The sequence below is a fragment of the Eschrichtius robustus genome, chromosome 1 (genome assembly GCF_028021215.1).
Source record: "Eschrichtius robustus isolate mEscRob2 chromosome 1, mEscRob2.pri, whole genome shotgun sequence".
In the NCBI taxonomy this organism is placed as follows: Eukaryota; Metazoa; Chordata; class Mammalia; order Artiodactyla; family Eschrichtiidae; genus Eschrichtius; species Eschrichtius robustus.
In genome coordinates, this window is record NC_090824.1 from 138,290,536 (window position 1) to 138,399,816 (window position 109,281).

The 109,281-nt window shown below is 46.9% G+C and overlaps 2 protein-coding genes and 1 pseudogene across 2 annotated transcripts; 1 reads left to right on the plus strand and 2 right to left on the minus strand.

Moving 5' to 3' along the window:
- The first annotated feature begins 27,791 nt into the window (after nucleotides 1–27,791).
- ACSBG1 (acyl-CoA synthetase bubblegum family member 1) lies at nucleotides 27,792–82,824 on the plus strand. Its single transcript, XM_068537372.1, has 14 exons — nucleotides 27,792–27,886; nucleotides 56,872–56,972; nucleotides 69,217–69,437; nucleotides 69,899–69,987; nucleotides 70,289–70,409; nucleotides 75,881–75,961; nucleotides 76,053–76,202; nucleotides 76,555–76,731; nucleotides 77,511–77,692; nucleotides 78,695–78,925; nucleotides 79,618–79,835; nucleotides 80,538–80,677; nucleotides 81,254–81,500; nucleotides 82,739–82,824. Exons 1-14 carry the CDS (start codon nucleotides 27,807–27,809, stop codon nucleotides 82,822–82,824), a joined length of 2,124 nt encoding a protein of 707 aa, XP_068393473.1. The 5' UTR covers nucleotides 27,792–27,806.
- A 968-nt stretch (nucleotides 82,825–83,792) lies between these two features.
- Nucleotides 83,793–102,366, minus strand: IDH3A (isocitrate dehydrogenase (NAD(+)) 3 catalytic subunit alpha). The gene is made up of 11 exons (XM_068556463.1): nucleotides 102,276–102,366; nucleotides 97,427–97,489; nucleotides 95,228–95,311; nucleotides 93,418–93,532; nucleotides 90,894–91,081; nucleotides 90,259–90,392; nucleotides 89,287–89,389; nucleotides 89,120–89,184; nucleotides 88,022–88,106; nucleotides 87,422–87,574; nucleotides 83,793–85,356 (listed from the first exon to the last, which is right to left on the minus strand). Exons 1-11 carry the CDS (start codon nucleotides 102,300–102,302, stop codon nucleotides 85,273–85,275), a joined length of 1,101 nt encoding a protein of 366 aa, XP_068412564.1. The 5' UTR covers nucleotides 102,303–102,366; the 3' UTR covers nucleotides 83,793–85,272.
- On the minus strand, nucleotides 91,460–92,406 carry LOC137760247 (tropomyosin beta chain pseudogene; annotated as a pseudogene).
- Nucleotides 102,367–109,281: the final 6,915 nt, after the last annotated feature.

Consider the following 109,281-nt stretch of genomic DNA (forward strand, 5'->3'; position numbering starts at 1 on the left):
CCATGTGCCACAACTACTGAAGCCCGTGTGCCTAGAACCCGTGCTCTGCAACAAGAGAAGCCACTGCAATGAGAAGCCCACGCACCGCAACGAAGAGTAGCCCCGCTCACCGCAACTAGAGAAAGCCCGCGTGCAGCAACGAAGACCCAATGCAGCCAAAAATAAAATAAAATAAATAAATTTAAAAAAATAAGTAGATACATATGTAAGGTAAGCAATATAAGTATATGATAGTACAGGTGACACAAGGATAAAGCAAAAATGACAATACTTGGGAATTAGGAAAATGCTGATCCAATTCCACACCCCCTCACGTTACAGCTGAGGAGACTTCTACACAAAGAGGCAAAACTAAATCACAGATTGGGCATTTTCCCTGACTCCCAGTACCAAACTCCCCGTGTGACCCTGGGTGGAAGGAGAGTCAAAGCAAGCACAGAAATAGCTCTTTCAAAGGCAGCCTGGGACAGGTTCTCCATGGAGTCTACTGAAGAGGGAGAGCCGCCTGTGATTGGGGAAGGGGTCTGGAAGGACTTCCAGGGGGAGCGTATGTGCCATAAACCAGGCAGTGAGAGCTACCTGGGGCAGAGGTGGGAAGGAGGGGGGTCCTGCTTGAAGGGACAGCAGAATAAAGGCAGAGAGCACAGTACTGGCATGGATGAAGGCTCTGAATTGGGAGAGAAGTGGAGATGGGTACAGGAGAGCCCGGAATGCCTCAGGGAGGAGTTTGTTCCTCCTCTCATGGCCCCTGGGAGCCACTGAAGGTCTCAGAGCAGGAGCAGCCTTCTGGGAGGAATAACCAGTAGCTGTCACCAGGGGCTGGGAGAGGTCTGAGCTGGACGTGCAGATGTGAGAGCCCCCTCCAAAGAGGGGCCAAGGGGTTGACAGGCTGGCCTAGAGGGAGAGTGTAGAGAGAGGAAGAAGGTAGCAAGGAGAAGCTATGGGGAACACCTGCCTTTAGGAAGTGGGAGGAGGAAGAACAGCCATCCGAGAGGCAAGAGAAGCAGGAATGTGGAGAGGAGCCCAAACCATGAGAGGCTAGGGTGCTGAAAGGAGCAGAGGGCCAGTGCCCAGGCGGCACCCAGGCCGGGAACGGTGGAGCTGGTGCTTGCGGGGTTCAGGGGGGTGTCATAGGGCTTCTCCAATGGGAGGATGTTAATTTGTTGGCCCCTAAAATAACAGTTGTCACTCCAGGCCACTGTTTGACTATCCCTAAGGACTTCTGCTTGGAGAGGCCCTGCCTCTCACTGGCTGTGCGACTTTGGGCAAATTACCTCTCCCTGAACCTCAGTTCCCACCTCTGTAAAATGGGGATAAGAGCACCGACTTCGTGGGCGTATTGTAAAGATTAATGGGGACAGTATTAACCTGTGCCTGGCAGAGAGCCAGGGCTCTCAAGACGGAATTTCTTGGTTGCACCACCGCAGATGGTCGGTATGCACGTGCTGTGTGCTGGCTCTGTGCTGGGCACTGGCAGTACAGTGCTGCATGCAGGCCGAGTCTGCCCTGGAGGAGCGCACAGTCTGGCCAGGCTTGAGCACCTGAATCTCGGCACTCTGGGGAACCCCCAGCGTGGGCCCATTTTGCCAGCACTCCAGCCCCTGGAGTTTTTCCAAGTACTTGTATTGAAATAGTTATCCACAGCCACCTTGCTTTGACAAAACCCAAGGTTCTGTGATGTTTCTGTGGGTGAGGGCATGGTCTCTGAGAGCCCGCTTCCCCCCTGGAACTCAGCCCTCACCCAGAGCGACTGCCCCCAGAGGTCGGGGGTGCCTCTCATTGGGGGAGAAAGAACTAAGAAAGTGAGGGAGTGGTCGTCCTGCAGCATATTTGTACTTTACAGACAACGTTCCCATCAGGGCACCCCTCTCATGAGGTCACAGAGTCCAGAGACAGGACATGCATCCACCCTTTCAGCATGTCAGGAAAGCACCTTCTGCATCCCAGCACGGTGGGAGGCTTGGGAGCACATCTGGGAACAGACAGAGCCTACGCGGGCCAGCGGGGAAATAAACCTCTAACTCCGCATATTGATGAGAGCCACGAAGGAAGAGTATTCATTCTCTTGAGTTCTGGGTGGTCAGGGAGGTCGTGTGTGTGTGTGTGTGTGTGTGTGTGTGTGTGTGTGGTCAGGGAGGTCGTGTGTGTGTGTGTGTGTGTGTGTGTGTGGTCAGGGAGGTCGTGTGTGTGTGTGTGTGTGTGTGTGTGTGTGTGGTGTGATGTTCACGTTGAGACCTAGAGGTTGAGAAGGAGGCTTCTCTGCAGGGCCTGCAGTGGAGTTCCAGGCACAGGCAACAGCACAGGTGAAGGCCCCGATACATGTTAAGACCTTGACCTCTTCAAAGAACCAGTGTTTCTGGAACAGAGATGGAGTGGGGTGTGGACCACTGGGCAGAGTTGGATTCTAAGAGTTGAAGCCCCCAAAGGGCTTTAAGTGGTGCACTTTAAGAAACTGTTGTATATTTATTCAATAATATTTATTGTTTTCCTTTATTTCAGCAAAATCGCTACATTGTTATAAACAGCCTCATTGCATACTTTGTGTTCTGTTTTCAGTAATGCCAGATGACAAAACATTTCTTGAGTCATTGTGGCTCTTAGTTTTAATTTGGAGACACTTTGCTCTTCTGAGGCAGAGCAAAATTCTCAAAGCAACACTTAGATTCAGAAGTGAATCATGAATTTTATGCATCATGCTCAAACATTGCAATGGGGTCACATAAGATAAGAGTTCCTGTAGAAATATTACAAATATTTTAATTTCATCATATAATTGTTATCAGTTCTTTGAAACAGCTTTTTTGAGGTATGATTGACATACAATGACTTGCACATAACGAAGTGTACCATTTGATACAGTTTGATATATGTATATACCTGTGAAACTATCACCTTAAGGTCGCAAACATCCATCACTCCTCACCCTCATGAGAGAGTGTACATTTAAAAGATGACCTGCCCCACCTTGCCCTGGTCAGCTGCTGAGCTGGGCCCAGAAGCCTATTCTGCTGTCTCCTAATTTGGTTCTTTCCAGGAAATAAACCCATCAGCACCCTTGGGTGTGATGCTGGCTCTGCCACTCCCTAGCTGTGTGAGACCTTGGCCAAGGGTTACTTAACTTGGCTGCCTCAGTTTGTAATCTATGAAAGAGTACCTACCTCATAGGGCTGTGAGGCATATATAAGATTATATATATGATTATACACACACACACACGTATATATAAATTACCCAGTAAAAAGCTCTTAGGACAGTACTCGGCACAACATGCAATAAATGTTGGCTGTTGTTATTTGATGCAAAGAGCTCTGTAAATGCATTTGCCTAGAAGTATCACATTGGGAAATACAAAAAGCCCAGTGGGAAGGAAGGCTGAAATCTCTCTCCCTTCTCCAGGAGAACTGAGCTGAGACACTCACCTTAATGACGCCACTGTTATAGGATGCCCTGTGTATCTAGTTAATGCCATACTTATTTAATAGTTTCTTCAGATCTGTCCATGTCCTTGACTGGTCCTGTCTCATATTAAGTATGGTTCTTAGCAAATTACAGACTATCCCAGCCCAGGAGGGAGGAGTTGGTGTCCCCCTTAGACACTCAGGCTGCCATCAATTCCTCTCTCTCTCCTTCCCCCTCACCGGAGGCTCTGGCTACTCCTCAGGAAAGTCTCCCAGATCTGCCCTCTGCCTTAAGATAAGCCCTCATCCTCCTTGCCTAACCCCCTCTAATCACTCTCCTTCAATGCCAGCTACTTATGCAGCAGCCAGATGGTGAAATTTCCAGAAGCCCAGTTCTGTTCCAGTCACAATCCAGCTCTAAAGCCTTTGATGGATCCCTGAACGGAATAATCAAATCCAAATTCTTTCCCTTGGCATTGACGTTTCTCCATGGTCTGAACCCGGCTCACCCTTCTTGGCTCCAAGTCCCACTCAGGACCCTTAATCTGCACTGTCAGCATAGCTCAGTGCTGTTCACCAGCTCAGGACTTAGGAGAACAAGCCTGGAATCTGTTCAGAAGCAGAGACACCGCAATTCTGTTGTGATGACAGGAAGTACCATTTAAAGAAACACGGACATCTAAGTAGCTGGCTTTGAGTTCTCAGAACAGAAACCATCTTTGGAAAAAATGTTAGTAAGCACATTAGAGAGGAGTTTGAGATTCTCTGGGCAGAGCCTTAAAAGATGATGGCAAATTGCCTGGCATGACACAGAGGAGGAATTTGTGTCCTGGGGAAGGAATGTGGAGGCAAATGAGAAGAGAGGAGGGAGGGGAGCTGGCAAGATGAAGAGCATCTTGGATGAAGGGGGCTGTCAGCTCCTACTCTGTCTCCTCACCTCCATCCCACCCCATCTTTAGTCTGCTAAACTCACAAACATTTGGTGGGGGGGTGTGAGTGAGTGTACATGCACACGTGCATGTGTGTGAGGGGCTGTGTGTGTGAGTGTTTGTAGGGTAGAGTAGATCTAGAAGGAGGGGTTGAGCATATTTTACAGAGAAGGCCGCAGGACCCTCAGCCTCTGGGAAGGCATCGAGATTGTGGGGAGAGCTCTGGAATGCTACCGGCTGTCGAGTTTGGGGGATTTGAAACTATTTTACCCACTTTAATGATCATCTGGTTCCATTTATAATTATTACTATCGTCATTACAAAAAAAAAACCCCTCTAAAAAGATACTCCCTCCTGGGAGAAACACAGAAGAAAGAACAGAATTTTGCTGCAAAAAAGAGATCCTTTAGAAATGCTTGCTTGTCAGAAATATATCTTCCCTTTCTGGTTAGTGGACGAGTGGTTTGTGGAAGAGGGCCCTGGAAAACATCAGGCTCTGAACAAAAAAACTGAAAATGGCCAGTAACCGTATTTTAGAAGTTCAACCTCACTGCTCATCAAAGGACTGCAAATTAAAACAGCAGCGAGGCATACTGTTTGCCAGTGAGGACCAAGAGGGTCTAGGTCTTTACAGAAACCTCTGGTCGCTGTGCAGTGGGGAGAGAGAGCACCACGTCCCCCTGCTTCAGGCCTCCCAGAGACCAGGCGACAAGTGTCCCAAACTTGGGTCCAAGTCCCACTCCCAGCAGCCACAGAGAGCACATCCCCCTACACACCCAGAGGCAGGGGGCAGAATTCAGAAAATCCCAGCGTGAACCTGAGAGGGACCATTGTAACCCCAAAAGAGGCCAACCTTTATCATTTTTAGGTTTTCATAGTACTTTATTAAAGTATAAATTACACATAGTAAAATACACAGAACTCCAGTGGACCAATCAGTGACTTTACACATGTGTATACCCATGTGACCACCACCCAGATCAAGGGATGGAGAGTATTTCCATCACCCCAGAAAGTTTCCTCATTACAGTAGTCCCCCCTTATCCATGGTTTCGATTTCCATGGTTTCAGTTACCTGTGGTCAACCGAAGTCCAAAAATATTAAATAGAAAATTCCAGAAATAACTCATAAATTTTAAATTGCGTGCCATTCTGAGTAGCATGATGAAATCTCGCACCATCCTGCATATCCCACCTGCTAGTCACTTAGTGGCCGTCTCCATTATCAGATCGACCGTCACATTATCTCAGTGCTTGTGTTCAGGTAACCCTTATTTTATTCAATAATGGCCCCAAAGCGCAAGAGTAGTGATGCTGACAATTCAGATACGCCAAAGAGAAGCCATAAAGTGCCTCCTTTAAGTGACAAGGTGGAAGTTCTTGACTTAATAAGGAAAGAAAAATTGTATGCTGAGGTTGCTAAGATCTTTGGTAAGAACGAATCTTCTATCTGTGAAATTGTGAAGAAGGAAAAAGAAATTCGAGCAAGTTTTGCTGTCACACCTCAGACTGAAAGAGTTATGGCCACAGTGCCTGATAAGTGCTTAGTGAAGGTGGAAAAGGCATGAAGTTTGTACAATAAGAAATTTTGAGAGACAGAGGCCACACTCACATAACTTTTATTACAGTATATTGGTATAATTGTTCTATTTTATTATTTGTTATTGTTATTAATCTCTTACTGTGCCTAGTTTATAAATTAAACATTACCATATGTATGTATGCATAAGAAAAAACATAGTATATATAGGGCTCAGTACTATCTGTGGTTTCAGGCATTCACTGGGGGTCTTGGAACCTATCCCCTGTGGATAAGAGGTGACCACTGGATCCTGAGCTGTCACCACAGATTGAGTCTGCCTGCTGTTGAACTCCACATCCATGGGACCATATGGTGTGTATATTTTTTGGTCTGGTTGTTTTTGCTCATTATATATTCTTTTGAGATTTATCCATGGCTGTATATGTATCAATAGTTCATTTGCATTGATGAGAAGAATTCTGTTGTATGGATAGACCACAGTTTGTTTATCCATTATCCTGATGATGGACTTCTTTTCCTTTTCTTTTTTTATTTTATTGGAGTATAATTGCTTTACAATGTTCTGTTAGTTTCTGCTGTACAACGAAGTGAATCAGCTATATGTATACGTATATCCCCTCCCAAGCTGAACTCCCTGTGCTATACAGCAGGTTCCCACTAGCTATCTATTTTACACATGGCAGTGTATATATGTCAATCCTGATCTCCCAATTCATCCCACCCTCCCCTTCCCCCACCCCAGTATCCACCCTTCCATTCTCTATGTCTGTGTCTGTATTCCTGCCCTGCAAAAAGGTTCATGTGTACCATTTTTATAGATTCCACATGTATGCATTAATATACGATATTTGTTTTTCTCTTTCTGACTGACTTCACTTAGTATGACAGACTCTAGGTCCATCCACATCTCTACAAATGACCCAGTTTTGTTCCTTTCTATGGCTGAGTAATATTCCATTGTATATATGTACCACATCTTCTTTATCCATTTATCTGTCGATTGACATTTAGGTTGTTTCCATGTCCTGGCTATTGTAAATAGTGCTGCAATGAACACTGGGGTACATGTGACTTTTTGAATTATGGTTTTCTCAGAGTATATGCCCAGTAGTGGGATTGCTGGGTCATATGGTAGTTCTATTTTTAGTTTTTTAAGGAACCTCCATACTGTTCTCCATAGTGGCTGTATCAATTTACATTCCCACCAGCAGTGCAAGAGGGTTCCCTTTCTCCACACCCTCTCCGGCATTTACTGTTTGTAGATTTTTGATGATGGCCATTCTGACAGGTGTGAGGTGATACCTCATTGTAGTTTTGATTTGCATTTCTCTAATTAGTGATGTTGAGCATCTTTTCATGTGCCTCTTGGCCATCTGTATGTTTTTTCTGGAGAAATGTCTATTTAGGTCTTCTGCCCATTTTTTGATTGGGTTGTGTTTTTGATATTGAGCTGCCTGAGCTGTTTGTATACTTTGGAGATTAGTCCTATGTCAGTTGCTTCATTTGCAAATATTTTCTCCCATTCTGAGGGTTGTCTTTTCATCTTGTTTATGGTTTCCTTTGCTGTGCAAAAGTTTTTAAGTTTAATTAGGTCCCATTTGTTTATTTTTGTTTTTATTTTCATTACTCTAGGAGGTGGGTCAAAAAAGATCTTGCTGTGATTTATGTCAAAGGGAGTTTTTCCCATGTTTTCCTCTAAGAGTTTTATAGTGTTCGGTCTTACATTTAGGTCTTTAATCAGTTCTGAGTTTATTTTTGTGTATGGTGTTAGGGAGTGTTCTAATTTCATTCTTTTACATGTAGCTGTCCAGTTTTCCCAGCACCACTCATTGAATAGACTGTCTTTTCTCCATTGTATATTCTTGCCTCCTTTGTCATAGACTAGGTGACCATAAGTGTGTGGGTTTATCTCTGGGCTTTCTATCCTATACCATTGATCTGTATTTTTGTTTTTGTGCCAGTACCATATTGTCTTGATTACTGTAGCTTTGTAGTATAGTCTGAAGTTGGGGAGCCTGATTCCACCAGCTCCATCTTTCTTTCTCAAGATTTCTTTGGCTGTTTGGGGTCTTTTGTGTTTCCATACAAATTGTAAAATTTTTAGTTCTAATTCTGTGAAAAATGCCATTGGTAATTTGATAGGGCTTGCATTGAATCTGTAGATTGCTTTGGGTAGTATAGTCATTTTCAAAATATTGATCCTTCCAATCCAAGAATGTGGTATATCTCTCCATCTATTTGTATCATCTTTAATTTCTTTCATCAGTGTCTTATAGTTTTCTGCATACAGGTCTTTTGTCTCCCTAGGTAGGTTTATTCCTAGGTATTTTATTCTTTTTGTTGCAATGGTAAATGGGAGTGTTTCCTTAATTTCTCTTTCCGATTTTTCATCATTAGTGTATAGGAATGCAAGAGATTTCTGTGTATTAATTTTGTAACCTGCAACTTTACCAAATTCATTGATTAGCTCTAGTAGTTTTCTGGTGGCATCTTTAAGATTTTCTGTGTATAGTATCATGTCATCTGCAAACGGTGACAGTGTTACTTCTTCTTTTCCAATTTGTATTCCTTTTATTTCTTTTTCTTCTCTGCTTGCCGTGGCTAGGACATCCAAAACTATGTTGAATAGTAGTGGTGAGAGTGGACATCCTTATCCTGTTCCTGATTTTAGAGGAAATGCTTTCAGTTTTTCACCATTGAGAATGATGTTTGCTCTGGGTTTGTCATATATATGGCCTTTATTATGTTGAGGTAGTTTCCCTCTATGCCCACTTTCTGGAGAGTTTTTATCATAAATGGGTGTTGAATTTTGTCAAAAGTTTTTTCTGCATCTATTGAGATGATCATATGGTTTTTATTCTTTAACTTGTTAATATGGTGTATCACATTGATTGATTTGCATATACTGAAGAATCCCTATATCCCTGGGATAAATCCCACTTGATCATGGTGTATGATCCTTTAATGTGTTGTTGGATTCTGTTAGCTAGTATTTTGTTGAGGATTTCTGTGTCTATGTTCATCAGTGATACTGTTCTGTAATTTTCTTTTTTTGTGATATCTTTCTCTGGTTTCGGTATCAGGGTGATGGTGGCCTTGTTGAACGAGTTTGGGAGTTTTCCTGCCTCTGCTATATTTTGGAAGAGTTTGAGAAGGATGGGTGTTAGCATTTCTCTAAATATTTGATAGAATTTGCCTGTGAAGCCATCTGGTCCTGGACTTTTGTTTGTTGGATGATTTTTAATTACATTTAACATCATTACTGCGATTGGTCTGTTTATATTTTCTATTTCTCCCTGGTTCAGTCTTGGAAACTTATACCTTTCTAAGAATTTGTCCATTTCTTCCAGGTTGTCCATTTTATTGGCATATAGTTGCTCGTAGTAGTCTCTTATGAGCCTTTGTATTTCTGTGGTGTCAGTTGTAATTTCTCCTTTTCCATTTCTAATTTTATTGATTTAAATCCTCTCCCTTTTTTTCTTGATGAGACTGGCTAAAGGTCTATCAATTTTTTTTTAATCTTCTCAAAGAACCAACTTTTAGTTTTATTTATCTTTTCTATTGTTTTCTTTGTTTCTATTTCATTTATTTCTGCTCTGATCTTTATGATTTCTTTCCTTCTACTAACTTTGGGTTTTGTTTGTTCTTCTTTCTGTAGTTCCTTTAGGTGCAAGGTTAGATTGTTTATTTGAGATTTTACTTGTTTCTTGAGGTGAGATTGAATTGCTATAAACTTCCCTCTTAGAACTGCTTTTACTGCATCCCATAGGTTTTGGGTCATCATGTTTTCATTGTCATTTGTTTCTATGTATTTTTTAATTTCCTCTTTGATTTCTTCAGTGATCTCTTGGTTATTTAGTAGTGAATTGTTTAACCTCCATGTGTTTGTGCTTTTTACAGTTTTATTTTCCTGTAATTGAGTTTCAAGCTCACAGTGTTGTGGTCAGAAAAGATGCTTGATACGATTTCAATTTTCTTAAATTTAATTTGATTTGCGACCCAAGGTGTGATCTATCCTGCAGAATGTTCTGTGTGCACTTGAGAAGAAAGTGTATTCTGCCGCTTTTGGGTGGAATGTCTTATAAATATGAATTAAGTCTATCTAGTCTACTGTGTCATTTAAAGTTTGTGTTTCCTTATTTATATTGTCTGGATGATCTGTCCATTGGTGTAAGTGAGGTGTTAAAGTCCCCCACTATTATTGTGTTACTGTTGATTTTCCCTTTTATGGTTGTTAGTATTTGCCTTACGTATAGAGGTGCTCCTATATTGGGTGCATAAATATTTATAATTGTTATATCTTCTTCTTGGATTGATCCCTTAATCATTATGCAGTGTCCTTCCTTGTCTCTTGTAATTGTCTTTATTTGAAAGTCTATTCTATCTGATATGAGTATTGCTACTCCAGCTTTATTTTGATTTCCATTTGCATGGAATACCTTCTTCCATCCCCTCACTTTCAGTCTGTATGTGTCCCTAGGTCTGAAGTGGGTATCTTGCAGGCAGCATATATACGGGTCTTGTTTTTGTATCCATTCAGCCAGTCTGTGTCTTTTTGTTGGAGCATTTAATCCATCTACATTCAAGGTAACTATCGATATGTATGTTCCTATTACCATTTTCTTAATTGTTTTTATAGGTCTTTTTCTTCTCTTGTGTTTCCTGCCTAGAGAAGTTCCTTTAGCATTTGTTGTAAAGCTGGTTTGGTGGTGCTGAATTCTCTTAGCTTTTGCTTGTCTATAAAGCTTTTGATTTCTCCATCGAATCTGAATGAGATCCTTGCTGGGTAGAGTAATCTTGGTTGTAGGTTTTTCCCTTTCATCACTTTAAATATATCCTGCCACTCCCTTCGGGCCTGCAGAGTTTCTGCTGAAAAATCAGCAGATAACCTTATGGGGATTCCTCTGTATGTTATTTGTTGCTTTTCCCTTGATGCTTTTAATATTTTTTCTTTGAATTTAATTTTTGTTTGTTTAGTTAATATGTGCCTTGGCATGTTTCTCCTTGGGTTTGTCCTGTGTGGGACTCTGTGCTTTCTGGACTTAGGTGGCTATTTCCTTTCCCATGTTAGGGAAATTTTCAACTATGATCTCTTCAAATATTTTTTCAGACCCTTTCTCTTTCTCTTCTTCTTCTGGGGCCCTTATAATTCAAATGTTTGTGTGTTTAATGTTGTCCCAGAGGTCTCTGAGACTGTCCTCATTTCTTTTCATTCTTTTTTCTTTATTCTGCTCCTCAGCAGTTATTTCCACCATTCTATCTTCCAGCTTACTTATTCGTTCTTTGCTTCAGTTATTCTGCTGTTGATTCCTTCTAGTTTATTTTTTCATTGCAGTTATTGTGTTGTTCATCACTGTTTGGTTTTTCTTTAGTTCTTCTAGGTCCTTGTTAAACATTTCTTGTATTTTCTCCATCTATTGCCTCCATTCTATTTCCAAGATTTTGGATCATCTTTACTATCATTACTCTGAATTCTTTTTCAGGTAGGTTGCCTATTTCCTCTTCATTTATTTGATCTTATAGGTTTTTACCTTGTTCCTTCATCTGTAACATATTTTTTTGTCGTCTCATTTTTTTTGATGGGTCAGGCTGTGTTCCTGTCTTGCTGGTTGTTTGGCCTGAGGCATCCAGCACTGGAGTTTGCAGGCAGTTGGGTGGAGCCGGCTCTTGGTGCCGAGATGAGGACCTCCAGGAGAGCTCACACTGATTAATATTCCCTGGGGTCTGAAGTTCTCTGTTAGTCCAGTGGTTGGGACTCAGCACTTCCACCACAGGAGCTCAGGCCCGACCCCTGGCCTGGGAACCAAGACCCCACAAGCCTCGTGGCATGGCAAAAAAAAAAAAAAAAAAAAAAAGGCAACAAACAAAAAGGAGCAGAACAATAACAAAGAATAAAAAATAAAATAAAATTAGAAAAATAAAAAATATAAAATAAAAATGAAACAGCAAAGCAAAACAGAACCACAACAGCAAAAAAAAAGGCCTGGGGGGGCGGAGGGCAGAGTGTGGGGCTTAGGCTCAGGACCTGTGTGGCTGGAGGGGGCCCTGGAGGGTGAAGGTTCAGGCCTGGGACACCAGCAGGCTCGCTGGTGCCCAAGCGAGCAGGGGAGATGCTGGCCGCATTCCCCTCCAATCCCCTGATCCCCCAAAGGTCTCTCCCTGTCCCTGCTAATCCCCTCACTGTGAGTGGACCCCTCTGAGTGTGGGAACCCCTCTTCTCCCCCAGCTACTGCTCAGGGGCACCGGTCCCATCCCACCTCCACTTTTCCTCCCCCCCTCCTTCCCCACCACTTCCTACCTGGCTGCATGGGGATTCCTCCCATCCCCTTAGGTGTCCAAGGTTGCCCACCAGTGCCTGGTAGGTGCCCTAGTTGTGAGGAGTACAAACTCCACATCCTCCTACTCTGCCATCTTGACTCCACCTCCCCAATGATGGACTTTTACATTGTTTCCTATTTTAGTCTATCATGAATAAAGCTGCTGTACGAATCTTTATGTAAACATATGGCTTCATTTCTCATCAGTAAATACCCAGGTGTGGGCTTACTCAGTCATAGAATAGGTGTATGTTTAACTGCTAAACAATTTTCTCTAGTTACTCCCATTGTATACACCAGCAATGTGTATGAGTTCCAGTTGCCCTATATCTTTGTCAGCTCTAGGTTTTGTCAGTGTTTTTCATTTTAATCCTTTCTGGTGAATGAGTAGTCATACCTCATGGTTTTCATTTGCATTTTGCTGAGAACCAACAATGCTGAGCATCTTTTTATGTACTTACTGTTTCAAAACTTATTGGGGTAGGTCAAGGACCCAGGAAATCATGGAGTGAGATCCCCTGAGGACAAAACACCTCCAAATTGGGGAGTGGGAGGTAAAATTTACATTTGTAGGCTTTTTCTTTCCTATCCTTCTTGCTTTTATGGGCTCACCCCAGGAGTTGAGGAGGAATTGGAGGCAATTCTTGGCAGCCCTGGTAGAGGCAGCAGTGGCCAGCCTGCCTGGCTATGAGGTGGTCGCCATGTTTATTGCTTCCTGTTTCTTTGCTCCCTGAAGCATCTTGAAACACCTCTCAGTCTCAAGGCGGGGGGCCCAGCATCCTGTCAATTCCACAAGTCCTCCTACAGCCTTCCCATTAGGTGGGGCCACATGACTGAATCCTGGCTAATGGAATGTAAAGGGAAAGTATGGACACCACTTCAGACCCACAAAATCCTCCTGCATAATCCTCCACTCTGTCTTCCTCTGTCCGCTGGCTGCGTATTGACTGCTGACCTTGGAAGCCATGTATTGAATGATGGAGCCAGCTTCAGCCTGGGTATCTGTACATCTGTGTGAAGCAGAGCTTCCCCCCCACATGCCCACACCCCTCAGGAATAGCTGTTTGGGGCTTTATGTGAGCAAGAAGTAAATCTATGCTGTGTAAAACTATTGTAATTTGAGGAGTTTTCCTAATACAGCAGCTAATTATACTTTATCTAATAGCGATCGCCAGAGCCAGTTTCTGTTGCCTGCCACCAAAAACTCTGACTGATAAAATATATCTGGTGATTATTATCTAAATCTGAAGGATATACACAGAAATCAGCTATCTCTGATGATGAAATTATGCGTGATTTTTATCTTCTTATTTTGCTTTCCTATGTGTTTCCATTTTTTTGCATGAACATATATTGTGTGTGTGTTTATGTGTATGTGTATAATTAGAAAATAAGTCATAAAAAAATAAAACTCTTTCAGAGATTTGGATTCTCTGAGAGAGCTGGGGTTGGGGAAATACTAGCCTCCACACAGGAGGCCAGGAAATTCAGAAAGCCCATTGGATTAGCCAAAGCAATGACCCTAGGCCCTCTAGAGTCTCCCCTGAGCTACACTGCCCCCACCCCAGCAGTTTCTCCACCCGTCCCTCATGTGTCAAGATCCTTCCCATTCCCCAGGACCCTTCCTTGGAGTCCTGTTTGTCAACAGCCCCTCATAGAGGGGTCCAGAGTTGAGCACATTATGAAAGGTTGGACCTCTGAGCACGTGCTGTTAGCACATCTGCAAGGCACTGGGAAGGCCACACAAGGAGTGAAGACAGGCCCCAGAACACTAGCCTGTACCCCTCCCTCTACTCTGATCCCTCTCCAAGCCCCAGCTTCCCAAGGCCTCACGGGCAGGTGCCTGGGTAGGGGGGCCCCCATGACACAGTCTCTGTCCCACATGTAAAGGAGGGCTCTGCTCCCCAAGGGATCCCCAGCCATCTCTACTTGCTTTGTTTAGTTTGGATCAGCAAAGTGTCAGAATGGTCAGATAGATGTCTTCTTTGGCCTGGTCCCAGCAGGACACCTACCTAACTTTGGGACCTCATGGAATATAGGGAAAGCAGCTACACCTACCAAGGGCTGGGCACTTTTTGTTTGGCTGCACCGCGAGGCAATGCAGGATCTTAGTTCCCCGACCAGAGATCAAACCCGTGCCCCCTGCAGTGGAAGTGTGGGGTCCTAACCACTGACCACCAGTGAAGTCCCTGGGCACTTTTTACTTAACCTTCACACCTGCCCAGCAGAGAGGGCACACTCACCCTCATTTTACCAGTGAGGAAACGGAGACTCAGAGGTTAAGTAGCTTGCCCAAGTTCACACACAACTAAGACAGGGACCCTGCCAGAACTGTAACCCAGACTGAATTATCCCAAAGCCCACCGTGTTCTTTCCAGGCCACCTCACACCTGCTTCTGTGGCCAAGGTCAGATAGCTGGGCCATTAGTAATGGAGCCAAATCTTCACATGACCAGTTTAACAAGGAAACAGGAAAATAGCTCCAGCTCTGACCAAGTCTTAGGTTCTTTTTTCTTTTTTTTAATAAGGAGTCAGGTTAGCCACAGTTTAAGCATTGTGCTGAGTTTCTGAAAAAATCATATAATGCACATACACACCCTTCTAATTTTTGCATGAGGAAACTGAGACCCAAAAAGGGGCCACAGGGTCACATGGCATCTTCGTCCAGGCAGGTAAAGTCTAGAACCTGTGCCTTGTAACTTCCAACCAATGTCCTCTTCATCACACAGCCACCAAAATACACCAATCACTGTCCTATGCTCATTGATAATTTTAAAATTAAACTTCTCATTGCAATGTAATACTCCCAAAGAAAATACAAAAATCACAAGTGTACAGTCCGATGCATTATCACAAAGTGAACACTCCTGTTTTACCCCTGTCCAGAATTAGAACATTGCCAGCACTCCAGAAGCCCCCTGTGCTGCCTCCCAATCACTGTGAGCTCCCACCCTCCCCCCCAACCCCAGGGGAACCCCTGATCTGACTTCTAAAAGAGATCCATTTTTGCCTCTCTGTGAACATTTTATTAACGGAGTCACGTAATAGATATTCTTTTGTGTTCGGCTTCTTTTGCTCAATATTAAGTTGGTGAGAACTATCAGTGTTGCTGGGTTTAACAATAGTTCATTCATTCTCATTGCTGTGTAGTGTTCCAGTGTGTGACTAAAGCCCACTTTAGCCATCCATTCTACTACTGATGGACATTTAGGTTGTTGCCAGGGGCCATTGTAGTGCTGCCATGAGCATTCTGGTGTATGTGTTTTGGTGCATGTATGTTCACACTTGTGTTGGGTACACCCCTAGGAGTGAAATTGCTGATGAGCTGGGGGTGGCTGGCCCCTCTTGCCTTCCCCCAGCACACTTCCCCTACCATAGAGACTCCTACTTGGTGCTTTGAGAATTCCCCTGTGGGAACCTCCTACACACACACACACCCCGCATTGCCCATGAGACTCTCTGGCTGCACTGTGGAGACAGGGTGGCGGGCAGCAGTGGGCACAAACTTGCTGTACCAAGTGGCCGCCCTGGCTGGCTCTGGCACATCTGCTGAGAAGTGCTTCTCCTTAGAGCTCTTCGGATGACTCCCTTCAAACAAAGGCCCTGCAACTGCCAGTTGGGAACTGGTTCAGCCTGCAATTTAGTGATAATCTGCTCATCTTGCACCAGCCTCTACCCTGATGCGGGGGCTAGAGCAACTTCAGATGAAACTGTAGCTCCACCCAGGGCAGGGCCAGCTCCTTTTGCCATTATCTCGCCATGGCTAAGCGCAGTGCCTCTACGTGGGAGGTGCTCGGTTAATATTTGTGGGGTTGAGTCCAGCTTTCTAAAATGGCAATGGGACAATGTTGCTGAAAGCCCCGGTACCCCACGCAGTGCTCAGCCTACAGCTCTGTATTCATTTCCTGCTGCGGCTGTAACAAATTGTCACAAACTGACACTGCATGGCCTCAAAGCCTGGCTCTGTCATTCTCTGCCTGTGTGACCTTAGGCAAGTTAACGTCTGTGTGTCTTAGTGTCCACATCTATCAAATAATAACTTTAAAAAGTTTTTAGAATAATAATGGTGGTTTTATAAGATTGTATGAGGAGTAAATGAGACAACGTACATAAAATGTTTTTAGCACAGAGCCTGGTATGCAATAAAAGCTTGATTTTAAAAATGGTCCTGTTTCCATTGTTACTGATGTGCAAGGCTCCCTTCCTAGCTGGGCTGTAACTCATAAGTAAATCCGTGTTACTCAACCCTGTGCCCCCAAGGGGTCCACCTGGCACAGTCACAGATGCTTGTTGATCTGCATTGGAGGGATGGAGGGACGGACGCGTGGCCACATTTATTTGCAATCATCTAGCTGAGCGAGTTATCAGACGCTTGGAGCCAGCAGGAAAAGCAGGCTCCCATGGCTCCAGGCCGAGCAGAAGTGGCAGTTAGCTGTCAGTGGTGGGGGGACGTCTCCATGGAACATACCAAAGAAAGTTGGAGAAGGTAGGGGTATCTGGAAGGCTTCCCAGGAAAGGTGAGTGTGGGAAGCCTGGAGTGAGGAGAGGCATGGGGACGGCCGGCCCCTCTACCTGGGCCCACCCCCACTCCTCTGCCTCTTTACATCACCTTCTTCAGCCTCCCAGGCCCTGCAGCTTGAATGTTCTTTCAAACGGTGGCAAAACCCAAGAGAAGTCAGTTATAGGTGCTGAGAAGTTTCCTGGGGTTGAGATGGCTCTTCTGTGACCAGGGCTCCACAAAAGGGCTGATCAAGGCTGACTCACCTGTTCCCACTCAGCCAGGGTGGGGGGCTCTTTCCCGCAGGGCTTCTTGGGGGTGGGTGGGTCAAGGTCTGTCTCGGTCCTGCCTTAGGAACAGCTCCATAATGAATGGAGCTCCAGGAATTCCCTGGTGGTCCAGTGGTTAGGACTCTGTGCTCTTACTGCTAAGGGCGTGGGTTCAATCCCTGGTCGGGGAACTAGGATCCTGCAAGCTGCACTGCACGGCCAAAAAAAAGAAAAACAACAGAACTCCTAAAGTCCTACCGGTCAAGAGTGGTCTATTGCGGTGATCAGGTCCCTATCTGGGAAAAGAAAAAAATCATTTTTTAGACACTTGGGCAACATTACAGAAAAGAGTTCCAGCTTATTCAGCTGTAACTGTGCCCTGCACTGTGAGTTCCACTGGGCTTCTGGAGAACAAGCAGGGAAGACCCCATTCCCCAGGTCACTGCACCCCCTCATCATCCTGTGGCTGCAAAGCCTTCATCTGAGCTCCCACCCACAGCCTGGCCGGCCCTTGGTGCTGGAGACCAAGCCCTGGGTCAGAGGTCAGACTATCTGGGTACTGGCCCCACGTCCGTGATGGCTAGCTGTGGGACCTCGGCATGTCCCACCCCTCAGAGTGTCCCTACCTGTAGGATGGGGGTTATGATAATGCCTCCTGGCAGGGCTGTCATGAGGCACACATGAACGTTGGATCTGGATGCCTGGCACGGCTCTGGGCACTTGTGGCACCAGTGTAACCTCCCTCCCGCCCTTGTTTTGGAAGGCCAGGCTCCCAGCACCATTACAAAGCCACCACTCACACCTGAGTATGAACATCTCTGGGCACAACTCACGCCCTCTGGACATCGAGGAGCAGGGTCTGGGAGAGAAAAGGGTCAGCTTGAACCTGAGAGGGCCCCAGCCTGACTCAGCTAAAGATGCTCCCTCTTTACCCCCCACTACCTGGCCTTGGAGGTTTGTCATTAAGCTGGACACTGGGTCTGAGCAGAGAGCAGATTCTCCACGCTTGGGTGTTCAGCCCCCATGGGGAGCAGCGCCGACCTGCCCCAGCCTGCCTGGGCCTGGCTCCGGCTGCTGGGCCACTCGCCAGGACACTGAGGCCTTGACTGATTGTCTGCTCCCCATTCCTGGCCATCCCCCGGGGAGGTCACAGATGCAACCAGCCCAGGCAGATGCTGGAGAGGTCCCCAGAGTCAGAAGAGACCCCACCCCCCACTCCCTGATGTTGGGGTCTGTACCAAAGGAAGGTATTCCCAGGCCAGCCCCTAGGCGTAGAGAGGGGGACTTGTGTGCCCCTCCCCCCAGGGCACCCATCTGTCCCTGTCCAATGCCATAGGCCCTCTCCTTCACATCAACCAGCTTATTTCCTCTCTCTGGGCCTCAGTTACCTCATCTGTAAAATGGAGGCAGAGGGCTGAAGGATGTGGGCTCCAGGCCTTTCAGGTCTAAGATTCACAGACCTCACCTGAGGGAGCACTCACTGGGTTTTTGAATAATTAAATTTTTGGAGCACCCTTGGCCCCTGCCCAGGTGAGGGCCCTCAGAGACAGGTGTGTATGTCAATGTCACTTTCAGGTGAGGAAACGGAGGCTCTGAGACGTGAAGGCCACGTCCAGAGTCATGACGGCTGAAACCAGGTCGTGCTAGCTCTCAGTCCAGTGCCCCTTTCCCACCCCAGCCCACTCCCCCAACTTCAGGGGCAGCCAGCCCGGGGGGGTGCAACCCGGGCAGCAACGAGCACCCTCAGCCCTGAGGTTCTGTCGCTGATGAGAGCCCTGGAGGCCCAAACCTCTATTCTTCTCACGATGACCTGCCTCTGTCCCAATTTAGAGAGCTTTGCCAGGCTTCAGGGTAACAAAAATAATAAACACTGGCTCTTATTGAAAGCTTCTACTCTGCTCTAAGTGCTTTCTGTGTATTAACTCACTATAACCCTATGAGTTAGTAAATTATTATGACTCCATTTTACAGATGAGAACATTGAAGCACAGAGAGGTTAAGCAATGTGCCCAAGGTCACACAGCTTGTAAGCAACTATCTCATCCCAGGTTACCAAGAGCTTATGCTCTAAGGCTTTGCTGGGAGTGCATCCTAGGGCACAAAAGTGAGGGGGTGGGGAGGAAGGAAGGCAGAAAAGGGAGGAAAGCAAGTACAAGGTAGTGTGAGCGTTTCTGAGCTGGCCAGCATCCCACAGGAAAACATAGCTCTTTGCTACATCATAGAAGACATCTGGACAGGCCCTGTGCTCTGCACTTTGGACCATTTCATTGAGGGGAGGAAGGGAAGGAACTTACTGCAGCCCCTGTCCTGTGTGTCCACAAGAGGGAGCCCATGCAGAGTGAGGAGTGCGATAAGCAGGAAGGAGAGAGGACCAGAGAGGTGAGAACCGCCCAGGCGGCAGACCAGATCCAGGTCCCAGCCCGCCACCCTCACCCTCCCATATTTAGTTGTTAACCTCGTCTTGGATTGTATGAGTCATTTTTGTTGTCCTTTTTGCCTAAGCTGGTCTCAGTTAGGGTTTCTGCCCCTTGCAACCAAGAGTCCCTGTTTTACAGATGAGGAAACTGAGTCTTAGAGAGGTAAGATGACTTGGCCGGGGTCACACAGCTAATCCAAGAACCAGTGTGCTCAACCTCGGCCTGTCCCATGCAGATCCTGAGCATGCAGGTCACACGGCCCTCTATCCAGGCCTCTCCAGGTGAGGGAAGATCCCCGTGAGGGAAGAAGGTGTCTCCTCTGCAGACATGGGGCAGGCATCTGGGTTTGCTCCCTTCCTTCTCCTCTGCCCTAACTTGCTCCACCAAACGACTTGGTCCTAGGTGGCACCGTTGCCCCCTTTCAGTCCTTCCCCACTTGTCAGAATCCTCTATGCACCCACATTCCTCTACCCCTGCTCTCAGGAAAGTTCTACCCTGGTGGCCTGAGTCTCAGAATCTGAGTCCCTGGAGAGGAGGTTGAGCCTCAGAAATCCCTGGCTTCTGTCTACAGCTGGAGGAAACTCAGCTCTGATCCTGGGACCTGAACTCCCCCCATTCATCATAGAAAGGGACCTGAGAGGACACGGCTGCAGCGCAGGGCCACGGCACCCTCAGGTGCACGGGGGTCTTGCAGCTGGGCCTTGGGACCCAGTGTCCAGGGCACACTGTGGTGGCTGACGCAGGCATCCTGTGGGGGATGGAGAAAGGCGTTTTCTGTGGGTAGTGGCGGTGATGGCAAGATCCATGGTTCTTGGGAAAGGAGAAGGCGGGAGGCGGTGTGGCCAGCAGGGGCCAGCGGAGGCCCAAAGTTCTCCTGCTCTTCTGAGGCCTGGGCCCATGAAACCTCAAGCCAGAGCCCCAGGATGCAGCATTTCGAAATTTAAAATAAAATTACATCCTAGTAATACATACACATGGTAACAAAAAGGTAGCCCAGAGGAGCTGATACTGAAAATATACAGCAATGCTCCCCCTGCCCAAGCCCCAGAGGCACAGGGTGTGGGCAGGGCGGGGGTGTTTGCTTTGTATTGTATTTATTTATTTATATTGAAGTTGATCTACCATATCGTGTTAGTACTATATGATATCACTCATATGTGGAGTCGAAAAACTAATACAAATGAATGTATACACAAAATAGAAACAGACTCACAAACATAGAAAACAAAGTTATGGTTACCAAAGGGGAGAGGGGCGGGTGGAGAGGGACAAATTAGGGGCATGGGATTAACAGATACAAACCACCTGGTTTTTTTTAACTGTTTCTATTCTTTTTTTAGCTTTTTTAAAAATTGAATTATAGTTGATTTACAATGTTGTGTTAGTTTCAGGCATACAGCCTAATGATTCAGTTATACATATATGTATTCTTTTTCAGATTCTTTTTAATACAAGATATTAAATATAGTTCCCTGTGCTACACAGTAAATCCTTGTTGTTTATCTATAACCATTTCTGTGTTTATCTATAACCTGTCTCTTGAGAGGGTTCCACAGGTTTAAAGCATGTGCTTATCTCTCTAGATCTTGATTTATCACCACAAATGACACCACTTAGCTCCCCTCCCCACCTTCTTCCAATGCTTGAACATTTACTCCAATTTTTGGTTCTACTATTTGTTTCTGTACCTTTAAACAGCATCTTATCCCTCTACTTCTTGTTCCATCCACTTTTCACAGTGTCTCAAAGCCCTCAGTGTAAGATGAGGGTCTGAGGGACCCCTACTCCTGTTTACCCTGCGTCTTCTGTCAGCCGGCACTTAACTCTGGCGTTTTTCAGATGAACAACATTTACATTCTTTAATGAAACAAACTTGAAACTTCCCAGCTTTTTCTATAGCAGATTCCAAAAATGTCCTATGATCAAATATTATGGGTGGTACATGGACAAGCATTTTACAAAATAGTTTTATGATTATTTTAATATGCGTTGGGAAATATACGTGTATGCATGTATATAATGAGTCCTTCAATGTGTGATTTCACAAATCTAATTGCTTAGGATGAAGCTAGAGTCAACTCCTAAAAGTTAAAACTGAGTCAAGGTGAAGAAAAATATTAAATGATGTCCAATACCCGAGGCATGCAGATATGGAAAAAATCATGAAGGGAGCTAAGAGATTGATTGGAAAACTGGTTTTGATTCTCAAAGTCGAAAACCAGCAAGCACAGCAATTGCTTTGCTATGAGAGTACTCATCCTCCACTGCTGAGCCCGGCAGCAAAGCTGAGATGATGTTTCCTTCCGTAGGCCGGTGCCCCAGAGCCTGGGCTACACAAGAAGCAACGTGCCGGCCTTGAGGACATTGTATGTTCAGGCCATTCAAGATGGCTGTTCTGTTGCTCTCTGTACATCCCCTTCTAGACCAGGCCCTGCTTCATTCACATGACTATCCAATCCTCCTAATTATAGGGATTAATTAGTCCCTGGTAACTGATGAGCCCACCTGAGTCAAATCTCCCCTATAAATGGTAGCCTGTTTCTCCCCTGAGTAGTGAAGATGGTTGCCATGTCCTGCTTGCCAGCTGCCATGTCTTGCCAGCTGCCATGCACGGAGGGGTGTCGCCCCAGGACCCTTTGTTTCAGACATGTAAGATCCCTTGTTCAATAGATCATCGTTGTCTCTGTTGCTATCTTTGGGCTCTTTCTTCGGTCTCAAGGCTGGGCAACTACCAGGCTTGCAGGCCTGCAGGGTGCAGCCCAACCCACGTGTAGACTCTGTCTTCTTCCAATTAATTGTTTACAATCGTTCCACGTTCATCATTGTACCATGATTTATTTTTGCAAGTTGTTTATCTTGGTATTCCTAATCATCCTTTTTTTTTTCCCTCATTAACCAAATAGTATATCTTTAGGTTGAATCATCGTCTCAGTCATCCCACCTGTTGCATGGAGGGCCCCTTTTTGCCCGGAGACACCCAGGAACTGTTGATTATGCTGCGGTGATTGGGGTCCACAGCTGTTCCACATCTATACTCACAGGTCAGAATTCCTTCATTTGATCAGTATTGAGAACCTACTGTCTTCCAGGCACTGTTTTGTTTTGTTTTTTTAATGCAAAGGGTTACATTTTGTTTTCCAAAATGACCCCGTAGGCCTTCTTTTTAGGAACTCACTTTTGAGCCGTTGTATTATTTTTTTATTGGAGTGTAGTTGATTTACAATGTTGTGTTTCTGCTGCACAGCAAATCGAATCATTTATACATATATCCACTCTTTTTTAGATCCTATTCCCATATAAATCATTACAGAGTATTGAGTAGAGTTCCCTGTACTATACAATAGGTTCTTATTAGTTATCTATCTTATATACAATAATGCCAGGCACTGTTTTTGAGGAAGGAACTAAAGAAACAGAATCCCTGCCTTCCAGGAGCCTGCATCTTAATGGACAGATAGATGATAACACAGAGTATCCTGGAATTAGCTGATGGTGAGAGCGTGGGGACAATAAACAGAAAGAGGGTGGGGAGTGCTGGGTGGGTGTGTGTGGTTTTAGCTGCAGTGGTTGGGGAAGGCCTTACTGAGAAGGTGATGTCTGAGTAAAGACGGAGGGAGTGAAGAGAGAGTCGGCGGATGTATGGGGACAGTGTGTCCCAGGCAGAGGGAACAGCCATACAGAGGCAGTGGGGCAGGAGGAAGAGCATGGAGGCCGATGTGGCTCTCTGGGGCCCAGGACCGGGAAGGCCAGTCATCCACATCTGATGGGGACGGGGGCTCCCCCCTCAAAACATGCTGTCCTGAGTCCCTCCAGCCTCCTCCCTTCCCACGTCCTCACTCTCCCCCTCCCCACGTGCCCTTCACTGTCCCTTTCAACTCTCACTTCACCTCTCTCTCCTTTCCAAGCCCCGTTTTATCTAATCTCAGGGGGAGGAAAAATTGACTCTGTGCGTGTGTTTGCATCATCACGTTCTAGGTCAGATGTTTCTGGGAACCTTTGTTTCTGCCTTAGTGTGGCCCAGCGGAGGGAACGTGGTCCCCACAGGGCAGAGAGAAGGAGGCAGAGAGGTACACAGAAAACCAGGTTATTACCAGAGATACAGCAGTGCCACAAGGAAGCCCCGACTGGCCCCCTCTCCCCAATCTTCTAGTTCATTCCATAGCCTACAACTCCAAGAAGCGGTGAATACTAGCCCCCCTCACTATGATAAAGCTCAGACTCAGAGGGATGGGGCCCCTTGCCCAAGGTCACTCAGCTCACAAGCAGAAGAAGCAGGCTTTGAACCCAGGTCTGTGTCAATCCAAAGCTTGGGGTTTCCCACTTCCTGTGGCTCCTCACTGTTAGATACAGAGCTCAAGGATCTACAAAGAGTTGGAGCCCTCTCCCAGGAAAATGCAAACAAATGGACACACACACACACACACACACACACAACGTTGCCTGTGACTTCAGGGGGTTCCCCGAGTCCAGGTAAGAACACCTATACCAGCCAGTCCGCGGCCTGTTAGGAACCGGGCCACGCAGCAGGAAGTGAGCGGCGGGCAAGCAAATGAAGCTTCATCTGCCGCTCCCCCAGAGCTTGCATTACTGCCTGAAACGCCCCCCTCCGCCCCCATCCATGGAAATATCGTCTTCCACGAAACCGGTCCCTGGCACCAAAAATGTTGGGGACCGCTGACCTATACCATCTGTGGCTGTCTCTCTGGAGGGCCCTGCGTGGCTGGGCCCTCCTTGCCGCAATGCACTATGCCCCCGAGCACCCTAGAGAGGCCTTTTCCCAGCCAGCAAGCCCTCCCCACTCTACCCACAGCAGCCGGAGCAAGAGGAGAGCCCTCCAGCTGGTGCAGAAAACATTTTGGCCTCACACACACTGCAGGAACAGATCGTCCCAGTCAACAAACTCACGTGGGCAAAACTGCAACTTTATTTTTCTGCAACTCCATGAATTTTTAAAATCTCTCCCCCCTTCCTCCTATGGCAAAATAGTTTCTGTGAAATGGACACATTAATTATCATTTTCAAGTTTAAATTAAGTCCCGGCAGTTCCACTTCTAGGAATTTATCCTAGAGCTAGACCAACTCGAGTGCATATGGTGCAGGAATAAGGCTGTTTGTTTCAGCAAAAAACTGAAAACAACCTTGATGTTCGTTGTACAGGATGGTTTAAGTGCATCCTGGCCAGCCCTTCCGTGGAAGGCTGTGCACCCCGAAAAGAGGACTAGGAAGCTCTCAGCACAACAATAGGAAAAGCTCTCCAGCCAACACTGTCAAGTATGAGAAACAGGTATAAAATTGTGTATACCGTGTTACCATTTGTATATATCCAGAATATTTCTAGAATGATGCAAAAGCAACTTTTAACAGTGCTGGCTCTGGGAGAAGAAATGGGTGAGGGAAGGAGAGAGAAGAGGGGGAGAAAAATTTACTTTTCACTGAAGTTCTCTGTACAGTTTTTAAGAAAAAAATTTTATTGAGGTGAAATTCACACAACATTACAATTTTAAAGTGCACAATTCAGTGGCATTTAGTACATCCACAGTGTTGTGCATCCACCAACTCTATCTACTTCCAAAACATTCCATCACCCCAAAAAGGAAACCCTGTACCCTTTAAACAATCATACCCCTTCATACATTTCACATGTTCCTGCTGTATCAGCAAGGGTCCCGACAAGAAAGAGATGGCCCACTCAGAGGGGCAGTTAGAGAGGGGAGGGCAGGGTTAAGGGAGCCACAAAGGATGGCGAAGCAACAGCAGGGAGCTGGACCGCTCCTGTGGCCCCCAGCCGTCTGGGCGGGATGTCCGACAGGACCTTCAGCTGTCAGGACAAGGAAGAAGCTGCTGCCCCAAGGGCCGCCATCAGGGAGGGAGTGAGAGGAATCAAACTCCCAACCTCTTCCTGTCTGTCCTCTGTTCTCCAGCTGCCATCTGTATTGGCCTAACTCAGCCAGAGGCCAGGGGCCCTGGTGATACCCACACAGGTGAGCTTTGGGGGACCAAGCCAGTGGAGAGGGAATCTGGGGGGCAAAGGCAGAATAACCAGCACATGGTTATAGACACTTTTCCAAATCAAGTTAGTTAAGTATTTTTAAAGCTCAGCTAAATCAGACTCAGTGGTTCCCTGTCCTTCCCCTCAGCACCATGTCCCAGCATCAACCCTATGTATGAGATGCACCTGTGGTCCTGGTCCTCAGGTGGGGTCAACCCTGCACGCAAGGACCACTGAATACCCATGCTCCCATCAGCCTCTGTTGCCAGCCTGCCAACCCTACCCTCTCCTCATGTGGACCCTTGGCCCACTGCCTGCATTGAGGAGCGGGACTGCCCAGGCCCTCTTGGCCCTGGTGCCTTGGAACCATCTCCTTCTCTGTGGCCTGCACTGCATACTGTAGGGCCTTGTCACTTTCTTGGGAAGCCTCAGGCCCCACTGCCTTCTTCCCTCCTTAGGGCTCAGGAGCCCCTCTCCAGGCCACCCCCCACCAGGTCCTGGCCTCCTTTTTGAACTCTCTTCCTTTTCCAGCTCTCAGGATCCCTAAGAATCTGAGGGATGGGGTTGGGGGAGGGGAAACTTGCTCTGCCTCATTATACATCTTTCCAAACCTTTCCAGGCTTTCATCTTAACCAAAGCTTTTGAACTTAGAAGTTAAGAATTTGATGTCATTTTTTTCTCTGATTCCGTTTCCCCTTGGGTGGGGCCTCACCACTTATCACTCACAATGATGTCCCACTGGGCACATTCAATCAGCCCATGAGCACGGCTCTCCCCATCACCTTCTCATGTCCAGCTGGAGCTGGCAGCCACCGTGGCCAGACTCCAAGCCAACACCCTCATGATCCAAACAGTTAAATTAAGGCCCAGAGAGGGGCAGAGACCTGCCCAAGGTCATGGGGAGAAGGGGTCAGTGGAAGATTCGGGCGTCAAAGCCAGACTCCAGGCCTCCTGTCTAATGTGCCTTCAATGTATTGGGAGGCAACATCCTAGGGTCCATGCTCTGAATTTTCATGGATTCAGGCAAGCTCTTTCTCAGCCACCTGCCTCCACCAGTTAAGACCTGTGACCCAGCTGAACCTGCTGACCCCTTTTGGGGACATCTCGTAGAATCTCCACCAATGCCTCCTGTATTCAGGCTGTACTCAGTTGGATCATGTGCCCCCAAAAGTCATGCACACCCAGAGCCTTGGAGCGTGACCTTGTTTGAAAATAGGCTCTTTACAGATATAATTAGTTAAGATGATATCATACTGGATTAGGGTAGGCCCTAGTCCAATGACTGTTGTCCTTAAGAGAAAATAGGGACATAGACACAGAGGGCAGACAGCCATGTGGAGACAGAGGCAGAGATTGGAGGGACACATCTACCAGCCAAGGAACCTAAGGATTGCTGGGAACCACCAGAAGCTAGAAGAGGCAAAGAAGGATTCTTCCCTAGAGCCTTTAGAGAGAGCATGGCCCTAATGACCCCTTGATTTCAGACTTCTGGCCTCTAGAGCTGTCAGAGAATACATTTCTGTTTTAAGCCACCCAGTTCGTGGTACTTTGTTCCTGCAGGGAACTAATACACAGTCTAAGGGGGAGATTTCTGGTACTCAGAGAAAGCTCCCCGCCACCCGCCCTGCCCTACGTGAATTTTCCACATCTGTTTACAGATGCCTGCAAACCCACCATCAATACTCTTCTTTCCTTTAGCTGATGGAACAGATCCACGCTTCTATTTTGGTGCCCCTGGGTGGTCACGTTCCTAGGTCCTCTGTCACGTCTGCTTCAGTGCAAATGCTTCTGTCAACTATACCATAGTCCTCAGTGTTGGAAATGTCTTTCCTTCCCCTGGACTGGGGTTCCTTGAGGGCAGGAGCCACAGGTCCTCCTCGGATCTCCAGCCTCCAGTGCAGGGCCTGGGGGAGGTGGGTTGTGCGGGTGAAACCCCTCCCTGGGGCTGTGGCCAGCCAACGGTGAGGCAAGGTTGCAGGGTGTGGGCAGTCGAGGTTAGCAGCCACTGCAGGATCTGAATCCAGATTGGTGCTGAGAACCCCTTGGGCTCCGACGTGGCCTTTTAAAGCCAGTGAGGAGGTTTTCTGGGGGCCCAGAAGCCCTGAGCCCATTGGCCAGACTTCCTGGGAGAACCAGAGTGGATTTGCATGAAAAAGAACACTGGTTCATTGAAATTCTCCTCGTCTTGAGTGAAACAAAATCACAAAGAAAAGGAAAGTTTTAATCCTGAGCAACTTCACCGCTGAGGGGTGTTTTGAGCTTCTAAAAATAGAGAGGAAATGGGTCTCTTTGGGTCACTCCAGTCACCGCCTCCCCAGCCAACCCCCCCACCCAGTCAAGGCCAACCTCTCGTGCAGTGGGAGACAGCTCTCTCTCCGGCAGATGCCCGCAGTGGGTGCCGTGCACTTCTGGAGCCGGACGCAGCTGTCCCCCCCAGGACCCCAGCATGCCGGACAGCAGAGTGGCCCCCCAGGAGAGCCGGCTGGATGCGAGCCTGGGAACCACCCAAGAACACTTGGGAACCAGGTAAGTCGGAGGTCGGTCTCTGTCCACGGAGCCTCTGGCCGAGCTCTGGACTTGACTCTGCTGTGTGAACCTGGGCAAGCTGCCTCACTCTCTGAGCCTCAGTCTCTTCATCTGGGAAATGAAGGGAAGGGTCTGGATGGTCTCTAAATGGAAGAAGCCCTGGACTGGGACATGTGTCACTTGGAACTGTCTACTCCCCTGTGTGGCCAAGAGGGGCTCAACCGAGGAATGAGGGCATGAGTAGGGGGCAGCAGGTGGATGGAGGAAGTTTTCAGTCAATAGGAATATTCCCCTGTCTCCTCAAGGGGGCCTTTGGCTTGTGGGGTCAATGACAGACAAGGACAGGGGAGAGCCAGAGGATCCGGCTCCAGCTTGCTGTGTGACCTTGGTGGGTCCCTGCCCCTCTCTGGGCTGCAGCTTCCCTGTCTGTACATGAATGCAGTGGTTGAATTTTCCCCAAAGCCCTCCTGCTGTATGCATTCTGCTAATCTGTGATTCAGAGGAAGCGGGTTCCATTTGTCAGCCATTCACTAGTGCCCACTCTGGCCCAGGCCCTGTCCATCCAGGGAGTGGGAGCATCCTGAGAAGTTGGGACCCAGCCCTGGCCCAAGGAGCCCCCAACCAGGAGGCAGGGAGAAGGCAGACACATGGAACCCCAGGGTCCAGATGCCTGTGGTCTGTGCCCAGGAGGAACACAGACCAAGAGGAGGAGGGAAGCTTCTAACGGGAGAGTCTTGAGACAGGCCTTGGATGGTCAGGAGGGCACTAACAGTTGGAGAGGAAGGGCCATGCGGGAGGAGGGACCAGCGTTGCCATGGGGAGAATATGAGAAGGAAGCCGGGGAACTCAGGGAAGGGAGAGGCCTGGGTGGCTGGAGTGCGGAAGGAGAGAAGGACAAGGGAGAAATGCCGGGGCTGAACCCTATGGGGAGAAGTTGCCAGGGTTTGAGCTACAGAGTGAATGGCCATTGTTCTCAATGAGGGGTTACGAGGAAGGAAAGATGGAGCAAATGGAATAAATGTGAAAGTGCCTCACAGGCAGAGGCCCCTCCCAGGGCTGGAGGCCTGGGCCCTGCCCTGGGTCTGCAGAGAACAGAGAACGGACTCCTGTCCTTCCAGAAGCAGGGGCTCCTTACCTGCAAGACCTCCAAGAGCATGAGGTCCAGCCCCCTCCCTGGACATAGGCCACACGCAGAGGGTCAGTGGGGCCCTCAAGGTGGGCTGGCTGGAATTCCCTCACCCTGGGGAATGGGCTCACAGAGGCCTGGACCTGCTTTGCAGACTCCATAAAAGGGAAGCAGCAGAGAGCCCCAGGCTGGGGCAGGGCCGGGAAGGGTAGGTAGATGAGGAGCCCTGTGGGGGAAGAGAGGGCTGAAAACTCAGGGTCAGTCCCACTGCTTTCTTGCTTAGCGACTTCGGGTAAGTTGTTGAGCTTCTCTGAGCCTTAGTATCACCGTCTGTACAAATGAAGACAAAACGCCTGACCACTATTAACCCTGCAGAAAATCTGGACAGATTGTATCAGCTGGTGTGTATGAAATGCTGTCAAAGGCACGAGGGCCACCCCTCACAGGCATAGTGAACCTCCTAGCAATGCCTGGGAGTTCTCTTAGCAGGCTGCGGGTGCTCATGCCTTGGGTTCCCATCCAGCTCTGCTCCAGACCTACTCTGATTCTGGGCAAGTCACCCTCTCTGAGCCTCAGTTTCTCCATCTGCCAAATGGGGATGATAATGCCTGCTCTGTCGGCCTTGCAGAGCAGTCGTGAGGAGAGAACTCTGAACCCTTGTTTAACTTTGTTCTCAAGTCAGAGGCCATTACAGCTGCTGTGTTGCCCCTCCAGGCCGGCCCCAGCAGCGAAGGGCTCTGTCTCAGGCTTGCCTATCTGTCCTGGCCTTGTGGCCATGGGCTGGCTGCTGTTCCTGGGGGACGGTGGGCCTACATTCCTCCAGTAGCCTGAGAGGGGCCTTATCTTACCCCTTTCCCCTTCCAGGGTTGCAGAGGGGAGGCCGGAGATCAGGGAGGTGGAGACTGGGCAGAGGAGGGTTTGCACACCAGGCTGACTCACATGAATTCCCTTTTGTGCCACACCGCTTGCAGGGTTTGAGGGAAGGAGCCGGGCCAGGGCCAAGAGAGGCTGGGTCTGCTGGGCTGGAGCCAAGACGGGTCAGGTGCTGATCTGGCAGCTTGTGCTCTGTGTCCTTTGAGGCTGCGGCTGTAGACCATGCCATCCATCAGGAGTACCCATTGGAGTAGCCCTGTTAAACTCTCGGTGCAGGAGGGACACCAGCCTCCCTGAGCCTGAAGAAGCCCAGGTTGGAGGAAGGGCTTCAGAAGAACCAGAGAAGGGGACAGTTCATCCTGGGTTTGAAGGGTCGTGGATGCCCTAGTGGCAGGCAGGGGCATCCTGTGGACTGAAGGTGTGGTTGTGGAAGAGTTACAGGTGGCCGTCAGACCAGTCGGGTTAACTCCTAAGCTAACTCCTAGGTCTGGATAGGCTGGTGTGGCCAGACTAGGGGCAGCCAGGCATGAGGGCTGCCAGAGCCAGAGGAAGAGGCAGCTAGGAGCCCTGGCAGGCATGGAAGCAGCAGAAGCAGAAGGAGAGCCTAGTTTGGGGAGATGACTCTGGCAGCAGTGAATACAGGCTGGAGTTGGAAGGCAGACGTCAGGAGAAGGGAGCCTGCAGAGTCAAGCCTGGCCCAGGGAAGGATGGTGAACTCTGAACTGGCCATATTCCCCCTGGGCTCCCAGCTTCCTCTCCCAGCCCTGCCTGCTCAAAGACTGGGTGCCGAGAGGAGTTCCCTCAGAGCCAGGACTGTGGGGCAGGCACAGGAGTCTGCTGCAAGCCCAGTGAAGAAGGCTGTTCTCACTGATAAAGCTTTCCAAGGATGATAGGGAGTGAGCTCCCCATCTCTGGGGTGTGCAAGCCTGGGAGGAACAAACCTAATGCAAATGCTATGGAAATGATACAGGCATCCTTAAGAATATGGAATATCCAGGGCCTTCTAGTTTTCCCAACTTCCTCCCCCTCACTTCCCCATAATATGAGAAATGGTTATCGTAGAGTTGCCTTTTCCCTCTTATTTTGGTATCTTTATTATCTATCTGTTTTCATAAGTATACATTCATCTATTCAAAATTATTTATTGTTGAATATGTCAGGTACTATGCTAAGAGAATATCATAGAAAACAAAACAAGCCCCTAACTTGAGGAATTAACATACTTGCAGCAGAAGACAGACATGAACAAATAATTATATAATTACCTTTTTTTTTTTTTTTTGTAAATTTATTTATTTTTGGCTGCTTTGATTCTTCATTGCTGCGTGCGGGCTTTCTCTAGTTGCATCGAGCGGGGGCTACTTCGTTGTGGTGCGCGGGCTTCTCATTGAGGTGGCTTCTCTTGTTGCAGAGCATGGGCTCTAGGCGTGCGGGCTTCAGTAGTTGTAGCACGCAGGCTCAGTAGTTGTGGCTTGCAGGCTCTAGAGCGCAGGCTCAGCAGTTGTGGCGCATGGGCTTAGTTGGTCTGCGGCATGTGGGATCTTCCCAGACCAGGGCTTGTACCCGTGTCCCCTGCATTGGCAGGCAGATTCTTAACCACTGCACCACCAGGGAAGTCCCAATAATTATACAATTACTTATTAAACTATAAGTGCAAAAGGTGCAATGAAAGAATTAAGGGGAAAAAGGAGGGAATGTGGTCATTGCCACTGAATTGCATACTTAAAAATTATTAAAATGGAAAATATTTAATTTCTTAAGGTCTGACTCGGAGGTTGGTGAAGTTTTCCTTGGGAAAAGTAACTTTTAAGCTGAGACCTGAAAGAGGAGTAGGAGTTGGTAGGGAAAGATCTTTCTAAGAAAAGGGCATAGCACGTGCAAAGGCCCTGAGGTGGGAAGGAGCTTGTAGCATTTGAGAAACTAAAAGACCAGTCGGCACAGGACAGAGGACGTGGGAGTATATTATAAGTACCACAGGAAGGCAAGGTCAAGAGTCCCAGGATAAAGGGCAGGGCACATCCCAGAAGTCAGAATCCCTGGGGCAAAGTAACCCTGGGCGTAGACCTCTTTTTTTTTTTTTTTTTTAACTATTATTTATTTATTTTATTTTATTTATTTGGCTGCATTGGGTCTTAGCTGCGGCATGCGGGATCTTCTCTGTGGCTCGTGGGATCTTTTGTAGCGACTCTGTGTTGCGGTGCGTGGGCTTCTCTCTAGTTGTGGTGCTGAGCGTGCGAGCTCAGTAGTTGTGGTGCGCGTGCTCTCTAGCTGTGGTTGGCTGGCTCCGGAGTGCGTGGGCGGGCTTCTCTCTAGTTGTGGCACACGGGCTCCAGAGCATGTGGGCTCAGTAGTTGCGGCGCCTGGGCTTAGTTGCCCCGTGGCATGTGGGAACTTAGTTCCCCAACCAGGAATAGAACCCGTGTCCCCTGCATTGGAAGGTGGATTCTTAACCACTGGACCACCAGGGAAGTTCCGGTCCTAGACATCTGAATACAGGTCTGGATGCCTTCAGGATGCAGGTGAGCCCAGGCCAGCACTGAGTTCCTGCAGGGGCTGTAGAGTCACTGGCTGGGGTCAGTAGAGCCCAAGCTGGCCTGGAATCAGAACGCTGGGCTGGAAGCTGACTCACTCTGTCCCTAGGCAAGTCCCTGAATGGTAGACTCTCAGGCCAGTGGGGTTTTTTTAGGTCACTGAGTCTAACGCACTCTGTCACAACATTCACATATTGTCAACCTACCCTGACTTGAATACCTCCAGGGATGAGGAACTCACTACTTATCTCTTTGTCCTGCAAAAGACATGGGCAGTGGTAGTGGGAGAAAGTCCTATATCACCCTGGGTTCTATGAGTGCCCCCTGGGTCCTGGCTCTAGCCCTCCTCCCCAGGCAGCCCTGGCTCCTTGCAAAGGAGCCTGTGAGGAACATTTAAAGTCAGGGCTGGAAAGGTGCTTTGGAAACTGCAAAGGTTGCAACCATGTGAAGGACATCTAGGACCTAGCTTGGACTCTAGCCCCAAGCAGCTGTAAAATAAGAATTTACATCTGCAAAATATAATAGGTTGTGTGTAAGCAAAATTTTCATATAGTGAAATGTACAGATATGAGTATAATTTGATGACTTTTGACAAAAAGTATATACCCCTGTAATCAACAACTCAGTAGAAATATAGAACATTTTTATCAGCCCAGAATGTCCTCTCTGCTCCCTTCTAGTCAACTCTCACCCCCATTTGTCCTTAAGCAAACCAGTTTTGAACAGCCACTATTTTCTGGCCGTTCTTGAACATCGTATAAATGGAATCACACAGTACGTACTTTTCTGTGTCTGGCTCCTTTCACTCATCATGATGTTTGCACGATTCCTCCATGTTGTGAAGTGTTTCAGTAGTTCATTCTTTTGTACTGTTGGGTAGAATGCCACCGTGTGGCTAGACAATGATTTGTTTGTCCATTCTCCTGTTGAGGGCATTTGAGTTGTTTCCGGTTTGGGGATTTTATTAATAAAGCTGCTACAAACTTTCTTGTATAAGGTTTTTTGTGGACATATATATTCATTTCCTTGGAGAAGACCCTAGAAATACAACTGTTGTATCAAAAGATAGGTATATGTTTAAAGAAGCCACTAGAAGTTTTCCAAAGTGGTCATGCCATCACCGAGAGCAGTTTCTGTTGCTCCAGATCTTTGTGAACACTAGATATTGTTAGTCTTTTTAATTTTAGCTATTCTGGCGGGCGAATAGTGGTATCTCATTGTGGTTTTAATTTCCCTGATAATGATGTTGAGCTTATTTTCATGTGCTTACTGGCCATTTCTATATCTTCTTTTGTGAAGTGTCTATCCAGATCTTTAGACCATTTTATAATTGTGTTCTTAATCCTTTTATTATTGATTTGCAGAGATTTCTCTGTATATTCAGGATATCAGTCCCTAACTAGATACTTGTATGGAAAATATTATCTCCCAGTTTGTGGCTTATCTTCATTTCCTTAATGGTGTCTTTTGATGAGCAAACATCATTTTATTTGATAAATCTAATTTATCTAAGTATTTCTTTTATGGTTAGTGCTTTTGCGTCCTCTCTAAGAAATCTTGGCCTGTACTAAGGTCATAAAGATACTTTTTTCTATGTGTTTTACTAGAAGCTTTAGCCTTTACATTTAGGCCTATGATCCATTTCAAATTAATATTTTCTTTTTTCCCACATTTTTATCCAGTTATTCAAGTGCCATTTATTGAAAATGATTTTTTTTTTCAGTATTAAATTGCTGTGGCTCCTTTGTTTAAAAAAACAAAAGTCAACTGTCCATATGTATGGGCCTATTTCTGGATTTCCTTCCATTGAACTATTTTTCTATACTTATGTCAACACACACTGTCTTCATTACTATATCTTTTTATTAAGTCTTGAATCAGGTAGTGTTGGTCCTCCAACTTTGTTCTTTTTTTTTTTTTCAAGATTGTTTTGGCTATCCTGGGTGCAATAGGCAGCCTCTAAGATGCTCCTCAATGATTCTTACCTTCTGGATTCTTGTGTAATCCCTTACCCTTGAATGTGGGCCAACCTAGTAACTCATTTCTAAGAAGTAGAATATGGCAAAAGTGATGGAATTTCACTTCAGAGATTTGGTTACAAAAAGACCATGACTTCATTTTTACTGCTCTCCCTCACTTTCTTCCTTGCTTGTTCTGAGGGAGAGGCCCAGGTGGCAAGGGCCTGAGGGAACCCTCTGGTCAACAACCAGTAAGGATTTGAGACCCTCAGCCCAACAACCTGCAAGGAACTTAATTCTGCCAACAACCGCAGGAGTGAGCTTGGAAGCAGATCCTCTCCCAGTTGAACCTTCAGATGAGAACACAGCCCTGGCTGACAGTTTGATGACAACATCACAAGAGATTTTGAGCCAGAGGCACTCAGTTAAGCCACACCTAGATGTCTAACCCACAGAAACTGTAAGATAATAAATGTTTGTTTTTTAAGCCACTACGTTTTGGGATACTTGTTATGGAATAATAGGTTACTAACACAATAGTTCCTTTTTATTTCCATGCAAAATTTAGAATTATCTTGTCAGTCACAACAAAAAGACTGCTGGAATTCTGACTGAGAATGAACTGAATCTATACTTCAAGTTGGGGAGAATATCCTGATCAATGAACATGGTATGTATTTCCATTTACTTAGGTCCTTGATTTCTCTCAACTATGATTTGTAGTTTTCAGTTGTAGATGTCTTACACATGTTTTCCTATATTCCTAAGAATTGTATGGGTTTTGATACTATGTAAATTGTATTTTAAAGTTAATTTTCTAATCATTTGTTATTTATATAAAAATACAATTGATTTAAAAAAAATTGACCTTGTATCCTGTGATATTACTAAATTAATTTATTAGTTCTAGTGTTTCTTTTTATAGATCCCCTAGGATTTTTTATATATGTAATTTGTTATCTGTTATAATTTGTTATCTGTTATAATTTGTTATTTGTTATATTTGTTATCTGTTATAATTTGTTATCTATTTTAAAAGATAGTTTTACTTCTTTTACTTCCAATCATTTTGCCTTTTAATTTTTTTTTTGCCTTATGGCACAGGCTAGGACCTCCAACATAATGCTGAATAGAGGTAGTAAGAGTGGGCATCCTTGTCTTGTTTCTAATATATTTAGCATTTCCACTGATCTTCATTCCTTCTTGTAGATCCATGTTTTCATCTGGTGTAATTCCTATCAGCCTGAATAAATCCCTATAGCATTTCTTGTAGTGAAAGTGTCTTAGTTAATCTCTTGCTGCTTAACAAATCACTCAAAACTGTGGTGCCTCAAACCAACAACAATCATTTATTATCTCTCATGGTTTCTACAGGTCAGTAATTCAGGAGCAACTTAGTTAAGTGGTTCCGGCTCAGGGTCTCTCATGAGGTTACAGCCAAGATGTCAGCCAGGGTAATACTCATCTGGAATTGGAAGACCCTCTTTCAAGCTCACTTATAAGGTCATTGGTAGACCTCTGTTCCTCATTGGCTGTGTTAGTTTCCTGTTGCCACTTTAACAAATTACCACAAGCTTGGTGGTTTAAGACAGAAATTTATTCTTTCACAGTTCTGGAGGCCAGAAGTCTGAAATCAGTTTCACAGGGCTAAAATCAAGGTGTCAGCAGGGCTGTGCTCCCTCCAGAGGCTCTAGGAGAGAATCCGTTCTTGGCCTCTTTCATCTCCTGGAGGGTACCCACATCCACCCTTGGCTTGTGGTCGCACCACTCCAATCTCTGCCTCTGTGGTCACATTGCCTTCTCTTCTGTGTGTGTGTGTCAAATCTCCCTCTGCCTCCCTCATGTAAGGATACAAGTGAGTGCATTTAAGCCCACCTGGATAATCCAGGATAATGTCCCTGTCTCAAGATCCTTAATTTAATCACATCTGCAAAACCCTTTTTTAGGGGGCGGGGAGGGGAGGCATGTAAAGGCATGTAAGGTAATATTCAGTTTCCAGAGATTAGGAGATGAATATTTGCGGGGGTGGGTGGGGCATTTTTCAACTTACTACATTGGTGTTGCCCAGAGAATTTAGTTTTGCCAGTGGACCTCTCTATAGGCTGCTTAAGTGTCTTCTTGACATGACAGCTGGTGGCTGGGCCCAGGGCCGTCTCAAAGTCTTCTTTACTCATATGTCTGATGCCTGAGGTGGTAAGACTCAGTAAGTTGGGATTGGGAACAGCTGGGGAGCCTCAGTATCTCTCTCTCTCTATTTTTATGTGGCTTATTCACATGGTCTCCTTCATGGTGGCTTCAGGGTATCCAGATTTCTGACATGGTGGGTCAGGGATCCAAAAAGCGTGTATCCTGAGAGAGTCAGCTGAAAACCGTATCACCTTTTATGATCTAGCCTCGGAAATTACATAGTGTCACTTATACTACATTGTATTTGTTAGAAGCTGGTCATTAAGGCCATCCCATATTCAAGGAGAAGAGAATAAAACTCAGCCTATTGATGGGAAGAGTGTAAAGAATTTGCAGACACGATTTCAAACCATCACAGAAGTGCGCTGGTGAAAAATTCTCCCATCCTGCATTTAAATGAAATGTCATTATTTCACTTTGTTTTTAATTGAAATATAGTTGATTTACAATGTTGTGTTAGTTTCAGGTGTCCAGCAAAGTGATTCAGTCATATATATATATAAAAGAATATATATATAGATAGATAGATTATTTTAGATTCTTTTCCATTATAGGTTATTGTAAGATATTGAGTATAGTTCCCTGTGCTATACAGTAGGTGCTTGTTGGTTATCCATTTTATATTTGCTTTCATTTTGAAAGATGTTTTTTGAAAGATATTTGATGTTGTCTCACAGGTAACTGAGGATCTGTTCATTTTTTTTAATATAACAGCTTTATTGAGATATAAATTACATGCCATAAAATTTACCCATTTAAAGTATAAAATCCAGTGGTTTTTAGTATATTCCCAGAGTTGTGCAAACATCACCACAGTCCATTTTATTTTATTATTATTTTTTGTGGCTGTGCTGTGCGGCATGTGGGATCTTAGTTCCCTGACCAGGGATGAACCCGTGTCCCTTGCAGTGGAAGCACGGAGTCTTAATCACTGGACCTCCAGGGAATTCCCCACAGTCCATTTTAAAATATTTTCATTACCCCAAAAGAAACCCTAGACCCATTAGCAGTCACTCTCCATTTCCCCTCAAGCCTCCAGCCCTAGGCAACCACTAATCTGCTTTTTGTCTCTATAGATTTGCTTATTCTAGACCTCTCACTTAAATGAACTGATATAATATATCGTCTATTGTGAATGGCTTCTTTCACTTAGCATGATATTTTCATGATTCATCCGTGTCATATCATGTATCAGTACTTCATTCCTTTTATGGCCAAATAATGTTCCAGTGTATGGACATGCCACATTTTGTTTACCCAGTCATCAGTTGATGGACATTTGAGTTTTCATTTTCTGGCTATTATGAATAATGCTCCAGTGAACATTTATGTACAAGTTTTTGTATGCACATATGTTTTAATTTCTTTTGGGTATAAAGCTAGAAGTGGAATTGTTTGGTCATATAATAACTCTATGTATAACCTTTTGAGGAACTAGCATACTGTTTTCCAAAGCAGCTGCATTACCACCAGCAGTGTACAAGAGTTCCAATTTCTCCACATCCTCACCAGCACTGTTAGTATCTGTATTTTATAAACAGCCATTCCAGTGGGTATGAAGTGTTATCTCATTCTGGTTTTGATTTGCACTTCCTGGTAGCTGATGATGTTGAACATCCTTTAATGTGCTTGTTGTCCATTTGTATATCTTCTTTGGGGAAATGTCTATTCAAATCCTTGCCCAGTTTTAATTGGGTTATTTTTCTTCTTTCTTTCCTTTCTTGTTGTTGCTGAATTGTTAGAGTTCTTTATATATTCTATACAATTCTCTTATCAAATAAATGATTTGCAAATATTTCCTTCCATTCTGTGGGTTATCTTTTCACCTTCTTGATGGTGTCCTTTGAAGCACAAAGAGGTTTAATCTTGATGTAGTCCAATTTACCTGTTTTTGTTTTGTTGCTTGTACTTTTGGTGTCATAGCTAAGAAGGCTTTGCCTAACTGAAGTCCACCTCCGTGCTTTCACTACCCAGGGTGTGGGTTCCATACCTGGTCAGGCAAATAAGATCCCACAAGCCATGTGGCGTGGCCAGAAAAAACCCAAAAAACAAAAAAAGTAACAACTTAAGTCCACATAGATTTTCTTCTAATATTTTTACAGTTTAAGCTCTTACATTTTGGTCTTTGATACATTTTGAATTAATTTTTTGTGTATGGTATGAGGAAAGGGTCCAACTTTATTCTTTTGCATGTGGATACTGAGTTGTCCCAGCACCATTTGTTGATTTGTACCATTTGTTGAAAAGTATACTTTCTGCATTGAATTGTCATGGCACCCTTGTTGAAAATCAATTGACTATAAATGTGAAGGTGGATTTCTGAATTCTATATTCTATTCCATTCATCTATATGTCTATCCTATGCCAGTATCACTTTGTCCTGATTACTGTAGTGTAGGTTTATAGTATGTTTTGAAATCAAGAAGTGTGATCCTCCAACTTTGGTCTTTTTCAAGATTGTTTTGTCTATCCTGGGTCTTTTGAAGTTTTCATAGTAATTTTAGACCAGTTAATTTCTGCCAAAATGCCGGCTAGGATTTTGATAGAGATTATGTTGACCTGTAGATCAATTTGGCTATCTTTTTTTTTTAAGTTTTTTTTTTAATTTATTTATTTTATTTATTTATCCCTGGCTGTGTTGGGTCTTCGTTGCTGTGCGTGGGCCTTCTCCAGTTGCGGTGAGCGGGGGCTACTCTTCATCGCAGTGCATGAGCCTCTCATTGCAGTGTCTTCTCTTGTTGCAAAGCACGGTCTCTAGGCACGTGGGCTTCAGTAGTTGCGGTGTGTAGGCTCAGTAGTTGTGGTTCGTGGGCTCTAGAGCACAGGCTCAGTAGTTGTGGCGCATGGGTTTAGCTGCTCCGCGGCATGTGGGATCCTCCCGGACCAGAGCTCAAACCCGCATCCCCTGCATTGGCAGGCAGATTCCCAACGACTGCACCACCAGGGAATACCCAATTTGACTATCTTAACAATATTATTATTGCCATTTTCACAATATTAAGTCTCTTGATCTTGAGATGCCTTTGCATTTGCTTAGCTCTTTGTTAATTTCTTTTAACAATGTTTCATTCTGCTCAATTAAAAAATCTTTTTTCTCTCTAGTATTTGGATTAAATAATTTCTATTATTCTGTCTTCATGTGTATGAACTTTTTTGGGGGAGGGGGTAGTTTCCAATCTGCTGTTAAGCTCATCTGGTGAATTTTTCATTTCAGAGATTGTACTTTTCTTTTTTTTTTTTTTTTTTGCTATTTTTTTTTTTAATGTCTGAAACATTTATATTAACATATTTCCATACATATTTCCATACAAATACAAATATAAGATTTTTAGAAATTTCATGTAATGTCTGAAACATTTATATTAACATATTTCCATACATATTTCCATACAAATACAAATATAAGATTTTTAGAAATTTCATGTAATGTCTGAAACATTTATATTAACATATTTCCATACAAATAACCCAATGAAAGTTTAGTATTAGTTGTTTTGTTTGTTTTTTTATACTGCAGGTTCTTATTAGGCATCAATTTTATACACATCACTGTATACATGTCAATCCCAATCACCCAATTCAGCACACCACCATCCCCACCTCACCGCAGTTTTCCCCCCTTGGTGTCCATATGTCCATTCTCTACATCTGTGTCTCAACTTCTGCCCTGCAAACTGGCTCATCTGTACCATTTTTCTAGGTTCCACATACATGCATTAATATACGATATTTGTTTTTCTCTTTCTGACTTACTTCACTCTGTATGACAGTCTCTAGATCCATCCACGTCTCAACAAATGACTCAATTTCGTTCCTTTTTATGGCTGAGTAATATTCCATTGTATATATGTACCACCACTTCTTTATCCATTCGACTGCTGATGGGCATTTAGGTTGCTTCCATGACCTGGCTATTGTAAATAGTGCTGCAATGATCATTCGGGTGCATGTGTCTTTTTCAATTACGGTTTTCTCTGGGTATATGCCCAGTAGTGGGATTGCTGGGTCATATGGTAATTCTATTTTTAGTTTTTTAAGGAACCTCCATATTGTTCTCCATAGTGGCTGTATCAATCTACATTCCCACCAACAGTGCAAGAGGGTTCCCTTTTCTCCACACCCTCTCCAGCATTTGTTGTTTGTAGATTTTCTGATGATGCCCATTCTAACAGGAGTGAGGTGATACCTCATTGTAGTTTTGATTTGCATTTCTCTGATAATTAGTGATGTTGAGCATCTTTTCATGTGCTTCGTGGCCGTCTGTATGTCTTCTTTGGAGAAATGTCTATTTAGGTCTTCTGCCCATTTTTGGATTGGGGTGTTTGTTTCTTTGATATTGAGCTGAATGAGCTGTTTATATATTTTGGAGATTAATCCTTTGTCCGTTGATTCATTTGCAAATATTTTCTCCCATTCTGAGGGTTGTCTTTTCGTCTTGTTTATGGTTTCCTTTGCTGTGCAAAAGCTTTGAAGTTTCATTAGGTCCCACTTGTTTATTTTTGTTTTGATTTCCATTACTCTAGGAGGTGGATCAAAAAAGATCTTGCTGTGATTTATGTCAAAGAGTGTTCTTCCTATATTTTCCTCTACGAGTTTTATAGTGTCCAGTCTTATATTTAGGTCTCTAATCCATTTTGAGTTTATTTTTGTGTATGGTGTTAGGGAGTATTCTAATTTCATTCTTTTAAATGTAGCTGTCCAGTTTTCCCAGCACCACTTATTGAAGAGACTGTCTTTTCTCCATTGTATATCTTTGCCTCCTTTGTCATAGATTAGTTGACCATAGGTGCGTGGGTTAATCTCTGGGCTTTCTATCTTGTTCCATTGATCTATGTTTCTGTTTTTGTGCCAGTACCATATTGTCTTGATTACTGTAGCTTTGTAGTAGAGTCTGAAGTCAGGGAGTCTGATTCCTCCAGCTCCATTTTTTTGCCTCAAGACTGCTTTGGCTATTCGGGGTCTTTTGTGTCTCCATACAAATTTTAAGATGATTTGTTCTAGCTCCGTAAAAAATGCCATTGGTAATTTGATAGGGATTGCATTGAATCTGTAGTTTGCTTTGGGTAGTATACTCATTTTCACAATGTTGATTCTTCCAATCCAAGAACATGGTATATCTCTCCATCTGTTGGTATCATCTTTCATTTCTTTCATCAGTGTCTTATAGTTTTCTGCATACAGGTCTTTTGTCTCCCTAGGTAGGTTTATTCCTAGGTATTTTATTCTTTTTGTTGCAATGGTAAATGGGAGTGTTTCCATAATTTCTCTTTCAGATTTTTCATCATTAGTGTATAGGAATGCAAGAGATTTCTGTGCATTAATTTTGTATCCTGCAACTTTACCATATTCATTAATTAGCTCTAGCAGTTTTCTGGTGGCAGTTTTAGGATTCTCTATGTATAGTATCATGTCATCCGCAAACAGTGACAGTTTTAATCCTTCTTTTCCAATTTGTATTCCTTTTATTTCTTTTTCTTCTCTGATTGCCGTGGCTAGGACTTCCAGAACTATGTTGAATAATAGTGGTGAGAGTGGACATCCTTGTCTCGTTCCTGATCTTAGAGGAAATGCTTTCAGTTTTTCACCATTGAGAATGATGTTTGCTGTGGGTTTGTCATATATGGCCTTTATTATGTTGAGGTAGGTTCCCTCTATGCCCACTTTCTGGAGAGTTTTTATCAGAAATGGGTGTTGAATTTTGTCAAAAGCTTTTTCTGCATCTATTGAGATGATCATATGGTTTTTATTCTTCAATTTGTTAATATGGTGTATCACATTGATTGATTTGCGTATATTGAAGAATCCTTGCATCCCTGGGATAAATCCCACTTGATCGTGGTGTATGATCCTTTTAATGTGTTGCTGGATTCTGTTTGCTAGTATTTTGTTGAGGATTTTTGCATCTATATTCATCAGTGATATTGGTCTGTAATTTTCTTTTTTTGTAGTGTCTCTGTCTGGTTTTGGTATCAGGGTGATGGTGGCCTCATAGAATGAGTTTGGGAGTGTTCCTTCCTCTGCAATTTTTTGGAAGAGTTTGAGAAGGATGGGTGTTAGCTCTTCTCTAAATGTTTGATAGAATTCACCTGTGAAGCCATCTGCTCCTGGACTTTTGTTTGTTGGAAGATTTTTAATCACAGTTTCAATTTCATTACTTGTGATTGGTCTGTTCATATTTTCTATTTCTTCCTGATTCAGTCTTGGAAGGTTATACCTTTCTAAGAATTTGTCCATTTCTTCCAGGTTGTCCATTTTATTGGCATAAAGTTGCTTGTAGTAGTCTCTTAGGATGCTTTGTATTTCTGCGGTGTCTGTTGTAACTTCTCCTTTTTCATTTCTGATTTTATTGATTTGAGTCCTCTCCCTCTTTTTCTTGATGAGTCTGGCTAATGGCTTATCAATTTTGTTTATCTTCTCAAAGAACCAACTTTTAGTTTTATTGATCTTTGCTATTGTTTTCTTTGTTTCTATTTCATTTATTTCTGCTCTGATCTTTATGATTTCTTTCCTTCTGCTAACTTTGGGTTTTGTTTGTTCTTCTTTCTCTAGTTTCTTTAGGTGTAAGGTTAGATTGTTTACTTGAGATTTTTCTTGTTTCTTTAGGTAGGCTTGTATAGCTATAAACTTCCCTCTTAGAACCGCTTTTGCTGCATCCCATAGGTTTTGGGTCGTCGTGTTTTCATTGTCATTTGTCTCTAGGTCTTTTTTTATTTCCTCTTTGATTTCTTCAGTGATCTCTTGGTTATTTAGTAACGTATTGTTTAGCCTCCATGTGTTTGTCTTTTTTACGTTTTTTTCCCTGTAATTCATTTCTAATCTCATAGCGTTGTGGTCAGAAAAGATGCTTGATATGATTTCAATTTTCTTAAATTTACTGAGGCTTGATTTGTGACCCAAGATGTGATCTATCCTGGAGAATGTTCCGTGCACACTTGAGAAGAACGTGTAATCTGCTGTTTTTGGATGGAATGTCCTATATATATCAATTAAATCTATCTGGTCTATTGTGTCATTTAAAGCTTCTGTTTCCTTATTTATTTTCATTTTGGATGATCTGTCCATTGGTGTAAGTGAAGTGTTAAAGTCCCCCACTATTATCGTGTTACTGTCGATTTCCTCTTTTATAGCTGTTAGCAGTTGCCTTATGTATTGAGGTGCTCCTATGTTGGGTGCATATATATTTATAATTGTTATATCTTCTTCTTGGATTGATCCCTGGATCATTCTGTAGTGTCCTTCCTTGTCTCTTGTAACATTCTTTATTTTAAAGTCTATTTTATCTGATATGAGTATAGCTACTCCAGCTTTCTTTTGATTTCCATTTGCATGGAATATCTTTTTCCATCCCCTCACTTTCAGTCTGTATGTGTCCCTAGGTCTAAAGTGGGTCTCTTGTAGACAGCATATATATGGGTCTTGTTTTTGTATCCATTCAGCCAGTCTATGTCTTTTGGTTGGGGCATTTAATCCATTCACGTTTAAGGTAATTATCGATATGTATGTTCCTATGACCATTTTCTGAATTGTTTTGGGTTTGTTTTTGTAGGTCCTTTTCTTCTCTTGTGTTTCCCACTTGGAGAAGTTCCTTTAGCATTTGTTGTAGAGCTGGTTTGGTGGTGCTGAATTCTCTTAGCTTTTGCTTGTCTGTAAAGCTTTTGATTTCTCCATCAAATCTAAATGAGATCCTTGCCGGGTAGAGTAATCTTGGTTGTAGGTTCTTCCCTTTCATCACTTTAAGTATATCATGCCACTCCCTTCTGGCTTGCAGAGTTTCTGCTGAGAAATCAGCTGTTAACCTTATGGGAGTTCCCTTGTATGTTATTTGTCGTTTTTCCCTTGTTGCTTTCAATAATTTTTCTTTGTCTTTAATTTTTGCCACTTTGATTACTATGTGTCTCGGCATGTTTCTCCTTGGGTTTATTCTGTATGGGACTCTCTGCGCTTCCTGGACTCGGGTGGCTATTTCCTTTCCCATGTTAGGGAAGTTTTCGACTATAATCTCTTCAAATATTTTCTCTGGTCCTTTCTCTCTCTCTTCTCCTTCTGGGACCCCTATAATGCGAATGTTGTTGCGTTTAATGTTGTCCCAGAGGTCTCTTAGGCTGTCTTCATTTCTTTTCATTCTTTTTTCTTTAGTCTGTTCCGCAGCAGTGAATTCCACCATTCTGTCTTCCAGGTCACTTATCCGTTCTTCTGCCTCAGTTATTGTGCTATTGATTCCTTCTAGTGTAGTTTTCATTTCAGTTATTGTATTGGTCATCTCTGTTTGTTTGTTCTTTAATTCTTCTAGGTCTTTGTTAATCATTTCTTGCATGTTCTCAATCTTTGCCTCCATCCTTATTCCGAGGTCCTGGATCATCTTCACTATCATTATTCTGAATTCTTTTTCTGGAAGGTTGCCTATCTCCACTTCATTTAGTTGTTTTTCTGGGGTTTTTTCTTGTTCCTTCATCTGGTACATAGCCCTCTGCCTTTTCATCTTCTCTATCTTTCTGTAACTGTGGTTTTTGGTCCACAGGCTGCAGGATTGTAGTTTTTCTTGCTTCTGCTGTCTGCCCTCTGGTGGTTGAGGCTATCTAAGAGGCTTGATGGGAGGCTCTGGTGGTGGGTAGAGCTGACTGTTGCTGTGGCGGTCAGAGCTCAGTAAAACCTTAATCCACTTGACTGTTGATGGGTGGGGCTGGGTTCCCTCCCTGTTGCTGTGGCGGTCAGAGCTCAGTAAAACCTTAATCCACTTGACTGTTGATGGGTGGGGCTGGGTTCCCTCCCTGTTGGTTGTTTTGCCTGAGGCCACCCAACACTGGAGCCTACCCGTGCTCTTTGGTGGGGTTAATGGCAGACTCTGGGAGGGCTCACGCCAAGGAGAACTTCCCAGAACCTCTGCTGCCAGTGGCTCACGCCAAGGAGAACTTCCCAGAACCTCTGCTGCCAGTGTCCTTATCCCCGCGGTGAAACAGAGCCACCACTCGCCTCTGCAGGAGACCCCCCAACACCAGCAGGTAGGTCTGGTTCAGTCTCCTCCAGGGTCACTGCTCCTTCCCCTGGATCCCGATGAGCACACTATTTTGTGTGTGCCCTCCAAGAGTGGGGTCTCTGTTTCCCCCAGTCCTGTCAAAGTCCTGCAATCATTTCCCACTAGGCTTCAAAGTCTGATTCTCTAGGAATTCCTCCTCCCGTAGCCGGACCCCCAGATTGGGAAGCCTGACGTGGGGCTCAGAACCTTCACTCCAGTGGGTGGACTTCTGTGGTATAAGTGTTCGCCAGTCTGTGAGCCACCCACCCAGCAGTTATGGGATTTGATTTTAGTCTGATTGCGCCCCTCCTACCGTCTCACTGTGGCTTCTCCTCTGTCCTTGGACGTGGGGTATCCTCCTTGGTGAAGTCCAGGGTCTTCCTGTCAATCTGTACTTTTCTTATACTATTTTTATGTTGCGATTCTGCATCTGTTCATCAGTTATCATTTTTTCTTTAAATTATCAAACGTGTTAGTAGCTGGTTTTTTGTTTTTTTTTTAAATTATTATTTATTTATTTATTTTTGGCTGTGTTGGGTCTTCGTTTCTGCACGAGGGCTTTCTCTAGTTGCGGCGAGCGGGGGCCACTCTTCATCGCGGTACACGGGCCTCTCACTATCGTGGCCTCTCTTATTGCGGAGCACAGGCTCCAGACGCGCAGGCTCAGCAGTTGAGGCTCACGGGCCCAGCTGCTCCGCGGCATGTGGGATCTTCCCAGACCAGGACTCGAACCCATGTCCCCTGCATTAGCAGGCAGATTCCCAACCACTGCGCCACCAGGGAAGCCCAGTAGCTGTTTTAAAGTCTTTGTATATTTATTCTAACATCTGTGTCATACCTGAGTATGTTTCTATTGGCTGTTTTTTCCCCTTGATTTTGGCTCACATTTCCTGCTTTTTCAGATGTCTGATCATTTTTTGTTATATGTTGGATACTATGATGATATGTCAGGAGTATGCTGATTTGAAGAATTTAAAAATACATGTGCATTAAACTAGTGTCTCAGCCACAATGCTCTGCCTTTCTGAGTCAGTTGCTCCTAAGAAAACCCACGTTGCTGAAGTGTGTGGAGAGGGATAAGGAGCTTCAGAGAGCCTCACCCAATTTTAGGCAGAGCATACGGTGGTTCAGAACATGAAATCTGGAATCAGATTGCCTGGATTTGAATCCCAACTATTCCAATTACAAGCTGTATAACCTTCAGCAAGTTACTTCATCTCTTTGTCCTTCCATTTCCAATTAAATGGGGGATTCTAATTTAGTACCTACTTTATAAGATTGTTGAGATAAGTAAATGAGTTAACACGTGTAACTCAATTGGAACAGCACCTGGCACATACTAATTGCTCAGTAAATGTTAGTTCTCACTTTTAAAAACATGAAACCATGTTCCCCTAAAAGACCAGGCTCCCACAGCTCTGTGCCTCCACCTCATGACCCCCTTGCCTGCCATGCTCACAGATACCTCTCCTGTATACAGGCCATGTACGTGCCTCTCTCCTTCACCCTCCTCTTTAGACTGTGGGCTCCTGTAGGTCAGGGACCAAGTCTGGGAGCCAACATTCATATGCTGCAGGGACACGACACCCCTGTTGGTAGAAGTCTAACTCCCAGCTTTGCCCCCAACCTGACACCATGAAGTTCCTCTGGCCGAGGAATGGGCAGTATTCTTCCTTCCTCTCATCTCCTTAGTAGAAACATGGAAAACCACCTATCATCAGAGCTGGGACTTAGAGACTATCCCTTCCACCCCTTCATTTTATAGCTGGAGTAACTGAAGTCCTAACAGGAGAAGTGTGCCCAAAGTCAAACTCGTGGTACTTCAAATAAAAATGGCAAGTGATGGGAGATGGCAATTTTCTAGGAGTCTTTGCTTTGTGTTGGAATTATGTCAACTCCAAGCTTCATACTGCTCTCCCAATGATGATTCAAAACACCAATTGACAGTTATCTGTGTCTGTCATCAATACAACATAAGAAAATGGTTTGATGGTTTAAACCTTGCCTATATACAAAATTTTTCAAAATTTTGGAGGAAGGGTATAAAGAAGGGTCTAATGATGAATGATTGGAAGCAGGAGTTTAGAGGGCCATGGGATGCCCACCTTTCTATACCTCCTGCCCTTTTGCCCCTGCCCCACCCACTCGAATCACCCAGTAGACCTGAGACTATTGAGGTATAGCCTGTTGGTTAAGAGCATAAACACTGAAGCCCACTTGCCCAAATTTGCATCCTACTCTGCTAACTGAAAGACCTTGAGCAAGTTACATAATCTCCTTGTACTTCAGTTTCCTCATCTGTAAAGTGGGGATAGTGATAGGAATTACCTTACAGGGCTGTTGTGAGGATTAAATGTGTTAATATATGTGTAAGGTGCACAGAACATTGCCTGGCACACAGTTAGTGCTGCATACCTGTTAGCTATTAGCCATTACTATCATTATTCTTGCCTTGTTTTACCCCGGCTCCTCAGGCCTGGGAGCCTAGTAACACCCGACCTCGTAGCCTTGTCTCTGCCTGGTGCAGCAGAATTCCAGCTCAGGCCCCCAAATCACCAGTCATAGACAGAAAACTGGAAGGCCCTCTGTCTGTGACTTATCTGAGGAAACTGAGTCCCAGAGAGGACCAGGGACTTGCCCAAGTTTACCCAACTAAGGTAGAACCTGGGCTAGAATCCAGATGTCCCAGTGCCCAGGGACTTGTCTTGGGCATGACCAGACTCCTTCCAGGCTTTGCAGGGGAGCTCAGTGTGACTGTGCAGACTGTGTAATTAGCTAGACAGGGTTAAACACTGAGCCACTGCCAAATGGGTTAGAAGTCAGCTGGCTGGCGGGACGGCCCCACCCCCATGGATGGTGGGAGCCAAAGTGAAGCTGGGACTAGCCTTTGGCCTCTCAGCAAACACTCTGCTGTTGGGCCCTTAGACTGTGGGCTCAGTCACAGTCAAGGGCCCCTGAGTGCCTGCCCCAAATATGTTCCTTCTGGTGGATCTGGGGGGATATGTCTTAGACCACCCTTGCCCTGTCCTCACCCTTTCCAAGAGACCATGGATCCCCAAAAGATCTCTGCATTGGCCAAGGTCCCCCTGTGAGCTGGGGGACGAAGGCCAGGGACGGTCCACAGCCTGAGTCTATGACCAGGGCCCTGTATCCTTTTCTGTCTGCACCAGCCTCCCCTGCGGCACCATTGCCTGTGACGCTTGCCCTCTGCCTCTCATAAAATAAACCTTCACCCCTATCCAACTTTCTCCCTTTAATTTCACTGTACCCCCTACCCCAGCCTGGGTCTGGTGACCCCACAGTGACCTTGAATGCATCTTTGTTTATTGACCGTCAGTCCCATCATCTCTAAGCCTTCGAGGCAGGGACCAGGCTCACTGGGCTCACCTCTGCCCCCAGGCCCCCTGCAATGTCTGTAGAGGAGGCACTCAGTCAATAATCATAGTAGGAAGGAGGACCCTCAGGGAGCCGTCAGTCATGGGGCAGGAAGAGATCATTTCCAGCTCTGAGAATATGGGCTTAAGATTTTTATCTCATGGTAGACAATTATGTTTTAAAAAGTAACACCCAGACGCTAAATGTTAAGTGCTCTGGGATGGGCTCAGCCAGGGCAGCTCCAGGAAGAAACATGAGAGCTGGGGGTCCCTCCCAGAGGGCTTCCGGAAGGAGGAAGGGTCTGAAGAACAGTTGGAAGCTTCTGCCAGGGGGAGGCAACCTTGTGGCTTTTGAGAGGGGATAGAAAGGGAAGATGACACATTTCCCAAGCCCTCCTGCCTAGAATAAGCCCATTTGCCCAGCCTCCTCATCAGTTTGGAAACTCTACATCCAGAGTGGTTGTCGAGCTGCCCGGGAGGGGCTGAGGGATCTGGGCATATGTTCCTGCTAGCCGAAGTGAGGACATTTCTCCCGCCATCCCCACCCACATCAACCCCCAGTGCCAACTCCAATCATCAACAACAGTGCTCTGTCCTCACTAGGAAAGCGGGAGGAGGAGGAGAAGAGGGGCAGCCCGTATTCTCTTCAGGAAAGAGGAAGAGTCCACATTCCCTTCTGGGGTTCACTGGGTTGGTTGTTAATATAGCATGGGCTTCCAAAGCCCCCTGGGTGCCCTGAAACTGCAAGAGAGCATCTGGAAGCATTGATGGCGGGGCAAGGGGAGGGCTTCTAGCAGGTTCTCAAAGGGCTCATGACTCATGGGAGGCTCAGGACCAACACCCCGGACCCAAATTGTCAGGGTGCCCTGAGGTGGCAGTGGGCAAGGATCACTGGGGAAAAAGGCCATTAAGAAACTGGAATTTGGGGCGTCCCTGGTGGCGCAGTGGTTAAGAATGTGCCTGCCAATACAGGGGACACGGGTTCGAGCTCTGGTCCGGAAAGATCCCACATGCCGCAGAGCAACTAAGCCTGTGCACCACAACTACTGAGCCTGCGCTCTAGAGCCCGCGAGCCACAGCTACTGAGCCCGTGGGCTACAACTACTGAAGCCCGTGTGCCTAGAGCCCGTGAACCACAACGAAGAGTAGCTCCTGCTCCCGCAACTAGAGAAAGCCCATGTGCCCCAAGGAAGACCTAACGCAGCCAAAAATAAATAAATAAAATAAATAAATTTATAAAAAATAAAATAAAATAAAATAAACTGGAATTTGGGACTTCCCTGGTGGTCCAGTGGTTAAGACTCCACGTTTCCAATGCAAGGGGCACAGGTTCAATCCCTGGTTGCGGATCTCACATGCCACACAGCCCAGCCAAAAAACAAACAAAGAAACTGGAATTTGAAAGGGCAGAATTCTCTTGAAGTTGGTGTGCTGGTAGTGACATGCCAGCTTAGTGTAGCAATCTGGAAGTCATCTGCCATCTGACTGGGTGGAGGGCCTTGGAATAACTCCTGCCCCATCCTGCTGCTATGCCCTGACCCTTAGCCTTCAAATTAGGACTTAAGTTCCCCCTAACACCCAGTGGGACTGCCTCCATTTTTTTACTTCATCCAATCCCCACTCACCCCAAGGCAGTTGGCAGGTGAAAACTAAGGTGGGGAGGTAACTCTGGGGTGATGGGAGTAGGAGGCGAAACAGCACAGTGATTGGGAGGGAGGTTTCTAGAGAGCATGGCCCAGGTTTTAGAAGATGCAGGTTTACTGCCACAAACCTGAGAGTCTCTGGAATGAGGTGGCAGTGGAGGGGGCGTTTGAGGACAGAGGGCAACGTGCAGAGATATTGTTACCATGGAAGAGGGGCTTGCCAGAGGCAATGTGAGATGGAGCTGTTGGCTGAATTTCATGATGCAAATAATGATTAGATCTAGCTTATGTGGTGTCCTGGTTTCAGGGCCAGTTATGGAGACCTGGATTTCAAATGCCATCTCTGCCTCTTGCTGGGTGTGTGACACTGAACAAGTCTAAAACTCTCTGGGCCTCTGTCACCTCACCTGCAAAATGGGACTATTACTACATTCCACATTAGGTTGTTGGGAGAATGCAAAGAGCTAACGCACATAAAGCACTTGGCACAATACGTGCATTTAGTAAAGAAAAGTTAAAAAAAAAAAAAAATGCAAACCTCCTGCCCAGCCCCTGGGGCCCAGGGCTGGCTCCAGGTGGAGGGCCCAGTGGCAGGAACAGTGTCGTCGTGTGGCTCTACCAAGGATGACAGCCAGCACACCCACCTGCACTGGCATCTAGGCCCCTCCCCTGCCTCCCGCCTTCTTTATGTAAGCCTCACAGGTGAGCAGCTAGGACCTGCGCCAGATGGGTCAGAGGTATCTGGGGCCACACCTCACCTGTAGCCCAAGGCAGGATGGGGCGGGTCCCTACTGATGCCCAGCCCCACTGCATCATCACCTGGAACCAGGGGACCCAGCAGCACTGGCTCCCACACCCATGATGCTTTAGCTGAAGGAGCACAGGGGATGTTGAGCTCTGTGCCTGCCAGCCCCAAGGAGGAAGGTGAGCGCCCTGCAGCAGCCAGACCCTCTCGGCATGCAGTCCTCTCTAAGTCCTCAGTGGGGTTCTTCCGGCTGGGAGTCAGGAATCACAAGAGAGATTTCAGGGGGACTGATCTTTGAGGTGAGACAGGCAGGTCGTGCAGACTAAAGAGCAGTGGGGGGCGTGGGGTCCACTGTGCAGGGGAAAGGGGAAGCCAGTGGGAAGCAGCACTGCAGACTAGGTCACTGCTTTGAGAGCTCCAGCCTGTGCAGAGGGACCAGCCTGTGTGGCCAGGATGGTGGGATTTGGAGGAGGCACTGCTCCTCTCCCTACTTGGGGTTTTCAGGATTTGGGAAAGTATTTGGGCAACGCCCGCCATTGAAAACATCCTGTGGCGTATAGGAGTAGGGTTCTCCCTTTGCCCCCAGAACAGAGAGAGGTGAGAACCAGAACAAGAAACGGGAGTGTGGGGCGGGGCGGTTGCCAATAGTGGGCAGGAGTCTTTGCAAAGCAGGAGGCCAGAGAATTTGATGTATTTGCTCATCCTGGTGACCGATTGGCCCTGGGGACTAGAGAGCCCAGAGCCCAAAGACAGCCGCCTCCTGCAATGCTGTGTTGTTCTTGATGCGATCAGAGCATGTGGGCTTAGGAGGCAGTAAATTGCAGTCAGGTAACGAGGCCGGGAGCCAGGGAGTCATGTCCAGGAAGGAGGGCAGGTGCCCCCTAGCCCAGCCAGGCCACGAGGTGACTCACGCTGTGTCTCTATTGCAGGGTGGTTTTGTGGTGCTGGACCTCTCTGGGGCTGATGCGGCTCTCCCAGGGAACGCTGGGACAAGCTCTCTGAGGTTCTCGCTCTTTCCCCGGTGAGCTCGCAGGGTGTGGCCACCCCTCGGGGACCATGCCAGAGGCACTCCTGCTCAGGTCTGCCAGCTCCACCCTGAGGACCATGTAAGGAACAAGGATCCCACCCTCTTCCCACCTCCCGGCCCCCACGCTGCCTCCCAGGGAGAGTACCCAGGCTTGGCAGGGTGCCTGGACCCCCAGACTTGGATTGGGAATTTTCACCCTGCTTAGTCACCATCCTAATCTCACCAAAGAATTTCCTCCTACTTATTCCCCAAAAGATCCATGAGAGTTCACCAGTAAGGGTGAGAGCTGTGGATGTACTAAGCACTTTACATGTATCCTCTTATCCTCACAACAGCCATAGGATTTAGGCAGAAAACCTAGGCTCAGAGAGGTACAGTGACTTGTCCAAGGTCGTACGGCAAGTAAAGTGACTTGAACAGGCCGACTCTGGTAAATCTCAACGCTCTATTGTTTCAAGAAAGCATTTATTGAACACCTACTGCACACAGAGCAGAGGGTTGATTGGGAAGAAAGAGCCACAGAAATAAAGAGGAGATGGATCCCCATCCATGAGGGGTTCACATGGAAAATGAAGGCTCCCCTCGACTTACATGTCACACACATAGTGACAACTTGGGAACAATTAGATCCAACCAACGTTTACTGAGCTCCAACTGCATGCCAGAGAGAACTTAGGGACAGAGGTCAGGGTTGAATCAGACATGACCCCTACTCTCAAGGAGCTTCCCAAGCCACATGTGGCCTTCAAAGCCCAAACCTGAGTGTTTGAGGGCTACAAGGGTGAGGGGTGTTGGGGATAATCCAGGAGGACTTCCTGGAGGAGCTGAAGGAAGCTTTTGGCAGGCTGTGTCTTTAAATGGTTCCCATCAGCTCTTCTGCCAAGATTGGAGGAGAAAGGAGAGTGCAGGCTCTCCCAGACTCCTCTGCCTGCCCCACACACCTCACAATATGTCTGCTCATACATGCCCTTCAAGTGTTTTCTTGCTCCCTGTGCTACTGGGCAGGTGCTGAAGAAGTTTTTGCTTCTGTGAAAGTGAGTAAGGCAAGATGCTCATAGTGTTTGTGTGTGTGTGTGTGTGGAGCGTGAGCTGGGGTTGAGAGCAATTCCTGTCCTCACCAGGGATACTTTTTGGATCTTCTTCTTCCTCGTAGGAATGAGAAAAGCAGAGGCAAGTCAGCCTCCTTGGGCCGTTCTCCCACCATTACTGTCATTCTGCTGCTTAGGAACTTCCGCCTCTGGGACTGAGCCAAGGTCTGGAGCGCTGTATTCCAGGAGGAGTCTAAGATTCCAGAATGACAAGGATACTGTGTTAATCACCTTTTTTTTTTTTTTTTAATTTATTTATTTATTAATTTATGGCTGTGTTGGGTCTTCATTTCTGTGCTAGGGCTTTCTCCAGTTGCGGCGAACGGGGGCCACTCTTCATCGCGGTGCGCGGGCCTCTCACTGTCGCGGCCTCTCTTGTTGCGGAGCACAGGCTCCAGACGCGCAGGCTCAGTTGTTGTGGCTCATGGGCCTAGTTGCTCCGTGGCATGTGGGATCTTCCCAGACCAGGGCTCGAGCCCGTGTCCCCTGCATCGACAGGCAGATTCTCAACCACCACGCCACCAGGGAAGCCCATGTTAATCACCTTTGACAGGCTCACCGTGTTGACTATAATAGTCGTACCTCGCTTACTGGGGTCATTTACCAGCCACTTGTACCTTCTGGAAGAGCAGCAAGAATTAGAAGGGGCCCAAAATGCTTTTGAGGAGTCAAAACTGAAGGGATTGCTCCCCAAATCTCTTTTCTTTGAGGAAAACATTATAAATTCCACTTTGGAAGCCATCTCCTCTGAGTTAACTGACAATTCTAACAAGCTTGGATATTTTATTTCCTAGTCTGCTACCAAAAAACCCTGTAAAGTAGGAGGGAGATGAGCTGCTAGAGGCCAGCACAGTGACAGTGGCAAGAAGTGACCACTAGTAATGCAGGTGAGGATTAAAAACTAAAGACGACCACGGCCAACAAAGACGTGTGAGGCAGCAGCCACCTTGGGAAGGGGCAGATGGCCCTCGACGCGATGCAGTTTCGCTCATTTTTGTGTTACAAGCCAGACCTGTAGAGTTTGTTACTAGTACGACCTTGAGTGAAGCGAGCAGGAAAAAGTTATAGGGAGGTCCAGCAAATTCTGTTTCAGATGATGGACAAGGATACCCTCCCCCTAAGGGGACTAAATCTTGAAGGTTCAAACCAAGAGGAAGAGCATACTTTACTCATTTGGATAATTAGGTGGATTTTTTTTTTAATTTATTTATTTTATTTTTGGCTGCATTGGGTCTTTGTTGCTGCGCGGGCTTTCTCTAGTTGTGGCGAGCAGGGGCTACTCTTTCTTGCGGTGTGCGGGCTTCTCATTGCAGTGGCTTCTCTTGTTGCAGAGCACGGGCTCTAGGCATGCACGCTTCAGTAGTTGTGGCACGTGGGCTCAGTAGTTGTGGCTCGCGGCTCTAGAGCGCAGGCTCAGTAGTTGTGGCACACGGGCTTAGTTGCTCCGCAGCATGTGGGATCTTCCTGGATCAGGGCTCGAACCCGTGTCCCCTGCATTGGCAGGCAGATTCTTAACCACTGCGCCACCAGGGAAACCCGTTTAGCTATTTTAAAACCAGAACCAGTTTACGCAAATTTTATTAGGTGGCAGAAATGCTGCCTGTACCTTTTGATGGTGAGGATTTAAAAACAGGCTTGTTTGTGAGGAAGCAGTTAAGACGGTGGGAGATCACAGCCAGCGATGCCTCGGCTGATTTGGGGGTGGCTGCCCACAGCTGGTGTTTTCAAAAGCTGATTGGCTTTAAGCACTGGGTTTACCCTGTGGGCAGCCCTATCTTTTGAGGACAGGGGCCGAGATAGAGCATGGATGTTACACCAAGTTCACAGTCCTCCCCCGGACTCTCAGTGTGGGACCCTCAGCCTAGTTATGTGCGTGTCCCCCCATTTGCCCTGTAATTGTCTGAGCCCAGAGCTCAGGAGCCATTTGATAACATTATAGTCTTCTTTGTCCCAAGGTGGAGGCAGCTTTTACTCCACAATCCAAGAGAGTAATGGCAGTAACCGATGATCCAAAGTCAGCAGGACAAGTCCCACGGTGTTCAGAACCCTCTGTTTCCCTCTGCCTGGCACAGCAGGCCTCACCCCAGAAGCATGCTTTGTCATCTTTTCAGTCCTTCCGGCAGCCTCCCTGGAGCAGGTCACCATAGCAACAGAAAGGCTGCTTCAGCCCCGTGGCCCAGCCTTGTTCACAAAGTTCCCAAGAAGGGGACCAGCTTGGCACCCCACTCATCCCCCTCCTCCTCACTGCCCTCCCTTCATAACCTCATGATGTCTTTTGCTTTAAAACCTATCTCAGGTTCTTAAACAGACTGCCACCAGGTGGGCCTGAATGTGTTTGCAAACTTAATTTGAACCTGCGGTACCAGCAAGGAGTAAGGACGAATGTGAGAAGCAGGTAACTGAGCAAGCTGCCTGGGGACTAGGTAGGGATGGGACCAGCCCCACCCCGACAGACAGGTGGGATTCCCTGGAGCCAGTGTCCTGCCTTCAGGGATGCCAAGACCAGCTGCACAGGTTGCACACTGCACAACTCCAGTAGGCTCTGTTTACATACCCGATGACTGTGAAAGGTGTCCCCGGAGTTGAGTAATCCTGCTTGACCCTGAGGTGTATACTGAACCCCATCTGCTCATCCACCCAGGAGATTGAGGTCTGGCCAGTTGAACCCTGAGGAGGAATCATGTCAAGGAGCAGTGAGGCTGAGTTGATAATGGAGGCCCAGTAACCCCGTGGGCTGTGTTGAGCAGAAGAGGAGATTCATTGTCCAGAGCCGCCAAGCCTGGGAGGCAAGGGGGATCGGGGCCAGGAGTGAAGACAGATGGCAAGAGCCCCAGATTTCCCTGGTCCCATGCCTGTTCTGTCCATCAGGGAATGGACATAGGGCACACTCACAGACACCACTGCGGGGGAGAGGGCCTCACTTGGGGGCTTGCTTAGGACTCATGAGAGCTGTAGGAGTGTCCTCAGCTCCACTCTGAGTTTCTAAGCATGGCTATTCCCAAAGACTGAGGGCTGGTGGGTGTGGAGAGAAAGGGGGTGGGGGCACCTCCCAACCCTCAAAGTTTTCATGCCACTGGAGTAGTGCTCAGAATCCTCCAGTGCCAGACCCCAAGCCTTTCTCTGTCCAGATGGGGACGCTTGAGCCCAGAGAGAGGCATGCATTTGCCCAGAGTCTCACAGCAAATCAGAGCAGAGCAGGACTTGATTTTTCTTTCTACTGGGTCCTTAGAACCTGAAGGGAGAGGGTGGCGTGGGGGTGAGGTTAGCTCCTGCAACTACTAAGGTCTTGTCCCCTGACTCCCCCGGGAGGCAGAGATGCCAGCGTCACCCCCGGGGCTGCTGAGACGTGTTCTGGGCCAGCATCGGGAGCCCAGGCCAGTCTGCCATCTTCTAACAGTTGTTTTCCCCCTCCCCTGCCAGCTCCCTGACTGACGGGCACACACTCTCCAAAGAGCCCCTAAGCCATGCTCTCAAGCTCTCGTCCCCAGCGAAGGTGAAAGATGCCCAGTTGAATTCTCCAGGTGAGCCAGGTGGGAGGCTGCTGGGCAGAGTAGGGTGGTCCAGGGCAGGGATGGAGCTGTGCTGGGTGTGCTGGAGGGGGTTGATGGGACACTAACAAAGCAAGCCAGGGGACCCACACAGGACAGAACTTTGGGGGACGGGGCAGGCGGAAATCCTGCTGATCTCCATGCCCCAGGGACCCCACCACACCCCTTCCCTCTTTGCCGCCATCAGGGCCAAGCTTGATGGAAGGAAGTGGGAGGAAGTTTTTTTCTTCAAGAAGTTTGGGAAGGAGAGAGGTCAGAGGTAGAAAGACAGCTGGGGCCTCATCCAGGGCAAGACGTCGATACCTGGGATCTCGGCTCGGGGTTGCTGAAGGATGGGAGGAGGCCCAGATAAGCAAGGCCTTGGAGAGTCCAAGCTGGTTGACTGGGCCCAGGGGCAGGCTGGCCGGCCCGAGCTGGCAGAGTTGTTTTTGGAAGCTTGGGAGGCCACATGCTCTTTTAAGGACGTTCACTTCCAGATAATTGCACCTTGTGAGAGGCAGAGTTATCATTTACCCTGGCAAGTCATCAAAATGATAATAACACAGCTTTTGTTCATTTTTATTGGCTGTACAACAATATTGTAGCACCAACAGACGTTTAAAAAAAAAACGCAAGCAATCGGTGCCTGGCACAGAGGGTCACTGCCTCCCGGGTTCAGTGCCGTCCTTGGGATGGTACATTGTTGCCGTCTTGTCGCTGGTCTGTGTCGCCTCTCAGGTGCTGGTTTTCCCAGTTGTGATTTGCCCAGCTTCAGGCTCCTCAGAGAAGCCAGCTGGTGGTCCGGAGGCCACTCTCGCTCCCTTGGGCGTTTGGGTGGGAGCTGGTCGGGGGAGATGACAAGCTGACTGTTGAACTGCTTGTGTATTTTGTAGAATGTTCTTCGATGTGGGTACATCTGGGGTCTTCCTCGTGGCTAGACAGGGATTGTGGATTTAGGGGAGTGGGTGGTAGCATTCGAAGTGGGACTAGCTGGGGAGGCCAGTTCCAAGGGTCCCCAAATGCGGCAATACAGAGGCCAGAACCAGGGGCAGGAGGAAGGGGGAGAGGACTGGGGCCTTTGTTCCGAAGACTCTTCCCTCAGAGTTTCTTCTGACTTGGCTTTCACGGTCAGAGGACAGGCCTGATGTGAGGGCAGGAACAGAGTCGGGACCTCTCTGCTCTGTCACAAGCACTGTCGTGGGCTGGAGGGCAGAAAGCTGGGCCAAGGTCACCATGCCCATGGTCTGTGAGGAAGCTGAGACGTAAAAGGTGTAACAAGGGGAGACACCAGACCAGGGCTTCGGATACCCTGCTCCCCAGGTTGCCTGGTCCCTTGGAGACCAAACGCCAATCCCCTCACCGTGGCGGGGCTCACTGCTGCCATCAGACAAGCTGCCCCTCTCCCAGGCTGGGTGTCTTGGGGTGGCCTTGGCAGGGATCTGGCCTGAGGTGTGCACTTTCCTGGAGTGGACTCTGCCTCTCTGCTCTTCCTGAGAGATGAAGAGGGACCTGGACCAAGGAAAGGATTGACCGATTTCTGAGGGGAAGGGTTTGAAAGGCACCGAGAGAGCCCAGGAGAGGGGCCAGCTGGGCCCAGGCAACTGCCACACTCTCTTCCCGAGAGCCAGGGCAGCTCACTGACTTGCTGTGTTGCTGCGTCACCTCTGGCAGGTCCCATCAGTTTGCTCAGGCTTTCTTTCCTTGGACTGGATAATTCCTTCTCTGCAGCGCTCAAAGAGCAGCTGTCAGCACCCGGGGACTTCGCACAGCAAAGCCCTGGAGCTCAGAAGTCCTGACTGTGAGTGACGGCATTGGTGTTTTGCAACTCAAGGGGCAGGAAGGGAGCCAATGTGAGGCAAGTTCAGTGTCCCGTGGAGCATTCCGTGTCGGGAGTGTTTCCAAGGAGGAACAAGTAATCCGAGCCCCTTGGGCCTCAGTTGCTTAATCTTAATTAGCATCTGGCAGCCCTGCAGCAGTGGGGCACAGAGAATAGACAGGTTTCAAACAAGCGGGTAGGGAATCCCAGAGAGGGACCCATCAGAGAGGACTGGCAGCCAGGGGCCAGGCAAGGGCCGAGGGTGGGGAGGGGGCACCAACTTTAAAGGAGGGGTGGGGAAGGAGTAGGCAACTGTAGGCGAGGCAGCAGGGCCATTCTGGTTTATCAGGACTTCAGGAACCTGGTAGGGACAGCCAGGCTGGGGGCAAACCTGGACTCTCCATCCTCTGCGCAGGGCTAGGCTGCTGGGGATACTGAGATGGACAGTATCCTGGCCTCAGAGAACTCCTAGTCTGAGGGCAGACAGGCTCTGGGTGAAGGGCACACAGAGGCTGAGGCAGGAAGGCCTGCTACCTGGGAACTGGGTGATCAGGGTGCTTCCTGGATGAGGAGGACCTCTAGCTGGCCTCAGTCGTTTAAGCTCCCTCTGGGCCTAGGCCTGAGCTGAGTGGTCTGCCCTTGGGAGTTTAGCATCTAGGGCTGGTGATAAGAAGAAGGGGACAATCTGGGAGGGGCTGAGGAGGCTTCTCAGCACCACTGCCCAAGGGACCCCAGGCACTGCCCAGGGCAGTGCCAAGCAGACCTCATTGGCTCCCACAAGCCTGCCCTGTGGGTCACACTCCTCCCAACCCCAACTCGTGTAGCCTCCAGGGTTTTGAAGGGTGGAGCGGGAGGCTCTGGAACGCAGCTGCAGTGAGATCCAGATTCACCATGGCTTGAGTGCCCACCGTGTGCTGGCCTGGCCCTGGGGCTTATTTCCACGATTCCCCAGCAGCTCCAAGAGTCCCGGCTCCACACTCTGTATGGGAGAGGATATTGGAGCAGCCACATGTGGGGAGGGGCCTCGAAGCTGCCATTTCCATAAAATTGAGAAAAGGCAACTATCTGTACCAAAGACTGTTTGCGGAGGGGGGCTTCGGCGGATTGCAAGAGGAGTTAAATTGTTCTTCCCCACACATCTGCCCCCTTAATAAGAGCAACTTTTACTGAACATTTACCGTATGCTAGGCTCTGTGCTCAGGGATTAACTTTCATCTTTCATCTTCTCTTCATGGCAGCAGTGGGGTAGGCACTTTTATCATTCTCATGTGGTAGGGCAAACCGAGCTCAGAGAGGTTCAGTGAGTTCCTCAGAATGACACAGCTAGTACGATGTGGAAGTCTTAACTGGCACACTGCCTCTTTGGGACTGTTTAGGTGTGGTCCCCTCCCCTCCTGCATGCCCTGGCCAGCCCCTGCCTCCTAACTGCCAAGCTGCAGTCCCTCTGGAGAGCTCTTGGAGGCTTGCCTGCAGGAATCAGAGTTCACCTGGGTCTCCTTGAGTTCCCAAGAAGCTGGAGGGTCCTCAAGCTCTGGTCCCCAGGCTGGGCTCTGAGCTGCCCAGATGGCTGTTCTCCCGGGGACAGCTCCACTGAGTTGGGCCACGGAGCAGCTGGGATCTGACCTCCACACAAAGGCAGCCTTGTGCTGGGCCTAGACATACATTTTTTTCTAGCCCTTTCTGGGTGAAACATGAATCCCAGCTGGATCAAGTCAACGTCAAGACCACAGGGAAGAGGAGGGGATCCAAGAGAAGCAGCTGCCGGGGATGGGGCTGGTGGAGGTGCTGGCCAGGCCTGTTCCCTACACTCACTCTCCCTAGGAAACTCTCACACCCACTGGGGAGTTTTGAGCTGGAGGTCAGGAGGCTGGGAGCTCAGCCCAGCTTGATCACCAGGCCTCCCTCTGTCCCACGCTCCTACCCTTCCCAAATGTTTCATGGGCATGCGTGGTGTTTCGACTGGAAGGAGACAGGTACTACCCTTGTCCTCAGGGAGCTCAGAGCCTGCAGCTGGGGGGCAGGGAGGGGCCCTTGGGACAGTGTGAGGCAGAGGATCCGCTGTCATTTCAGCTTCTGGTGGGAGTGGGGGTAGGGAAGGTAGGAAGGACTTCCCAGAGGTCAGAGGAAATGGGAACAGGTGGTAATCTCAGCCCCGCCAGCTGAAAAAAGCAGAGCCTCTGGGGATCCTTGTAAAAACTCTTCCCTAATCAGAACGTCCAGTTCTGTCAAGCCACAGGTGTGCCAAGGGCTGGACAAACTGTTCTGGCCCAGGCAGGCCTTCACCCTAATCTCTCATCATGTCCTGAAGCCACCGTGGCCTCTTCCCCTCATATATCCCCAGAGTGCCTGGCCTGGGGCCAAGCAGGTTCCAAAGACCCTTAGCAAAGGGACCCTGTATGAAAATGGACCCTCCTGGTGCTCGTCCCAGACAGGCCTTTGCAGCAGGGGCTGCAGGATGCCGTGCCCTGAAAAAAGAGATCTGTCCCGGCCCTAGAACCACATTTACCCAGGATCAGTGTCTCCCTCCTTCTGCTTAATCAGCTTCATTCCAAGGCCGTTCCCACAGGCTGCAGAAAACACCCCGGGCTTCCCCTCTCTGCTCTAGTGTTTCTCCCTTTCCCAGCTAATTGAGAGTGACTTCCTCTGCTGTTCAGGCGCCTTTATTCCAGAGCCCCAGAGAACACAGCTCCCTGCCTGCCTCACCACCCTCAGCATAATGGGCGATTGTAAGACACAGGCCGGGGTGAGGCCAAGACGAGGTGGGGCAACATGAGAGAGAGAGGGAGAGGAGAGAGAGGCAGGACAAAGTGCAAGCGGGGCCTTGGGAAAGCCCACCCCCAGCACTCAGCGGACATTCTCTGGGTGTGTGCTTGGGGCTGTTGGCTGCAGGCTGCCTGCTAGCTGGGTTCTCTGTAGATCTACCCGTAGATCTAACCATTGGATACCTTTCGGAATCAGGTCTGGTTTGGATCTTGGGTGCCTTGCTGGGTGATAGGGACCTTGATTGGCTCCTGGGCATGTTTTGGCTGTTATTGCAGCAGTGAGATGGCTGGGCATGGGATAGACCTATGCACCTGTTGAGTTTCAAGGTGAGGGGATGGGGACAAATTTAAGGGTCTGGCAACCCATCCTGATTTCTTACATTTCTGCTATCCTCCAAGGAATCACCTGCAGGTACGCAGGCTGGGAGGTACCACGGCAGCCCTGGACCCACTCGTGATGCCTCCCTCCTGCTCAGTTCTGAGCAGCCTACTTTGTGGCAGAGGGTCAGGGGACTCAGGTACCACTCTCCTCTTCTGCCAACACCATCCCCAAAGGAATAGACCATGGACCCCCGAGCCTAAACCTCATTCGCTGACCAGCCCCCTAGCCACTGGATGCAAAGCAGCTGACAGTCAGAGGTCTTGTCCCGGTCAGTCCCAGCTCTGTCCCTAACTTGCTGTGACCTTGGCCATTCCTTCCCCCTCTGAGACTCAGTTTCTTCTCCCTCTGATGGTATTATGTGTAGGAATGCCCTGCCTCCACTTCTCAAGGATGCCCTACCCCCCACCGCTCCCCCACCACTGAGGTCTCAGTCTATGTCCCTGATGGGCATCACATGTTTAGTTTTATTTATTCTTTTGGCAAACATTTATTGCAAGTCCAATGCTTGCATCAGAAGTTCAGAGTCTAGTCAGAAAGGACGGAGAGAGATTTCTTGAGCACCCACCATGTGCTAAGCTTTTTAACAATATTACTTTGATGGCAGATCTTTTTAGTTTTGTCTATGCATTTTTACATGCACTTTTGTTTGTTCCCTTTTTTTCTATTGAGGGTATACTCTGGACATCTCCTTGTGTCATTAAATATTTTTTAAGTACTATTTTGATGACTGCCTATGAATCCATGATATGGCTGTACTCCAATGAATTTGTCATGTCCCCCTATTGGACACTGGGTTTTTTCCAATGATTTTGTTAATAGAAACAGAGCTGCTAAGATATCCATCTCCCTGTTCTCGTTCTATGTGTCTCTGATTGTTTCCCATGGGTACTTTCTAGAAGTGTGATTGCTGCGTCAGAAGTTACTACTTTTTTAAGCCCTTTGATATTTATTGCTAAATTGCTCCCAGGAAAGTCATACCAATTCACACTTCCAAATGGCACAGCACCCTTGCCAACAGTGGGTGTTGTCTGTTTGTCTAATGACATCTTTGCTACTTCATGTTCTTTGATTTTAGGAGAAACCCAGGTAGGTAGGTAGGTAGGAAGGTAGGTAGGTAGGTAGGTAGGTAGGTAGGTAGGTGAGTTCAGATGGCTTTAGTTGATGGAGGTTATCATGAGGACAGGCAGGGAAGAAACGAAGCTTAGAAAGTGTTCAGTGGGGATGGGAAGAAATAGGCCTCCGTGGTTCCCCACTCTGGTGACAACCACTGTTGCTCAAACCCAGCCCCTCTCTGCCCCGCTGCCGCTGCCTGCTCCTCCCTGCTCCCCACACTGTGCTAGGACTCCTACCACCCCCTGATCTCGGTGGATCTGTCATGATCTCTGCAAGTCACAGGCCAACTCTGCAAGAGAGAGGCTCTGAGTGGATCAGTCGCCGCCCACAAGGAGTGCTCCTTCGGGGCAAGGCCCAGCACGGTGACCTCATGGCCCCTGTGCAGGGCATGGGGTTCTGGTCTCATTGCTGTGGCCAGGAGAGCAGGGCCAATATCCAGTGCTCTGTGGGCAAAGGACCCCTTCTGACTGCTCTGCTCACCTTGCTGATAGCTAAGACCTGGTCTTCTACCTCGCTGTCCAGAGATGTCTCTTCCGACAGAGATGAGATTGGGAGAGAGAATGGTGTGAGCAAAGGCCCAGAGGTGGGGCTACATGGACATGAGAAGCGGGAGAGGACGAGGCACTGCGGGCAGGGAGGCCCATCTATCTTCGCTTCCATCAGTTCCTAAGCCTGAGGCCACTGAGCTGTGGTGGACTCAGGTCAGGAGGACACTGAGTGGGGCTGGGTCTTGCCAGGCCCTACCTGGAGTCTCTCAAGCGTGCAGGACGGAGGTTCAGCCTGCCGTGGCCCACTTGGGCAGGCATCTGCTCTGGGGGCCCGCCTCTCTCTGTACTTGGGCAGCAATGTGTCCTTCACCACCCTCACGCCATCCTGGGGGGAAGGGAGGAGGGGAGAGAGGGAAAGGCCCAGGTCCCCTGGACACACAGTCATTCAGTCCAGCCTCTGGGACTGGGATGGGACAGAGGCTGACTTGTGCTTCCGCTAAGGCCCCCTGCCCTCTTCTCGGGTCCAGGCTTCTGTGCTCAGGACCCAGGGAGGAATCAGACCTGCCTTTGAGAGCCTCCAGCCTGGTGGGAGAGGCAGACCCAACCAGGACTCGGCCCGCAGTGAGGCTCAGGCACTAAAGTCCCCAGTGAGGGGCTGGCACTTGGGGCTTGAAACGTGGGAGAGGTGGATGTGATGGGGGAAGGGTGTTTTAGGCAGAGTCACAGCATGGGCAAAGGCCCGGGGGTGGGTGGGAATGAAGGGAACCGGGAGCAGCTCAGGTTGGCTGTGCTGAGGTGGGCAGAGACTGGCGAGCCCCTGTGGGGAGGGCCTTCCTTAGAGGCCACAGGGAGGGCATCACCCTGTGGTCAAGGGGAGATGTGGGAGGCTTTCCAACAGGTCAGATTTGGGTTCAGAAAGGTCACTCTGGGAGCCTCTGGAATGTAGGAAGAGGCGGTGGCCGGAGGTCCTGGCTGCCCAAGGTCACCGAGCCACAGCCCCAGCGCAGGACTTGGGCAGGAGGCATGACGGTCCTTTCCCAGGGGAGATGTGGGTTCTGGGATTGGCCTAGAACCCCACCGTGACCCCAGCATGGCCAACTGGAACTGTGTGGGTTTGGGAGTCAGACTGTGGGTTGGGATCCCAGCTCTGCCAGCAGTGACTTAGCCTCTGTGAGTCTCACAGGATGGAGGGTTGTTAAACACGAGATCATAGAACAAGATGGCACGCAGCCCTCCTGGCACAAGTAGGGTGCTCAGTAAATGGGAGCTGTGCCCATTCTAATTCCTTCAAGGGCAGGAGAATGATTGGGCCTCTGGGAGGCCAAGGGCAGGGGCAGGCCCCTTCCCACCAAAGTCTTCCCTTCTGGCTAGTCTGGGGTTCAGACAGCTGAGCCTGTGCAGTAAATGTAGAGAGAAAGCTACACTGCCTGGTCACCCTTCCCGAAGGGCGTGGGTCCACCAGGGGCTGGGCCTCTCATCCCTGTCACAAAGCAGCTGGGCTAAGAGGAGACCCATCTCACAGACCAACTGCCTTTCCTTCCCTTGTCCATTCCTTCTTTGCTCCTTCTGAGAAGGATGTGAGATGACTTAACCCCAAAGCGTAGGCACCATGAGATAAAAAACTAACACAGGGGAAAGGCAGAACCGTGTAGTTAGTGGGAGAGAAGAAATCAGATGAAGGAACTCTGTCCAAAACGTCCATCAAAATTTTAAGTGCTTTTTTCTTCAGATGCAGTAAATCCACTTCTAGAAATCTATCCTTCGGAAAGCCTAAGGGCTAAAAGCTGGAAATCGTCTGAGTGTCTTTCAATGGGGAAGTGGTTGTGATATGTACATTATGATATGAAATTATGATATGGCCAACGGAGCCATATCAACACAGCCACACACACACACACACACAATGAGAGAGATACGTTAATGTCACGGAAGTTAAAAATGGATGATTTGGCTAATGGCTGTTTGAATGTAGGAGCCAACATTTAAAAATCAGATGATTACACATAAACACCCAGATTTCCGGTAGCCCTCGGTTTCCTTTCCTCCTGGGCACCAAATCCTAGAGCCAAGGAGCAGCCACTCCTGTAGATGAAGCGTGTGCTCCCCCCACCCCCCAGTCCCCACCACTCCATATTGCCTCCCTGACACTGAGGCTGGGGTCGGGGCAGTGATCACTGCCCTTGTATTGCAGCTTTCCTTAGTAAAACGTTGCACTATTCTCTGTCTTTATCAAAAAACGGAGAAACAAAAGGTGGACTACGAGGGCCACGTGTCTCAAGGAAGATGAGAGGGAGCCTGCTTCTTTGTGAAAATGAAGACTGTGCCCCTGTGTTTCACATGCAGATTCTGGGACTCTTCATTCATTTATTGTTTACTCTTATTTATTATGAAGCTGGTACATTACCTACCTATCCCCTATGGCCATTTTGGGTTTGCTACCCTTGATTAATACAGCAGTAACATGATTCTTTTTTTTTTTCCCTTTGGATAAAAAAACAACAGCAACAAAATTAAAACGAATTCCTTGTACGTATATCTGTATAAGCATGACATACACCAAATGTGAACAGTGGTTACCTAGACAGGCAGCATTAAGAAAGCCCTATCCCATTTTATATCATGTACTTCTAAATTGTTTCCTATTTCTTAGAACAAATATGTATTGTTTTGTGATTTTTTTAAAAAGGTTATAACTTAAAAGATGATGAGTTAAAGTTAAAACTTTTGGTTGAGGGAAGCTTTCACAGCAGATCGGAAGCCTTAGCTGCGATGATCTTGGCACGCCTCGGGGAACAGGTAAATGCAGTGGAGCGTGAGTATCTAGCAGGACCCACAGGAGAAATTTGCCTTTTCTGGTCTAAGCACCAAGAGGAATCTGTACCAGGGAAGGGAAGAGAACTGCCAGCTACTGGGAGGTGACTCTGCCAGGCTCTGGGCACGCAGGCCGGGCTACCTCACGGAATTCTTGTCCCAATTTGGGTGAGGAGGTCGTGTGTCAGCGTTCCATTCTTCCTCCCTTTTTTTTTTTTTTTTTTTTTTTTGGGCGGTGCCACGCACCTTGCGGGATCTTAATTCCCCGAACAGGGACCGAACCCAGGCCCTCAGCATCGAAAACGCGGAGTCCTAACCACTGCACCACCAGGGAATTCCCCTTCCTCCCATTTCTAAAAGCAGTTTTATTGAAATGTACTTTATATGCCATCGAATTTGCCCATTTTAAGTGTAATGATTTTTCACTTTTTCTATGATTTTTAGCAAATTTTCAGTTGTACAAACATTACAGCAATCCAATTTTAGAACTTTTCCATCACCCCAAAAAGATCCTTGGTGTCCATTTGTAGTCACTCCCCATCCCCACCCCAAGCCTCAGGCAACCACTAATCTGCTTTCTATCATTTCTGCCTTTTCTGGACATTCCATGTAAATGGAATCAGACAATACATGGTCCTTTGCTTTTGGCTTCTTTCACCGAACATGTTTTTGAGTTTCATCCATGGTGTTGCCTGTATCAGTACTTTGTTCCTTTTTAGTGCCAAATAGTATTCCGTTGTGTGGAGAGGCCACATTTAGTTTTCACTTACCAGTTGATGGACATTTGGTTGTTCCCGCTTTTTGACTACTATAAATAACGCTGCTATGAACATTCATGTACAAGTCTTTGTGGGGATGTGTGTTTTCGTTTCTCTTGGGTAGATACCTAAGAGTGGAATTGCTGGGTTGTATAGTAGATTTATGTTCAATTTTTTAAGAAACTGCCTAACTGGCTTCCAATATGGCTGCACCGTTTTACATTCCCGCCACCTGTATGAGGGCTAGTCTCTCCATAACCTCGCCAACCCCTTGCGCTTGACGATGATTAAAATGGAGCTAGGAGGAGAAAGGCTTGCCAAGGTCACACAGCAGGGAGTGGCAGAACGGAATTGGAACCCAGGCTGACCTGACTCCACAGCCTGTGTCTTTGCCCTGGTCTGCTCACGTGGATGGACTTTCACCTTTGTGCAGCGGCTGGAGACCCTAAAGAGGTTGATCACTGGGATCTGCCAGGCTGGGGTCCCAGGATATGGGAAAGGGGCTTGGAGATGTCTGAGGAGGAATTGGAGAGCGGTCCTCAGCGGCCCTGGCTCACACCTCCACCTGGGGATATGGGTCTCAGTCTGGGGAGGTGGTGGACGCCAGCCAGCATGGTTCTGACTTCTGTCAATACACGAGGCCTGGCACTGGGTGACCTTCTCTCTGCCCCAGCCCACCTTCCCAGGCTGCCATTCCCCTGCCTCAGACATTCCCTTCTTCTGCTTGGGCCAGAATATGTCCCCTTGTCCCCCATCCTTGGCCTCCATGGGAGGAAGGATGGGCTCTCCTGTCCCAGCCCCAGGACCTTTACCTCTTCCTGCCAACTTCCGGGTCCACATGAAACCTTAGAGTGTTGAACAGGAGGGACAAGGTCATCAGTCCATCTGCTGCCTCGGGGAAGGGCTGGTCACAGGACCCCTGTTGGTCCCGCCTCGAGATGGACATCCAAGGAGGTGGGACCTCTCCATCTCAGCATGGGTCTGGCTAGCAGGTGGCAGGGTAGCCCCTGTGGTCCTAGTCAGCCCTCACTCCCCCACCCTTGGGTCACCTTTTTAGAATGACCGCCATGGCCCCAAAAAGTGGCCTCATGGACAAAAGGATCTAGACGACCCATCCAAGCCTCCTTTGCAAATGATCTGGAGAACTTGGAAAAAGGAGGAACAAAAGCGTGCATTTATTGAGCCCCAACTATATGCCAAGGCTTTTTCATTTTTTTGACCCTCATATCATCCATGAGAACTAAACCCTCACCTTTCCCCTGAGAAAACAGACTCAGAGGTTCAACAGCTCACCTCACATCTCGCATGCTAAATGTTAAAGCTCTGTTCCTACCTACCGCACACAGTAAAAAAGGCTAGGTTGTGCCCGGGACACTGTCCCAAGTGTGAGCATTGGCATCAGGCATACCTTTCCCACTGTGTGACCTTGGGGAAATGACTGAACCTCTCTGAGCTGCAGCTGCCCCATCTGTAAAATGGGGCTACCAGACCCATGTTGTGCAGACTAGATGAGATCCCCATGTGAGGGATTCGCACGGGGCCTGGCACTAGGCAAGAGTGAGCAGAGATGGTTAGATTATTTCCTGGCACTGGGAAATTTTCCAGGCTAGTGATCAGAGCCTGCTGGTTTTCAGTCTCCTCTAGCCCCTTGGAAGCGTTGCTATTTTTGATGCTTTGACCTTCTGTCAATTGGGTCTGTCCCCAACCCATTCTCAGGAGGCAGAGGAAGGGTAGAAACCCCAAAGGATCTGACAGTCCCACTCTTCTGGGGCAGCCACAAACCCACTGCAGACTGCCCACCCTCAGGGGGCAAATCCCAGCTGGCATGAAAGCAGGAAAATGTCTAGGGTCCCCAGGCCCTCCTCCTCCCCTCCAGCTATTCTCTCTCCTCCTCCTTGCTGCATCCCTAAAGGCTTGCCCATCCTTCAAGACTGTCAGACCTCCCCCTCCAGGCAGCCTCCTGGTGTGTCTGCCAGCCCCCTTGGCCCAGTGCCCAAGGCATTGTTGGGACCAGAGGCCTGGGAGCTCTGCTTAAGGTAGGACCAAGGGTTCCCTGGGGACAACCCTGGGCTGGCACGATCCAAGCTGTGGTCTCCTGGACCCTGCAGAGGAGGCGCTGTGGACAACTCGGGCCGATGGGCGCGTCCACCTGCGCATAGACCCCAGCTGCCCACAGACTCCCTACACTGTGCATCGGATGTTCTACGAGGCTCTGGACAAGTACGGGGACCTCAGCGCTCTGGGCTTCAAGCGACAGGGCATGTGGGAGCACATCTCCTACAACCAATACTACCTGCTGGCCCGCAAAGCCGCCAAGGGCTTCCTAAAGGTGAGGGAGCCCCTCAAGGCACAGCCTCTCCCCTCCCCAGCCCTGCCTTCCAGCTCTGGCCCTCACAGGCCTCCTTCCGACGCCCCACGGGGCAAGCCCTTAGAAAGGATAACAGTAAAAACCAGCCCATTTATTGAGCTAACTGTCCGCTCTGGCCTGGTGCTGAGGGTTTACGTTCACTGGGCCCTTGCCATGTGCCAGGACGTGACACGAGCTTCTCGTTTTTTTGTCCCATTCAAGGGGCCTGGGAAGCCTGGTGCACTGGGTTGAGGGATGGGCTCCCCGGGAAGGCCCTGGGAGGGGCAGCAAGGGCTGTTGAGTGACTGGTCCCCCAGGGCACTCTCTAATGAGGGAGCCTGGGAGGGTGGTCCCTGAGGTGGGCGGCAGGGTCCCCTGCAGTTTGGAAAGGGGGCTTGGTGAGAATGAGAGGCTGACCCGGCCTGTCTGCCTTTGGCCTGGAGCTCGGCCTGGAGCGGGCCCACAGCGTGGCCATCCTCGGCTTCAACTCCCCGGAGTGGTTCTTCTCGGCAGTGGGCACAGTATTCGCAGGGTGAGTGGCTGAGGGAGGGGCAGGGTCTCCAGTGGGCTGGAGGTGGGCAGAGAGTGGAGAGAGGGTCGTTATCTCTTTCTAGGGGCCCCCAACCCCATCCCCAACATCCCATCTCTTCCCTGGGGCCCTCTCCAGCACCACCTTTGTCCCCGCTTTGCCTGGGGCGACTGGGCTGAGCCGCCTGTCTGGGCCACGGGAGCTCTCTGGGCCTGGGGGCTGTGGGTGTGTCGGGCAGGGGGCTGGGCCAAGGGGGTGGCCCGCTGCACCTGCCCAGACACGCATCCTCCTGGGTCTCCTGCAGTGGCATCGTCACTGGCATCTACACAACCAGCTCCCCTGAAGCCTGCCAGTACATCGCCCATGACTGCCGTGCCAACATCATCGTGGTCGACACGCAGAAGCAGCTGGAAAAGATCCTGAAGGTTTGGAGGAAGGGGACCAGGGCCACGGGGGTCAGGCTGGGTGTCCTCACAGACCTCCAGCTTACAAAGGGCTTTTCCACCCTCCCTGCCAGAATCCTCCATCATTCTCAACAGCAACCCGCCCTACCACACGCACACAGAGCAAAGCAGGGCAATGGCCGCCGACCCATTTGCCAGGTCTGAAAATTGAGGCCAAGAAAGTCCAAGGGACATACCCCACATCCCCCAGCCAGCTTGCTGTTCCCCATGGCTTTCCCTTCAGGGAAGGGTTGCGTGCCCTGAGGGTGGCTCATGGCTCTGACACGTGAGCACCCAAGTCTGAGTCTCGATGGGGAGTGGGGGTGTGGGCTGCCACAGGGTGGGGCTTGGGCTAAGCCACAGCAAGTGCCGCAGGGTCTTCTGAAGACAGCGGGGCACCGGAGCAGCTCAACAGTGCCTCTTGGGGTAGCTGGGTCTTTTCTGGAGCATTGATGCCTCCTGATTCATTTAAGGTCCCTTCCTGATTGGCTCTGTCCCCATGGGCACCACGCTGGCATGCAGTGGCCTGAGGGCACCTCTGTGCCCCAGCTACACCCAGTAGCCTGCAAGATCCTCCAAGGCTCCCTGCATCTCAAAGGAGGCTTCCGGGTTGACTTGTTGGCTTGGCCCTAGTTCTGGAGATATCACCTGGACCTCAGCTCCCCACCTGTACCTGAGGGCGGGAGAAGTGGTCTCCAACCTCCTAGGACCGTGGGATCTGGATCCCAGGACGGGCCTTCCCTCAGCTTGAGTGGAGAAGTCCTTTTCTGTCTCCACTCCTTTTGAACCCCGTTGTCAGGGTTCCCTCATTCTGAGGGCCTCCATCCTGTCTGACTTGGATAAATGCTTGAGATTGGGGGAGGAGATGTGGGTGCAGATAAGGTGGCCCAAAGTGAACGGCTCTGAGAGACTGAGGTGAACCCGAGCTGTCCTCAGCACCCCCTTGCTCACCCTCCCCCTCCCCAAGCACTCGGGCCCTTCACGTCATAGAAAGGGGACAAATATTTAGAGAACAGTGCACAGCAGGGGTGTCCCAGGCCCCCTAGGACTCAGTGGGGCCCTGATTTCATCAGGTTTGGAGGCTTCATAGATGCCAGAGGCCTCTGACCCAGGTGCCCCCAGGCCAGCTTTGCTTGAAGCCCCACTGGTTTGAGATTCCTTGAGAGCCTCAGCTACCAAGTAGCAATGGTGTTAGCGCTCGTCCTCAGCCTCACCCGAGGGAGTCACACACTCGTCAGCGTGGGCGCTTGTGTCAGAACCCTAGGGTGGGGAGGGCAGTGGAGCTTTAAAAAGCCCCCCAATAGTTTTGCCCCATCCCTCAGGGAGACAGCCCCCCTGCATAGATGGTTGATCTGATCCCAATGCCCTCCCCCTGCCCCATTTTGCCACTGAAGAAACCGAGGCCCAGACCCACTGAATCAGAAATGTCCACCCTAGGTAATTACTTAAAATTCGTATTATGAAACTTTCCGGACAAACAAAAATAGAGAGAAGAGTGTAGTGGACCCTCATAGAGTGATCATCCAGATTTAATCATCATCACTGTTTTTTTTGTCACACTCATTTCATCAATTTACCTATTTTGCTGAAGTATTTGAAGGCAAATCTCTGACATCACAGCATTTCACCCCCCGAATATTTCAATACCTCTAAAATATATGACATTTTTCTTAATCACAGTAACTTTATCACCTTTATTTACACAAGTCAAAGAATTCTTTCATATCATCTAATACCAACAATGTCTTTTTACAGTTGGTTCGTTTGAATCAAGATCTAAACCAGGCCCATGTGTTGCATTTGGTGGTGTCTCTTAAGAGTCTTTTAATTCAAAACAAAGGCCCCACCTTTTGTTTCCCATACCATACACCAGCGTGGTCCAGGACCGACAGCATCCCCCGGGAACTTAGTTTCAGAACCCCCCCCCCCAGACCTACTGATTCCAAAACTCAGGGTATGCGGCCCACGCCTCCTGGTGATTCTGACACAGGCTCAAGTGTGAGAACCTCTGTCATTGACATGCTGCAGAAGCTAGGTTAGCCGTCCTGAGCTGTCGTTCAGCTTGTCCCTCTAACCTCTGCACTTCCTGTTAGATGGCAAGCGTTGATGCATTTCAGATTAGACAGTGATCGGCAGGAACAACCCATAGGTGGCGCTGTGTACTTCCCATCGCACAACCTCGAGAGGCACGTGATGTCAGGTGGTACCTCGTAGTGAACTCTGAGCTTCATCCCTGGATTCCTGTGGTGGCCACCTGCTCATCCACTGTGACATTCCCCATCAGCCTTTCTCCACGGATGATCTTTGCCTGAATTAATTATTTCATGAGCCATGGGAAAATGTTTGTTTTCTAATTGATCAGCTGGGATTCTTCTCCAAGGGAAGAACTTTCTCTCATCACCTGGGACTCTTTGCTACCTGAAGCACCCCATTTGTACAGAGCAGGTGTGGTAGACAGAATAATGGTCTATGTTGGTGACTGTTCCACGCATATTTGAAAGAATGTGCATTCTGCAGTTGTTGGGTAGAATGTTCTAGAAATGTTAATAATGTCAACTTGATTGATAGTGTTCTAATGGTGTTTAAGTCAGCTATATCCCTGTTGATTTTCTGTCTACTTGTTCTAACAAATACTGAGAAAGGGAATGTTGAAATCTCCAGTTATTGTTGTGCATTCTCTATTTATCCTTTCGGTTCTGTTTTTGCCTCGTGTATTTTGAAGCTCTGTTATGTATACACATATTTAGGTTGTTATGTCCTCTGGATGAATTAATCCCCTTATCATTAAGAAATGTCCCTCTTTATCTCTGGCAACTGTTCTTCCAAAGTTACTTTGTCTTAAATTAATATAGCCACTCCAGATTTCTTATGATCAATGTTTGCATGGTATATATGTTTGCATTGTTTCACTTTTAACCTACCTGTTTCCTTATTTTTAAAGCAAGACTCTTATAGATAGCGTATAGTTGGGTCATGCCTTTTAATCCAGTCTGACAAAATTGTCTATAAAACTACCAGTTGGCTGTTTCCCATTTGTCCCGCCCATTCTTTGATCCTTTTCTCCCCTTTCATGACTTCTTTTGGATGGAGTTTTCTGTTTTTATTTTGGTTTGTTTTTGAGTATTCCATTCTATCCATTGGTTTACTAGCTCTCCCTCTAGTGTTTGCTCTAGGGCTTACAATATGCAACTTTAACTCATCACAGTCTACTTTCAAATAATATTATAATATAATATTGTACTACTTTACATATAATGTAGGAATCTTACAGCAGTGTACTTCCTTCTCTCTCCCATACTTTGTGCTATTGTCATTTATACTTAACTTCTATGTGAGTTATAACCCCTGCAATGCAGTATTTTAAACCATCAAGTATAATTCAAAGAAATTTTAAAGGAAGGAAAAAATGTCTTTTTATTTATCCACGTATTTGCCATTTCTGGCACTCTTCATCCCTTTATGTCGACCCCAAGTTTTCATCAGGTTCATCTTCCTTCCTCCTTAAGAATTTTCTTTCTTTTTTTTATTTTATTTTTTTTATTGGGTATAGTTGTTTTACAATGTTATGTTAGTTTCTACTGTACAGCGAAGTGGAGTTCCCTGTGCTATACAGCATGTTCTTATTAGTTATCTATTTTATACACATTAGCATATATATGTCAATCTAAAACATTTCTTGCAGTACAAGTCTGAAGGCAATGCATTCTGTCAGCTTCTCTTTGTCTGAAAACTTGTTCATTTTTGCTTTCATTTTCTGAAAGATATTTTCATTTAGTTTATAGTTCTAGGTTGACAGGGTTTCTTTTTTTTTCTTTCAACACTTTAAAGACTTCATCCCAATGTTTTCTACTTTGCATAGCTTCTGATAAGAAGTCTATAATTTCTTATCTTTGTTCCTTTCCACATGGTGTATCTTGTTTTTCTGGCCGCTTTTAAGATTTTTTCCTTTGTCACTGGTTTTCAACAGTTGGATTATGTTGTGTCTTGGTGTGGTTTTTCTTTGTGATTATCCTGCTTGGGGTTCACTGGGAGTCTTGAATTGATGGATTTATAGTTTTAATCAAATTTGGAAATTTCTCAGATTTTTTCCAATTAAAAAAAAAATATTTCCTGGGACTCCAATTACACACATGTTAAGGCTTTTTAGTTTTCTCCTGCAGGTTAATTTTTTCCAATTTTTTTTTCTCTCTTTAAATTTCATTTTGAGACTTGAGTTTAATTAAGCCTTTCAGAACAGGTTTAGATAGCCTTTCCTCTAAGGCTAATTTAGCCCCAGACCTGAGGCCTGACCCTTCTGGGGTCTCTATTTCCAGAGGTCCCGCCACTCTGGCTGATGGAGACACAAACAGTTCTGGCCCCGTACATGCTCTTGTTTGTCTTCTAGCCCCAGTCATTGATCTTCCTCCAGCATTTATTCTTCATCTAGTTTCATGGAGTTTCACCTATGCCTGTGCAGGTTGATAATCCGCCAAAGAATCAAGAGGACCCCTAAAGAAATTTCTAGAACTCTTTCTCTGCATAGTTCTCTCCTGTCTGGTATTCTGTCCCACAGATTCTAGGCACTCCGGCTTTCCTGAACTCTGACCTCTGACACTTCAGCTCAGTGAGATAACTGAGTTCTGATTTCCCTCTACCCTTTCCTCTCTTCTCTCTTCTGCAGTCACACAGTCCCCTGTTGCACTCAGCCAGGCCCCAGGTTGTCTGGTTTTCCTTCAATAGAAGTCATTCCTTGCCCCCTGCTTATCCCACCTTTGCTGCTCCAAAGTTCTCATGATGGGGAACCATGCATGAAGGGTGGCAAGTGTCCTGCTGAGTGAAAGTTCAGAGCTGGGGACCACCAACCTTTGCCACAAGGTGCCTGCCAGGCTAACACCTGGAGATGGGGCTCTTCTCAAGAGGTGACTTTTTTTTTTTTTCAGACCATAGTAATGCTTTAATAAATTACCACAAATTTGGTGGCTTAAAACCACAGAAATTTATTCTTTCACAGTTCTGGAGGCCAGAGTCTAAAATCAGTTTCACTGGGTTGAAATCAAGGTGTCAGTAGGGCCTCACTCCCTCTGGGAGAATCTATTCCCTGCCACTTCCAGGTTCTAGTGGCTGCTAGAATTCTGTGGTTGTAGCTGCATCACCCCAATCTCTGCCTCTGTGGTCTCATTGCCTTCTCTTCTTCTGTCTGTGTGTTTAATCTCCTTCTATATCCCTCTTATAAGGATATACAGGATTGCATTTAGACTTTACCTGGATAATGCAGAATAACCTCCTGTAGTGTAAGGCCTAGAATTTCATGTGCTCCCTCAATATCTTTGAGACTCACCGGGCCTCAAAGTCCTAACTGCTTTCTCTCATCCAGCAGGAAAGAATTCCAACTGGTTAGTCCCCCTATCAACTGGATCAGCTGAAGGAGGTGACTTTTTAAAATGAAACCCCATTTATTTTTCCTGTTGATACAGATCTGGAAAAACCTGCCACATCTGAAGGCAGTAGTGATATTTCAAGAGCCTCCTCTGACAAAGATGGCCAACGTGTACACGGTATGGGTAGAGGGCTCGTGTGGGGCAGGTGGGGTCTGTGTGAGCCTGCCCAGCTCACCTGGGCTGCCTGCACTCTCCCACCTGGCCGCAGATGGAGGAGTTCATGGATCTGGGAAATGAGGTGACTGAGGAGGCCCTGGACACCATCATCAATGCCCAGCAGCCTAACCAGTGCTGCGTGTTGGTCTACACGTCAGGCACCACTGGGAACCCCAAGGGCGTGATGCTGAGTCAAGACAATGTAGGACAGATGCCCAGATGGGTGGGGGTGGGCTATTGGTGGATCTGGGCAATGGCCCGGCCCTAACAACTCCCAGGGAGTTTCCTTCAGCCCCTCAGCTCAGGGAGCTGGGATAAGTAGGACAACCCTTAAGTCTGTGGTCCAGACTGAGCCCAGCAAAATGGTGGGGGATGGGAGGGGGAGGCCTGTCCCAGGGTGTTTCCTGCAGAGATGCCCAGGAGGGTGAACAACCTCTAGGGTGTTCAAAGAACACTCCAAAGAAATAGCCCAAGCCCACAGGGTGGCCACGGATGTGAACACTTCCAGGACTGGCTTTGTAGACACTGCCAGGACCCATCTGCCTGTCCACCAGATCACATGGACAGCACATTATGGCAGCCAGGCCGGTGACATCCAACCCGCAGAAGTCCAACAGGAGGTGGTGGTCAGCTACCTGCCCCTCAGCCACATTGCTGCCCAGATCTATGACCTGTGGACAGGCATCCAGTGGGGGGCCCAGGTCTGCTTTGCTGAGACTGATGCCCTGAAGGTCAGTCTGCCTCTCTGCCTAAGTGGGTGTCCAGGTGTGTGTGCAAGGGCCTGCCCAAGTGTGTGCTTGTGTCTGTGGGCCCTGTGTGTGCATTCATGGGCATGCCGGTTCCCCGTGTGTTTATCAGTCAGAATTCTTTCAACTGCAATTAGCACAGCCTGACTCAGATGACCAAACAAGAAGGGAAACTGATGATATTACATAAAGGAAAGTTGAGTCAGAGTGGTTTGTGGGTCCACAGCGCCATCAAGGATGGGCCACCCTCAGAGTAAGATCACAGGATGGTCACAGATGGCCACGGCCCTGCCCTGCATCCCAGCCTCATAAACTACACCTGTGCTTGGGATCCTTCTTTTAACCATGAGGAGAACGTCCCCAGAGCCCCCTAGCGGACTCCCCTACATTGGCCCAAATGTTGTCCCATGTCCATTCATCAACCAGTCACTGCTTAAGGGAATGGGATTACCATGTTTGAGTTAGACTAATAAAAAGTCACTGCCCCCAGGACTGGGAAGGGACTGAGGTACTTCTGAAGCATCTGGCCACCCTGGTACCTGAGCAACATCAAGGTTCTTTCAGCAAAGTAGAGCAGTGAGTAGGTGGCTGTTGAGTCGTAGCCGACAGTATGTGACATGAGTTGCATGCGGTGTGTGCGTACACCTGTGCGAGCTACTGTATACAGGATGCCTGCGTGTGTGCACGCTGACTCTGGTGACAGGGCCCTCCTGGCTCCCGGCCGGCTCTGAACCACAGCCCTGTCTCTCGCTGGCTGCGAACAGGGAAGCCTGGTGAACACGCTGAGGGAAGTGGAGCCCACGTCCCACATGGGGGTGCCGCGGGTGTGGGAGAAGATCATGGAGCGGATCCAGGAGGTGGCGGCTCAGTCTGGCTTCATCCGGCGCAAGATGCTGCTGTGGGCCATGTCGGCGACCTTGGAGCAGAACCTCACCTGCCCGAGCAGGTAGAGAGGGCCAGGGGGCAGGAGGCCTGGGGAGGCAGCAGGGCTGGGTCATAACCCCAGGACACAACCTAGGATCTGATAGGCCAGGTTTGTCCAGGCCCCATTGGCCAGGCTTGTCCAGACCCCTGCACAGAAGCCCCATCCGTGGCTGGGCTTGAGCCCCTGTTCTCTTGCCAGATCCCACAGGAGACCATCACCCCATCTTTGGGTCTGACTGCGAGGACTGACTTGCTCCCTCTGGGGTGGCATTTACCTCCCTGGGAGCAGCTCCTGGCGGTCTCCTGAGGGGTCTCCTGACTTCAGTAGGTGGCGACAGAGAAGGGGCCACAGTGATGGGGGTTTTCCAGCCTTCCCATAATCCAAAGTGACCACTCATCTCTCGCCCACAGCCTTTCGATTGCTTTAAAATTCCCAACCAGTGCTGTGGGAGGATCAATGGCATTAATCTGGCCTGTTCCAATTTAGAAATATTTTCCATTACTAGTGTGTCTGTGAAACGGTATCATGTCTCATGAGACATGTACATGTGTCTGTGCACTTAGGACTTCATTTGCACAGACATGAAAAGTGAATATGCATGAATGACCCATTCAAGAGCTTCAAATGGGATCGGACACATGTTTGTGTCTGTGCTTATATACTTCAAGTCTCTGCAAGTGTGTATTACTGTGTGTGCGAACTTGCATGCATCTGTGTTGTCTGTGCACGCATACACAGCTGAATCTGGTTTTCTAACTTCCCGGCTCAAGACGTGTTTGCACATAACTACATGTACACACCTAGGCGTGCATGCATGTTCACAGGCAGGGCCAATATTAAAAATATTTAGCAGTGGATTCAGCATCGCCACTAACCAATCAGAATAGATCATTGGAACGGCCATTCTGGGTCCCCACTGAACACCCACCCTTTTAACGCAAGTGTGTATGCGTGTGTGTGTGTGTGTGTGTGTGTGTGTGTGTGTGTGTTGTCTTCTGTGAGCCATTCTCCCTCTCCCACCAGTGACCTGAAGCCCTTCACAACCCGACTGGCAGATTACCTGGTGCTAGCCAAGGTCCGCCAGGCACTGGGCTTTGGCAAGTGTCAGAAAAACTTCTATGGAGGAGCCCCCATGACCGCGGAGACACAGCACTTCTTCCTGGGCCTCAACATCCGCTTGTATGCGGGCTACGGCCTCAGTGAGACCTCGGGCCCTCACTTCATGTCCAGCCCCTACAACTACCGGCTCTACAGGTGTGACCCAGGTTTCAGCACACATGCCGGCCCGCATGTCCTGGCTGACACCCTTCAGTGCCCCCCTGCTGATTAGGTCCCTGAGCCCAGGCCACTGGACTATGGGCCCCTGAGTGCCAACCGCTCTATCTTGGGCCAAGTCCCTTGGCCAGGCCCGAGTCTCGTGGGGATGGTCTCTGCGACAGTGTCACTTGGGTCTGCGGTTGCAAACAGCCTTGAAGCCCAGGGGCTCCCTGAGCAGGCCTCTGATGGAGGAATTTCCCTTCGGCCCCTCCCTCCAGTAGGGTGGGGTGTGTTAGAGGGTGTCCCAGCATTGCTGATAGCCCCGGTTCCATCTGGGATGGGAGCTGGGGGGACTGGGCCGGACCTCTGGTGTGGGGTAGGGGGCAATCAGCTCTAGGGAGTGAGTTGAAGGATCCTCTGTTGTGCATAAATACCTCCCCTCCCTGCTTGCCCATCACAGTGCTTCAAGTTGTCCCATTACGATTTCCCCCACTGATTCATTCATTCACCTAAAAACCTTTAACTGGCCCTACCTCTCAGCTCTGAGGACCCTATTAAATTACAAAAATCCTGGGAAAAGACATTCTAGCCATCGGAGAAGACTAGATGGATCAGACTAGGGGCTGATCCAGGGCTTGGAGGAAACTGCTCCCTCTGACCGTGCCTCCCGGGCCCCTCCATCCCCCCAGCTCCGGCAAGGTGGTGCCGGGCTGCCGGGTGAAGCTGGTGAATGAGGATGCAGAGGGTATCGGAGAGATCTGCCTGTGGGGCCGCACGATCTTCATGGGCTACCTGAACATGGAGGACAAGACGTGTGAGGCCATTGATGCCGACGGCTGGCTGCACACGGGCGACTCAGGCCACCTGGACGCCGACGGCTTCCTCTACATCACTGGGCGTCTCAAAGGTGAGCGCCTCTGGCTGGTTTCGAGGCTGTGCTGGGACGTCGGAGGAATTATACTGCCACCACAATTTATACCCGCTACAAGTGTTGAGCCCTTATTAAGTGCCATGCACCTTGAATAACATCATTTTACTTACTGTTGTCTCCCATGGGAAAGATGCTATCATTACCTCGACTTATTAATGAGGACAACCAGAGAGGTTAAGTAACTTGCCCAAGGTCACCCAGCTAGTAAATGACAGAGCTGGGATTCAAACTCCCTAGATAAACAAGGCAAGTCTTTCCAGAAAATTTGAGGACATAAATATGTATTTTTATATGCAAACATGGATATGAGGCAGAGTAGAACACAAATTGGACATAAAATTTAAAATAGAGCATGAGATTTCAAAGAAATTTCCCACGAACAACTTGGCTCTCCCAGGGAAGTAAGTTGGGGACACCTCCATGGAAGAGGTGCTTTGCTTACTTTGCCCAAGTGGATACAATGCCCTCAGCATCCCTGTGGGAATCCCATGCCCCAATTTCCCAGGGGAAACTGAAGCTCGGTGAGTGGGTAAACACCTTTCTGGAAATCACGCAGGCAGATGTGTGATCGAGCCTGGGTCCTGCTTAGAGGGTCGACTCTCCAGGCAGAGCCTGGGTGCACTTGGCCTGAGCACCTGGACTAAAGCCTGTGCCGGGGGCCTGGCCTTGCCTCCCCAGAATTAATCATCACGGCTGGTGGGGAGAATGTGCCCCCTGTGCCCATTGAGGAGGCCGTGAAGACGGAGCTACCCATCATCAGCAATGCCGTGCTGATCGGGGACCAGAGGAAGTTCCTGTCCATGCTGCTCACCTTGAAGGTGTGTCGGGGCGGGGAGGGGTCTGGCTCTGGAGGAGCAGCCAGTGGGTGGTCTGTGGGTCTGGCCCCAGCAGAAGCCATGTTCAGCCAGGACATGTCTGGATCTCGTGACTGTATTCTGGAATAACTAGTCAGTGCTGCCTGCACTAAGGGGCAGCCGTAGCGCATGGAAATCCCTTCTGCCCCTGGTAATACAGTTAATAGTATGCTGCCCTGATGATCTTCTATGTGTTCCAGTACAGTCCAGTTTACACAGTGCTGCTGCCCTCAGTCCCCTCAGCAGATAACCAATCTGGTATCTGATACCAGGGTAGTAGACGGGGCCAGAATTATGGTCCCTGTTTTAAAAGATGATCTCACTGGCTGAGGTCATCTCAGTCTCAGGCCTCCCTTCCTTCCACCCCACCACGGGGCTCAACGCCGTCCAAGTAGCATCCTGCTCATTCTAGAACCGTCTCTTTGAAACAGAGCTCACAGTGATCCACATCCTTGACAATCAGCAGCGCGACCTCCTCCAAGACCAGGGCACACATCTTGTGGAGTGAGGCTTGGTTTTGATCTATCTCTGGCTTTTCAGTGCACTCTGGACCCTGATACCTCTGACCCAACTGATAATCTGACGGAGCAAGCTGTGGAGTTCTGCCAGAGGGTGGGCAGCAAAGCCACCACAGTATCGGAGGTCGTGGGGAAGAAGGATGAGGCCGTGTATCAGGCCATTGAAGAGGGGATCCAGAGAGTCAACATGAACGCAGCTGCCCGACCCTACCACATCCAGAAGTGGGCCGTTCTTGAGAAGGACTTCTCCATTTTGGGTGGAGAGTTGGGTAGGTGTTTTCTTAACACTATTGCAGGGGCTGTGCAGGAGGGCAGAGGCCATGGCAGAGCCTGGGAGGTGCCCACTAGGAAGCAGCCATGGCAAACAGAAGGTCCCTGATGGCACTTTGGATGACACCCACCTCCTTCCTGTGGGAGGACATTGATTGCTCAGTGCCTGGGCTTGTGGTTAGGTAGGGCCTGTTCAGTGTATAAGATATGTGCTGGAATTCGTTAATTTGAACCTATAACGTTTAACTTTGTTTTGACTAAGGAACCATTTCCCCCTGAAATCACAATGGGACCACCAGGCAGACACAAAGTTCCTGTTAGTGTTTGTTTGGGCTGGAGTCATCTGGCTCTAGGGAGTGAGACCACCATAATCTTTTGTAAAGTCAGCTCATGCAACAGGTAAAGGGTGGAAGCCCTTCTGGACCATGGTCCACAGAACCAGAAAAGGCCTCTGGTGTGGCCTCAGTTGGATGGATGAAGTCGCTCTTGGCTGTAGCATCTTGGGGTGTTCATGGCATGGCGGGGTGGGTATGCAAACGGCTCCTTCAGTGAGATTCCCTCCAACCCATCAAGGCTGAACCCAGATGCAACTATCCACAGTAATGCTGAGCTGCTGTCAGAGACCCTGAGCTTATCTGGTTGTCTGGTGCCAGCAAACTGAATGCAAGGTCAACCAGATAGTTGTCCTCTCTAAGCAGTTTATACAAATGGCTTTGATTTTGAAGTCTCCAGTTACACAGCCAAGTATGAGTTAGCACAAAATGGAGTTGAAGCTACACAAATCAGAGCCCTTTTAACCTTGCATTAGAGGAGAGAACCAAGGCCAAGAAAAGTGATATGAGGAAGACCTCTCATAAAGACCACGCCAGAGGCCCTCCCTGGCCAGGGCTTTCCCCTACCCTATCACAAGCAATCAAAGCACTACATCCAACATCATATGAACTTTCACTGAAATGCAGAGATGATTTGCCTATCAGTTATTGTCATGTAAATTACCCCTACTTCCTCTGTATTCTACCGGCCACTTAGACCAACCCTGGTACGGTGTGGGAAGGAGCCACACAGGGGTGTGACCACCAGGAGCAGGGATCACCATGGGCCATCTTGGAGGATGGCTACTTGTTGGTCTGGCTTAATTCCAGAGTTCTGGGACGCACTGAGTCTAGATGTTTACCACACACCTTCTCAGACATCTCAGAGCCCAGGCCTCACTCATTTCTTCCAATTTCTCTTTTAGGTCCCACAATGAAGCTGAAACGGCTCACAGTCCTAGAGAAGTACAAAGATATCATCGATTGCTTTTACCAAGAGCAAAAAAAGTAATCAGGGGTCGTCCTTCCCGGGTTTCTCCTGAAGATGGCAGGCTGAGTATTTTCCTGACCCCCCCCAGGTCCTCTTCAGTCTGGGCACATGGACTCCTGGCAAGTCTGTTAGGTTCTCTGGGTCAGGTACGGTCCTGGCATCTACATTTGCCAGGCCTTATGCCGAGAAGCTTCATGTGTGGCTAGTTTTCAATGTTTTGCTTTTTATTTGGGTGACAAGTGAGATCAACTCTCTTTCCAGAACTAAAGGGCTGACAGGTTTTGGCCTTAGTTCCAGGTAGATTTAACAGGCTGCTAGCTCACTTAACAGGAGGCTGGGTGTTGGGGGAGGGAGGAGGGGGAAGATGGCTCGGCTAACCAGTGTGCCACAGGGAAAGCGCTCAGTTGTAACTCACCTAACAAACACCCGACTTACTCTGGAATCTTGTTGGACATTGACGACCCCATCATCCCACTACCAGGCACTCCACCATACACGCACCCACTGACTTTGATGCGTAATAAAACTGCTGCTGCCTATTTGATTGTATTTAATGTGTAATTTGAAATTAAACTTTTTAACAGAACTGTCAACAAGTACCTGATTTTTTTGTCAATAGAGCAGTAGATCAGTCCAGAGTAGTGGTTATTTAACCCACAGGACACTGTGCAATAGGTATACCAATGACCTCTAGTGCCCTGGAATAAGCAAAGGTGTGGGAGGAGGTCAAGTGGAGCATTCTAGTGAAAGCAGTCAATTGGGTGCTAGTCTGTCACCACCATGCCACCCCGCCCACTCTGTTTTTTGTTTGTTTGTTTTGGCTGAGCCATACAGCTTGTGGAATCTTAGTTCCCCAACCAGAGATCGAACCCGTGTCCCCTCACCCTGCCCACTCTAAATACTTGAAGCAGCCATTCTTAGTGGCAAACTGAGCCAAAATGACCTAAGGCATCTAAATGGGAAATCGGCAGAGAAAGCATACACCTCAATTCATCTGGGAATTCTTTATTAGTGTAAAACCAAGGATCACTGATAATTAGCACAATTCAATAAAACAGAAGCAGCAGTTTAAGCAAAGTAAAATACATATAAGGTTGTAAGTCTGGTTACCAGCCTAAAAAAGGACCCAGACACGGGTATTTGTTGTTGTTAAGAAATCCCCTTGTGACCAGGGTACACAATGCAAAGCCACAGGTTTGCAATGTTACACAAGGGCCAAGAAGGACACGAGTTGCCTCTGGTGTGGGACCAAAGGGTTCATGAAAATAGTGACTTAGTGTCTGAAGATTAAAGAAAAATCATGCTAAGGATGGGGAATGGAGGAGGGATGGGGACGTGCCTGAAGGTCAAAAGCTAAGGCAAGCCCCAGGGTGGCACGATTTTGTGACTCATCTCAGGCTGAGTCTGCAACTCATCTTTTATTGGTGGTGCTGAGGCACAGGGAGGTAATTTGGTGTTTTGGGGACGGGGTAGCCACCGAAATATAAAGTTAATAGCCAGCACCCCAGGGTCCTCAACTGCAGTCAAATTTTATATGGTCAGGCCTTTTAGCAGCATCAGTGGGAGTGTGGTCCACTTCCAGACAGAGACAGACATGCTGGGGAAGAGTGATCGCACACAATGGTCGGCTCCCATGTCTGACTCGGGGTCTGCACAGGGGATCAAGGGCTGCGTTACACACGATGCTTGATGTATGTCCAATGAAAAGGAAGGACCACTCCTTCATTAAAAGCTCTCGCCAGGAATAGTCAATCATCTCAAGATAAAAATAATTGAACACACAATGCGTTTGTGTCTTTGTACCCGATATATTACCCATATCTTCTTAACAAAAACTACATCTCTCATTATATATTTCTCGGATCTGAAGTCTTTATTCATACTCAGTTAATTCATGTAAAGCACAAATCGGTCTTTACTTTCCATGTCACTAAGAAATATACCATATTCACTGCTTTTGATGTAAACTTTCCCAGGAAATTTCTCTTGTGCCCATTTAGTTTTATAAGAATATTATCTCGTGCTAATACATCAACATTCTATTTTATCTCCATTCTATTTTTCATAAACCTAGGAAATCATTGTTTTTCTTGAAAAAGTTGTATGTTTTCTCGTATTAATTCTGTATCGTGATATTTACAGTTAAAGAAAAACTGTTGTAACTGAAGCGTAAAATGGTTAACAATGGCAAATGATATGGTCTACTTACTTAGAGTTTTCAAAAAATGTGTACCAGATAGACATTTAATAAATAAAACAAGCACTTGAATAAAGTCCCTTGAAAGCAGGCCCAGGGACATCACCTGCATCCTCGGCACAGATTCTGTTAAGAAAAGGCCAGGTCTAAAAATGTACTCTGTCAAGAAACAAGCAACAAATGCATAAATGCATACATAATGGGAGGTATTCTAATACAGGCTGACATGGAGTCCGTTAGGAGTGACTGAGGCAAAACCATCTGTAGAAGCCTTAATCTAAATCTTTTACTCGGCGACAGATTTCTTCCGTGAAGTCTGAGCATTTTGCATTGCCTCCCAAATCTTTTGTTAAGCTCTGAGAAAAGGAAAAAGCAAAGATAAAAAACGTATCCACACATTAAACCAAAGCAAGGATGTTTTTATTTAAAGCTCTCGGCGAGATACCAGCTGAGTGAGTTACCTGGCTACTCCTCTTTCATTTAGTTCCTCATTTCAAAGTGAGACCCGCTCCACCACCATCCACCTACCCCAGGAGGACCTGGAAAAGCTAATTCGATAGTGTACACAGAAACGCTCTGGAAGAACAAGATGCTCTCACTACGAAGGGAAGCAGGGAGGCTTTCCAAAAATTTTCCCTTTGTCCATACAACAGACCCTAAGGAAGCATTTGATTACGGACACTTAAATGACAGCAAATCTAAACGAGAGGTTGCATAAATTCCTTGGGGATTTTTAAATTTCTTTTTTTTCTTTAAAGACACATTTTGACCTATTTTTTGGAGGCTAAGAAACAAATACTAAGGAAATGTTTAAATCACTTAACTCTTAAATTCCCTTCTTTAAGAAAGAAATCCTCCCATGTTCTCTGTTTTCTACCAGCTTATGCTCTCTTTACTCCCAAACGGAACTCAGTATATTTAAGTCTCTTGTCCCATCGCATCCTAAACAATTTAAAGGGCCTACTGTGTAATTTAGGCATCTCTCTGCTGGGCTCTATGAGTAGCTTCTCAAATACAGCGTCGGCATAAAAAATATATATAATCACATGCCCTTCAATATGACTGTATCAGTCATATTGGTAAAAACAAGCTTGGGTTTCTTATATTTTGGCCATAAGCATTTCAAATTATAGAATTTTTTAAAAAGAAGAAGCAAACCTTGAAGACATTATGCTAAGTGAAATAAGCCGGTCACAATGTTACGAATAGTATATGATTCCACTTACATGAGGCACCTAGAGCAGTCAAACTCATAGAGACAGAAAGTAGATGGTGGTTGCCAGGGGCTGGGGGAATGGCAGAAAACAGGTAAATTATTGTTTAACTGGGACGGTTTCAGTTTAGGAAAATGAAGTCTGGAGATGGATGGTGGTGAAGGTCGCACAACAATATGAAAAGTTTTAATATTTAATACCAGTAGACTGTGTGGCTCAAAAATTATTAAAATGGTCGATTTTATACTATGTATATTTTATCCTTTTTTAAAATGTTAGTGTTTTAAAAAAAAGGAAGAGACCTCAGACTAGGGATTAGTCTTTCAGGCCCAGCCTTGTAAAGCCATGACCTCCTCTGTTCTCCTCCCACTTTCAGAATAGTTGGTCACAACCCTCCTAGGAGTCACAACTGCTTGTGGGAACAGTGAAGCTTGTTGGGTAAGAGCCAGACTGGGTGTGAACCCCAACTTTGCCAGTTAGGAGCTGTGAGACCTTGGACAAACTTACTTAATCTCTCTGTGCCTCGGTTTCCTCATCTACAAAATGGGCTTAATTACAGTATCTATGTCACATAGGAGTAGAGGTTTGCTGAGATATATATAATGAATATAAAATCACGAAAGTTATTTTAATTAATATCAGCCATTATTACTTCTATAAAACCTCTACATTACTTTTCTATCACAGATGCACATAGTATAATATATAGCTCCACTGTATTATAGACACATCTGCATCTTTACTACTGCTAGATTCCAAGCTCCTTGAGGCCTGAGACCACACCTTATTCCTCATTTTACTATATTCTCCATACCTTATGATGTAGGCGATAGACGTTTGCTGGGAAGAGGAAAAAGCTGCCGAGAAAAAATTAGTGGACTTGGCCAAGATCCCACAGGTAACAACAGGGTAACTGGGCCTGCACTGCTCTGACGCCCACACCACTGCTCTTTCCATTAGCTCCCTGGAGCCCCTACCACAGTGCTTCTCGGCCCTTCCCTGAGGAAATACGTTGATCCTCTCTTCAGAAAATGCACACACGTGTGCAGACCCCCCGAGTTCACTCAGGGAGCCCACGTTAAGAATGCCTGCTCGACATCCAATCCTTTGGCCCTCTTGAGGAGAACCGTCATCGGTCCTCCACGCACGTAAAACCCAAGGAGGAAGTGCATTCTACCCAGCAGAAGTGTGGCAAGATTACCAATACCTTCCCATCCTTAATTGTAGCAAAGCATGCCGTCTCAATCTTTGCAGCGTGGTCGAGAAGCCCCATGTGGCGCAGCATCATCACGGCACTGAGCAGGAGGGCCGTGGGGTTGGCCATGTCCTTGCCCGCGATGTCCGGGGCGGTCCCGTGAACCTGCCCAGGTAGCGGGGGAAAGGGTGCAGTCAGGAGGGAGGCAGGAGCAAAACAGCCCTCTTCCAGGGAAGCTGGGCTCCTAATCAGCTTTGCTCACCGATGAAAAATAGCTACCAAACTAGCTAGCTGCTCAGACGCATGTCTTAGAGATAAAACCTCAGAAAAATAAAGAGCTAAAGTAATTCTGTTTTAAGTGCAAAAATGTGGACTAAAACAATCTTACCCAGTCCAACGTTCAGTAAAATATTTTAACTGAGGAAGGATACATAATAAACAACGAGGATAAAGAAGAAATAAGAGGGAAACAAATGAATAAACTAAGCTTCATTTTCTTCTGACAACTGGAAAAACTCAAGAGTTAAAAATATATTTATGCAGAGAAGCCCTCCTGGGTTCTCATGTCATTCTGACTTGAATTCTGCTTCAGGTGTCACCAGGGGTCCTTACCGACTCGAAGATTGCAACTCCATTGGCCCCAATGTTGCCACTTGGTGTCACACCAAGACCTCCAATCAGTCCTGCACACAGGTCACTGGGGGCAGAAAAGCATTTCACAGGATATTTTGAAAAATAAAACGTCTCACCTAGCACCCAGACTTTCATCTTTAAATACCATTCTCCGCCAAAAGGAACCTGGGCTCCTTAGAGAAATGGCTGATTCCAGGGCTACAGTTAGGAAAATATAGGATGAGCCTGAAGCACCTTATTGTGCCAGAAAGCAAATGATGGGCTGTGTCAAAAGGACACAGAGACAGTTCGAAGGGACTCCCACTGGCCAAGTCTGCACCACATATGCATCAATATAAAAGATGATAGTGATGGATATAACCACTAAATAAAATAGAAACCAGGAGTCCAAATTGATATAGGTAAATAAGTAAACGAATAAATAAAAGAGAAGGAAAAGCTTATCCTTACAGTAGAATGCCAACTAATACATGTAGAAGGAATGATGGACTTACAAAAGCACCATTTAACCACCATCATGTGTACGTGTGTAGAGACAAAGAGAGAAAAAAGAAGAAGGAGGAGGAGGATGAAGGGAGGGAAAAGGAGAGAAGAGAGAGAGAGAGAGAGAGAGAGAGAGAGAGAGAGAGGGAGTAATAAAGTAAGTCTGGTAAAATGTTAACATTTGGTGAATGTGGGTGCTGAGTACACAGGAACTCTTTGTACCATTCTTGCAACTTTTCTGTAAGTCTGAAATTATGCCAAAATTTACAAAAAATTTATAAAAATGAACACGCACCTACCTAGCTACACATGATAAAACACTGAAATCAATCAATCAACCAGCCAATAAGATATCTGTAAAATGGGAAGAGGGAACTAATGGTCAGGGAGCAAGAGCCCAGAGCTGATTTGGCAAATGAATGAATAACCCATCCAGCATATCACCATTGATATCACCACCTGAAGTGTCAGAATTCAACTCGTGGCTTGTAACAAATGCTGTATTTTATAGTATTTGATTAAAATTTGTAAGCCACAATTTATTTTATGACATTTATAAATAAACCGTAGGCTAAAAGGTATAGCCAGACTCACCTAAGGATGTCTCCATACAAATTTGGCATAACAAGGACATCAAACTGGGACGGATCCTGGACCATCTACAAAAAATGCATTTGTGCGTTCAGCAATCAAAAACTGCGCACCACACGGACACACTATATACCACAAAAAGTAGCAGGTAAGTGTGAATATATACTTACGTTCAAACATACTGTGTCAAGGTACATCTCATTAAATTTAATATCTTTATAGTTTTCTGCAACTTCCCTGCATTTTTGCAGAAAAAGCCCATCTGACATTCGCCTGTATTTAATCAAATAAAAATTGCTGAAAGCAAAGACTTGCAGAGAGAAAAAGATCAAATCAGAGAAGTAAGGTAAGTTCAAGAAATTTAAGTTCCAGATATCTGATTTCAATTACAGTAAAATTATTTTTTTTGGCAATCAGTAAAATACAAATTTAAATGTTTTAGGATACTTCTGGAAGCACAAAAGGGTAAAAAATGTAATATAGTTTGATCATAAGAGACTATATTTTTACAGTGTTATCCAGCAAGAATTATGAAATATCTATTAATAAGAAAACATCAAAATTGCCTTAAAAGGTTAACTTATTCAATTATTTAAATGGTTTTACTATTTTACATGCTCAGCACTTTTCTTAGATTAGGAAACCTGCTTCCTAATACACTGAATTAGCCTTTCATACACTAGGGCTGAGAAGAATTCAAACTGCTAGAATAATACATCAGATAGTACTAGCACTATGAGCAATATTTTAAGCCCCTGAGAAGGTGGCCATCTCAGAAACATTCCTGCTCTTCCCTCCGAACGCAGAAACGGCTGCCCTTTTACAGACGTGGCCTTAGCTAACTGCCCACCGCACCTGGGGATCCAGACTCTCCAGCTTCCTTCCCCGATGGTTCTCAGGCCCTCCTTAAACTTCCGGGACCTGGATTCTTGCTCCCTCCAAACCTGCTCCGGTCGTCCACTCAGTGAGGCACATTAAATAGGCTATTCTGACACAAGAGAAATGCCTGACCCTCTGACTGGCTACAAGGCCGTTTTCCAGAGATATCAGGAGTCAGTGAGCAAGCTGGAGAGAGGAAAGGAAAGCCCTGTCACTGCTCCTCGCCCACAAAGCCGGAGGGAGCGCCGCCCACCGGGACTCACATGATGTTGGCTTTGTGCACGGCGGTGACGTTGCTCCGGAGATTGTTCCGCGCATACTCGAAGGCAAACTCCGCGATGCGCTTGCTCGCCCCCTCAGTAATGAGCTTGATACTCTGCACAACTCCATCCACAATCTGAAACAGAGGAAGTCCTGCCTCGCTGAAAGGGTATGGCAACAACCCGGTCCTGGACTGCCAGCAGTGTGCAGACAACACCATCCGTGGCAGGCTTGCACTGGCACCAGCTGCCAAGGCAAGCATCATGCCATCATGCATACGGTATGTCAGCGAGGTTAATCACGTTCACTCCGGTCCTAGGAGCCAGGCATTATAAGCCTCACCGCACAGATGAGGAAAACCAAGGTGCAGAGATGGTTACGTATGAAGTTGAGGATTCAAAATTCACACAGAGGACAAGTTCCCAAGGCCACACCCTGAAGCACCACACCCCCTCGCCCAGGCATCCACTTGAGTACTGTCAGCCAGAGACCCAGGACAAGACAAACACCCACAACCCCCCACAGCGTGCAAGAGAACTGTCCTTGGGAAATATTTTCAACTGGGAATTTGAACAAAGGTCCCAAGTGCACAGAAAGCAACCCAACTAGGAATGAAAAAGTATCCAAATGAACATACCACATGCTCAATTCCACTGTATTCTCCTTCCGTGTTCTCTCGAATGGTGACGATATTTACATCACTGTAAGGGGTTTTATAGCCTTCGATTGAGACACATGGTCGGACATTTGCATAAAGGTCAAATGTTTTACGCAGCAATAAATTCATGGATGGGTGACCCGCGGCTATTGGGGTTTTTAAAGGGCCTGTAATAAAGAAGAATACCCAGATGACAAGAGGATACAGTCTGCTCTTTTCTTTTCCTTTATAAACACAAGTACATAGTGTTGACACTTGTCCCTCAGCATGGGGGTTTCGGGGGAGGGATTGATCCAGGACCCAGCAGATACCAAAATCCATGGATGTTCAAGCCCCTTATTATAAAATGACATAGTATTTGCATATAGCCTACACACATCCTCCTGTAAACTAAATAATCTCTAGACTACTTATGATACCTAATATAATGTAAACACTATGTAAATAGTTGCCGGTGAAAAAATTCAAGTTTTGCTTTTTGGAACTTTGTGGATTTTTTTTTTCTTTTTTTTTCTGGTAACACCACTTTTGTTCGTTGGGGTGGCAACCATAGCCTGGCTGGGGGCAGGGCCAGCCCTCACAGGTTGTTGAGCTCCAGCAGGCTCTGGTCGAGGGTCTGGTGCATCTCCACGTTCTCCTCCTTGGCGCTGGCCAAGGTCTCTTCCAGGTCGTCAATGGTTTTCTCCAACTTTGCCACCGACCTTTTGGCAGACTCTGCTCGGGTCTCAGCCTCCTTTAGCTTCTCCTCCAGCAGTTTGATCTCCTCTTCATATCTATCGTCTTTGGTGGAATACTCCTCCTCTGAGGCCATCAGGGACTTGAGGGCCTGGTCCGTGGTTCGAAGATCCTCCTCCCGGCTCTCAGCCACCTCAGCTGTCTCTTCTGAGGGCTCCAGCTCTCCTTCCAGGATCACTAGCTTCCTGGCCACCTCCTCATACTTGCGGTCTGAATCCTCAGCGATGTGCTTGGCCTCCTTCAGCTGCATCTCCATCTTTTCCTCATCCTTCATAGCTCGGTTTTCCATGACCTTCATCCCTCTCTCACTCTCATCAGCTGCCTTGTCAGCCTCCTCCAGCTTTTGCAGGGCTGTAGCCAGGCGCTCCTGCACCTGGTCCACCTCCTCCTCTACCAGCTGAGTGCAGCGGTTCAGGGAGGCCACATCTGCCCTGGCATCGGTGGCTCTCTTAGCCTGCTCCAGTTTCTCCTGGGCATCCTTCACTGATTGAGAATACTCTTCCACCTCGCCCTCCGTCCCTTTCAGCTTCTTCTGGAGGGCCTGCCGCTCCTCCTCCAGCCGCCTGCTGCGGTCCTCAGCTTGCTTCTTGTCGGCCTCGGCCTGCTCAGCGCAGTCAACGGCATTCTCCTTGTCCAGCTTTAGCATCTGCAACTTCTTGATGGCATCCATGGTTGCGGTGGGAGACCAGCTGGCCGGGGGGCAGTGCAGACTGGGCTAACCGGGCTGGCTGCGCAGACGGGTCGCACCGGTGGCGGGCGAGAGGACCAGCGGGGACTGGGACGTCCCAGCCCAGAATTTTTTTTTTTAATCTTTTCCATACATGATTGTGAATCCACGGATGCACATGTGGATATGGAGAGCCAACTGTATTTGAAATACCAATTTTTATTTTTTCCAGTATTCCATCAGAGATGTATTTAGGATCCTTTCTTTGGACATGAAGTAGCTTTGTGACACATCTAACATGCACGCTTCATGAATCAAGGGACACTTTTACAACAGAGCAAGCGCCATTTAAAAGGGCAGAGAGGTGCTCTGTTTCTGAGTCTGATGTTCTCTTCATCGTAAATGAGTCCATCCATGGCTGGTCACTCTCAGGCAACATTCAGCGCCTACTCCCTGTGTCACCTACAGACCCACCTGGGCTACCTTGTAAAATACGTTCTGCCTCTAACTTTACCCTCTCCCTCAGATTCAGATGAAGGAAGAAATTTCCTCAATGAAGCTTTCTGGAATATCAACTGCATTGAGCGTCTACTGACTGAGGACCAAGCACGGTACCAGGTCCTTGACATTAGCTAATCCTATGACACCACCTCCCTATGAGGTATCAACTCTATTGTTGTCATTTTTTTTTTTTTTTTTTTTTTTTTTGGCTGCACTGTGCCGGTCTTCGGGATCTTAGTTCCCTGATCAGGGATCGAGTCCGGGCCCTAGGCAGTGAAAGCACTGAGTCCTAACCACCGGACTGCCAGGGAATTCCCTATTGCTGTCATTTAAAGGTAAAGGGGAAAAAAAAGAGTAAGAAATTTGCCCAAGCCTCCCAGCCAGTAAGCAGCAGGGATGACATTCATAGTGGATCTGTCTGGATTTAAAGCCTATGCTGAATTCCAATCTGTCACATGCTAATATTTTGAATCATGACCTTAAGCATGTATGAATTAAAATAAAAATGTAAAAATTATACAAAAGATAAATCTAGGTAAAGATAAATGTAACACCTGTAGCAGAAATCAATAATAAGCATCATATTCACTTCAGTGCTACCTTTCAAGCCCATCTTGTTCTTATCCATGGACTCTTTGGCTTCTGGAGGGATCATCCACTTTCCTCCCGGTCCTTGAATGGCGGTGACATTCCGCTCCTCCCACTGAATAGGTGCCTAGATGCCACACCACAGAGCACAATGAACTGGAAAGACCTACATGTGACTGACATTCACACTACAGTTATAAACAAACTTCCTCACTTTGGATGCAACTGGTGAAAACACATACAATAAAGGCCCGGAAAGTTCCTGGCATGCAAGAAGAGATGTCATTCTCTAGCATGTCCAGATGGATTCTCCACATTACCCTTGTCCAGTCATCACTCCTAGCTGCCACCTGCCTACTTCTTTTTTTCACAATCACTGTTAATGTGGCTATAATTATAATATCATAAGGAGCAGAGAAATATGATTCACAGAAATATCACATAGTACTGATACATGGATGAATCCTGAAAATATTATGCTAAGAAAAGAGCCAATCACAAAAACCATGTAATTTTTTTTTTTAAGTTTTGAATTTTATTTTATTTATTTTTTTATACAGCAGGTTCTTATTAGTTATCTATTTTATACATATTAGTATATATATGTCAATCCCAATCTCCCAATTCATCACACAAAAACCATGTAATTTTAAGACTCTTTTTATATGAAATGTCCAGAACAGGCAAATCTACAGAGAGGGAAAGTAGATTAGTGGTCACCTAGGGCTGGTGATGGGAGGGTAGGGTGGGAGAGAGAAGGGTGATGGGGAGTGACTGCTGATGAGTATGGGGTTTCTTTCTGGGTGATGAAAATGTTCTAAGATTAGACTATGGTGATGGTTGCACAACTCCATGAATGAACTGTACACTTTACATGATGAATTGAACAATATATGAATTAAATCTCAATAAAGCTGTTAAGAAAAAAAAAGACATATTATATAACCTATGAAAGAAGTTTTAAGGAATAAACCAGCGTTATCCTTTCTTTTCACCCACACCCTTCAATGTGTACACACACATCTGACAGCCAACTGGGCACGCACTAGGAATAGGAACACAGAGCAAGACTTGTGCTCCTTGTTCACAAGGAGCTTACAGCTGAGAGCAATCATATTTCAGTTCCCTTGGGGAATGCTATTGTATAAGCATCATTTCCTCTGTAGGAGTTTTAATTAAAAACTCATATAGAAAAACAATGAATGTTTAGTATAGATAGATTGAATTCCTTGACTTATAGCTGTTGGTATCATAACAACCCTGATTTAATCTTACACATTATTTCACCTAGCAGCTATAAATAGCAAGAATAAAGCATCAGGTCAAACAAAGTCCAAGTTTCCTAAATTCTGTAGATTTTTAAGTATCTACCTGCATTGAAGGCTAGGCTGTTGGATAATAATACCTCATACTTGATACTTCCACACCAGGAAAAAAAAAAAAAAAAAGAATCTTTCAAAATGCCCTATATAGTTTTTTGAAATATCAATTCTATTCTCTTTTTTTGGCAGGAAGGAAAAATGAGATAGACAGGTGACTTGGCGGGGCTTAAAGACTTTAAACCCAGGCAGTGTTCAAAAGTCCACAAAAATGACAGTACTACTTGGATTACTTTATATATAACTGATGCCAATACAGTAGCTTAAACTATTGACAATGACGGCAGCAAACAACACTCTTTCACTCAGAATCTGTGAAATTTAACAGACCTCACCAACTTCATACAAACGTGAACAATTCATCCTAAGAGTTCACGGTCTCCAACTGGCTAAGAAAACTTTTCTACAAATTATTATCAAAAGTATTTTTTAAGCTCACTTACTTTGGCAGCATCAAAAATCTTCATAACTGTGGCTGAGATTTCTGGGCCGATTCCATCTCCTGGAATTAAAGTTACCGTCTTAACCTGAATATAAGAAATCATCAAAGAAGACAGTCAGAATTGATTTTTGAAGGTTTAAAAAGGAACATCATTGACAAAGAAATCCAGTTTATGGGTTTTCTTAACTCATAAGAAATGCCTTTAAGAAAACAAACCTACCTTCCAACGGCTTATCAAAGTGGAGCCAAGAATCAAGAGACTCCACAACTCTACTCCCTAGCTGAGCCCAGAGGTTTTAAAAAGAACTTAAGTGATGCTCTCCAGATAAAACAAAAATAAACTACCAGGTAAACTTCCCAATTGCCGTTTCGTTTCAGACAAACTACAAAGAGACCAATTAATTCAAGTCTGTAAAACCAAGGAGAGCAAAACATTTCAACAATGTTCTCTCACTAAAATTTAGAGGGTTTCCCAGGAAGGCAAGCACTTTCCTCTCCACCAGGAGCCTAGAAAGTTCGGTTTCTCATGCAACTTGTTCAGTCTTACAAAACACTCTCAGACACTTCCAGAGTACCGCTGAGGTCTGTTTTGGCACCCAGAAAATCAGACTTCACATCAAGACAGGGTCTCCATTTTCCTGATTTCCTTTATAAAATTGGCTCCTAATGACAAAAGTAATCCAAATAAGCTCAGCAGAGTTTATTTGGAACCAACAAGAATCGGGTATGTGATCATACCTGCAGTGTCTGAATTACACTTAGGATGACAAGTGTATTTATAATGTAACATCAACGATTTAGTTCAAAGGCTTCAAACAAAATACAGCCAGCATTTCAAACACAGAAAAAAATGTGTAAAGGGAAATGATGAGAGGATTTAAATGAGGATTACCATTTGGAAACTATATATGTCATTATTTGGGTATTTCCCCTACCTAGAAGTTTGGTTCAGACAACGGTCCCTGGCCTTTTTCAGTGCCAGTTGCCTGTGCTCCTTTTTTAAAAAATCACTGATTTACATTTCCCTGGTCTTCTACCTTCCAGTGATGCTCCCAGAGCAGGTGGACTAATTATTTCTGAATTTTTCTGTACAATTGAAGAAATCTTTTTTAAAAATTAGTTTCTCTTATTTCTTTCAAATATAACCCCCTCCCCACCAGGTCAATATATATTTTTTAATGGACAGCCTGAAAATTAAATAATAGCAGAGAGCAACGATCATCTCATTAGCTTTCAGAATGCGTTTGAAATGCTAGCTTAACTATCCTTAAAGCGCAAGCCTCATCCTGCATCTTTTGCAGCAAAAGCAGAGCCAAAAGAACCCCTTTGGTTTCTTCTTCCTGTTCTCCCAACATGTAATAACAAACGTCATCAGGCCACCAGAAAAAACTACTTTACTTCCACAGTTCAGAAAGTAAATGAAAAAAGATATACTATGGTCTTATAAATCCCTCACAGGGTAAGATGTTATACGGGAGTATAGGAATTATGAAATCCAAATCAGATTCTGTAAGAAGGAGGTAAAATAAAAACATACAGGAAGTCACTGACCCACAGTCTTAGAATGCTCTAAAAATGTGGTATCAGCTTTTAAAGCACAGAACTCTAACGCTGGGAATTCTAAAAGCAGCAGATTTAATGAGAAATAGATGATCCGCTAACACAAGAGTCTATGAAGACTACGTAAGCAACGTATTGATACATATAAGCCTACAGGGCTTATAGATGTTTGAGGCATTCCTAATTGGCGATCAATCTACTGTTTTCAGGGAAGCTCACAAAATAAAAATGCAAGGCAGGTTTTGAAGCTTCTCAACAATTTTGTCTCAACTTGTACTACTTTGGAAAAAAACTGTCTTATCCAAATGAGATTGTGAAATAAAGTAACAGGCTCAAGGGTAGTAGCCATCTTTAGATAGTATCTGTTTTTTTATATTCTATTTTATAACTATTTTTAACAAGCCTCCTTCAAGATATTAATGTGATAGGCTTACAGCACCAGCTATAATACAATTTTTTTTTTAATGTGCAAGTGACCTAATAGATGTACGCATGTTCACCAATTATTTAAATGTACAGTATAAGTATGGCCAATTTTCCTAATTTTAAATAAGTGAAGATTAAATGCTATATAATGTGTCTAAGCATCTTTCTTGAGAAACTTCTAAAAGGAAAAAATTAAAGACGTAATTATACTCACACCACCAGCAAAACCTCTGGTCACCTGTTTTTGGTTGTGGAATGCCCCCAGCAGCCGAGAGACCTACATTTAATATCAACAAAGAAATGTTACATACAGAATTAAACCACATATAGTTAAAAGGTAGAGATGGAACCATCTCTGACAGCTGATAATGCTGCAACTTTGCAGATATATTCAGGAATTTCCGAGGATTATTTTTCTCACTTATTAGCTCAATGTAGCAAGCTTTTTCGGATTTGAAAACTGAAATATTCAGTTTACCTTTGCTTTGAGAATGTAAGTACGATTTATGTACTTTTAAAGTCAATTTTATGAAAAGTTGTCAAAAGATGTTGAAGCTAGGATGAAACTCTACTTTTTCAGCTCAAACACTGGATTTTTCTCAGATGATCTGGATGGTTTAATGTCAACATTCTTGACCACTGGGTCAGTTTGGGGGTAACACACACTCTAAGAAAACTATCACTAATTTTAAGAGCCAGCAGGGTCCTTATTAATCCCAGAGCCCAACTCACTCATTATACAGTGGAGACAGTGGGTCCAAAGAGTAGGGATTTGCCTAAGGTCACAGAGTGACCACAAAGAGACCACAATCTGGGTCTCCCGACTCTTAGTTCAGGGCTTCTCCAATTATACATTATGCCTATTCTTCTCCCATGAATATTAAGAAATTACACTTTATAATAAAAATCTAACGAAGTTTATTTAATGCTATTTTGACACCTGTGTCATACAGAATGAAGATTTTAAATAAATTATCTACTTCTTCTGATAATATAAGTGACATGGTCATTATTGTTAATCGCTGGGACAGGGGAAAGATACAAAAAAAGAAAAGAAATGTGACCTACTAATCCCACTACCCCAAGATGTTACCACCGGTACATTTTTTTTCCACTTAACACTATGACACACCAGAAATATAAATTTTGAAAGGTTATTTTGAACTTTAATAATTCAGTCCTTGAAAACTGGTACAAAGTCATATTACATTATAATAAACAATATAATCAAAGAAATTGGGCACATAAACCAAAGGTATTAAAATTCATTAAAAGTTTTAGTGACTTCCCTGGTGGTGCAGTGGATAAGAATCCACCTGCCAATGCAGGGGACACCGGTTCGATACCTGGTCCGGAAAGATCCCACATGCTGCGGAGCTACTAAGCCCATGCACCACAACTACTGAGCCTGCGCTCTAGAGCCTGCGTGCCACAACTACTGAAGCCCGCACGCCTAGAGCCCGTGCTCCGCAACAAGAGAAGCCCACCGTAATGAGAAGCCCGCGCACCGCCTAAGAGTAGCCCCCGCTCACCGCAACTAGAGAAAGCCCGCACGCAGCAATGAAGACCCAACACCACCGAAAATAAATAAAATTATTTAATAAATAAATAATAATTCATTAAAAGTTTTAAATGTTAACTTTTTATCATGCTAGATACATGAGCAAAGATACATTTGCTATACCCTTAGTCTTCATTTTGGGGGACAGTTCTTGTAAGTCCTGAACCTTCACTGTAATGTCAGCATCCACTAAAGAGACACCAACCAACAGCCAAGGAGCTGTGAACGAATTGTATCCTCTAACCTGGCATCTACAGTCATCTCTCTGGACCGACAATAAAAGACACGGTGAGACCCAAAAGAATATGCTATGCCAAAACCACTGGCCAAAAACTTAATCCTAGGACATGATTCATCCACCAGCAAATGGGCTATTGGAAGGGAGACCATTTAAAGGCTACGTTATAAAATTTGCATGAGTCCTTCTCCCCACACCCCAGAAAGAGAGAAAAAACATTCACTCAAAACAGGCCCATGTCAGGACTTCCCTGGTGGTCCAGTGAGTAAGACTCCACGCTCCCAATGCAGGGGGCCTGGGTTCGATCCCTGGTCAGGAACTAGATCCCGCATGCTGCAACTAAGAGTCTGCATGCCACAACTAAGAAGTCCGCGTGCCCCAACGAAGATCCCGCATGCTGCAATTAAGACCTGGTGCAGCCAAAATAAATTAATTAATTAAAAAAACCAAACAGGCCCATGTCGAGATTGGGACTGACATATATACACTACTATATATAAAATAGATAACTAATAAGAACCTGCTGTATAGCACAGGGAACCCTACTCAATACTCTGTAATGGCCTACATGGGAAAAGAATCTAAAAAAAAAAGGGGGGGGGGCTATATGTATATGTATAACTGATTCACTTTGCTGTACACCTGAAACTAACACAACACTGTAAATCAACTACATTCCAATAAAAATTAAAAAAAAAAAAAAAACAGCCCATGTCTTTGTGATAAAAGACCCAACCAAAATAACTGATTTAAAATGTAAATCCATGAGGCAAAGATTTTCATGTTTTGTTCACTGTTCTATCTCCAGTACCGAGAACAGTGCCTAGCTCACAGTAGGTGCTCAGAATACTTTTGGAAAAACTGAGGCCAGCCTCAAGCATCTCTCTATCTGATGAGTTCCCACTCCAGCAAATAGCTTTAATACTTGCAATGATTTTCTCTAACAACCAGTCTTCTTCATCTTTGTCATCTCTTCTTCGTGATCTTAGAATAAGGTAGTATTGCATCTAAATCATTAGAATGACCCGGAACTTTTAAGACAAGATTTATTAAAGCACAGGCTGACTTCTACTTTATAGTATACTTGTACATATGTTACATCATTTTATTTTAATAAAACCTGGAGAGACTGTATTAGTAGCCCTTTTCAGATAAGGAGACTAAGGCCAGGCTCACAGAATATGGACTGAACTTCTGACTTCCTGGGCCATCTTCATCCATAGCACCTCATTTCCTTTTTTACCTTCATCCTCCAACTTAAAAACATATAAATACAGTGTAGAATGTATGGCAGGTACTCACTCAATAAAAGCTTCCTGATGGGGGAAGTGCCTCGTTATAATTATAGTATTTTAGAGCCAGAAAGGTCTTTAGAAACTCACTATTTTTTCTAAATAAAGCTTTTTTTAGAAAAAAATAAATTTAAGCTGCAGATCTCTTTTTTTGAAATAAAACCTTAAATGGAACGCTAATAGAGGACTTGTTCTGATTGAAACTCACATCCAGCTCAGCTGTCTCATAATTCTGGGACATCAGCTTCCGAGGCACTGTCTACCCCAGTCCCTAAAGGGAGAAACTGGTCCACAGAGGTCAAATGACTGCCAAAGGTCACACAGGGAGTCCATTCCATGTCAGAGGAGAACCTCATCTTCTGACGCTTTCTGAATTCCTACTATGTGGCTTTTTTCTTGTAGACCACGCTAAAGGCAAAACAAATTTACTAGCTGTTTTATTTAGTCCCTCATTCTGAAGCTTAATGTACCTACCAAAGATGATTGGATGTTAAGTGTAAGCTCAGTGATTAAAGGATTGACTTCTGTTTAGCCAATGACACAGAACTTGCTTTACCTTCAGGAGCCAATGTGAAATAAATTACCATTATACACAAATCCAGGTCTGAAGAGGGTAACAAAGCAGAACCCAGTTACTAAATAAAACCTAGCTACTGATGCCCAATTGTCTGCTTGAAGACTGTAAGATAAGTATATTGACAGCTAGGAAAGCATCAGGTTTTTGTGTTCCTTCTGCATGTATTAGGTGCTCTCACATTATTTTTTTCAATCCTCAAACAACTCTGTGAAGCAAGTATAGATATTTTACAGATGGCTTATCAAGGCTCAGAGATGTTACGTAATTTGCTCAGGGTCACGCAGCCAACCAATGGTACTGCCAATATTTAAACCTAAGACTCCTAAACTCCAGTGTAGACTGCTTTTCACTAAGTAACAGTGCATGTGGACCTCGCTTTAAACTTAAAACAAAGGAGAAATACAGTATCAAATTTTATAGAAAAAAATTAAATTGCTTATGGTAGGTTTCTAGGGGATCATTCTTGAAGAGCAACAGGAGAACTGAGGGCCCATTTTTCCCTCTGCCTATAATTCGTTGTGTGACCTTGGCCACAGAGTAGGCAGAATGGGACTTGGAACTGGGAATCCCGAGACATCTGGGTTCCTCTTCCAGTTCTGACACGGACTTTCTGTGTTATCTTGAGCAATTACGTTTTCAGGCACAGTTAGTTCCACTGAGGAACCAAAGAATTGCAGAAATGGTCAGAAACCCTATCCAGCTGCGGCAGGCATCCGAGCTGTCAAGGTGAGAACGCAGGATTCTCACCAATAAAAGGTGAAAGAAAGGCGATGCTGGTCTCCCTCTCCCAGTCTCCCAGTGTTCAGACAGCAATTCCAAGGTGCAAGGTACCCTGTGTCCTTTGAAGGGGAAATAGCTACACGATCAGATTGGGAAGAGCTCTAAGGGAGAAAAAGTCTGGCAGGAAAATGACTTCGGGATTCCCTCACCTGGGAGGTTACCCGGCCCGGGCCGGAGCAGACACCGGGGGGAGGCCTGGGCCGTGCTGGAGGGGACTCTCCGCGCGATCAGCAGGCTGCAGGGCCGCAGCCCCGGAAGCCGCCGGGATGGCGGAGCCGGGGCGGCGGCTCCGGTGACCTTCCCGGGCTCCGCGCGCGGCCTGGGCTCCGGCCGGCGCAGATGCCGGCGGTAGAACCGGGATGCTGCCCGGAGCAGGACCTGCGCCCCCCGCCTTGACCCTGATGCCGTCCCCGCCCCAGGCGCTACCTTCGGAGAGCGGGGCTGCCTACACACCGCACGCGGGCCACGGAGCGAGGCGCACAGGCGGCCAGGACAGGCTCCCTAACTGTCCCCAGCCGGCCGCGCGCCGCCGCCTCCCCGTCGGGGGCCGCGCGCCTGCCCCCGCCCAGCACGCGGCCCGCCCGCCAGTCACACGCCGGTCTGCCAGGCGCTCACCTTGGCTATCCACGCGGGCCCAGCCATCGCGTCCACTTCTCTCAACACAGCGACAGCGGCGGCAGTACTGCGCAGCCGCGCAGCCCGCGCCGGGAGCCCGCCCCTGGAAGCCCCGCCCCCTGGAAGCCCCGCCCCACGGACCCGCCTACTGGATTCTCCGAGCACGCTCTCGGTCCCAGTCCTGGACACCCCGGCTCCGCTGGCCAATCGCCGGGCTAGTCTCGCGGCGTCTTGCGGAGCAGCGACCCGGAAGCTGCAGTCCGGAATCTCCGGTAAGACTCCTTCCTCTCCTCATTCATTCATAGGTTCACTGTTCAGATGGGATGTTTGTCCCGCGCCTGCTAGATGCCAGTCACTCTTCTAGATTTGGGGGATTTAGCTTCTCTTAAGGAGTTTACAGCCTCAGGGAGGGAGATAGATCATTTACTCGTTCCACAAATATTTATTTTTATTTTTTAACAGCTTTATTGAGGTGTAATTTATATACCTTAAAATTCACTCACTGTAATTTCGCGATGATTTTCATTAAATGTGAACAGTTGCACAGCCATCACCACAATCCAGTTTTCCAATCTATGGAAATATTCCTTGTGCCCATTTGCAGTCATTCCCAGCTCCAATCCCAGGTCCCAGCAACTACTGATCTGCTTTCTGTCTTTAAAGCTCTACAAATATTTCTGAGTGCCAACTAGACACCAGACACTGTTCTAAGTGCTGGGTTTTACAATCCAGTAGAAAAGACAGGCACCAATCAAGTATCACACAAATATGTAAGTTAAAACTGTGATAAGTGTCAGGAAGGGAAAGTGCAAGGAGCAATGAGAAGGTAAAATCAGGGGACCTGATTCAAATCTAACAGAGAGGCCAGAGAAGGCCCTTCTGAGGAAATAACACCCATAATCCTCTTCCTCCTCATCCTCTCCTCAGCAACCAGAGTCCTGAAGCTCTACTGATCACGGGTCCCCTAGTTGGGTGCTGGGGTGATTTAGACTAAGTCTCCCCCCACCCCACCCTGGAAAAGGTTGTTTCCAGAGAAGAGCTACCCATCTACCCAGAAAGGTGGTGAATTAGGTGCAGAAGTGATGCCAGTGACTTTCATGAGATAATAAAGTACAGCTAAGTCTGTGGCCTCATCAGGATACAGGGATCTCATCAATCTCTTCTCCTTGGCCTTTCCTCTCATCAGGCCCTGGCAGTCCCACCCAGGGGTGTTCTCCCCAGTCCCCCTCCACTCCATCCCCACTGCCACGCCTGCCCTCCTGCAGGACTGACCATCTGATGCCCAGACAACCCAGTCCTTTCTCCACACAGTCCTCTCCTTCACTCACAGCTCTGACCAGGGCCCATCCGGGCCCTAAAACCTCCTGGCTCTCTCTTGCATTCATCTCTCACCACTGTCTTTTTCAGCCATATTTCCTGTCACTCCTTCCAGCCCCAAAGTCCTGGAGTGCCAGCCAAGTAGGGCTCCTGGCCAGCCCCCAAATGCGTCCCATATTTTACCCACCCTATGCGCATGCCATTCCCTCTGCCAGAATGCCCTTTTGCACCATTTCCACCTGTTGAAATTCCAGCCACTTGTCAAGACTCAGCTCAGGGCTTCCCTGGTGGCGCAGTGGTTGAGAATCTGCCTGCCAATGCAGGGGACACGGGTTCGAGCCCTGGTCTGGGAGGATCCCACATGCCGCGGAGCAACTAGGCCCGTGAGCCACAACTACTGAGCCTGCGCGTCTGGAGCCTGTGCTCCGCAACAAGAGAGGCCGCGATAGTGAGAGGTCCGCGCACCGCGATGAAGAGTGGCCCCTGCTTGCCACAACTAGAGAAAGCCCTAGCACAGAAACGAAGACCCAACACAGCCATAAATAAATAAATTAATTAATTAAAAAAAAAAAAAAAAAAGACTCAGCTCAGATGTTGGTTCCTTTGGGAAGCCCCCCAGACTCACCCACGTGTTCCTTCCCCCTACTCAGAGCCCCCTAGCACTTGGTTCCCACCTCTCCCAGGAACCTTATCACATTCTACCCTGCTGTGTACCACTGAGATCCTCCTCAAGCCCAGAGACCATCTCTTATGTCTTTGTGTCTGGAATATAGACTCTGAGAGTACTTGCTGCTCAGTGATTACAAAACAAATGCGAAATGACTTTCTCCAAGGTCCCTTTAATTCACAACAGCTCCATGGGGAAACTGAGGTACAGCTAATAAGTGATGATGCCGACATTGTACTAGGATGCCTCCTAATTACTATGGCAGTTCTCCTAACTGCTAAGCTTCCCCTGGGGAGGGGGGTCATTCAACTCAACAAAGCCTTCCTAAGTGGAGTCCCTCTCAGGTGCACTGTGAGGGCAAGGAAATGAATAAGCCCCAGCCCTGCCCTCGGAGTCTAGTGAGGGAGAAACACAGAAGAAATTCAGCCTACGACAGGTGCTCTAATAGTTTGGGGGTGGGGGTGGGGGCTGGGCAGGAGAGGGGTGTTGATTAGGGAAGATTCCACTATGGAGATGGCATTTGAATCAGTGCTTGAAGAAGTCAAAGAGGTCAGCAGCCTAAGATGGGGCGATGAGGAGGGACCGAGGCCAGCAAAGACTTTGAGGCAGAAAAGTGTCAAATTCTCAGAAGCTCGGGTTCTCAGGACTGAAAGGACCTCAGAGGTTTCCCAGTCTAACTCGCATAACAAGGTGCTTCCTGACTCTGGAGCAGCTGGAGGGACGCCGGGAAGACAGAAGCTACCTCCCCCTCAGCTGGCACCCGTTCCCTGAGTCCGGAACTGCCAGCCGCTACTCCTCATACATGTTCCAGAGTTCCTGCAACATGCAGGTCACTCTCCTGTGGACAAGCCACTTTGTCCTGTCCCTTGCACTTTGTAGTGCCAGAGATCCCATCAGCGAGGTATGTTTGAACTAGACAGTGGGAAAACTTTGCCACTCAGGAGAAGGATCTAGAAGGTGTGCCCTTATTTGTGACTACAGCACTACGTAATCCAGGTGTGCTTCACTCTAAGAAATTTTTTTGTGATCAACATGGCAATTTTTAAATCAATCAGTCAGCAAAATAGGAATATAATTATTCACATACCAAAGGCTTTTAAAAATTTTTTACGAAAGGAACACAAATTTATTTCCACAGAATTTCCCTAGTTTATTTTCCTAACTATTAAGACTTCAGTAAATAAACGGGCAAAGGACCTGAATAATCAGTTCACAGTCAAAGAAACACAAATAAACTTTTTAAATGTCCAACCTTAACCGTAATCAAGTACATGCAAAAATATTTTAAATTTGAAGCTTTTACCCTGTCGGGAACCAGCTGCAAGCTGACACAGTTCTTGCAGCTTAAAGCATGGCAAAGTCCTGCTTAATTCTTGACAGGACCCGAAAGAGTTATTAGAGAAGATATGAGTCTTGGCCCATGAGGTTGCTTGCAGTTTCTCTAACTATAGTTTGTCCTTGGCATGTTTCGGTAATCACAGTCTGTTCTCACGCATGTTTATATTCTGGTTCGCAGAATGTTTTGTACTATAACTTCAACACTAAGGAAAAACTGTCTGATGATTCTGTCTTGTGATTTTAACAAAAACATGTATCGCCTACTGCAATCTATAAAAAGAGTTTTGATGGGAAATAAAGTGTGTGTGTGCTTGTACACCACCCTCCTGACCCCATCTCTTCTTAATCCCCTCACCTGCTCTCAGGACTTGTTCCTCAGTCTAACAGCGACTGACATTACCCCTTTTATGAGAAAGTGTAAATAAAATGCTAATGTCCTCTACTATCTGATTTATGGTGAAACTGCCACACTCTAAGTTTTGGCTGGCCTTATAAACTGCCACAGTCTTTGTGGAAAACAGTTTAGCAATGTGTCTCAAGAGCGATTAAGTGTTTTTACTCTTTCACTTAGTAAATCCATTCCTGAGAATCAATCCCTTGAGAAATCTCCTAAGAAATCCACAAAAACAAAGCCATCAGCACAAAGATATTCATTATAGGATTATCTATAATTTTTAAAATTAAAACAGAAACAGTCTAGATAATTACAAGGAAATGGTTATGTAATTTAGGGTAAATGAATTGAATGGAACACCACACAGCCCTCAAAAGTGATCATTATGAACACTCTTTAGCGTCTTGGTGTTTATGGTTTAGTGTTCAGGAAAAAAATATCAAATTTAAAATGTTTGTTCTGCTATAACTTCTTGCTATATGTGAGCAGAGACTAGCAGGGAAATTACTTCCTCCCACAGTCTTCCCTCACTCGATAAAATCCAGCTGCAATCTCCCAGTTGCTCAGACCACAAGACTTGAAGGTGAGCTCTATTTTCCAGATAGATCCAGAATTGGACACTTCTTCCCACCTCCACTGCTCCCATCCTGGTCCAAGCCAAAGTCATCTCTTGCCTGAATCAATGCAGTAGCCTCCAAACCCATCTCCCTGATTCCACCCTTGCCTTTTTACAGTCCATCTCCTGCCTTAGGGATTCTGTTAAAACATAAGACAAATACATCCTCCACTGCTCAAAATAGCCAGTGTTATCTCGTCTCCCTCCAAGTAAAAGCCGACACTCTGACAGTGGCCCATAAGGCCCTGCACAGTCTGGTCTTACTACTGATGCCAACAACTCAGCCTCTGTTCACTGGTGCCAAATCGAATCTCAGAGACAGAGTTTTGGGTGAAGTAGAAAAGAATATCTTTATTGCTTTGCCAGGCAAAGGGCAACACAGCAGGCTCCTGCCCTTGAAAACTGTGTGTCCCAACCTGGGAAGATTTGGTGAGGAGTTTTATAGCAATGGTTCAAGAGTGGGGTTGCTGATAAGATTAGGGTGTGTGCAGGGCCTGCATTCCTTTAATCTGGTCTCAGGTAAATTTTTTTTTTTTTTTTTTTTTTTTTTTTTTTGTCATGCAGCATGCGGGATCTTAATTCCCCAACCAGGGATCAAACTCACGCCCCCTGCAGTGGAAGCCTGGAGTCTTAATCACTGGACCACCAGAGAAGTCCCTCAGGTAATCTTTTGATGAGTTTCTCTGGTTCCTTTACTCTGGACTCAGGTGGTCTTCTCTGGTATGAAGAATGCTGACATCTTCCATTTGTTGTGTTTTAGTTCTATAAAGAGCTTAAAGATATTGTTATGTGTATCCCTTGAGGCAGAACCAGGATGCTGCCCCAAGGTTGCACTATTGTTTCTTGGCTCCTCCTCCCTTGTCTCTGCGTCCCCTTCCTTCCCTGATTAGCAACTGTTTGAATCTACCCTTTGGAACTCAGGGAAGGCCATGGAGGCTGGAGTCTGTTCCCTACAAACAAGCAGCGGGGGACACAGAAAGTCTTCCGTGCCCAGGAGCCCCACAGGGTCCTGCTCAGTTTCACTACCCCCTCTCTTTTCTCATCTCCCACCACTTTCCCCTTCATCACTCTCTTTTAGATACACGTACCTCCTTGCTGTTCTTTGATCAGACCACACTTTGTCCCACCTCAGGGCCTTTGCACTTGCTGTTCCCAGTGCCTGGAATGCTCTTCCCCATGGCTTGCTCCCTTGGCTACTCCTCATCCCCCTACCACCCCAGACCCTGGCAACCACCAATCTACTTTATGTCTCTATGTCTTTGCCTACACTGGGCATTTCATATAAATGGAATCATACAATTTGTGCTCTCTTGTGATTGGCTTCTTTCACTTAGAAATTAAATAATGTTTTCAAGATTTATCCTTGTGTATTGGAAAAACTTTGGTTCTTTTCCTCCTGTGTCTTTCCTCTTACACTACTGCCACACTCACAACACTTCTGACACTTCCAGTCACCAAAAGTGTGTGGGGGGCTGTTCCCCACCAAGCAATTCTTTGTGACACCAGCTGGGTGTCCTACAATTTAACTCAGTTCTGACACTGTATACCTTGAGACAGTGTCAGATCCCACAAGTTAAGGGCTCAGTCCTACAAGATTGCTCCCACCCCACTTCAGATGACAGTTGCAAGTCCAGGTTGTCACCTGTGCTTCTGACCCATGGGCTTTAAATCTGAAAATCCTATGACCTTCTCCTCAGTTTTGATTAACTTGCTGGAGTGGCTTCACAGAACTCTGCAATGTATTTACATGCATTTACTAGTTTATTAAGGGATATGATAAAGGATACAGATGAACAGCCAGATGAAGAGACACATAGGGTAAGGTCTGGGAGGGTCCCGAGCACAGGAGCTTCTGTCCCCGTGGATTTGGGGTGCATCATGTTCCCAGTACACAGATGTGTTCACCAACCTGGAAACTCTGTGAACCCCACACTTCAGGATTTGTATGGAGGCGTCATCACATAGGCATGATGGATCATTAATTCCATTTCCAGCCCTTCTCTCTTCCCAAGAGAATGGGGAGCAGGGCTGAAAATTCCAAGCTCTAATCATGGTGCCAAAATGCAAAATTCAGCTGAGGAAATTGGAAAATCTAATTGACTCTATTCAACGATTCATGAATCAGGCAGCATCCCATCTAGGAAATCCCGTCTAGGAAATAGAAAGTACAGGTGTGTGTCTCCTCTTGTGGAGAGGAGGAGACACACACCTGTACTGTGAGCCTCTCAGCCCCTGCTGATCTGCCCATCCCACACAGAGCCACTCGCAATGTTTACTGACCAAACAGATGAACTGACTGACACTCTGACTGTACTTCCCACTCTTCAGTGGCATTTGGAGAGCAATCCTGCACAGCCACTGCCCCTCGAAGTTCCAGGGCTCGCCAAGCTTCTACACTGAAAACTGAACTCATCACTCTCCCCACTAAACTGCCCTCCCTCCTCTGTTCCCCGTCTCAGCCAAGGGGTCACCCTCAACCCCTTCATCATTCAGAAAAGATTCTCTGTGCAGCTACTGTATTCCAGGCCTGTGCTAGGCACAAGGGAGGAAGTGGTGACACAGGGGAGGTGAAGTCCCTGCCCTCTAAGGCTTTAGCGTGGTTCTCAACACTGTCAGCTAGGATCCCCCCACGCCCTTTAATAAATATTTTGAATATCCTCCGCTTTAAATTCAT

What these genes read in the sequence shown, in the direction of transcription:
- ACSBG1 (XM_068537372.1), top strand. Translation starts at nt 27,807, where the DNA reads ATGCCGGACAGCAGAGTGGCCCCCCAGGAGAGCCGGCTGGATGCGAGC. An exon ending in CCGCCAAGGGCTTCCTAAAG is followed by an intron (nt 69,438 to 69,898) that starts GTGAGGGAGCCC and finishes TTTGGCCTGGAG; the next exon opens with CTCGGCCTGGAGCGGGCCCA. An exon ending in AGATGGCCAACGTGTACACG is followed by an intron (nt 75,962 to 76,052) that starts GTATGGGTAGAG and finishes ACCTGGCCGCAG; the next exon opens with ATGGAGGAGTTCATGGATCT.
- IDH3A (XM_068556463.1), bottom strand. Translation starts at nt 102,302, where the DNA reads ATGGCTGGGCCCGCGTGGATAGCCAAG. An exon ending in GAGTTGCAATCTTCGAGTCG is followed by an intron (nt 87,575 to 88,021) that starts GTAAGGACCCCT and finishes CTACCTGGGCAG; the next exon opens with GTTCACGGGACCGCCCCGGA. An exon ending in CTACAATTAAGGATGGGAAG is followed by an intron (nt 85,357 to 87,421) that starts GTATTGGTAATC and finishes TCCTTTTCTCAG; the next exon opens with AGCTTAACAAAAGATTTGGG.